Source organism: Diospyros lotus, chromosome 4 (genome assembly GCF_014633365.1).
Source record: "Diospyros lotus cultivar Yz01 chromosome 4, ASM1463336v1, whole genome shotgun sequence".
In the NCBI taxonomy this organism is placed as follows: domain Eukaryota; kingdom Viridiplantae; phylum Streptophyta; class Magnoliopsida; order Ericales; family Ebenaceae; genus Diospyros; species Diospyros lotus.
Genome location: NC_068341.1, coordinates 10,948,595 through 11,092,773, shown reverse-complemented (window position 1 = coordinate 11,092,773; position 144,179 = coordinate 10,948,595). Strand labels below are relative to the sequence as shown.

General features: G+C 37.4%; 6 protein-coding genes across 7 annotated transcripts in view; all 6 read left to right on the top strand.

Annotated features, from left to right (window-relative positions):
- LOC127799018 (ethylene-responsive transcription factor ERF010-like) overlaps positions 1–165 on the top strand; it is a 762-nt gene extending 597 nt beyond the window's left edge. Inside the window, exon 1 of the mRNA XM_052332701.1 lies at positions 1–165. This exon is cut by the window's left edge and continues 597 nt beyond it. The gene's annotated coding sequence lies outside the window, so the exon portion shown is untranslated.
- A 16,855-nt stretch (positions 166–17,020) lies between these two features.
- LOC127800162 (WUSCHEL-related homeobox 4-like) lies at positions 17,021–18,430 on the top strand. The gene is made up of 3 exons (XM_052334618.1): positions 17,021–17,328; positions 17,604–17,891; positions 18,004–18,430. Exons 1-3 carry the CDS (start codon positions 17,098–17,100, stop codon positions 18,175–18,177), a joined length of 693 nt encoding a protein of 230 aa, XP_052190578.1. The 5' UTR covers positions 17,021–17,097; the 3' UTR covers positions 18,178–18,430.
- A 9,272-nt stretch (positions 18,431–27,702) lies between these two features.
- Positions 27,703–29,637, top strand: LOC127798922 (NAC domain-containing protein 72-like). The gene is made up of 3 exons (XM_052332570.1): positions 27,703–28,427; positions 28,507–28,701; positions 28,806–29,637. Exons 1-3 carry the CDS (start codon positions 27,927–27,929, stop codon positions 28,890–28,892), a joined length of 783 nt encoding a protein of 260 aa, XP_052188530.1. The 5' UTR covers positions 27,703–27,926; the 3' UTR covers positions 28,893–29,637.
- A 12,340-nt stretch (positions 29,638–41,977) lies between these two features.
- On the top strand, positions 41,978–49,686 carry LOC127799606 (E3 ubiquitin-protein ligase MBR2-like). The gene is made up of 6 exons (XM_052333798.1): positions 41,978–42,363; positions 43,899–45,649; positions 48,021–48,071; positions 48,833–48,931; positions 49,015–49,158; positions 49,284–49,686. Exons 2-6 carry the CDS (start codon positions 43,913–43,915, stop codon positions 49,413–49,415), a joined length of 2,163 nt encoding a protein of 720 aa, XP_052189758.1. The 5' UTR covers positions 41,978–42,363; positions 43,899–43,912; the 3' UTR covers positions 49,416–49,686.
- A 4,173-nt stretch (positions 49,687–53,859) lies between these two features.
- Positions 53,860–56,986, top strand: LOC127798718 (transcription factor SPATULA-like). 2 transcript variants are annotated; one of them, XM_052332272.1, is made up of 6 exons: positions 53,860–54,538; positions 54,686–54,781; positions 54,865–54,930; positions 55,016–55,081; positions 56,237–56,554; positions 56,670–56,986. In XM_052332272.1, the coding sequence occupies exons 1-6, from the start codon at positions 54,137–54,139 to the stop codon at positions 56,754–56,756; spliced, it is 1,035 nt and encodes a 344-aa protein (XP_052188232.1). In that variant the 5' UTR covers positions 53,860–54,136; the 3' UTR covers positions 56,757–56,986. The 2 variants fall into 2 exon arrangements, with proteins under 2 accessions (XP_052188232.1, XP_052188233.1); XM_052332273.1 differs by having other exon boundaries at positions 53,861–54,538; positions 54,689–54,781.
- A 3,906-nt stretch (positions 56,987–60,892) lies between these two features.
- LOC127799954 (uncharacterized) lies at positions 60,893–142,369 on the top strand (the record flags this gene model as incomplete). The annotated part of the gene is given in 10 exon segments (XM_052334260.1): positions 60,893–61,384; positions 61,513–61,657; positions 76,796–77,127; positions 79,444–79,525; positions 79,602–79,923; positions 114,007–114,065; positions 114,618–114,707; positions 141,767–141,858; positions 142,093–142,191; positions 142,292–142,369. Coding segments are annotated over 10 exon segments (1,709 nt in total), but the record flags the coding sequence as incomplete, so codon positions are not given.
- Between the last annotated feature and the right edge of the window lie 1,810 nt (positions 142,370–144,179).

Sequence of the window (144,179 nt, the reverse complement as noted above, 5' to 3'; positions counted from 1 at the left end):
TTCAGTTTCTATATCGGTAGATAGATAGATAAACATGTAGCTATATATATATATGAACTATGCGTAGAAGCTTACCAGAGATCATGATTGCCAGAGGCATGATCCGAAACTCCATGTTTAGTCCTCTTTCCTTTATGCTATATTCGTTCAATTGTTTCCCCTTAATTATTCTCTCTTCTTTTTCTGGGTTCATCTTTAATTTCTTTCCGTCCTCGTTTTCGCTGGACGAACCTCCAAACCAGCGGTCGACGGAGAAGACGATTATTCAAGAAGGGACAAAATTGATATTCACATCATAATATATATATATATTTTTATTTCAAATAAATTAATCTGAGAAGAGTTTTTGTGGAAAAAAAACAGGATAAGATAAAGATATTTTATTTGATTAATATAACCGCCACCGCCATGGATCTGAACAAGGGAGGTTGTCAGCGTCAAGAGATGGTGGAGGCTACGGCAAGGCAGTTCACAAGTGGGTGGGGTGGCGGCTGGTGGTTGATTGAGTGGCGGCCGGGCGGTTGCTATATATTAATATTATTATCAGTTTAATTAATTAATTGATTTTGTGTTAATTAATTTGTGATATATTAATTAATATTAGTTTGATTAATATATACATGTGGTCTGGCCATGCACGATCTATAAGGGGGGCCAATTGCCAAATGTTTTAGTTGCAATATAATTCAATTTGGGAATTTCCTTGATGCTATCATTTGATTTAGACTTAAAGACTTGTGCCTAACACTAATCAATTTTAGCGTTGGTAATTTCTTTTTTTTTAATGGAAGTTGTACTATTATATATAATTTTTATTCCTTTTAAAGTGGTTAAAATTATGACAAATGTACACAAATCTCCCTAATATGAGCAAAATCATGTGATGATTCTTAATTATAGTTGTTTTATAAAAATTCTATTTCTTTCTTTTTAAAAACTACCAAACATAGCATGAATGTCACAGCAAGTCTCGAAACAACTCTTTCTCGGTTTTCAATGCAGCTTTCAAAGAATGAACTAATCCTAAATTACCTTTTCTTTTTTTATCTAATCCAAGATATTGATAACTCTTAAAACATTCTTAATTATAATTACTTGAAGCGACTATGACAAGTTGATTGCTTATAACAATTATTAATTATTTTCTAAAAAATGAAGCGGTAATTATCATAACTACTTCTTGATTATAAAACAATTATTTTGTTGTTAAATTTAACATTATTATATTTGATTTGTGGCCCCTTTTTTCTCTCTCTCTCTCTCTAATGTCTCTTAAGCTCCATCTCTCGAGTCATTGTCACTTAATTTCAGAGATAAAAAAAAAAGATGACTCTTCACAAGTATAGAGTTCAAAGAGTTTTGATTTTGATCTTTTCTTCATTCCTCTTCTTTTTTAGATCCTTCTCCTATATTCTTAGTAATTTTAACTGCTTGAGTAAGAGTTCTATAGCTTCACCAGATAAAGAGACTAAGATAAGAAGATGTCCTTGGACAGAAAGAGAGAGATAAAGAGACACTAAAGAGAGAGAGGAAATGCAGCTGAAAGAGACAACTAGAAGAGATGTAATAAAAAAAAAAAAGAGAAATTAAGGAAACGTAAAAAGAAAGATGGAGTTAAAGATTAAAGAAAGAAAATGAGGAAATAGAGAGAAAGAAAGTTAAGAAGAGACCAGAAAACTGTCACGTCAGCATACATGCATATTTGGCCATGCACGATTTAGGAGTACGTTTAAAACTAAAAAGAAAAGATTTAAAAAAAAAAGTTAAAGTTTGCAAAAATATGCTTTTGGCCCATATATATATATATATATGTACATATAACGCATACACACACATGCACACAAAGATATTCAGGCACATAATATACATACATGCAGCTACACACATACATACATATGCACACCCTGATACATATATGTACAAACACATCACATACATAGATACACGCATACAAGTTTCGGCTTCATGACAAGCCTACATGAATGATCCCCAATTCTATTGAATGTTTTATTAAATTCATCAATAATTACAAGTTTTGACGGACAAATTTGATAAAATCTTATCTCTCATATATGACCTTTATACTCAAAGTACACCTCTTTATTATCCAATCCTCTCTCTCTCTCTCTCTCTCTCTCTCTCTCTAAATAATGTCTATCTCTATATAAAATAAGATAAGATATGACATATTTTTAAGAGAGATTTTATTTCTACTTAATGTATTAATGTACGATTCTATTAATTTCTTTTTCGTTTAGGATTTAGGAAGCCCCAAAACAGTATATAGTATATACACACATATATAAATAAATATATTTAAGATTATATATAAAACTAATTTTTGAAAAAAAAAATTATAATGTAAACAAACTCCAAAAAAATAAGATTAAAAATTATTTTTTATGCAAAACATTTTACATCCAAATAAATGAAAACTTAGTTGAGGAGCAAAAATAAAATTATCTCTACCTAAAGTAGCGTTCGTTAAAATGAGCAAGTTAAAGGAGTATCAAGATAAGTTTTGAATCGTTTTCAGACCAAGATATAAAATGGTCAAGATAAAATTGGGAAGCATTTCAAGATTTTTATCAAACTGTTTGTTAAATTTTTTAAAATGCACTAGAGGATACAAATGCCATTTTTTTCTTATCTATAAAGACCGAGATATGCTTATCTTAAGGGAGGAGAGATAAGTATATCTTGAAAGATCAAGATAAGAGGTCATTAATTATTTTTTCAAAAATAATCAAATAAGCTTAAAAAACATATTGGAAATGATAGAAATTCATGATGCATCACATATATTGACTTTTTCATCTCATATCTTGATTAACAAACACCCCCTTGGTATATAATTTTCTTAAAAAAAGAAATTACACGTATTAAATAATATTAACTACATAAACACTTTTATTAGTAGCATTTTTTTTATAATTTTTATTGTTAAAAACGAGTTTATCAGATGTTCTATATATACTAAACTAATTTTTGTTAAAAATGATTCTTATAAAAACATTTCTTGCAGAACTAAGTCTCACAATGTCAAACGAGCAACCAAGTCCTTTAGTTACTAAAATAGCTTGTATCAAGTGCTAATTATTTTCATAAATACCTATTAATTTAGACCCAATAAGATTATTGTTGGTATATATGTTGGATACCCCCAAATATTAATTATTTGAAGAATAGAAATTTATTTTCGTCTATACTGCGCGCAATTAATTCCGAACGATAGCACTTAAAACAGTTACATTTTAGTAAGTGGTTTATGAACATTATGTGGCATCTAATCAACTGATTGAGATGACTTAAGGTGGAGTTGATTTGATCCATATATTGCACCTTCTTTACAAAGTTCTAAAATTAGTTCCAAAACCGGGTTCATTATTGATTCATCCAATATCCATTAACTTTGGGCCGGGCTTCTTATACTTGGGAGTGGATCCAAAGAGATGGAAACAAAAGTAAGTTCTGTTGGGCTCTCTTAACCCATGCACAATACAGCCAGTAAAGCAAAAATATTGTTCAATAAACTATCTACATATCCAAAAAATTTGAAAACTAAAAATAAACAAAATATTGATAAACTGTAAAGAAGAGGAATAATATTTTGATTTTCCAAAAATGCCTTGTTATTATACCCAAATGTCAGACGAAATTAAGAGTCTAAATACAATATCCATTCTCAAAACATTTGCTTGTATCATAATACAAATGGAGATATTCGATTTCCTTGTTGAGATCGACGACGTTCAATCATGCAAATATTATATTAATTATCAAATTCTAAGTAAATGGATGAAAACATAAAGAAAAAGTAACAAAAATAGAATAAAGAGCACATTGAATCTGTTCCTAACATGCATGATTGGATTCTGGCATTTTATTTTCATAGTGGAAACTGGAAAGTGAGAGTTGAAGAAAAAGGGACGGTTGGACCTTCAGGAGGACTCAAGCTTCAACCCTCTGCTAGTGCTGGGTTTATGTTTATGCATGGGAATTGACGTCTTTTATAACCAAATACCCTCGAATTTCTATCCCTCTCTTTCTCTAACTAACTAACTTGCCTATCTACTCCTTACTCTCCCCCACATCATCTATCTATCTATCTATCTCACTAGAAAGCTGAAAGCCATGGCCGAGCCTCGACCACGACTGTCTCTTTCTATCTCACCTTTAAATTTAAGCCCAACTCAATTAATGACGCTGAGCTCATTGGTCGATCGCCTTTTTTAGTAACGGTAGTGATGTGATGGTATATATGGCGACCATGGTAAATCGTAGCGATGGGGATCGGTTTATCGTAGAACCCCATTAATGACATGCCGACCACCATATATCAATTTCTCCATTTTTTTTTAATCCTTGTCTTTTTTTCTTCTATCACTGACCCTGACCCTGACCCGAGAATTAGGTTCAGTTAAGAAGAGAGAGGGAGAAAATTAAACAGGCACAAAATGATATTTTTGTATAATTTTTTTAATTGATAAAAATTATTTTTATTTTTAAAAACATAAGAACAATATATATATATATATTAAATTTACCCTTTAATTTACGAAATATTTAACAGAGAGAGAATAATGTAAATTGTAAAGCACAGAAAGAATATAAGGAAATGAAAGATTAAAGCGTGAGTATTGGGAGGATATTTCAATTCAGTGGGATGATCAATGTTAACGTAATTGGGCTTTGGACTGTCATCCATTAATTTACCTCCAAAGCAAAATCCCTTTTTCCTGCACATTTGCCCCCACTTTCCCTTACAGACACGACATTTTTCTCACCATGCGATCATGCTCTTTCCCTCACTTTCTCGAGAAAAAGGAAGAAAGGGAAGGGAGAATTAGGAGGTACTGTATAGCATAAAGACGTGGAAGTAGCTAAATGTGGAGAAAGATGCTCGTCCAAATCTAGTTGAGTTAGGAATAAACCTCGATCAACATATATATATATAATAATGATATGCCTTGTTGCCACATTCACTTTCTTTACTAGCAGTGGGCATGCATGCAGTAGCATCACCTCTCCCTTTCTATCAATTTCTAAGCTTCAAAAAGTTTTCCAAGCAAACCGAAAACTAGGGTTTGGAAACAAGTACGTAAAAGCCAGCAGTAAAAAGTGTTGGAGAAGATGTAAAAGTCATAGTGAATTAAAGTTGGAGAATTGATTAAGATGACATCTCTCTCTCTCTCTCTCTCTCTCTATACACATGTACACACATGCATGCATGCCCAAGTAATTGGCCTCTTTCTAGATATAGTATGTTTGATGTGTTGGCATGATCAATTTTCTTTTACATGGGATGGGAACAACAAATTAAATATAGTTAGGATAATGATATTTTTATAATTATATTTCATTTTGATAAATATTTTTTTTAATGCATGGTTTCGTATTTGGTTAACAACACTCTGGCCTGTGGACAATGAGATGTATATCCTTCCTGCCCGCATCCACATGTAAAGCCAAGTGAATTAATTTTGAGAAGGGGGGAAATCTTTAATTACTGATAACTTTTTTGCTAAATTTATGCACGTTATACTTTTTTTTTTTTTTTAATATAAAGAATGGTTAGGTCGTGTATCATCATTACAAATTACGTTTTCTTACTGTAATTATATACTTTGATAGTGTAATGATAATTACTTAACTCTTGTGTTTTTTATGTTGATCTCTATATATGTTGGATCCAGTAGTGTTGTTTGCATGTTAGCTTTATGTTTGTTGATATACGAGGTTGAGTTAAAATTTAATGACCATTCTTTATTTTTAAAAATAGCATATATATCTCTCTTAATTTTTTAAAACTTACGACATTTTACCCCTCTCTTTACTAAAAAGGATTAATTTTTCAAAAAATCTAAACTACTTTTATTCTTTCTTTTTTTTCTATAAATTACAAAAGAACAGGAAAAAAAAAATAAAGGAAATAGTAGCTCGTGTTGGCTGGCAACAATCATCAACCACCACCATGGAATTCGTCGGACTTCGACAATGAAACCCAGTCATTACATTGTATTACATTGTAGAGAGTTTAGTTTTCTTATTAATATAAAAAATCATTTGAAGTAAGATTTTATTATTTTCTTTGCAACATTGTCAATATATAGGCATTGACAGATATTCGTCAAACCACCACAAGCCATAAGAAAGAGAGAAAAAAAGAAGAAGAAGAAGAAGAAAGACGGGAAAGAAAATAGAAAATCAACGTAACTTAAACAAATCTCAGAATGACTAGTGAAATTTGTTCGTTACTTTTACACTAGATTATGTTTTTTTTATCTTTTTTATTCATTTAGTTTGAGAACGTTTTTGACAAAAAATTTAGTAGCATGACCCAACAACAACAAAAAAAATTATCTTGAAGGGACTAGTACTAATTAAGATCAAAGCTCAAGCAAGCGACTTTAAAAAATTATCAGATAGGACATATGAAACAAACATCCCCGACCAGGGCAGGCCCTAAGCGAAATTTTGTATGAACTTTTTATATTTAAAATAAAATTATATATAATAAATATGATAAATTTTTTTATTATATAAAAACATTCAAAATTACCCTAGCTACCCTATGCGCAGCCCATTGCCACTACCATATTTTGAAATTATGGAACCTTCAAAACATTCAGCTCAATGTCCTATGCGCAGAGACCTTCAAAACATTCAGCCCACTGTCCTGAAATCTTATGTCTCTTTTACTATATAAAAATATTTAAAATTTTGTATGGAACCTTCAATACATTCAGCTCACTGCCTTATGCGCAGCCCACTGCCATATATGCATTAAATGCCATTTTCTCCCATCTACTGCTTGTTGATTTTATCTATTATTTAAATTTAAATTTAGCTGTTAAATGCAAAAAGGCCTCTAACTATTCTGTTGGATCTGAAATGGGAGGAGAGGGCCCTAGGCGGCTGCCTAGACAGCCTATGCCCAGGGCTGGCACTGTCCCCGACCACTCCCAATATATACACAAAAACAACAAAAACAAAGGTGGCAAACATAACCGCCACCAACATAGGCAAATCGCTAAAACTACACATTGAACTATGTGTATCTTGAAATGGGTAATAAGGTGGTGGCTATTACATTTGCAAACTCATTCCCAACTAAACAACTAGGGGTCAGCACATCTTCGGTTAAATTGAAGTAATCGAATCGAACCAATAAGTTCGGTCGATTCAATTCGATTTTTTTTTTTCAAAATTTCGATTCGATTAAATTTTTTGAAAAGTTTGATTTTTGGTGTTTGGTTTGGTTTTTTACTTAAAATAATATAATCAAGCCGAACTTACAAAAATGACACCTTTTTGGGTTTACTATAAAAGGAAAGTGAAAATATCTCACACAAAGTCACAAACACAATATAAGGTGGAATGACCGAAATGATCCTTTCGTTTGCTCGGCCCTCTCTCTTGCCCTTTCCATTCCATCATCTTCGACTCTCCGACATGGCGACACCATCACCCCCTCTGTAATACCCCATATCTGTGTGAGATCGTCATGTAATTTGGATGAGTTTAATATACCGAAAAGTGAGTTTGATAATAAAATAAATCGTCGAATTACCTGCAAAGAATGTCTCGAGGCTGAGATTTCAAAGGAAAATAATATGTCGTTGCTAAGCCTCCCAAGATAGGGTTTTTAGCATTAAAAGAAATCGAATCGGAGTTAATTTTTGATACAGCTTTAGTTCGAGCTGAAAATTGAATTGTAGGTAGGGAGCACCTCGGAATTTAGATATTTAAAAGAAATGAAATATTAGATTATAGTTATTTTTTTAATAAAAGATGTTATGGTTAAAAAAAATAGAATTTGTAGCGTGAGGCATGGTCGTTTGCCACATATTGTGGAAGGCAAATTCGGCAATGGGACAGCTGTACTTCGACAGGGCATGACCGAGCATGGGGCAAGGTCGTGTAAGGGCGAAGCATCAGCCTCTAATTGGTCGAAAAACGGACGAATTTGGCTATAAATAGCCGAGTTTTGGTGATTTTTCTTGGAGGAGATTCGAAGGAAATTAAGGACAAATAAATTTTCTCAAGGAAAAGTAATTGTGGAAATTTGAGAAAATGGGAGAAAATCTGGAAAATTTCCAGAAAATTCCAGAGGCTTATAAATATTGTTTTATGAATTCTTATGGAGAAAACGTTGGAAAAATGCTTGAATAGATATTTATTTAGAATTATCGAGATAAAAATAGGATGAAATTAGAGGAAAATTATGAGAAAATTGCGAAGATAAATATTTATTTTCCTTTGAATGCATATGATGTCTAGGGTGTCGTTGAAGCTTGAGGTTGAACTATAGAGCACCTAGCACAAGAATTGAGGTCGGACACGTATTTCGAGAAATCTTGAATTTAACCCAAGGTGAGTGATTCTACCGGAAAAGCTTGAGTTGTTCAATCCAATTCTTGTGCACATTCTTGTTACTTTGATCACTTTGATTTATCATGAGCGACTGGTTTCGTGCGATGGTTCGTCCAAATGATTATTTACACATGCATTGAATTTCGTACGGTAAATTGCATACATTGAAATGTTGATTGTATGTCATGCATGTTATGATTTTCGGCATTGGCATGTTATGTGTTGGCCATGTGGGTCGTGGGTTGTTAACCTGTGACGTGACCCTTGAGTGATAGCACTCGGGACGCGTGTCGAGGATTTAATGTTATGTGACTCACTTGGGACGGGGCTGAGACGGACTTCACTCTATGGTACTCAAGTGGCAGGGTTAAGAGTGGACACCACCCCAGTTGTTGGCTCAAGTGGTGGGGCTAAGAATGGACACCACCCCAGGTTCCTTACAGCAATAGCATTAATACCGAGGTGTTGTTGATTCCGGGGATAGTGCTGATGTGATACTCTTGGGGCTAGGGTTACGTTGGATTTTGGAATGCTTTTGAGTTGGAGCGTAATGCCTAACAATGATAATGGGGTGATTCCCAGGTTCACATGTTGAGATTGTCCCTCTTAAGCAAGATTGTGTTTGCCAATGGGTCGATGGGGTCCTATCGCCTTTAGAGAAATTGCATTTTCCTCGATTAGGGCTAAGTGTTATGTGGGATTCTCTTAGGCTGGGGCATGTCAGGATTTGTCAGTTTTGTACATGATTTTGCATATATTCATGAAAATATTTTTGAACTCTCACTTACATGATTCAGCATCTAATTTGGACTATGTCCCTGAAATATTCAAATGTTCCAAGTGAAAACAGTGGTGCCAAGGGAAAAGATGTCGTCGAGATGTAGCTGCTATATTTAGTTTTCGTAGGTCTTTGTCTATGATTACGATGTTCAGAGGTTATGTAATATTTTGATATTTTCATGTGAAACATCGATTTGGTTATTTAACTGTAGCAGGAATTTATAGGTTATATATCATTAAAGTTTCGATCCTTGCTTCCGCTAATATGATTGTTAATACCTGTCTTAGTCTGTTAATTTTTAAATTTTGATATGCTGAGAAGATATAATCGAGATTGTCAGGAAATGATTATGATGAGAGTATGTATATCGAGGAACTTATGTTGTGTGTATGATGTTGAAAAAAAAAATATTCCCGAAATCTCGAGGTAATGCGCGTTCAGGGAAGACGGGGCGTTACACCCTCCAATGCCGACTTCAACGCCGCAGCACCCGAGGCAGAGACTCTCACTCACTTGGAACTGGAAGGTTGGACTAAGACGGATGTGAGATGCCAAAAGAGACCAAGACTGATATATATATATAGAGAGAGAGAGAAAGAGAGGCCCTTCGAGTCCATCGCCATCGGTGTCACTTCCACCTCCGACGTCTTTCTCTTTGTTGTTGGTAGTCAGGCCGCCCGCCACCTTTCCCTTCACCGATCGTTGTCCCATTCATCAGACCCAGACTGACGCCTTTCATTTCGCCGATCATTATCCCCTTCGTCTCTTTGTTTCTTCCTTTCCTTGTGTTTGGACGATCGACCCATACCAACAATGACCGACCATCATAGAGGTTAGTATTGATAGTTAGGTTAGGGTTTTGTAAGATTTTTCAATTGTTTTGACTTTCATTGAGGTTAGTTTTTGATGTATTTCTTCGTTTGCATTATGAGTTTTTCGTTTGTATTTCTTTCATTTGCACAAACGAATTTGTATTCTCTCAATCTCTCATATGTATTTCCTTCGAATCCTCCTCATTGTAAATGGTTTTGCATTTTTTTGTATCAATGGATGTTGTTCTTGTATTTCATTTTTGCAAATTAGTTTGTTTCTATACTGGTTTTGCACAATTGGTTATTGGTTCAGTTAACTCGATTTAGATTTCAGTTAGCTTAGTTAGTTAGAATTAATTAGTCAGATCGGTTCGATTATTACATGCGGTTCGGTTCGGTTCTATTAGTATTTTTTGATCGGTTTGATTCGATTATAACCAATTGCACACCCCTATAAACAACAGTAAGGGAGAGTTTGACTTACCCTTTTTTTTTTATAGCTTTTAAGCTATTTATTTTTTAACTTACAAGTTGAATAACGTTTAAACTGATAATATATTTTGATAAATATGTTTTTAAGCTATCAGTTAATAATTATGTGTTTCGTTTGAAAGAGATAATAAGCTATCAAAATTTAACCAAAAAAAAAAAACCAAAATAGACATAGTGTTAAATAATGTAAAATTTTACTATTAAAGGTTAATAAATTATATATAATTATTAAAAATATATTAACAACAATATATATTATTTTGTGTTATATATATAATATATTGTTATATGTATATATATGTTTATTGTTATTTTATATAATATATATATATACATACATACACCACAAGTAGCAGGGAGGAGAAGCACGGACAAAGGAGATGAGAGTAGGGACAGCGACAGGCAGCGACTGATAGGGTGACAGATGATTGACAACGAAGGAGAAGTCGAAGCAGATCAGGGGCTACTGACAGAGGAAAAGCTAAAACAGATCGGGGGCTACCGACAGAGGAGATAATGAGGGCAGCGGCTGATGTTGCCGGGAGCAATGGCCTATAGGAAACGACTAGTGGAGGCCATGGCGATGGCCTATGATGGCAGCTAGAAGAGTTGAGGCGACAGGCAGTGAGAGGCAAAGGTTGAAGAAAAAGGGCACGACTGAAAATTAGCAAAAAATATGAGGGTAAAATAGTAAATTCATCAATCAACGTAGCTTATAAATTAGCAGCGTTTTACAAAAGTTCTCTCCCACCAACTTTTGCACAATGCTGTGGTAGCAACATTTAAACTATCTAATTTAAATGTTGATAAGGTGCATCCAAACACCTCACCAACTTCTGATTATCCACTTATAAGCTGTATAAGTTGTTGATATAACTTATAAGTGGTCAAATCGATAAGCCAAACACCCGCTAAGAAAGCCAGCTCAGCTGAAAATTTCAAAGAATTTAACTATAAGACCAAAATCTACAACGCTTTACTCCAATCAAGAAGGTATCCGAAAACCAACCCAACAAAAACAAACACCTATACATATATATATACACACATATATATATAAGCAAAAAAAAAAATTATGTCGTCAATCTTTAACTCCAATCAACCCGGCCAATTGAAGACTGATAAAATCGAGCAAGATAGAGCGAAACTATGGCATATATACTGTAACAGCTGGTGCTAGGGGGCACCCATGTGCGCGGTTGCGCGCGGCCACGCGACTAGGGCGCCAGGCGCGCGCCCCTAGCCGTGCCGCGTGGGTGGCTATGCGCCACCCACCCCTTCTCCCTTACTGCCACGTGGCAACATGCAGGAGACACCTTTACAGCCAATTTTCCTCCCCTGGCCGATTCCTCCTCTTCTGGCGCCTATAAATAGAGCTGTTTCATCGCTGTGAATGCTCCGTAATTTTTAACGTGCCGAAACTCTGCCCGTGTGTATACGCGAGGAAATTGGAACGCGAAACCAATGCGCAGCACGAGATTAACGCGTGGTAAGGTTTAATATGGTTTGCGTGTAAATTTATTTTGGCATGACTTGTAATAGACTGTGGGAGAAGTGTCTAGGCATGGGGCTGTAGATTTGGGCCGTGTGAGTCTCGAGATGGGGTCCTAAATGAAATCGATGGGGCCACCAAAATCCGGTTTAGGGTGAGGTGGACAGGCCAGCATGCATGATGCACTTCACATTATTCTATAATTGGCATGCATTTTAATTTACTGCAACTCATATTACCCTTACTGAGTCCCCGGGACTCACCCTTGTATTTTTTCACTAACCCAACAGGTGGCTCGGGATCCGAGAAAGGAAAGGCGGTGCTGATAAATAAGTCGCCAGTTGGCAGCGACTGTTAACCGTGGGGGTGTGAGTTAACTCCAAATGTTAATATTGTAATATAACTACTGTGTGTTAGTTATGAGTGTTGGTTATGGTTTAACCTAAAGTAAGCTGAAACCAAGTTAAGGTTCTCACTATGAATAAACCCAGTAGGGTAGGGAATTTGTACCTGTCGGCTATAGCCGAAAACTGAGATATGTTTAATTATGTTTAGTGGTTGAAGTAATTTATTGAGCTTATTGATATTCGTTTGAAATTGGATTAATGCTCCAAGGGCCTAATTAGGTACGAGGCTCGAGTGAGTTTCCGCTGTCCTTGCAATTAACTCCCGAGCTCTCGTCCAGTCGAAGGCGGCGAAGCCTGGACCCCACCCAAGGTGCCCATATTATTTTTAAAAGATTTATATTTGTAGGGGCATAATCGTCCTTCGAGCAGGCCAGGATTGTAATGTAGATTATGGTGGCACCCGATAGTGGGGTCGGAGCGTCACATATACACCATTAAAGATTAAACTTCTAAAAGAATAAATAATATTTCGTAATTCAAGTTTTTCTTCTATTAAAAAAAAAAAAAACTACATGCATACATACACGCCTTAAAATGAAAGCGATTGAGAGTATGGCTAATGTTAAAAATTGATCATCATCACAATTAATTAAGATAATGATTAATCATGTACTCCCATCCCATGCATCATATCTTCGTCCTCAGAAGTCGGAGATTATCAATTTATACATGTCGACTCCAATCATTCGATCGGCTAGTAGTTTCGATCTAAACAATAAATATATACGTACCGAAAGCTTGGAAGCATCAAAAGACGGTTATCAATTATATAATATAAGATATACTCCGCCTGCATGCATGCATGCATGCATGCATGCTTGCAGAACCAATAGCTAATTAAGGGAAATAAATATTCATTTTTGTTTTCTTCAAATAATTGCTGAATTATTATTGTATGAGAGATGGATCCACAAAATCTACAGGCTTTTGGGTTTTTTTCTTTTTCTTTTTCTTTCCATAATAGTTTATTAATAAGTTTTAAAGTATATATATTTTCATGTAAAATGGTATAACTTATTAGTAAAAGTATTTTTCAGAATAACTTATAATTATAAAAGAAAAGGTCGTACGTATTATTCTGACAGAGTTTTTAAAAAAATTATCACCAAATTAATAATATATATATAGTAATACATTTTATAATTATGAACCATATATATATATATTGTCTATTTTATATAAATATTTTCCTTCATCACAGATTTATAAGATTTCATAACCTTTTAATGTATCCACACATTGTACAGTAAGTAATACATAATCTGGTTTTATATATATATATATATATATGGGGGTTTCTTCTCTCATAATTCTATATAATATAATATAATATAATATGGTGGGTGGGTGGGTGTGTATGTATTTGTAAATGTGATACGCACAACATGTTTGTTTATATATATATGTGTGTGGAATATCATAATTAATTGATTAATTAATATATAGCCTAATTAATTAATTAATTAATGATATTGGTTTTAATTTGACGATAAGAAGGGAATGAATGAATTAGAATGAAATGAAGAAGTGGACCATATGGACACGTGCAAATGATGGCAAACGTCTTGGGGTTAATGATGGTTCCCACCGCTTCTTCCACTGTGTGGGTTCCATTCCTTCTATCATTTACATTCCCATCTCATTATTACCCCCCAATTCCCCCTCCATTCCTCAGTTGCCATATGATTCTCCTTCCCCTTCATCATCATTCACAATTAATTCCTCTCCCACCACTAGTTTCCAAAATTATACATATATATATTTTTTACCTAAAAATAAACTAATTAGGATTTTTTTTTATAAAAAAAAAAATTACAGTATTACCAAACACACAACACAACACAACCCAGATGCATCTCTCTCTCTCTACAACGATTAATTATATATAAAATATTAAATATGTATATAATAAAGTAGCTAGTATATGTGTTTTTCTGAGATGAATTTTAGAAGGAAGGATGGTGCATATATATTGCTATTGTGATGGTTGGCAGCGGGAGTGGAGTGAAGTTGGTATCTTTGACCGTGCCGTGCGTGCATTGGATTGATTGCAGCCTAGCTAATTAATGCCCCTTTGCTTTGCTTTGCTTTGCCCTTCCAAAGCTTTTCATTTCTTCCCACTTCATTATTTGCTTGCTTGCCTGCAGTTTCATCACTTCACTGCCACTTTCAGCTTTTCCCTCCACTCGTGTGGAATTTTCCTCTTAACCTAATCCAAATTTCCCCAACCCCGACAGACAAAACCATTCCCCCTTTTTAATTAATGAAAAAAGAAACATCATTAAAAACATTAATTCCTGTTTTACCAAAAGATTGTAAATTTATAAAATGTTCTTTTTAGATATTTTTATTCACTCGACTGACTGACTGACTGACTGACTGAGTGAGACAACCCAATTTATTTACAGTTACAGACAGCAGTAGCTTAGGTTTCGTTTTGGTTAAAAGTTACTCCGGCCAAGAAAGAGTCTAATTTGCTTGAGTGATTCGATTAAGATGGGTAATAGCACAACTGGCCACAGCTTTATTTTCAGAATAATTAGGTGCCGAATGATGGAGCACCTACGTGACTAGGCCAAGATTTAGGAACAAGATAAAATAATTATTTGTCTCCCTTGTGACCTGTGATTGATGGGCTTGTCTCATGAGCTGTGTTAGATTAAATTTACTATTATTATTCCAAATCTTTATAATTAACAAATTATTGAAACGTATAGCATTAATTATTATTATTATTTTTAAAACTAACTAGCCTGCTAGCTATAGGTACGTCATCGCATGTACGTTTCAGAAACCAGCTAGCTACCTTGTCATATGAATGGGAATGGTATCATCCCATGTTTATCTCCTCGGACATAAGGAATCTTTCGTTGTCGGTTCGAAGGATGCCATTTTCCCAAGTAAGAAGAAAGATGCTGAAAATTAATGGGTATATACATATATATATATATTTATTTATTTCAATGGAAAGTTGATTGCTACTGCACATTTGTTCAACCCAAATTTCCTACAAGCATGACTTCCACGTACCATACCAAATCTAGCATTTTCAACATTTTATTGCACAAAATCAAACGTATGTTAGAAAGAAACACCCATGTGTCGGAAAGTGATGAAAAAAAATGTATTATAACATCACTAAACAACTAATTAAATTGGGTTACAACAAGCTTTTTTTTTTATCTTTTAATTCCAGTGTCATGACTACAAATTAAAAATTATATATCTCAGTATAACATTTTTTTTTATCTACATGGATCTGATAGTGTGGGCCTAGGGATCTAGTGCAACTGTACCACGATAAATTATCATCTGAAAATATTAATTAAAAATGTTGTATCAATATTAAACAATATATGTAAAAAGACTTTTTCTAATAAGATAAAAGTTTTAAGAGCGAACGATCGAGAGGAACAATAATAATCTGTTTACAAATGATGAAGCAATGTTTGCATAAAAAGTCATGTTTCTGAGAGTATAATGCTTGTATAAACAGAATCATCATTTGAGTAATTTTATAATCATATATATATATATATATAGTAAGAAAAAAAAGTTAAGTATATATATACAAATTAATATTGAGGTTAAGTACGTAGTAAGATTATTGGATATAAAAAGGGTGGAAAAAGTGGGGTTAATTGGGAAATGGGAGCAACAGTTCCCAAAGAAAAAGGGAAGAGAAGGGGAGGAGGGAATAGAACATATATATAGCCATCAGATAGATTTTGGTTTGGGCTATTTTCAACAAAAAAAGACGACGGCATCCTCTTCTGTCTTCTTCTTCTTCTTCTCTCCTCTCCTTTCCTGCTTTTATTTTGTATATACATATATATTTCCCCCAACTCTCAATTGGATCTCACTCACCCAAACCAACAAAACATTAACATATCCGTATCTTGAAAAGCTAATTAATTAATTAATTGCCCAAGCATGCATGCATGCATTTTCAAGTTTCGGGATTGGAGGAATCTCTTTTTCCTTCTCCCTCTACTCCTCACTACTCGCTTTATAAAGGAAAAGCTTCCCATTGAGAGCTAAAGAGGCCACCGAAAAGCATACACCCCTTATCATGAAAGCAAGAAAAACACACACACCTCTCCCCCCTTGATTAGACTACCCAACCCCCACCCATTTTTTATTTTATTTTATATATATATATATATAATATTACACCTTCCCACACGCTCGTCTCCCACGTGTAAGTCACACTATTTTAACTTTTTTTATGTTTGAAGAAGTATTAGCTATCCCAGTTGTGTTCTTTATATATTGATATATAATTCATTAATTAAGTAATTATTTGTTAATATATTTATTTATTTCACCAACACTTAAAATTACCTTAAACTAATACTTTTAATTTAATTACAACTAGTGATAATATTAGACATTGTTAGTAACATGATTGAATACCACTTTTCCCAATTCTCTCACTTTAATTAAACAGATTAATTGTGGGCGTAGCTTTGGCTTTTTGTGTCTTCTTTCCAATATGGAAACCTCTCAAGTCAACCTCACCTCATCATTTGGTCTTGGTTCTTCTAGGCACCACCTCATTTCCCACTTTAATTCTCCTTGCTTTTTCTTCTCCTCCTCCAACTGTCTCTAAATCCCCCCTCCCCCCCCCCCCCCCCCCCCCCCCCCTCTCTCTCTCTCTATATATATATATATATATATTTATATATAGTTGCCGTCTCCCCATCATCAAGATCAGATCAGAATTTAGAGTCATCCATGGGATCAAGCATGAAGGTGCACCAGTTCGCACGTGGGCTCTGGGAGCACGAACCCCCCTCCCTCACGCTTGGTTGCAAGCGTCTCCGCCCTCTTGCTCCTAAGTTCCCCGGCAGTGACGCTCCCGCCGCCACCCCCTCCTTCGATCTCAAGAGCTTCATCCGCCCTGAAAGCGGACCCAGAAGGTTTGGACCGTCTGATGATCAGAAGATCAGATCAGAAACACCTCAGGTGATTTTAACTCCTCCTTGCATGCATGCCCGCTTAAACCATACCCTGCCAATTTCATGCAGACTCATCATAACGTGTAATCTCTTCAAAACCAAATCTTTTACCGTTATGGCTTAACCTATGCCCAATTTTTTTGCTCCCCCTTTGATGGAAATTAATATAAACATAAAGAATAACTCCTAATAAACTAGAGATTACAGCAGCCTTTGCTGCCAGAATTCAAATTTGTACACGTAATTTTTTGTATATAATTACTTGACGTATGTGGGGTGCAGGTAGAGACACACCCAGGTGGGACGAGGTGGAACCCGACGCAAGATCAAATAGGGATACTAGAGATGCTTTACAAGGGAGGAATGCGCACCCCAAATGCCCATCAAATAGAGCAGATCACAGTCCAGCTCGGAAAATATGGAAAGATTGAAGGGAAGAACGTGTTTTACTGGTTCCAGAACCACAAAGCCCGGGAGAGGCAGAAGCAGAAGCGCAACAGTCTGGGTCTCAGCCACTCTCCGAGGACTCCCGCCGCCGCCATTTCCACCTCCGTAACACTGGACACACGGGTATTAATATATGCCATTTAATATCCCTGTTAGTTTCCGAATTCATGAGCCGATGAGTTCGATTTTGGTTTACATCTAAAGTCAAACTGGTAATCAATCTGTGTTTGCTCAGAGACAAGCGGAGAGAGAAGAATTAGACAGCCCATACAAGAGAAAGTGCCTGACATGGACTTTTGAATGGTTGGAAGATCAAGAGAAGAGATTATGTAAAGAAGAAGGGGAGGAAGACAACAAAACTCTGGAGCTTTTCCCATTGCACCCGGAAGGCAGATTATGTGAAAAATGAGATCCTTGTGTTTTTTTTTTTTTCCTAATTTGTTGACTTAATTCACTTTGGTTGGCTTAATATGCTGTGCTTGTTCTTTCTTTCTTGGTTTCGGGAAAGAAGAAGAAGAAGAAAGACAAGTTGTATCTTTGTCCTGCTCCTGATAGTCGAGCCATATATATTGTTATTCCTGACATGGAAACCAAAGTGCATGCTTTATGGCTCTTGGAAAATGCCACTGATTCATCTTTATTCGTTTGCGTGTGTTTTTCTGTGGAGGGGTGATGTTGATTCTTCATTCTTGGCTGGCCTTTTGACTAGAAGAAATAGTTGGAACCAAGCTTTTAGCTTAAAAAAGTGTGGTGAAGCTGTCGACACTGAAGTCCAAGCACTTGCTTCTCCTCCCTTCTCCTTTTCCCGCCTCTTTACAAGTCTCGATTTGGGGGAATTACTAAAGTAATTAATTATATGAAATCACAAATTTAAATTATACTTGCTTCTCCTTAATAATAATACCATCAGCACTAATCATTAAAAAAAATTGTTTATAAACTTTTAATTGTATAAAAAATATCATAAAGATGAGTTGTAGTGTACTGAAAATTGAAAATTGATCGCATACGTACACAAGTTACTCTCATTTCCTATAATAACCCTTTTTAAGTTTGAGTTAAAACTCTATATATCATTTTATCAAATATATATTAAACAAAAAATCTACGTAAATATCATTTCAAATTGTAAAACAACAATGCCCTCTCTTTGATGCAATACTATTGTGTACTAAAGCATTGTTAACTTTTGATAAAGTTATATATGTCAATGATGAAAGTTGAGGAAATGTCCAAATGTAAAGCGTTTTGGGGGGAATGAAAGGTGTGCTGATATTTGAAACTCATGGAACCAATTAATCAAAGCACATGCTGCAGTAGAACTATATCTGAAAATGAATACAGTTATTTGTCCCAATATATGCAATTTAACTATATATTGGACCCGATGGAGAGAGGGCTGTGTATGTCATATTTTGTTTGGTGAATGAGAAAGTGAAGAGATACGGAGCAAAGAAAGTTTTAGGGGATTAGAAATTTCATGGAGATTAATACGGTAAATTGACATTTTATTTATCTAAATTGTTGATTCTTATCTTCAACTCAGTGCCTCTTTTCTGGCGCAAGAAAATATGGGAAAGAAAGTGACATGGGATGGGATTACTAGGCCAGCCTTATCTGTACATGTCCATATATAATTAGTCCAATCCTGCAATCTTATCTGGAGCAAAATATGGCGCTAATGAAGCTTGACAACATGGACAATTCCTTCTGCATGCATGTGTTTGGTTGGTTTGGCTATTTAAATCTACTTAATTTACAACCATTTGAAACTTCACATTTTTCTTAACTTTTGAAAACCTGGAAAGAGAACAGTCTGATTGTATACAGCACAGGATAACTCAATTAACCATGCATAATAGTTGAAAAATTACATCTATCAAGATGAATGAATGGTATGAACAGCTATATATGCATAGCGTTCACAATCCTAGCCTAGGTTGAACTTAATGTTAGAACTATGTCCTAATATTGCTTACTCATTGTACTAGTCACGTCCCTTCCGTTTGTTGGATAATTAATTTTGTTATTTGTTCTCATCATTTAATCCAATTTGTTACAAAATTGAATTGAGAACAAATCACAATCAAACCAATCAACCACACATAAACACAAAATTTAATATAAAAATTTCAAATTAAGAAAAATTAAAAAAGAACAAAATATCACTAACCAAATATTAGTAATACAAAAGTGATATAACTACACACACATACTCTGTGTTTGATTTCATGCGACTCGGGCACCTATTTATAGACCTAAAATCATCTATAGATGAATACAGGAAATCATATCTTGATCAAAAGATCATGCATAAGAATATTCCTCCAGATAAGATAAATCTCACATAAAATTGAATTTGACAACATTATAATCACAATTAAATTTGAAGTTATAGTCACCATTGAATTAGAAAACTCAATCACAGATAAATAAGGATTTCGAGTCATAATTATCACAAATCTCCACCTTGACTCTAAATCCACAAACGAAATTATTCACAATTCTTTTTCCAATGAAATCACGGAGAATCAATATCCTTGACGAATAGGCAGAGACTTAATCAACATATCTACAGGATTATCACAAGTGTTGATTTTTCTCATAGTAACTTTACTACAAGCAATAATATCTCGAATAAAATGATATCGCACATCAATGTGCTTTGTTCTCTCGTGAAACATTTGATCTTTAGTGAGAAAAATAATACTTTGATTATCACAATAAACTGTACTGTCACGAAGATATTCACTGATTTCACCCATCAACCCTTTTAGTCAAATAACTTCTTTAATAGCTTCAATAATTGCCATATATTTTGCTTTTGTAGTAGACAAGGCAGTAGTGGACCATAAGATAGCCTTCCAGTTGATAGCACAACCACAAATGGTGAACACATATCTAGTAAGCGATCTTCTCTTGTCGAGATCACCTGCAAAATCAGAATTAACAAAATTAATAACTTCATCTCTAATGTTTTCGAACTATAAACAGGCATCAATGGTACCACGCAAATATCGAAAAATCCATTGGACTGTCTTTCAATGTTCTTTACCAAGGTTAACCACGAATTAACTAACCACGGCCATTGCATAAGCCAAATCAGGGCATGTACAAACCATAACATACATAATCTTCTTTGCCTGGAACTTCAAAACCCTTTGGTTGTTGCATATAAATATCCTCATTAAGTTCCCCAAGTAAGAACGTTATCTTAAGTACATCCAACTGTTCTAATTCAAGATCTTGAATAGCCATAATACCAAGTAGTGTCCGGATAGAACCGTGTTTCACAACTGGAGAAAATACGTTTATAAAGTCCACACCTAGAACTTGACTATATCCTTTTACTACGACTCTGACTTTGTATCTTACTTTTTCAACTCTTGGTGTATCTTCTTTCCTCTTGAATATCCATTTGCACTTAATTGTTTTCTTATCCTTGAGTAGTTTCGTCAATTTTCAAGTACCATTTTTGTGTAAAGATTCTATCTCTTCATGCATTACTGTAATCCATCTCCCAGATTCAACATAACTAACTGCTTCAGAATAAATGGAAGGCTCTTCACTGCAGTCAATATCTTTGGTCGCATTCAAAGCAAATGCAACGAGATCAACGTCAACATATATTTGAGGAGGTTTGATATTTCTTCTAGGTCTATCCTTAATAATAAAATAATTTGATGAACTGACACTTGCTTCTAGCTTTGACATGGGTCTTGACTTAATCTGAGATGATGAGAATGGCTCAAATGTCTGACTCTTATCAATTTCAAGCTCCATCTAAATATCAGAACTCTGGTGACCTATAGGGTTAGTTTCTTTTGCAGATAAACCACGAAGAATAATAATTTCATCAAAAATAATATCTCTGTTAATCATAACTTTAGACACTTTTGGATCCTATAACTTATAACCCTTAACACCAGGTTTATAACCAATGAATAGACATTATTTAGACCTTCGTTCTAATTTCTCATTATCAACATGAACAAATGCAGGGCATCCAAAAATTTTCAAATCAGAATAATTCGCAAAAATGACTGACCATAACTCTTATGGAGTTTTCTTATCAATAGCAAAAGATAGAGACCAATTAACCAGACAACATGCCATATAAGCAGCCTCGATAAAAAAAGACTTAGATAAACTGGAATTAGACAACATACATTACGCTTTTCCATCAATATTTTGTTCATCTACTCGACTATACCATTTTGTTTTGGCGTACCTGAAACTGTTAAATGACTTAGAATTTCTTCTTTTCTGTAGAAATCATTAAATTCACATGAACAAAATTTTAAAACTATTATTTGTGCGAGATGCTTGATCTATTTATCGGTTTGTTTCTCAAACATAGACTTACACTACTTGAAAGTAGTAAAAATTTCAGTCTTCTGCTTCAAGAAGAATACTCAAACTTTTCTAAAAAAATTATCAATGAAAGTCAACATATACTACACGAAAATTTAAATTTAGTGACGGATTTAGTGATAGACACCCGTCACTAAAAAAATTAAAGTTAGTTTTATATAAAATTTAAAATTTAGTGACAGGGCTGATAGCCCCGTTACTAAATTCCCTGTTTAGTGATGGGGTTGTTAGCCCCGTCGCAAATTTAGTGACGGGATTAACATCACCATTACTAAATTCATTGTTTAGTGACGAGCTGCCAGCCCCGTCATAGATTTAGTGACGGGGCTATCAACCCTGTCACTAAATAACGACTTTAAAATTCTGCCCTCCCTTCTTCCCGCACTGTTTTCTTCTTCCCCATCTCCTTCTGCAATTTCTCTCTTCTCCCCCATCTCCCTCTACGATTTCTCTCTTCTCCCCCATCTCCCTTCGTATTGTTTTCTTTGTTCGCTATTACCTCTCGCTGGTGCCGTCTCTGTGCCATTGCTATCGCTTTTTAAATTTTTTTAAGGTAATTTAATTTAAGGTTAATTTTAATATTCAGTTAATAGTTATTTTATGTTAGTTTAATTTTAATTATTCTGTGTTGTTTAGTGATTTTGTGTTATCCTGTATTGTTAGTTTAGTTTAATTGTTTAAAGTTAGTTATTTTTTGTTAGTTTAATTTTATTTATTTTGTGTTGTTAGTTTAGTTTAATTGTTTTTGTGTTATTTTGTATTGTTAGTTTAGTTTAGTTTAATTGTTTAAAGTTAGTTATTTTTGTGTAGTTTAGTTTTAGTTTAATTGTTTATATTATTTGTTATATTTAGAAATTAAAATGTAAAATTTATTGATTGTAATTTAGTAGTCATAGTATAAATGTATCCTATTTTGTTATGTAATTATATTAATAAATATTATTTTTATTTTTTATTTAAAACAGTAAATGTTTTCAATTTCAAATTTTTAATATTTTCTTTTTAATGTTAATTTTTAATTATTTCTATAATTAATTTTAAATTTTTATTTATTATATATAATTTAAATTTTTAAAAACGTTTCTTGTTATTTATTAAATTTTTATTTTTTTTATTTTAAAATTTTACTTTTTAAATTTTTAAAAGGATATGTGACGGGGAATTCTCATCACAGATCTATGACGGCTCTACAACCCCATCACTGATCTGTGATGGGATTGAAAAATTCGCCCGCTTTAGTGATGGATTTATTACCCGTCACTAAAAATTTAGTGACGAAATTTCTATTTTTAGTGATGGATTTTTTCGTCACTAAAAATAACCAGTTTTATTTACAGAAAATACAGTGCTCACAAAACTCCAATTTTTCAATAATTTGCTTTTCAAGAAGTCCTCTTTTGTTCAATTCAACCATACTTATTTTATTCATATGTCCAAAACGCATATGTCATAATTGAATGAGATTAGTATCAAATAAAGAAGAAATAGAAAAAGAAGCATCACTTGTAACGGTTGAACCCTGTAGAACATATAATCGACCATGTTGTTTCGTACTTTTCATCACAACAAGAGTACTTCCACCGATTCTAAAAACTCCACATTTACCAATGAAGTTGTACCCATTCGAATCAAGAGTACTAGATGAAATAAGATTTTTCTTGAGATTGGGAACATGTCTGACATCAATTAAAGTTCAAACAATACTATCGAATATCTTAATTTTAACAGTTCCAATGTCAACAATTTTACAAGAATAATTATTATCCATCAGCATATCACCAGAATTTAGAATTTTATATGTCGAAAACAAATCCCTATTAAGAGACATATGAAACGTGCATGTTGTGTCGCGGATCCAATCTTCACTAGGTTTAGTAACCTCATTAGTAACCACCATAAGTTTTCCATCAATATTGTTATTTTCAACAACATTGGTTTCTCTTAAAATTTCTGATTGTTTTCCTTTCTTGGTGAGTTTCTTATTTCTTAAATTTGTTTTGCAGCTTATAACATTTCGTCTTTATGTGTCCTTTCTTCTTACAGTAATTACAAATTTTTTCTTTGTTCCCGGACTTAAATCTATTTTTGCCTCTACCACTAGAATTTCTATCCTGTGTTCTCCCTTTAATCAATAGACCATTTCCCAAATTTTCAGAAGTCTCCAATAACTGGTTATCAATTTTTTCTTTCGAGAATAAAATATCATAAACTTTATCTAGGTTGAGAGTATCCCGACTATAGAGTATGGTGTCTCTAAAAATTGAATAAGAAGCCGGTAGAAAACATAAGAAAATTATAGTTAAATCCTCATCATCATACTTAACCTCCATGGATTTCCAAATTAGAAATAATTTCTTTAAAAATTGTTAAATCACTCTCAATAGACTTACCTTCTGTCATTCGATGAGAATATAGTCTTTGCTTCAAATGTAACTTACTGATGAAACTCTTCGTCATATACAACTGTTCCAGTTTCAACCATAGAGTAGCAATGATTTTTTCTTTCAAAACATCCTACAAAATTTGATTTGAAAAATACATATGTATTTAAGACAAGACCTTACGATAATTATGCTATTTTTCTTCAATACTTCATGATTGTGACATTTTTTCAAAACCCAAAAGGACATTGTCGAAATATATCTGTGCCAAAAGTGCACGCATTTTAATCTGCCATAGTAAAAATCTAATATTTCAATCCAACAAAGGAATATTGTACTTCAACAAAGTCATTAAATATTCACAAATAATTTCAATAATAAACCCAAGTGGAAAACAGATTAAAAATATCGAATCTAGGCCAAATTTGGGCAAAAAATCATATTTGTAATTGGATGGCAGATCTGAAGCGAGTCACGGATCTCAGTGGGTCGAATCAGTGGGTCGGACTAGATTTAGCAAGGATTTGGGTTTTGTTGAAAAATTAAACTCTCTGTCATGGGGAAAATCGATGGCCATAGAAGACCAACATGGGAGCAGAACACTGACCAGTGATGTCACGGAAAGGCAATTGGGAATGAGTGTCGTCAACCGACAAAGCGAGGAAGAAGATCGACAATGATAATGTTAGAGGGCGAAACGGCTAGCAAGGTGTCGTTAATGGCAGATGGCGATGGAAGGCAGCAATGCTAGTGGGTGCAAGTTGCAGATCCAACGACCCTTCGTCTTCCCGATATGGTTCTCGACGACGAGGGAACAAACAATAGGGATGTTGGCAGTGAGCAACATGGGTCGTCGATCGACGGTCCCAATGGCGAGGGTGAAACGATGGGCGAAAACAAATCGACGACAAGGCAAACAAACAAAGGCTGAGCAAGAAAAGAAATGGCCAGCGATGGCTGTGGGGGTCAACAGCGGTAGGCGCAGGCGATGGTGGTGGAAGCGGAACAACGATGGCAGCTACTCTGAAACCTTGCTTATGGAAGAAGAAGAGGACGATGATGATAATGCAAATCAACAATTAAGATCTGTCAAATGTTGATGGTTTGATTCAACGGCTCTAATTCCAATCTATTACAAAAATAATCAAACCAATCAATCACACACGAACACAAAATTTAACTTAAAAAATCTAAATCAAAAAAAATCATGAGCATAAAGAACAAAAATATCACTAATCAAATATTAGTAATACAAAAGCTATATAGCTACACACACATTCTGCGTTTAATTTCATATGACTTGGACATCTATTTATAAATCTAAAATCATCTATAAATGAATACATGAAATCTTATTCTTATCAAAAAATAATGCATGAGGATATTCTCCCATATGAGATAATTTTCACATCAAATTAAATTTAACATCATATTCACAGTTAAATTCAAAATTATAGTCATGATCGAATTAGTAAATCTAGTTACAGATAAACAAGAATTTTGAATCGTAATTATCACATGATGTTATAATTGCAATCTCATCCAGGATCTGTTTTCTATAATGCATTTGGCTAGGTTACCTGTTTTAATCTATTGATGCCCCTAAACATGGCCAACTGGGGTTAATTAGCCACCTGCAATGACTCGTAAAATAAAATAAAAAACTCTCCTCTACCATCAGTTTTTGAAAGTTTCGTATGTTTATGTTCCAGTTTTTTTTGGGTTTTCTGTAGTTAAGTAAAACATCAGTTTTTGAAAGACTAGTTGTCACCACAAAAATAAAGAAACAAAAAGATATAAATTATTAAGTTTATTTTAATTAATTATATAAATTGTAAACTAAAAAATAAATAATTTAGGAGCTGTCATCAGTGTTTGCGTTTGCGTTTGGTAAATTTAACTAGTGTAGTGCACGTCTGAATCTGTTGGATTATTGGAAAAGAAATAATTATCTGTGAGTGAGTTGCACGAGCTTACTGGCTGTCAGGCAGGCTTGCTTACTGCTACTCAAATCATATGCCCTGGAATTTGATTGTTAGAAATGGGCCTGATATTTACCTCAAGGAAATTGGCGGCTAGGCCTAATGGGCTGGAACTCAAAAAGGCCTAACAAGAAAACTTTACTCCAACCCCAAATTGTTGCATTGGGCCGAGTATAATAATCTCGGAAGCCCAACAAATTTTTTTACAAAATGAATATGACATTCATTTAATCATTATTCTTTTCTTTTAACAAGAGAAGTTGTTCCAATTTTTATTCACAAAATAATAGTAATGCCCCCTTTCTCAATTCACTATGTAAAAATTATTTAAGAGATTAAAGGCTAAATTTTAATGTTTTATTGCTAGTAACTTTTATTTTTTATACCTGATTACATATATAAGGTCATTATTCGTTTTTTTTTTTTTTTTTTGGTAAAGGTCATTATTAGCAGTCAATGTAAGTGTTAATAATTTAAGTAGATAAGAGTTTCTGTATTTATGTTATTATATCAATTATTATACAAAATACTATAGGACATGCTTATTTGTGGAAAATGTTTTATATTTTTTATTTCTGATTTCATGTTTCCATCTCTACAAAAAAATTAAAGAAAAAGGGAAAACACTTTTATTTTTATTAAATATGAAGTCAGTTTTAAACTTTAAAAAATAAGAAAATGTATTTAAAATCATATTACTTTCTACTTAAAAATGAAAATCGTTAGCTTTTCAAAAGAAAAAAAGAGAGAAACTTTAAATAATAGTGATGATGTTTTGACGATCAATTTAAAAAGGAAACGGCGAGCCATGATAGTTAAGATAGTTGAAAATGTGCAAAAGAGATGAAAGGAAAATAATGGTTGTAAATTTAGAAACGAAAGAGATGAAAGAAAAATATTGGTTATGAATATAAGAAAAAAGAGACGTAAAAGAAAAAAATATATTGTTGATTGGATTTAAAGTAGATGTCAAATTAAAAAATTTATTTTTTTTATGAAATAAGTAAAAAATAATGAAAATTTTATTTAAAAAAAAAGTAGAGAACTTTTTAAGATATTTTTAAAATTTTAGTACAAATTTTTAAAAATAAAAATTATTTATTTTAATTGAGAAAATTTATTTTAAACATAATTTCTAGTATTCAATTTCCGTAGACATATAATACACAGTGTGTGCATCCATCAGCCCACAAAAGGCAATCAATGGTCATGTAATTGCAATCTGCAATGTTACCGGACAGGGGAACCGACACTCGAGCCAGTCGCTGCAAAAGCTCGAGCCAAACTTCATGAACACGTTTCGCTCTTCCGGGTCTTCTTCACTTTACTAAAATACTCACTCCCATTCATTCTCTATCCCTCTCTCTCTTCTCTCCTCTCTCTCTCTCTCTCTCTCTCTGCTACGAGCAATCGCGTCATTGATGATGTCCCTCTCTTCCGGTTCCGCTTTCATGGGAGAATCCAGGATCTACGAGTCGACGTCGTTGTCACTTCCGCCGGGCTGCCGGTTCTACCCCTCCGGGGAACAGCTCGTTACCTTCTACCTCACCCACAAGAACAACGACGATCGCCGATTCCCTTTCGATGTGATCACCGACCTCGATCTCTACAGTTACGACCCCTTCGACTTGCCGGAAGCCGCCAGCTTCCGGTTCGGCCGGGGAGGAATGCGCCGGCACTGGTACTGCTACACGGCGCCTGTTTCTAGGGTTTCTGGTGGCAAGGAAAGGAAGCGGAGGGCCGGCGGTGGCTACTGGCGGAGTGCCGGCAAGATCAGGGAAGTGTTTGCCGGCGGCGCCGAAGCCGGGAAATTCGTGGTGGGGACGAGGAAGAGCTTCGTGTTTTATTTGGATGAATCACCGGGCGCTGCCGTGAGGACCAACTTGGCTATGTACGAGTATGCCCTAATTGGTCACCATAAGGTACTTCTTCGCGATAATGTTGGAATTTGATTTCTGAAAGCTTCGATTCTAATCTACTCCTAATTTTACCCTGTTGCAGGCTTCTTTTGTACTCTGCCGAGTATTTCTCCGATCTTGCTGCCGTAATCGTCTGGTTTCAGAAAGTGTTGCGTCAGTACGCGATGTTGGCATTCAGCGCGAAGCAACCGTCCTATCCGACATTAATGAGGAAATCATCCATGATGATCGGACCACCGGTATTCCGGCCCCGGTGAGCATGCAACCTAACGAACCGGTAATTAATTTGCCTTAAAACCCTTTCCCCTCTTAATTCAAACGCGACCCTGCTTCTTGCCATGCTTCATCTATTTAGTATAAATCGTGGTGGAATTCATGCAGGTCGCAGCACCTGGGCTCGAAGAGGATGACTTTATCGAGTTGGATGATCTTTCCAGCCCGCTTTCGGGCATTGAAACAGTTAATTAAAACTTGCAAAGACGGAGACTTCTTGTCTCAGGAGTCCGGAAGACAAATCCTTCTTCTAACTTCAGAAGTTTGAATACAATAGAAACAACCAACTTAGGAAATTCTCTTTCTTGTAGAATTTCCACCTCAGTTGGGAATGAAGACATTTTTGTACAAATGGACCAGTGTCATAGTTAGCTAGTTTCCCTTCTGATTCAGAAGTCATCGTAGAATTGACAAGTTGCTGTTATTATAGTGAGGACATTGTTAAAGAAGTGACAAATGTTTACAGAACTTTTAGTGATAAGGAAAAAGAGTTTTTACAACTTCGTAGACAATTGATACATCATCAACCCCCCGATTCCAAGACAATGACCAGAGATGCAAAGAGTTAAAAGTGGCCATGACATGGAGGAGAAGTTGCTGCTGAAGAGAAGCTAAGAATTTTCCTGATTGGGGCAGGGACAATAATGCAGAAGCTAGAGATCCGTTGTTGAACTTTGCCAAGGAGTAGGACAATAATTTGTCGCGCATCATCAAGATGCTCTCTCACCTTCAAGAGGAGGCATCAGGTTTTACAAATACCAAAGACTTAGGACAAACTACAAACTCTTGTTTATTTCCAAAATCTCCTGTAATTAATTTTCCAGACCACGCAATTATCCTCTGCTGTTCTGTTAATTGTTAATTGTACTGTCACAAAGTCTGCTTGTGTTAAGGACAGAGGTTATAATGGTTTAGCTCAAAGTTGTGCGAATTTCTTGAATCGTGATTCTTCATCCATTTCGAATTTTTAGTCATTTGTGATTGTGCTTGGACTTGCCTGTTTCTGTATCCCAATATGAAATTTTATGACGGTGGAATCATCGAGCAATTTGCTTCAATGGGTCCACAAAACAGAGAACAATTTGAGAGCAATTAGCTGGGATTAGTTGATGTCTCTGATGGGAGAAACTTGGCTGGATGACTGCAGTTTCACCTGTCTTCTGCGGCATCAGTTTGCCTAGTAGCCAAGCCCAGAGTACCATGGCATTGGTAGGTGGTGGTGTTGGAATGTTGCATTGCTTCTGTTCAAATCCCAATCAAGAAATCAACGAATGATATATTTCTGGTGGGCTTACAGAATTCTTCTAGTTCCCTGGAAAATACTAGGATATGCAACGACAATCTTAGCCCTGTAAAAGCAAAAGGATATCGCAGCCCCTAAATACAGTGGGATGAGCATAAAGCATAAACAAAGGGAGCTTGCAAAACTTTTTCTGTTGCTTCTGTATCATCTCATTTTGCATGGACTGCACTCTGTTCTTATTTATCCTTGTTTTGTTGCAAAAAATATGCTCTTTTTTATTGAAATTGAAAAAACCATGGAGATTCAAATTATAAAATAAGATTACCTACAGATTGAACTTTTTTAATTATCATAAAAGAGAAAGACTCTTATATTGCGGATAATGCCCATGATCTTACATTATTAGAGCGTGGACAGAGTCTGGTGGGAAAATAAAAGGAAGAAAAAAATCAGTGGGGAAGCACGTCCGTCAGTGTAGTATAGATTGCCGTAGAAGCAGATTGAGATATATGATGACGTGGAAAGAGTCCAAGAAGTAACAGAGGGTCAAAATTGTACAGATAGGAGAGGAAGCGGCTGGTCTAGTGGGGATAATTTGGGAAAGTTTGGGCGTCTCTCCCTCGCCTCGCCTAATTGTTTGTTGGCTGAATCAAGCAGATGCCATGCCACCTCATCTGTGCCCAAGTATCAAATATCATCCCTACCTACCTTGTACAGTTTTAAAAATTTATTACAAGTCTGTGGTCACCTCACCTCTCACCGACTCTAGATATGGGGGGGAGTATTAATTACACGTGTAAAAATTTGTAAGTATTTTTAACAAAAACTTCTCTTATGAAGTCTCCCTATATTTTTTCATCTAGTAACTTTTGGTATGGAAGAAAATTTTAAATTTTTAAAACTCATGATTCTTGAAAATAATTTAAAAAATATTTGATTCTCATAATTTATACAATTATATATTTGATTAGATTTAAATATTTTCGTGAATGTTGAGTATTCTTTTCTAAAAATTTTATATTTTCATATTTGATTTAAATGTAATATTTTTAGAAATTCATATTTTTTAAAAAAATTATCCTTATTTAATTTTTTATTTAAAAATAATAAATTCTTTCTAGTATATGAAATATTGGGACCACAACCTTTTAGGTAATTAAAAAACGTTATTTTTTTACACATTATGTATGTTTGTATATATATATAATATGTTTGTATGAATACGTGTATGTATATATATATATTTTTTTTATGTTTGTATATATTATGTATATATATAATATATATTTGTAATAAATAAATTATGACAAAAATAATCGTGAAATGGCTATAGGATTATAAGAAGGTAAGTGATGTTTTAGACTTTTTATTTGTTAAAAATTTTTCTAATTTTTTGGGAATCCAAAATTCTCAACCACACATGAAAATCTTTTTGTAGGAAAGTTGATTAAAAATAAATCTTAAAAATATTATTTTTTCATGATTCTTTTTTAAAAAAATTGTATCAAATATGAAAATATAAATTCTCAATCTAAAGCTGCGTTCTCTTTACTGTTTTCAAGTTATTTTTAATTTTTAATTTTCTAAAATAATGAAAACGCATTATCTTTACTGTTTTTAAAAATATATTTTTGAAAACAAAAAAAAATTGTAAAGAAAACTTAAAACAACAAAAAGTTATTTTGAGTGTTGTCATTCAAAATAAATTCAAAATTCAAAACATATTTATTTATTCATATTTTATTATTGTAATGGGAAAAGATATTATAAAATTCATTAACTTAAAATATATATATTTTTTTAATAATATATTAACATTAAATATTTATAATTTACTTAATAATCAAATTTATTAAATAAAATATCATTAAAAAAATATTTTCAAAATTTCAAAGAGAACGCGTTTTCTAATTTTATATTTTAAAAAATAATTTTTAAAAATGATAAAGAGAACGTGTTTTCAATTTTCTAAAAATATACTATCAAAACAGAAAATTGAAAATAAATTCAAAACTCAAAACTGAAAATTAAAAAGCAAAGAGAACGCACCCTAATATTTTTAGGAATCTAAAAATTTTTCTTATACCAAACGTCCCCTAATGTTTCATTATTTTATTGCTATTAAAAATTTGTAAATTTTCTTTAATTTTTCCCTCTCCCCAATTTCTCTCTCCTGTCCTTCCGTTTGTTTTCATGTGACACTCCAATTCCATCTTGTTTGCCAGCAAACCTTTCCCTGCCTCCCTCCCTTTAGAGAACATTTCTTTTTTTTTTTTTTTTTTATAACCCGGTTCAAGACTTGCGCCTGACTAATCTGAGAATAGTAATCCCAGCCCCTAAATGCTGTTACCAGATAAATCATGAGATATATTTGGGTGATCCGGATTTGAGGTCGACTCCACTGAAATCACCACCAAAATACTCCCCAAAAGGAAGCAAATATGCTTATCTAAAAATCGAACCCATACTAATGAAGTCCAATATGATTTTACATTCCTTCTTCTTGATCGTTTGAGTCATAATCTATTCTGATCTGTTTGAAGTCATTACTAGCACCAGACTTCTTTCTTATTGATTCATTATGCAACGAATCAACCTACCCCTCCCCCCCCCCCCCCCCCCCCGGCTCTCTCTCTACTCATTTTTTACTTCCATTTTTATTTTTACTCTCACTCGCATATATCTTATTGTAATAAATTTATATTTATAATTTAAATTATTTTACAATAATTTGATAAGAAAGAAATTTAATTTAACGTGAGTAAAAAGTTAAAAAGTAACAACTATAGTAATTTGAATTGCTTTAATGTATTAATAAAAAAATATCCCATTATTAGTTTATTGGTGGTGGGACGAGAGGTAAAAGAAATTATAATAAATTAAGTTTTAAGTTTATGAAAATATATCTTCTTTTAACTTTTCTTTTTTTGAATTTATGAATTATAATCTGTAATTAAATAAAATAATAATATATAGGGTATAGATATGGATAGGGATTTTATTATTTTAATTATTTAACCCATATGATTCGTATAAATATTTGTTAATTGTTAAAAATAAATGATTGAGTTTATAGGACAACAAATGTATTTTTAAATGTGTACTGTTATCTTAAAGTTTAGCCAATTAAAAATGATCTATAAAGTTTATTTTTGAGCTATTGGGTATTAAACTATCATGAAATTGATGTGTAGAGACATAAGTTATATTTCTGAATTGATGACGGGTCAATTTGAAAATATTAGAAATTTTTAACTGCTTTTAGCAGTTATATAAGGAGGTTATGGTCCCCAATTGATAGTGAAGTTTTTCTCTCTGCATTCCTATCAACGTTCAATTCATTTCACTATGATATATCATGTTCAGTATCAATTTCACTAAGAAATAAGATAGGACCAGTTAGAAATAGACATGTTTAGATCACATCACATGTAATTTTCATACTACACATCCATGATTGATCTATATCATTTGGTTGTATTGGTATACATGACCATTGATGGATTTTAGTCACGCTAAATGTGACGAAGATCACTTTAATCCTATATCAGTATAATTAATGAACGAGATTGTTTGGAAATACCCTTAATAGTGATAGCAAAAATTTTGGAGCTCATAAGGTTGTGCACATTTATAAGGTTACATATGTGGCCTAGTGGGAGATTATTAAAAATAAATGATTCAGTGCAAAAGGTCACAAATGTATTTTTAAATATGTAATACTATCTTAAAATTTAACCAATTAAAAGTGATTTATAAAGTTTATTTTTGGGCTATTGGGTATTAAATTATCATGAAATTAATGTGTAAAGATATAAGTTATATTTCTAAATTGATGAGGAGTCAATTTAAAAATATTGGAAGTTGTTAACTGCTTTTAGCAGTTATATAAGAGGGTTATGGTCCCCAATTGATAGTGAAGTTTTTCTCTCTGCATCCCCATCAACAGAGAAATTCTATAGAAACTACGAATTAATTGAAAGATCAAAAGATCCGTTTTAATCAATCATCACAATGGATACAAGTATGCTTTCGTTTATTATTTATTTTATTTTTAGTGATTTGACATGAATGTAGTTAGAATTTTGGATAATAATTCTACATTAATATCTAAATCTTTTATAATTTTAGCAAATACAATTAGAACAAGACTCCCATTACCATTCTCAACAGGGTACGCAAAAGAGGTGGTAGATGAAATCAATCTTCTTCTTTAGTAATGGTGAGGGATTCTTTGGTTAGTTAAGAGTTTTTTTTCAAAATGAGTTATGCGATGGTTCAAGTCAATGATAACGGAAGCATCTAAAATGAAAGATTTTAGGGTAAATAGCAAATAAATTCAAACTTTTTTGCTAATTTTTAATTTTATCTAATCGTTTCAATTTTAATAATTATGTCTCAATTAACTCATTAAAATATAATTATTAAAATTGAAACTATTATATAAAGTTATAAATTTCATAAAAAAATTTAAATTTATTTTGCTATTTGCCCAAGATTTTAAATCCTTAAGAAAGTAAGGGCTGGAAGGAAGGTTGCGTCTAATGGGGGGAGGGAAGGGTGCCATCAGGAGTTAATGGGTTGCTTCATCCCATCATCTGTCTTGCACTCTTTTTAAAAACATCTTTGAGTGATTCCGTTTGTGTGGTCTTTACGGGCGGAGTCATAATTCACAAGGATGTGGATTCAATCTGGAAGGGCCTCTGAAGTCTGAAGGGTGCGTTGTCGTGTGGCCTAGATACAATTGCATCAATTATATTCTTAAATAAAAAAGAAAATTTAACCTTTTTCAATATAAGAAATTCATACTTATCTCAACAATTAAAAATATGTCATTTACTTTTTAATATACAAAACATTAAAATTTGATATTTTAATTATTAAAAATTATTATTTTAAATTCTTATCGTGACGAAATTTTAACGTATACATGAGCGTGTTCGTTTTCGCGAGTGAACGTCATGTTAGAAAAACACATCAAATTAAATTTAATACATAAATATGATATTTGGTCCCTCAATAATTAAAAAATTTGATATTTGCTCTCCTAACAATTAAAAATTTTGATATTTGATTCCTGATATAAAAAAAACTAAATTTGATAAAAAAAATAAAAATATTCAAAAAGATCTAAAAATAATAAAAGACCTAAATATTATAAAAAATCTAAAAATATTCAAAAAAATTGATGGGTTTTATTTTGTCACTTCTTGTTTAAAACATCATTTGACAATTTGGGAACAAGATTTATGGATTCAATTAAATTTTTGTATTTTTTTCATTTGAATTATTGTTATCACACTTTTCTTAGGTCTCTTTATGAAATTTAGTCCTTTTTTTTAATATTTTTAGGTCTCTTTTATGAAATTTATGTTTTTTAAATATTTTTAGGTCCTTTATCAAATTTTTAGACTTTTTTATGAAATTTAGGTTTTTTTCATATCAAGAATTAAATATTAATTTTTAATTATTTAGGGACTAAATATTATATTTATGTATTAAATTTAATATAATATGTCTTGTTGACATGACATTCTACATAGCATAGATAACGTCTCCGTTTATTTTCAAACATAATAAGTATTTAAAGTAATAATTTTTAATAATTAAAATATCGAATCTTAATGTTTTATACATAAAAAAATTAAATATTATATTTTCTTAATTATTAAAGAATCACTATATATATTAAGCCAATTTAAATAGTAATGAGGCAAATAATTTAGTTAGTTGATTAACTTTTATCCGTTTCTATGACCAATCTCTGGGTAAATCTGAAAGGGCAAGAATGCCCCTTGTAGCATATATTTAATTGCATAAAACATGATTTATGCCTTTTCTTTTTAATTCTCGGCTTAATTGTACAAATATACACAGAGAGAGGGAGAACTTATTCACATAACATAAAAAATTGAAATTACATTGAAAGCTTATTATTTCAAACATTAAATTAAGTTAATTTGGTGTGTTTGCATGTATTAACCAATAAAAAAAAGTGATTTTCTAATATTGTCATAAAATTTTTGCCTTGGACGCTTCATGGGTTATTTTGTATATATCTTTCAAAAGTGTGTCGTCAAAGAAGTAAGTTTTTTTTTTTAATGTAAAATATTTCATAACATAAAGCAATTTACATAAAAAAAATAATAAAAAAACCAAAGAGATTGTCCATGCATGTGTGAATAAAAAAAATAAAAATTTCAAAATGATGGTTTATTCAATGGTATGCAACAGTTGTAGTTTCGTTTTTTATTTTATTTTTAAATTAAGGATGTAATACCAACTAAATTAATATACTTTAAAAAATGTCAAATAAAACGTTATATTTTCAAATTTAAAGCCAAATTGATCACTCTATTTAAAAAGTATCAAATAAGCAGGTATTTTCAAATTGAGAGTTATGTTAACCTCTTCGTGTGTAACGCCCGTTTTTCTGGGCGTATTTTATAACTTGGGACAATTTTAGAATAATAATTTTTTTTTTCAAATACTAAAGCTGAATCACATCATTGCTCGAATCCGTCCCAGAATTCTCATTCATTTATCTCGAAAGATAATTACTATACACATCAAATGCAAAAGCAAAGATCGAAACCTGATATCTTAACATTAATAATAAATAAATTCTTATATCTTCAACATTCCTCAAAACGTTCAGAACCTAAAATAGCAAAACTTAAATACAGGGGCTACGTTACATATATTTCATTTCTCATGCACTCTGCTAAGTGGCATTTCATGCCTCATTTATCTTCGTATCTGCTACAATCTCCACCTGGAATGTTTGAATATTCTAGGGGCAAAACCCAAGTTAGATGATGAATCATCTAAATAAGGGTACAGAAAACATATTTCGTGCATGAATGCAATGTCTTTCATCGTAGGTGTCAACTACACCTCTCATGCTACCTACCATTTTTGCGGCCCCCTCTTTCGAAGCCAAGGTGTATGGGTGCACCTTTGGTAAAGCAGCTGTGCCAGTTCGTACTCTCTACGGCCTCAAATGCGAGTGATCAATGATATCAACGTGTATTTATGTATTTCATAGTCATGTCATGTATACAGTCTACATGATGGATTCATATCAGGGCATGTCAATATGATGAAAACATTTTCATAAAACTAACTTTAATTGGGAAGTACCACTTACCTTCTCAAGCTTATCGACCTACCTTAATATCCGTGTCTTGCCTCGATTTGTGTGTCAACCCCAAAATTTGCACGAATCTTTTCAACTTTAATCTCAAAGTATCCTAATCGCCATAATTATTTAAATAAACATTAAAACCTATTTTTCATAATTTCTGGCATTTTCTTTAATTTTCTATCTATTTCTTCCTATTTTTCCTCAATAATTCTAGATTAAATATTTCTAAAATATTTTCTCAAATATTTCACTACACCAATCCATAAAATAATATTCTTGAATTTCTAAAATTTTCTAGAAAAATTTACTCACCCTAACTTAGCATCTCCGACTTCCTCGATATGTGTGCCCTGATCTCGAAACGCGTGCCCAAACTATTTTCTCGCCCAAAATCTCTGAAATATCATCAAAACATAATTTCCTATTTTCTATAATTTTTCTAGGATTTTTCTCTATTTTTTTTCTATTTTGTCTCCATTTCCTTTATTTTCTTCCTTTTTCTGTTTTTTTCTTTTTTTCTTTTCTTCTTCTACTATTCATCATCTCCCTCCCTTGCCCTGCGCGTGCAACACCTGCCCAGCTTCCTCTCTTTTTCAGTTCTTTTCTTTATTCCTTTCTTCTTCTTCTTCTTCTTCTTCTTCTTCTTCTTTTCTTATTCTTCTTCCTCCCTCATCTGTTTCGGCCTTGCACGCTCGAACCGCCATGCCTATCGTTGCCCGCGTGCTTCCGGCCTACCGTCACCCTCGCCATCGCCCGCTGCGGCTGCCCTCGCCGCACATTGCGGCTGCCATCACCTGCGGTCTTCCTCGCGGCCACCTGCGACCCTGCATCCAGCCCCTGCTTGCGGCCCAACTTGGTGAGCTCGCGGCCATGGCCGCGGGTTTGCCTCTTCCAGCCTCCTCTTGGCCTCATCACCGTCACCGGTCGCCTCCGCACCGCACCTTGTTGCCTCGCCCCCCCTGATTGCACCGCTTGCAGCCGCTGCTACCTGCTGGCCGCACAAGGCAGCTTCTTTCGTCTGCCATGGCCGACTTCGGTTGCTGGAAAATGACCATTGCTTTAGGCCATCTCTTTCTCTCTCTTGCAATCTTTCTCTCTTTCTCTCTAATGCTCTCAACCACCACTTTCTGCAACACACATTTCATTTCTTCTTGATGCTTCTCAATTGGCCAAGATTGCTGCCAATTTATAGGCAGCCATTGCGGCTCTCCACGGTCGTATATTTATATATATACATCACATTAATTGCACAATCTCTCAAATTCGGCTGCCATATCCCCTAAAATCTAGCTGCAACTATCTTCCGTGAATTCTGCTGCCATTATCTTCTAATTTGCAGCCCAAAATCGCGGCCATTAAAGCTTCTCAGAAGCTGGCCACGCGCACATGCATATATATATGTATATATAAATTATATATTACACTTCAATTTAAGAAAAATTACACATTAAATCTCAAATTTCATCCCAATTACACTTGTGCAATTCCCTAATTACAATTATACCCTTAAATTTCAAATTAATTTGCATTACGATACAAAAAATTCAAAATTAATAACTCAAAACTTAGTCAAAAAGGACGATTCACCCCAGTGCTCTCACTGGGCTATCGTTTCATCTCGAAATCACTGAAGGGTTGCTTATTACGCAAAATCGGAGTCCCCCTAGGATTCCGTTGATTTTTTTGGGAGTCTCCTACAACGATTCAGTTTTACAGCCTAAATGACAATTATATTTTAGCTATATCGAAAACTGTTCCCGATTCGATTTCTTTCGATATCATAAATCCTAACTCGGAACGTATATCGAGACCATATCATTTTCCTTAGACAATTTCATTCCGAAACATTCCGTACAGTTGATTCGGTACCTGAAATTACTATAAAAATCAATTTTTCGGTATCCTAAACTCATCGAAATTACGTGGCAACTTCACACGAACATGGGGTATTACAGGGTGTCTTTTGAATAATATTTTAATTATATTAACATAGTCAACTTTATCTCTTATTAAAATAATTTAATGTAATCAAAAAATATGGACCACACAATTAAAGTTGGTACCGTTTCAAAGTACAATGAATAATTTGACACAAACTCTTACAGTAACGTAACTTGTTAGACATTTTGCCCAAATTTTAAACAAAATAAGTTTGGATATATTGCAAAAACACCTCTTACATTTTACCTCTTAATTTTACAAAATATTCTCTAATTTTATAAAATAAAAAAACAATGAACCCATTGAGTTCAATGTTGACACTTATAATGAACCCAAACCTAGATTTGTTTATTGTCAGCATTATATACGTTTATCGTACACTAACAATAAACTCAAATATAAAGAGTTCGATTAAGTCTTAATCATTTGAAAAGGAAAGAATTGGCGAGGGAAAAGAAAAAGAAAAATTACCTCACTATAAAACAAGAGCAAAGCCAATCGATATGGTGGTGGTCATTGCATCGGCTAGAGTGAGAGCAAAGGTGGTTTAGCTACAAAAAAAAAAAAAAAAAGGCAAAACAAGAAAAAACACATGAAAAAAATAATAGGTGCAACACTAATGATAGCAATTTAATCATTAAAGAGTTTTTTTTTTTAAATATAAAAATATTTTGGTCACTTATAAATATTTAACTAGGGTTAACTAATAATAAAAGAAAAATTATAACTTGAATTTTATGGGTGCTTACTGTATCTTCTCAAACATTTAGTAGTAGTAAAATTGTTAATAATTTATATAAAATATTATAAGATATTTTAAGAATAAAAAAATTTGATATCATTTCTCACGCTAAATTTGGTGTATACATATTTAGTATAATAATTTTTACACATGATTTTTTTATTGTTTTGTGTTTGACAAGTAGCTTTAAAAATAGTATAAAAATGAAATATAACTCAAATGAATATAAATGTTAATTTTGCATTTGTAAATATAAAATAATGGGTGGGTTGTGCTAGCACGCGTAAAAAATTTTAAATAAAAGTTTGTTAGTAATAATTTATTTTTTAATTTGTTAAACAAATTTTTAAATAAAATGACTGATAATATAGTGATAAAGTTGTTTGAAAAATTAGTTATTAATTAGATGTTATGAGTGTAGATTTTATTAATGTACTTAATTTTTTGTTTTTTAAGTAAGATATATGAAGAATATTTTAGGAAAATAATTTCCTAACAGGGCTTAATAACACCAAATATGGTGTTTTTCTCATATAATAATATAGATATATCAGCACAATATATTTTACATTTATTTAAAAAAATATTTTTACTTACAAATCATATGAGTAAAAAATGGTTTAAATCCAAAAAATATATTTTACTTTTATATAAAATTAATGCTGTAAAATATCCGTGTCCCTACAACGTATGAATAAGAAACACATTCTACATGGTATTTATTAATTAAAATATAACTGAAAAAAGTAATATATAAAAAGTATTATGTATAAAAGTAATTTTTATTATATTTATTAAATTTATTTGACAATCATTGAAAAAGAAGTCAGGTGACTTATTTGATCTTACAGATAAACAAAAATAAAATGACCCATATACTTTCAATGCATTATAAAAAATTTAACAAATAGTTTGATAAAAATATTAAAATATTTTTTATCTTTATCTTAATTATTTTACATCTTATTCTGTAAAATATTCAAATGTTGTCTTATTAATTTTAACAAATGCTATCCAGTGAGTAGAAAAATCATTCCATCAAATGAGTAACATAAAATTGTATCAAGAACTTATCTGTAAGATCCAAAATAACTTATCTGAATGGGTAAAGAGATAAATTTATCTAAAAAATTTAAAATAAGAAATCACATGATTTGTTTCCAGATAAAATTAACAAATACAATGAAAGATATTTTGTCCGAAATATTTTTTATATTTCACTTTTTTTTATTTATATCTTGATTAACCGAAATAAACAATTTAGTAAAAAAATTCATATCCCTCCAAATTTGTCCAAGTCCTAAGATAAACACCTTAATCTTTAGTTGAAATAATATCCCGAAGTAAATAGAGTCAGATCTCGAATCCCAATTGAAATGCAAGAAGCTTGTCAACAAATAGTGTGGAGGCTGTAAAGCCAATTGGAACAATCCATTTGGGTAACACAACTACACTGCAGTGTCTCCACTTGGCTCTTGCTATCTTATGCCTTTGCCTTTATTCGACCCTTTCTTAGTTTATTAACCTAAGTACCAACATATATAAACACTGCCTGATAGTCTTAATGACTTATTTTGCAACCAATCGAGAGTCCAACGCTTAAGTTTCCGATGTTTTTAGAACCTAGATAACAAGCTAGTGAGTCCCTCTCTATCATACAAATTTATTGATAAATGTAAAAAAAAAAATAAAAAAAAACACTAAACACTGGAGGATCAAACCCATATTTTGGGTGTATATATGTTATTTTTATTAAAATTAGTAAAGTTTTGATTTTGGTATCAGAACCAAACTCAAAATATTTTGGGAAATTACTTCTACATTTTGATATAAATATTTTATCTAAATATCAAAACAGAAATAAAATATTCAAGACAAACAGACCAAAGTTTCCTCAAACCATTTCCAAGAGTAGCTTGAACTTTCGTTTCATCCTTGAGGAGTCATTTTGCACTTTTTTTTTTTTTTTCCCCTCGAAGAAGATGCAGTGAAATTAAGACACAGTACAGGGGGTTGAGCGTGATAAAGGTTGAAATTGAAAAGGCAGAGTGGGACAGGAGTGGCATGTGAGGGGAGGCGGGGGCTGGTGGTGGTGTGCTTGGGTGGATTCGGCGCGCAATTGAAGATAGATGGATGGGTTTTGATGAATGATGTTTAGATAGATAAAGTCTTCAGCTTTAGAGGGAGACACAGGACGAGCTATTTGGTGAGCGGCCCAACAGGAAGGAAAGACACCTTTGGCTTAGTTGTTTTCTTTATTCAATTCTCTCTCTCTCTCTCTCTCTGTGTTTGGAAACTGCCATCAGCCTCTTATTATGACTTTCTCGAGTCTGTTTTATCTTTCTCTATCAGTATGCATTTCTTTTGTCTTGTGGGTTATTTAGTAAATTACCCGTCGGTCTCCTCTGCCCTCATTCTCATCTCATCTCATTTCCCAAACAACCCCCCTCCAATCTCTCTTTCCCTTGGTTTTTATTCCTTTTTCCCGAGGGAGAGAGGTGTTTGTTTCTAGGTTTCACAAGGATTCTGCCAAAGGTTAGGTTTCTCTGTCCTTGGCCGTAGATCCATCGCCCAATCTGCTATCTGTTGTCTGGTAGGTTCTCGTATCTCTCTCTCTTTTTCTCCGTTTATCCACCGATCTTCGATTTTGCGGTAATGTTAACTGTTACCCGTTCTTGATTTCTAGTTTTTTCCTTAATTTCTTTTTCATCTTCTAGCCCTGTCTTTCTGGGATTTTGGTTTTGAGTTTTCCTTCAAGCTGTTCTTCTTTTTCTCTGTGGATGCATAGATGGGTTTTCCAACGAACCTCTGCTTAAAATTTTTGTCTTTAAATCCTTCATTTCATCTTTTTCTGCGTTTCTGTATGCTGTCTGACTAGTTGGGTTGTTCAACCAGTATCCATTTTTTTGCTCTAGGCTTGCCCCCTCTCACATCCATTAAAAAAAATTATTCGATAATTTATTTATTGTGATTTAGGAGCCGATCTTTTCCGGTAATTTATGCCTAAGGATGGCAAAATTCGCTGTTTGGTGCAGTTCATTTTTATTGGGTTTGGACTTTGGATGAATGCTTCATTCTTGCTTGCTTTGTATCAAATTTCCATGTTATCAACTCAGTGAGCTTTAATTGGTGTTTGGTTCTGGTTGTATCAATTATCAATCCAACTGCAGTTCAGATTGAGTTCAGAACACGGAAAATATGTCTATCCATTCATAATAAGCAAATGTAAAGCTTGTGGACAATGGAATCAAGAGCTTAAGCTCTCTGGTTAACAAAGCATTGTATTTTAGAACAAGAAAAAGAAACACAGAGAAGTAGTTGAGATGACAATGTCTATGTGTTCTGCTTGTCTTGCTTTCTGTGGAGGTAGTAAAGTCATGGGAATAAAAGAACAAGGTCGTGCTTTGGGAAGGTCTTTGTTGATTGCTTGCAACAGCTAATTTGGGCCTTGTAGGGGATAAGATAGATTTCTGGTTAAAATGGCATTTGAGTAAATTTGTTTTACCTTTTGGCTTTTGCAAATTGGGACATGGCCTATTGAGGTATATAAATTGTCTTTTATTGATTGGAAGTGTTCTATACTGTTATATATTTGCTATCTTTATTTTGTTTTTCAACCTAATAGCACCTGTGTAATTGTGGTTTTCTTCAGTCCTTTGATTTTCATTTTTCTGTTCTGTTAGTCTGATAAGTTCTCAGGTGAAAACAAATCATTTTTGGTAATTTTTGGAATTGTGGTGTGCCAGTTGGAGCTCTTACAGAAATTATGTTGTTGATCCATATGGTCTCTAATATTAAGCATGGGTAGCCCATTGTTGAAAATACTTGTCTTGTTCTAAGGAAATTTTTGGGATTTACATGATGTCTGAGGTCATTGTTTTGTTTTCCAGACAAAATTATACAGAGATAATGCATGTCGAATAGCATCCATGTATGGTTCTCTACAATGGGAGTTAATTTCTTCTAAATTTATTTTTACCTTCCAGCAAAGAATACAAAAAAAAAAAAGAAAAAGAAAAGAAAGCCTTCTGATTTGTGCTTGCTTACCTGCTAAAGAATTATTGTACATGACATAATCTTTGTATTTGAATGCTTACTAAATCTTTTTCCTTGTTTTCTAAAACACAGTTCTCATAGCACAAATGCAAGGGGAAAGGAGTGTTGTAAGTTCCTTGCCAGAGAGCTTAGGCTTTGATCATGGATCTACGTCAATGGATGCAGGTATGGATCAGCAGATATGCTGGAATAGTGTGCGAAATTCTCCAGAAAATGTGCCACCAAACTGTATAACATCTTCCAGTGATACAAGTGGTGCTTATATGAACCCTATGAGTCAAGGAGCACGGGATGTAAGTGGATGGTATGCAGGTGAACCAAGTTCTAGTGGGACACGAAACCATCTCAGCGATGATGAATTGAAATCAGAACACGGATGGCCTACAGCTATGGTTACTTGTGGTGGAGCAGGTCCATTGTTGGAAGAGCAACAGATTCAACCACCTAATATTCTTTCATTAAATAATGCCAACGTAAACTGTAGTAGTAATCAGATTGCAAATGTGCCTTTGTTTGTGCAAAGTTCCAGTAGTGCCATTCCTCAAGACCTTAACATGAGTCCAGGAACTGTAGGACATGGCAGTAATGGTTCTTATACCATGAACTGTCCTAATGCTTGGAAGTCTGATGGATCAGAAAATTTGCGAATCCCATCTGCCAGTAGTTCTTGTGATCCTTTTGGGGTGCCTTCTGGTACTGTTGGATATACAGGGGAAGAAACTGATGGAAGGCCCAGCTCTTCAGTGGATGGTCGCCGCATATCTTGTAAAAGAAAGGCTCTTGAATTCCATACTGGGCAATCTTCTACAAGTGAAAGTTCAAGTGACTTTCAGCAAGCTGGAAGTAGTGGTTGGCAAGCTGTTCCAGGTAGGTATAATGCAGGAAGCAGCTTAAGTGTATCTACATCGTCAGAAAATATTCTTGGTGTTGGTACTTCAGAACAGGTGAATGCAAGACTTGGACTAGTTGCTAGAGCAGCTGCTTCTGAAAGTCCCATTGCTCTAAATAGAGAAGGAAATGTAGAAAACTCTCAGAGAAATTACCGCATGAGGATAAGTCCTTCAGTTGAACAAGATTCTGCACCGTTGAACATAGGCAGCAATCTTGGGCATCCTAATGTGCCATCACAGCTGCAGTCATCGAGACTTTATCCCCTCAATAATTCTTTGGAAATGGTGTCCCCATCTACAGCAGACAATATAGTTTCTCAAAGGCAATCAGTTTTTGTGCATGTTCCTGCTTCTCGACGAACTTCCCACTCATCTAGGTGGAATGGTGGTTCTAGCTCAAGACTTGGCCATTCATCAGGTACTGAAGAGAGAGATATTCTGCCACAAGAACAATCCAACTCATTTAGCATCCCAAGGAACATTGTGGAACATCCTATGTTCATTCCTGCAAATGAGCTGGGGAATTCAGCTCAAAATTCAACTAATTGGAGTTTAACAGGTGGAAACATAAATATTCCAGGAAATGTAGCTTCTACTTCCCGAACTGGTCTCCACCAGTCATCTGGCTCTAATTTAGTTCCTAATCGCCACCCTCCACAATATCCACGTAGATTATCAGAAATTGCTCGCCGGTCATTGTCTTCAGCCGGTTCTGACTCTGGAGGTCGGAGCAGTAGTAGTTCTTTGGTACGCCCAGTTCCTTCCTCACAAGAAATGCCACTCTCTTCTGGAGCTGCTAACCGTGGGCATCATTTGTCCCGATTGAGGTCAGCCATATTGATTGAGAGGCAACTGGAAAATGCTTTTGGGGAGCCCTACTCATTGCAAACTTTGGCTGCTGCCAGTGAAGGAGGAAGCAGAATTGTGTCTGAGGTTTATTCTGAAATTCATTATCTTCAACCTAATAATATTTTGAAACTAAAATTGCATGCCATAATATTTACAGCATCCTGATAGCTTTGTCTAAAGTCATTTCAACAGAAAGTAGTACGAGAAGGAAAATTAAACTTTGAGGCTGATGTTAATTAATTTCATGTCTAATAATAGTATATCATTATTTATTTATTTTTGCTAAGCAGTAGTATATCATTATTGTGATTATATAACTGTTGCTTTCCATTTATTGTTCTATCTGCCAATTTTGTCCATCTTTAAAGTCATTTTACATTTATTACACTATCTTTAGAAATCTTTCACGGAATTACAACATCTCCTAAGTGGCCTTGTGTATAATCATTTTATGTCTGGGGTGAATGAAGGTGGGAATGGTATATTAGGGCTTCCAAATATGGTGAAAGGATGATATTCATTTATAATGGCTAGATTGTATCATGTTTCCTAGGTGGAACAAGGGGAAGGGGCCAACACTCCTTGCTTCTAAAGTTCTCTTGTTGTCCTATTACTACTCCGGGATGCTGATGGGTTTCTTAAAAAGGCTATCTGCCCTCCTCTCCCAATGCAAAAAAATTGAAAAATAAAAAACTGCACCAGCACACTCTCATTCTCCATCATTGAAAGGAAATGTTTTTGTGTATGAAAATGGCATATGGTTGGCATGGTTGTTAAAACCATATGCTGTGAAATCGTATCTTTGAGAGGGGAGAGGGTGGCAAGAAATGCTTGTATGTTATAGGACTTTTTGAAGCAAAATATGATTTATGCTTGCAAAGCTTTGTTTTTAGTCTTGTGCAAGAAATTTTCTCATCTTTTGTCATTGGAATGTTTTCTTTAGGTAACTAGCAGCACAAATGAATCCAGTGGATTTTTCAAATGATAATTTTTGTGGAAACATTGAAGAAAAACTGATGGTTGTGAACAAATTTTGAAATAATTATAGCATACATTATGAGTTCCAGTAAGGGAGGAAGGAAACAGCTTTATCCTGAAATATAACTATTTCTAGGTCCTAGGAAATAGCTTTCTTGATAAGATAATTCCCCCCCCCCCGGTCTATCCATGATCAAGAGTATTTCACATGATTTTCATGCTGTTTCTTTGTGCTCAAAACCAACTTCAATGTATTTATCTCTTCCATACAATCTCACACATAACAAGGAAATAGTTAAATCTAGATAACTGGCACATGCTGTATCCTTTTCTCTTGTATTTGCATGTTACATGTACCCACATATAATTTATAAGATGAAAAGTCTAGCACCTTCTTTCACCATATTTGCAGTACCTTAGGAAAGCAAGCTATCTGATGCTGCGGCCAGCTGGCTAGCACAGATTAAACTGTCCTAACATTAATCTGTCATGTTGATGGGTTTGGGCTAATTTCTTACATTTAGGGCAGGCTTGAATTGAAAGATCTCAAGGCAACCTGGATTAAGTCTGCCAGATATAAATTTTTATGCATGAATATATGTTTGTTTATTTAAGAGCTGCAAATTTGGATGAAGGAGCATACACTTGGATACAGAAGTCCAAATGACCTAAGAGAGTTTAACCATACCTTTTCCTCAGACACTGTCATTACGGGAAAACCATATTGAGCCCCGGCTTTTCACCCTTCCCAATTGATCCTATAAGTTATAATCTTTCTTGAAACAAATCCCCCTAGTTGGATTTTAAGGCTTGCTGCTATTGTTGTGTTTCTCTACAATTTCTCATGACCTCATCACTTCACTAATCTCAAGTTACATATACCTGTTTTAGTTCTTGAACTTTTTTATTTTCCAAATATTCTGATTATGCTAAGGTGAAAAAGAAGAAAAAGTACACCCCCCTCCCCCCTAAAAAAAAAAAAAAAAAGGGAAAAAATAGATCATGGTTCTGATTCATTTTATGCTCCAGGTTGAGCTCCAACCTAATGCAGCCAAATCCTGGTTGATAGGTCATTGTAAGTGGTCATGGTTCTGATTTTCTCCAGTTACTAATACATGGTTCTGATAGGTCCTTGTTTATGTTTTAAACATGTCAAGATGGGCATAGAGAATCAGCGAGTATAAAGGGAAAACTGTATTTTGAAAAGAATAGGAAGTGTTCTGCTCTATGTGGTAAAGCAAATTTACTAAGGAAAAAGAAATACTGATGTATGAGGTGCTAAGCTGCACTGATTTTGTTGAAAATGCTGCCATTTTAATCAATAATTCTGCATCACCGTTTTGTGGAAGAGAAAAGGAATTGGTTGTCAAGGTTGGTGTCATGATTATATATATGAGATCCTTTGCATGGATTATATTTTTTTCTCCTCTTCTCAAATATATTTTATTGATTTTTCTTTTTTCATTTTTGGGTGCAGATACGCAATGTCTTGGATCTCATGCGCAGGGGGGAGGGCTTGCAATTTGAGGTTAGTTTTTTTTATGGATTTGTTGTCAACAAAGGTTGAAAATGTTTTAACATTGGCATACATAGACATGGGCATTATTTTTTCTACTTTTTTTTTTTTTTTTTTATATGAGCAAAAGAGATGGAGGCTCTTCCTATGAAGACCACATGCCCATTGCAGTATTTTATTGTTCTATGATTTATTATTATTCACCTTAATTGGTTGGAAATGGTTCAAGATATACAAGGGCGAAGAACTTTGATTTTAGCCTGTCTCTCTGGCAGATGCATGGGTAACACTTACTGCCAAGAGAGATGTAACCAAGAACTGTTGGAATTCTTCTTTGTTTAACTTGGAAACATTGCGATTCGATTCATACAAATCACAATCACACATGGGCAATTATTCACCTTTTATAAATTTAGATGATAGGAGTCCTGCTGATTAGTTTGTTGACACGGGGGGAAGAATAAATTATGGCTACACTAGAATTCTAGGATGCTGTTGGGAAACAATTTGATTGAGATGATCACTTGGTCTTAATGCCATTAAAAGATGCATGAACTGGCAAGCTAGTGAAAAATCCCATATGTGGTACTATAGACCGGGGCTAATCCAGCATCGAACTCCTTGAGGGGTTGTTGACATGTTGCATGTAACCATTTTGTTGGATAGGGAAAAAATGGAACAGAATGAACAAACAAATAAACAAGAAGATAAGCAATGTTTCTATTTCTTATATCGTGATTAGCTGACATTTAAAATTAACTGCTCTCTTCTAGGATGTTATGATCCTTGATCAGTCTGTTTTTTTCGGAATGGCCGATGTTCATGATCGGCACAGGGATATGCGGCTTGATGTTGACAACATGTCGTATGAGGTAAAAGACATTAAGTATTTTTATATCTGTCCCTTCAGTTTCTACTAAATGTCGCCTTCTTAATTTAATTTTTGGGGCTCTAGGAGTTATTGGCCCTCGAAGAGCGCATTGGAAATGTAAGCACCGGCCTGAGTGAAGAAATCATATCGAATCAACTGAAGCAGCGGAAATACTTCTCTATTGCGATGGGTGCACAGCTGGAGGTGGAACCATGCTGTGTGTGTCAGGTATTGATCCATTGTTACCCTTCTTGTTTCTTTTGCACAAACACACAGAGAATTCCTTTTTCTATTGTTTTTCCTTCTCTTCTAAACCATTTACTATTATGGAATTTGCTTTTATGGCTTTGAAGGAGGAATACAATGATGGAGAAGGCATTGGAACTTTGGACTGTGGGCATGAATTCCACACCGGCTGCATTAAACAGTGGCTGATGCACAAGAATTTGTGCCCCATTTGTAAAACAACAGCCTTCAGTAAATGAACGAGAATTTACCAATTTCCAGATCAAACTACATCTCCCCTTGGATTTAGGAGAGCAGATAATCTGTGGAAATGCGGAGTCAATGGACTCGTAGCACCACTGCCTTCAACTGTGCAAGAAGATTCATATATACTTCTCGTTTACTTAATTTTATGTTGTCGAGAACTCGACTCACTAAAATATGTAGAAGAATTTATTTTTTCCTTTGTTTTTTGGGTTTACCTGAGATTATTAAGTTGATTGGTTGGCAATACTAAAATTTCTTTCTCCATTCTCTGTTGGGTATATATCTGGGTATTGCTGTTTGTCAGATAACAAAGCAGGGTTTGATGTCTAATTCACTGGAGACAGTGCATTACCACTTTATTGCCTGTTGGGTCTTTTGTCCTAAATAGAGCATGAAAGACTTGCTGGTTCGTTACTATGGTCCAAAATGTTAACAAAGGTTACAGGTTGCGAAATGATATCCTGCCTTTTGATGCCCACTTGTGGCAACGGCATGGAATACGATAGATGCTGGTATGTTTTTGTGACTTGCGTGTATATTAGTTTAACATATTCTGACGGAGCATGTGATGTTGTTCAAAAATGAGTTCTTAGGACGATTAAGAAAATTAAAAATATGCTTTAATCTGTTCTCGGAAAGAGATTCTGAAACTTTGTGACTCTATTATGATATTTTTTCCTTCTTAGACCTTTTTGGCATTGGCAACACCCCCTTCTCAAAGTCTTATTAATCCTTGTCTTCTTCTTTATCTGTGAAAGTATGAATTAAAACAAAACAAAAAAGGAGACAATTAGTTGTAGTCTTGAAACTGAGGATATACCTTTTTTATTCACTTGGCTTAATAAAAAATTGTCCCTTTAATGATAAGGCTTCAAACTTTTATTTCTCTTAAGTGAAGATTTTTATATATTTATTTAAAAACAAGATGCATTTATTTCTGATCATTACCCTTACTTAATATGCACATGACTTTTACGTATAAATTTAATTAATAAACACTAAAGCAAGTGATAAATAAGTTGTTCCTTTCGGTCCAAAAGAAAATGGTAGTACATGATCTTGCAATGGTAAAGAATGGACTTTTGAGAATGACTAATACTTGTAAATACTCTGATATTCAAATAAGGAAGAGAGTATATAATACCCCGCCTTCTCAAAGGGTGTGTCATTATGTTGGGCCCCATCGTATCCATATATAATCTCTTCCTTTATACATTTTTTATACATCAAATATCGTATCTCAAAGGGAAACCCCCCAGCATATCATTAAAAATACGAAAGCGATAATCGAAACTTGATATGGTACATAATTGAATTCACCTTATATTATACCATAAAGAATTCGTATCATATATTATATCATATTCTCAAATATAAAATACATGGAGATTCTATAAACATTTTAACAACATTAATCATCAATAAAGCATAAGCTAAAACATATCTGAATCAGCTCGTTGAATCCACCGACCACACCATCACGTGCCATCTCATCTCAACCTGCTCATTTCCTAAGCTGCAAGTCTAAACTGAAACGTTGAATATTCCAGGGGCATAACCTATTAGAAGATGAAACTTTTAGTGAGGGTCCAAAAACATATATATGAATGCATGATACAATAACATGAACAATATTTACCCTTAATGTAACTTCATAGGCCCACCAGCCCGGCACGAAATCCTAGGCAAATCTCGAACCTCCGTAGGATAAGCTTAACGTTATTTCATCATTGTCCTAGAGGAATTACAACTACATTCTGGGGTGACATCCCATTCCCATGCACAAATATCAATATGATAATAATATCGTGTCATGCAATTATCACGACTTTTCATCTAATATGACAAAATAAAAATTGCATTCATAACAACATATATAACAAACATATCATGAATATAAGTTATTGTGAGAAAACCACTCATTTTTTGCCCAAAGATCAAGATACATTGAAAAGCGCGCATCATCTCGATATGCGTGTCCGACCTTGATTCTCGTGTCAACTCTCAAAAATTGCACCAATCACATTATCTCGATCACCTCAATCATAAAAATGATATTTAATCACTAACTATCCTCAATATTCCATTTATTTCATTTTTCATTCATTTTTTCTTCTAAAAGTCCTAATAAATACCATTGAGACTTTTTTTCTCAAATATAATTCCACAACAATTTATCATAGACTATAAACTTCAAGAAAAAAATACTGGACTTACCTGGATATTACGTTTTCACCCAAAATGAGGTTCTTTGATACGAAAATCGAGACATTGGGAAGGCCAAATCCAAATCTTTTTGCACAGACTTCCATAAAATATTTTTATGGATTTTTTCAACATTTTTTTGAATTTTTCGGACTAGCCACACGCCCACACTCGCGAGGGCAAATGGCAGCGCGTGGAGACCCGCATGTGATCGGCAGGCGCCGGTCGTCTTCTCCGACATTGGCGACGCTGGCGATACTAGTTTTCTCCATCACTTGCAAGCCCTCTTCCATTCGATCCTTTTAGCATGTCTTGGAGCTTGAATGAAGCACCGGAGCACGTCCAATCGGGGCCTCGAATGATCGGCCAGACGGTCCGCGACCCACTTTCGGCGAGCTTCGAATAGCCTTCAAATGTTCTCCAAAACGCTTATTTTCAAATAATCTTAATTTCTTGAGTATTGCAAAGTAAGTTAGTAGAGTATCAGTTGGTTGGAGCAAAACATACTTTAGCTCTAGGGAGAGTTGGCTTATATAGGAGAAGGAAATATCCTCCTGCATGCATGCATGCAATATGCATTTGTAGGGTGATAAGATTGAATATTCGGTATCGATGTGGTTTCTTGACGGTGGTGTGGTACTAACGAGATCTTCATTAATGTGAATGAGATTTGTCATTAAATAAGGATGTGATCTTGATCGGGTGCAAAAGTACCCAATGTGCAGCTACAATGATATTGTTGTAAGGTCAAGATTGGGCTATGGATTGAGGGTTGAGATTGGACTGATACGGTCCAGAGTCCTCATTAATTTTTATATATAAATAAGTAAGAAATATTAAATAAAAAGTCGTTATGTAAAAGCTCACACGAACAATAATAGATAATAATAAGTTGTTATTTCTTTTAGCGATCATTGAGTTGGAAGACCACTATCAGTTATCAATGCCCAAAATTCATAAGACAGCGATGGGTTGAATTAGTTTTTAGGCAATTAATCAACGTAACCAATTTACTGTTATTTTGGTTTCAGCAGTAGGAAATATTATTTAATTTCATATATGCACAGTATTAAGAGTGGGGGAGGCGGCGTCAAGTGTCCATCTGGTAAGGTAGGCTGGTTCGATTCACCGAGATGGAATGCGTCAATGGCATGGCGGTTATCCGCACGCAATGCAAAAGGGTAAGATTGGAAATAACAACTTACGTTTGATTTTCATTTCATTTCATTTCATTTGCTTTATGATTTATGTTTTAGGGGCCAAGGAGGTGACGTTTGGAGGGATAAGACGGCCAATCAGGATTAGGATCAGGATCCAGGCAATCATAATCTGACTACGAGCGCACCCCCCCCCCCCCGCCCACTCTTTTTTTGACCACTGCTGCCACCCCAGCCCAGTAGTTGGAGATTAATGGTCACGCATCCAAACACACTGTTCAGTCTTATTCATTTATTAAAACTCAACCACGAGATGACAAAATTAAGCTGCGAATATATGTAGTTATATGATTGATTAAGACTTATTAAATACGTCTTATTTTAATTAGTTTTGTAGATAAGAGAATCACCACGATTAAGATGATTTAGAAGATATTTGTCACAACAGAAAAATATAAAGATTGAAATAAATATGGTAAAACAAACTTATTAAATATGATATAACGTATAATATTATAATATCATTATTATACGGGGTATAATTATAAATAAAAATAATTAAAAATTAAAAATTTATTTAGTCGATTCTACTTAAAATGGGATTAAGCACCCAATTTGGCATTTGTTGGGAAATTTTGATTGCAGCGAGATTCAATTTTATTCTTTTCTTCATGAAGAAGGTTTTTATGAAATAACTTAAAAAATCAATTTGGTGTTTAGTTAGATCATCTAATGAATGCTTAAGAGGAAATTGTTTTTGAGAATTTTATCTTAGCTAATGCGATTTGATAATGTTTGTAATTTTAAATATTTATTGAGACTGAGTTTATTTTATGATTTTGTTTCAAAACAGAAACTCCAACATTTGTACTTAAATTCTTTTAATATTGTCTATTTATCACAAGCAAAGTCAGAGAAGCAGTTTTATTTGAGAAAGAGAAAAGAATATTTTTTAATGCCCGCCAAACAAGGCTTTGAGCTCATGATTGTTGTTCTAGTCAGTTTTGTCAAAGACAGTAAATATCGCTGTTGGGGAAGAGTTGGAGGGCTTGACACAAATTAGCGAGGAGACAAGCCCTTTCCTGCAAATTTATCTCTTAAAAGTGTCATTAAGGCGGGACAGGACAGTGATTAAATTTGATTATCTGCTCCTTAAACCTTTGCTAAACCTCCAGATTTATGTAGATAGAGGAGAACATTCTGTACACTGTCTAGCGGGGAGAGAGAGAGAGAGAGAGAGAGAGAGAGAGTTGCCTCTGCGGAGACGAAACCCTGCAGTTTTGTCTACTTCGATCCTCTCTTTCTTGGTTCAGTGTTTGTTTCCAGATAACCTCTCTGTGATAAACGGAAACATGGCGGATCTGTACGGAACCAAAGCTCGCTCTTCCTTCCTCGAGTCCGAGGACATGTCTTCGCTTCTTCACAATCTCCTCCATCATTCATCTACTTCGCCACCGCCGCAGGCGGCTACATCCGGCTCTGGAGCTAATGTGTTTCAGCGCTCGCCGCTGTTCTCTTACTCGGATCGCCTGTTCAGGGAGGGAACCTCCGCCGCTGGACCGTCTGCGATGGTTGACTCTGCCGGCGGTTTCAATTTCTCTGATCCCGGCCGCGCTTTCGTTGCCGATGCAGAGGAGTGTACGAGGAACGCGTTTTCTTCTGTTTGTGGTGTGGATTCGGATGGGATCACATCTATGTTGAAGGGGAAGTTCCCAGCGGAGAACGAAGTTGAGGACTTCGGCTTTGATTGCAAGGTAATCTTGTTGATATAGTATAGTTCAGTTTGAATTTCGGATAAAATTTGTGAATTTTGATTTTTGGTTTCTCCGCTAGGTGGCATAATGGCTTGATATGTATGTCGTTGTTTTTGATGTTTGGTTGATTATACTTGTTGAAATTAGAAGGGAACCGAAGTCTTAGAATCTCCGTTAAATCCAGCTCCACCGCGTTCATCGAAGAGGAATAGAGCAGCCGAGGTTCATAACTTGTCCGAAAAGGTATGTTCTGATTTCAAACTCCTCTCTAGAGTTTGCTCCATTTTACTTTGGAAATGTAACGATATGTTTGATTTTGTTGGCAGAGGAGGAGGAGCAGGATCAATGAGAAGATGAAAGCATTGCAGAAACTAATTCCAAATTCTAGTAAGGTACGGATTCCAGAACTGTTTTCCCTAGAAGACTTGAAGTTGATTTATCGCTTCAGTCTTTTGTTGATTATTTTCTTTGTACCAGACTGATAAAGCTTCAATGCTGGATGAAGCCATTGAATATCTGAAGCAGCTTCAACTACAAGTACAGGTGCGCATTTTGTCTCAGTTAACAGTTTCTCTATGAACAGGCTGTGTTTAATTTGAACTATGTGTATATTTTCTCTGCTTCCGTGCTTCATTTCTGCCTATTTTGTAGGACTTTAGAAGCCAGTAAAAAAAGTAACCTTTACAAGCCAGATTCTCTATGTGATTCAGGATATGTGATTAATGTGCCATTTCCAAGAGATTTACTAACTGATAAATAAGTTGTTTTGTGGCAGTTGTAGTAGTGGGATTAAGGCTTGCAATTGTTGTTATCATGGAAATTTTATCTACTATGTTAATGTGAAAGATTAGATTGGTCCGTTCCACTATGGAATTTATTTTTCCATCTCCTATGTGGTAGCAAGATGCAACTATTTTTAGATATCTTGTTCGTTTACAGAGAAATAATTTTGCCAAAGCAGTTCTGCTTAATTATTTGTTTTCTTCTAGTTTGTTCTCCAAATTTTCTCAAATGGTCTAGTTGAGCATTAATCTGGGTTGATATCTGCAATAACTAATGGGCTTCTTGATTCTATCAAGTCACCAGTCATTATAAGGCAATAATGATTAATGAATATCACAACGTGGATGTTAGATAGGTCTTTAAAAGTTCTCATATTCTGTTTTGATCAATGAGAACATAATGAAGCTCAAAATGATATAATTCGTAGTCACAAAAGGGTGGCAGATGAAAATAGTTGATATGAATTATATACTTGGAGTTCAAATGCATATTGTTCCTTCTGATTCAAAACTGCTTCTGCATTTGCATTGAATTTCTAACACCTGTATTTATCCACTAGTCTTAGAAGTTTTCTTTTAATTGAAAATTACTTATTAGCCTCAGCAAATAGAAGAAAAGAGCTGAAGTCCTTGGTTTAATGGAAACATTTGTTTTATAATGTTCTCCCCTTGTGGAATAGTTTAATGTATAAAGTTTGTTATCATAGTGACCTGTTAGACTTATGTGAGCTATAAATTGTTTAAATTTTTGTATGCAGTTTTTACAATCAGTTCTTCATCCCCCTCAAAAAAAGAAAAAAAGAAAAAAAAAAGAGAAGGAAAAAGGGCGGTGGGGGGGGGGGGGGGGGGGGGAGTATAAGTCATTATTATGGAGTTAAATAACTTCTCGTCTTCTTTATTTTAATTGGTTTGGCAGATGTTATCAATGAGAAATGGATTAACTCATCCATTTTGCTTGCTGGGATCTGTACCTCCTACACAACTGCCCCAGCCAGGAGTAGGCTTCCATGATGGAAATGACTTTTTAAAACCAAGGGAAGGAGAAGATACATTTCCTGGGAACCAAGATATCTCTTTGCAGGCTGCATTTGATCTTCCAAATCAAAGCACCCCCTCAAATCAGCCCAATCTAATGTGCCCAGCCACAAACATTGCCAATTCCGGAACATCATTTGGTTTGAAGCCAACGGTGCAGAATTATTACGAATCTTTTAATCACTTGACGTCTTGGAAGGTAACTTTTAATTGAAAGATTGAACAGAAGATAGTGAATTGAACTGAACCAAGTTTCTTTTATTTGTTCCCTTTTAAGCATTTATTGACTAAGCCTCATCATCTCCATTGTGTAGGAGATCTGCAGGGAAGACCGATTATCACATCTGCATTTGGATGTGAGTTGCTCTGGCAAAAATTCATCATCTGGGGTGTCTTCTTAGTCAAGATGTTTGTAAGAAATGGAATGTACGAAAACTGCCAAACCATAGTAAGCAGACCATGCTGTTTAAAAATAACTGGAACTGCAAGCAGGCCTTAACATTGTGTAACTCTTGTTAGATCCTAATTCTTGTTAGGTTATTAATGCTGAAAACATGCTAAAACACCAGGGGATTCTGTAACATGCTGAAAACCTTTAACTTATATATAAGCCTTACTGAACTTATTTTGATGCTTCTTCCACATAAAGCTTTACTTACTAATCTTTTCTTTCTTGTGCAAGCTTTGATGTTCTTTTGAATATGGATATATGTTGCTTTCCCCCTCCCCCCCTTTGGGAAAAGAAGTGTAGCATTATGACCATAAAAGATGAGACTGTTAGAGCTTTGAGAGTTGAGACTAATTGGAAGCTCTCTGGTAAGATAGCTAGCTCTCTAACGAAGTCACCAAAAATTAGATAGTCCATCTGGATGTATATGAATTACTGGAAGTAAATAAAATGTGTAAGACATTGTGAAGAGGGAGCAAGTAAATGAGTGAATTGGGTAATAATGGTTGCGTCATTGTTGTGGCAAAGATTCAGAGTGACCCCTCCAATTTGTAGAGCACAGGGAAAAATTCAATCAGGATTAGCTCTACTAGGCCATGCAATTGGCAGTAAAGCTTTCAACACAGTTTCGGTGATGGTAAGAATACAAAACCTTCAACCCTAGCCACCAAGTGAAAAAAGGTCTCGAGGCTCCATTGCATTTTTCTTTTGTAATCTTGAAATGTACCTTGTACTCATTAAAAGCAAATGTACTACCAGATGATCTCTGTAATTGGCAATTGCAGTGATGTGTCGGCAGGAGATAATGTCTTCTTGGCTTCTTGCGCTGTAACTGATATTTACTAAAATTATTCCATGAGCGAAATGTAGTTGTTCTTTTTTTATTTTTTTTTTCTTCTTCTTTCTTCATTCTTTTTACTCTGTATTTCTTTCAGTTCTGTACGGAGTAGCCTTTTTCTTTTCTTTTTTTTTTTTCAGTTCAGGCCTCTCTATACATGGAGAGGAGAGGTTTTCGCTAGAGTTGGAACTGGCTTGTTAATGCTAATACGTTTCGGGCTTTCACATAGTTTGGAGGCGGCTGGGCGTATTGGTATTTTATAAGGCCAAAATATGTAGGTCAAGCTGGATGGTTGGCGATGATGATGCACTGATGCTGCTGCCTTTTGAATTTTGAGAGTTTTGTTGCCTGTAGACATGGGCGAGCCCCTAAAGTTCTTGAGTCTAATCTTATTGGTTTTTCTGTCGTCAGTCCTTCGTCCAACAGGAATCGCAATAGAGTACGTTTTGACTTTTGACAAGGGTCCCGTACTTTTTTACAAGGTAATGTACTTAATTTTTCAGTTATATTTCTATAGTATAATAGGTTTTCATTATTTATTATTAGTCACTTTATATAAAAATTAAACAATAATTTATTTCTAAAATCTATTTTTGTATAATGAATTATGTTTTTTTCTCATCCTATAGATATTCCTGTCGTAGGTTATAATTAAGCTAGAGAGGTAACTTGTGCTATATACATATAAATAAAAGAAAAAGAAGATTTCAAATAAATGCTACTTTCAAAGGGCAGTACTTGCTTTTATAGTATAGTTTTTTTTTTTTTTCGTTAAGACAAATTCTAGATGAAGATAAACAAGTGGTGTAATTATAATGTTGTTTTCAAGTTTGTTCTAATTTAATGTTTATTGTTTTAAGCCAAAAGTAACTTGTTTAGCTGTGTGCGTGTGTGTGTTTTTTTATTGTAAGTTGGGCTTTTACTCAAAACATTATATATAAAAATATATAAAGGGCATATTTGAAATAAAAAAAGGTCTCCTACACTACTAAATTTGGTGTGTTGTTTAATATAGTAATAAAATAGATATAAAATAATAGGTGTTTTTATTTTTATTTTTAGTAATTATAAAGAGAGGGCAGAAATCTTAATTAATTTAACCTAATTTAAGTATCAGAGTAAAAAAGTAAATGATGGGAAACTTCAAGACACAAAACAAATCACAGAAAAGTTTTCTGCAAATACATGGAGTTTGGAGTAATTTATTCGACAACACTTAAAAAGTCAAGTGTGAGAGGATGTGACTTACGGGTAAAAACATAATTCTAATGGAAGTTTGATGTTGAAAAATTAATAAATTTAAAAAATAAACATTTTAAGGTTTAATGGAATAATTTAATAAAACTGAAATTTTAAACGCATTGGGTAAATGACAAAAAGCCAAATTTTAGCAAATAATTTTATTTTAAACTTTCAATTTTATCAATTAAATAATCTAGGCTTTTAAAATTTATTTCAATTATGATACGTCGTGGAATGGCAGGACCATTAAATTGATGTCGAGCATGCAAGGTGATGTGATGATTTCAAAATCTTGCCGACTCAACTCAACCCTGCCTCTACCAAATTTAATACTGTAACATTACGCCTTGCATACTTTAGTATTCTTAGGCTAACAATTTTAACAGTTGGTTTAATTTTTTAACGAGAATTTGGTGACATAATAGTATAATACAGAACATGATTTTTAATGTTGAGAGTTTAGGTTCAATCCGCCCCCATAACATTTACCCAAACAAATTTAAGATTAACAAAAAAAAAAAAAAAAAAAACGTCTATGCTTTTGTTTTTCATCATTTACATTTTGGGTAAATTACAAATAACAGCTTTGAGGTTTAGTAAAACTGTAAAAATCACTCTTAATGTTTGCAAAGAGAGAAAGAATGAACCCTAAATAGGTCTCTAATGAACTCTAAGTACGTGACTTGTTGCAGATTTATTGAAGAAAGTAGGATTTCATTTGGCTTTGAATTCATATGCAAAGGGGTTCGATTCAAACTATTCAAATCTCTTTACTTTTAATCTAATTTCAATTTGAATTATTTTCATCTCACTTTCAAATGTATAAAATATTTAATTTAGGAAAAAAGAAAAAAAAAATTACCTTATGCCAAGTGGTTGGTAGCGTTGACCATAATGTGAGCGGTTGCAAAGAGATGGTTTGATTGAAATAAATGTTGTAATTGCACATAAACAATTTTTGTAAAAAAAGAATGCCAAATTTTAGTTGAGGCGGTTAATAGTGACCATCTTGGATGTGATAATTACACAAAAAATAATTCGTATTGAAAAAGTATGAGAAAAAGAAAAAAAATAGAATATAATAGAAGTAATTATTAGGTGTAATGGTTTGATTGTTAGATAAAAGGTAGAGAAAGAGAACGGAGAGAAAAACTCTTGTAAATATTAAGATATTTTGATTATTTATAAATTAATTTAGGTAACGTTAACAAAATTATAATATAATATTAAATCACATAAATTCTCATATTATTTAAAATTTAAAAATAATTATTATTTGAAAGTTAAAAAACACTAAATGTAATTTTTTATTACATTTTTTTTTTACCTTTTATTTTGTACTTTACGCGTAAAAAATGAAAATTTTTATTTTGCCCCACTTAATAGGGATATAAAAAAATATTCGAAAACCGGTGAACTCAACCAAATCAGATCGAATCGTGTCTTTTGGATTAGTTTTATGATTCAATAATTAGATTTTGGTTCTAAAAAATTAAAAATTAATATATTTGATTTGATTATTGATTATTTTTTCAAACAATGATTCGAATCGAAATAAAATTAATATTATACTTATATATTATAATTTTTTAGATATATATATATACATACATATAAATAATATCACTTCTTAGAAAATTAGTGAGATTCATAAATTTTTTATTTTTAGATTTTTATGCACATTATTATACTAAATAGTCGATGTAATCTTATTTGATAAAATAGTTTATAAATTATTTTATTTCAAAATTTGAAATATTAATAAAGTTATCGATTTATTTTAATTAATAAATTTATTTATAATTTCATATTTTACAAAAATGTTTAAAAACTAAATATTAATCGAATAAAATCAAAATCAATCCACGGATTATTATGATTTGATTTTATATATATAATAATTTAATTATGATTTTTATTTTTTTAAAATTATTAAAAATAATTTAACTATTAAATTCTTATAGAATCAGACCAGAAATTTCGTAATATTCTCTCTTTGACAGTTCGAAAAACCGCTAGGTTCCATTCTACTCATCTTGTACTGTGGTTTATGGTACGGGAGCTGCGGCTCCAGCACAAGGCCTCGTCGATATGGCTAGTGAGAGACTGGCACAACTCCACGCCGCCGCCGACCCCGACGCCGGCGTGCTCCGTTCCTACGAACTCCGCCTCCTTCGCTGCACCATACCTACTCCATCGACGACCTCAGGCTATTCCGACACCGCACCGGAGCCCCTGCACACCTTCATCGAAGAAATTGTCACTTCAATCGAGAAGGGAGACTATGTCCGGGCCCTATCCTCCGACGCCACTCGAAGTATCTTCGACCTTCCAGATTTTTCCTTGTCGCCGTCAATGGACGGAGCCGACCGGTTTTACTCCGAGCTGATGCTCGAGTGCGTCGGATCGTTCTTATTGGATGACAAGAGTTACAAGGCTTTTTTGTTGATGGCCGTCGCTGTGGCAGCTTTTCTCGCCTTCTTTCAGTGTAACATAAGCGGGCAAGTCCTAATTCCTGGAAAATGAAATCGACTCTGTACATTATATATGCTTTTACTCAAGCAATAGCTGGGCCTTTTATTTTATTTTATTTTATTTTATTTACTTTGTGTGTGTTTTTGTTGTTTAGGCCATTTGAGAGTTTGCCTCCACTGCCTTCCTTGATACTCGGTGACGTTGCTGGTGATATAGGGGGTGCAGAATGGGAAGCATGGGCGAGAAATCAGCTACTGTCAGCTGGTTCTGACTTGCTTGGGAAGTTCTCAAATCTTCAGGTAATTAATTGATAATCTTGTTGCTTTCACTGTTCTATGTTGTTTGCTGTTACTAAGTGTTGTTATGAAGATTCGTTGCTTGACATGATGTGGCGCTTGTCTGTGATGAAATTGCTAATGCATTTGCTGCATTTGGGTTCGTTTTATGGTTTGTATCATACTGGTACATAAATTCAAATCTTTTCTGGACTTTACAAGTTTTGAAGTCTGCAATTTGTTTTCTTTGTTGCCCTAATTAATCAGGCTAATTCCATTATTTTACAGCATTTAACATGCCCGTTATTTTTATTTAATTTTCTTTTCCGATTAAAGTACAATAAACAACAGGAACAAACGGAAACAACAGTAATCAAAAGAACAACAAAAAAAAGCATCGAGTAGAAAACTGCAGATCGGAGAAGGGGAAAAATCCCATGGCATTAATGGAGTTGAATAGAGACCGCATCAACAACTTGTTTAGCCGAAAAGAAAAGAAACCTGCATACTAACCTGCCCACCCACCAATCTCCCGATCATCAATGCAATGACTTCCTGAACCACCTAAGGCAAACTACAACCTTCTAAAGTACCAGCATAACCATTCCCAAATCTCCCCAGTAAGTTAATGAGCAGCAAAATGTCACGTGATTAGGCTATTAGGCATTATAAGTAAAATAGTACACTGCATAGCTGGAGGAATGTTCCAGCATGGCAAGTTGGTGCAAGTTGTATTGGATTGGTAACCCTTTTTGGCGCCCAATCTGGCTGTGGATCAGTATAAAAGGGACTGACCCAGCCATTACAAGGCATGAGAAATCAATTGAAATAATTCAATTCCTTCCTCAATTCTCTCTCTTTCTCTCGAACCTTTCCCCCTCAATTCTCTATTTCTTCCCCCTTTCGTCTCATTTTCCTGCCTTACTCCTCCTCAATTACATGAGAATTTTCTTGTCAGATCTAGGATTTGACATTTTGGTATCAGAACAAAGTCTTGGCCGGCAATCTTTAGAGCGATCAGACACCATGGCCAACGATACTCGAATGAAACAGATGGAGACACTGTTACAATAAATGTCAGCAATGGTGGTGGAAATACAAAATTGAGTGGGATCCATGGAGGAGAAGATTGAATTGTTGGTAGATCAAAAGTTGGATGTAGTGGCAGAAATATTGCTCGGGGATATGTGTGATCACATACAGGAGGAGATCCAGGTGTTGCGTGATCAATTGCAGCAATTCATGCTTATGTTTTCCAGCTAAAATTAGGTAAGAATCTCGCATGACTTTCTCCCTAGAGATAGGTTGGAACCAATCCTACTTGGGATTGGAACCAATAACCGGCATGTTGGATCATCAAAATTGGAGGTGGATCCAGCTACGGTGGGAGAAAATGCAGTGGATAGGAGGCGGGAGACTCAAACTCTCCCACATCAATCCAGTTTTCTAGTACCAAAGCTGGAATTACCAATATTCGAGGGACATAAGCGTTGATGGTGGATAAGGTGATGTGAGAAGCTATTTAGCATTCACCAAGTAGCTAAAGACCGAAGAATGGCCCTGGTGTCGGCTTATCTCAGTGATATTGGGGATGTGTGGTTCCAAGGGTGGTCCAAGGTGACAATTGTACTTGGGATGATTTTATCAAGGGATTATGTGGAAGGTTCGGTGAATGAGGCTTGATGGACATTGTGGAGGAATTTAATGTTGAGTCGGAATCCTTATATGACAAAATAGTATTTTGTATCCAATTTTGTGGGGGGATTGAATGATGAACTATGGTTCGCTGTGAAGATGTTGAAACCAAAGACTGTTCAGGAGGTGGCAGACGGGGCCTCTTTTTAGGAGTTAACAATCGAGGCATTAATGAAGAAACAAAAGGGACAGAGTAAAGGAGGGAACCAAGGGGTAATGCAATATGGTGGGAAGATACTAGGAAGAGAATTTATGAACAGAGGAACATGAATGAAATACCAATCAGTCTCATCATCCACCCCGACCCTACAACAGAGGGATAAACCATAGAACAAAGGAGACAAGTGAGATTGTGTTTTAGATGTGGGGATATGTACTCTCTCGGACATCAATGCAAGAAGCAATTGCTTTTATTGGAAGGGGAAGAAGAGGATGAAGATGAAGATCTAGCAGTAGTGGAGGATGTGGAGGAAGAAGACAATGGGGCAATATCCTTACGTGCGATCAAGGGGATGGCCAGTAGTAAATATCATTAAAGTTGAAGGAAGAGTGTAGGACAACACCCTAATGGTTTTGATTGATAGTGGGAGCACCCACACTTTCCTTGATGAAGGGACGACTAAGAAGATGAAGTGCCAACTAGCGAGTACACAACCACTTTTAGTCACCTTGGCCAATGGAAATAAGGTGGTGAGCAAATCTGCTTGTTTAGGTTTTTGCTGGGAAATGCAGGGGGAAGTCTTCAAAGCTGATTTGAGATTACTTAAATTGGGAGGCTGCCACATCATATTAGGGGTCGAGTGGATGAAAGGAGTGAGCCCGATCGGCTTTGATTTTAACAAGATGGAGGTGTCTCTAGAAAAGGAAGGTAGGAGGGTGGTGCTACAAGGGAATATGGAGGGGGAACTTGTAAGTTGATTAAAGGAAAGAAGTTGCAATAGCTGTTCAGGAGGAAAATTTCCCAGGTGGCATAATTATTCTCGATTGAAGCCAAGGAAAAAAACTAAGCACTATGAGGTAGAAGAAGAGGAAGGCACTATGCCTGGCCACAAACAACCTCCAGACACATGGCACGTACATGAATTGACCTAACTCGATTTATTATTGGTTGAATATCAGGACCTCTTTGTAGAGCCTAAGTCATTACCCCACGAGAGGTCTTTGGACCATTCCATACCCCTCCAATTGAATGTTGCACCAGTGAACATCCGATCCTACAGATACCTACCCAAGCTTAAATCCGAAATTGAAAAGCTTGTGACAGAGATGTTAACTTTCGTGATCAGACCTAGCCATGGCCCTTTTGCCTCACTCGTCTTCTTGATTAAAAAAAAAAGATGGGACATGGCATTTATGTGTTGACTACAGACAATTCAACGCCATTACCATTAAAGATAAGTTCCCAATTCCTATCATTGAAGACTTATTAGATGAGCTCAAACGTGCATTTGTATTTTCTAAATTGGACCTAAGGTCGGGCTATCATCAGATTTAAATGGACCCAATTGACATACCAAAAACAACCTTTAAGACACACCATGACCACTATAAATTCACAGTGATACCCTTTGGCTTAACCAACGCCTCAGCTACATTCCAAGCCTTTATGAGCCAAATATTTGAACCATATCTCAGAAAATTTGTACTAGTCTTCTTTGATGGTATCCTAGTCTATAACCTCTCATCTGGTCAACAACTAGAGCATCTTAGGACTACTTTTGAGGTCTTGAGATTCAATTGATCGTACATCAAACGGTCAAAATGTGCCTTTGCACAGAAACAAGTGGAATACCTTGGGCACGTCATTTCTAGGGCCGAAGTTGGCATGGATCCCAAGAAGATTTAGGCAACAATGGCATGGCATAAACCCACCAATATCAAGGCACTAAGAGGATTATTGGGGCTCACTGGTTATCATAGAAGATTTGTGAAGAATTATGGGCTAATTAGCAAGCCACTAACTAAACTATTGAAAAAGGATGGATTCAAGTGGGACCACAAGGCGGATGAGGCCTTTGAATAGCTTAAGAAGGCATTGAGTGAGGTGCCCATGTTGGGATTACCAGACTTCAACAAACCTTTCACGTTGGAGACAGATGCCAACAACCCAGGAGTAGGGGCACTTCTTTTATAAGATGGCAGGCCACTGGCCTTCCTTAGCCAACCTTAACAACCCTAAGGCATCAAGGCCTTAGCATCTATGAGAAAGAGTTGATGGCGGCCATTACCGTGGAGAAATGGCGTCATTACTTAGAGGGAGGGCAATTCATCATTAAAATACATCATGAAAGCCTCAAATTCCTACTACAGGAGAGGTTGCACACCCACTTACAAAAGAAAGGTATGGCTAAATTAATGGAATTAGATTATGTGATACATTTTTGGAGAGGAAAGGAGAATGTGGCGGTAGGCGCATTGTCTCGTTGCCAAGGGGAAGGGATGATGACGACAATCACAACAGTGGTATCGGATTGGCTCCAGGAAGTAACAAAGAGCTATCAGAAGGGGGCGTGGATAGAGGAGTTGTTAGAGCAGCTAAGCATTGATGCTAGCAGCTGACCAGATTATGCTTTGATCAATGGGCTGATAAGATACAAAGGGAGGATGGTGATTGGGGATTGTGAGATGTTGAGGAACAAGATACTACAATCACTGCATGGATCACCTTTGGGAGGCCACTCAGGTATATAGAATACTTATTGTAAGGTGAAACAGGTTTTCTATTGGCCATGATTTAAGAAGTATATGTGGGATAATGTGATGAAGTGTGATGTATGCAAATGATGCAAACACGAGATGGTGGCTCACCCAGGCCTCTTACAACCCTTAGACATTCCGGAGCATGCATGGACTAATGTGACCATGGATTTCATAGAATGATTACTGAGATCGGAAGGAAGGGATTGTATTTTGGTGGTGGTTGACCGATTCACTAAGTTTAGTCATTTCATTGGCCTATCTCACCCTTTTACAACATAGGAAGTTGCTAGAGTTTTTCTGGATAATGTGGTAAAGTTGCATGGAGTACCCCGTTCATAGTATCTGATAGAGACAAGGAATTTACCAGCCTGTTTTGGAGAGAACTTATGAGATCTAGGGCTCTAAATTTCATATGTCCAATGCATATCACCCGGAGACAGATGGTCAATCTGAAAGGGTTAATTAATGCTTAGAAGCCTACCTAAGGTGCCTAAGTTTCATGTAGCCAAAGGGGTGGCATAAGTGGATATAAATAGTTCAATGGTGGTACAATTCAAGTTACCACAACTTAATCAAAATGACCCCGTTTGAAGCTCTCTATGGATACAAACCAGCCCTATTACCCATTATCAGGGGGTAATCCACTGTGGCAGCTGTTGGGGCATATTTACAACAAATGCAAGACATTCTAAGGTTGTTGAAAACAGAATTGGGTAAGGCACGGAATAGGATGAAGCAGATGGTTGACATGAGGCGTAGTGAAAGGGAATTTTCAATAGGGGAGGAAATTTATCTAAAATTGAGCCACCCACACCTAAGGGCTCTAACTCACCAACCAATATCCGAATTGAGCCCCAAATATTATGGACCCTTTCTTGTCCTGGAGAGGATAGGACCAATGGTCTACTGATTACAATTACCTGAGGGATCACAAATCCACTCGGTATTTCTTGTCTCCCTACTCAAGAAAGCTACCAGAACACAAGTGGCCAGCCAAGCTCTTCCTCCTATCTTCGGGAAGGTAGTGGAATCAGCAACACCAACATCTATCCTAGATAGACGAGTTGTTTGCAAGTAGGGAGCCCTTCTCACCCAAGTGCTGGTTAAATGGTCTCCCCTCCACTCAAACAACACCACTGGGGAGTACTTGCTTGATCTCCTAAGACAATTTCCCAACACTGCCAGCCTATTACACATTTATTGAGGACAAGAAATGACTTAAGGGGGGAGAAATTGTCACGTGATTAGGCTATTAGGCATTATAAATAAAATAGTACACTACATAGCTGGAGGAATGTTCCGGCATGGCAAGTGGTGCGAGTTGTATTAGATTGGTAACCATTTTTGGCGCCCAATCTGGCTGTGGATCAGTATAAAAGGGACTACCCAGCCATTACAAGGCATGATAAATCAATTGAAACAATTCAATTCCCTCCTCAACTCTCTCTCTTTCTCTCGAACCTTTCCCCCCCAATTCTCTAATTCTTCACCCTTCCCCCTCATTTTCCCACCTTACTCCTCCTCAATTACTCGAGAATTCTCCTGTCAGATCTAGGATCTGACACAAAAGAACTGGATTTCCTTTGAACATGGACCATGGGCCACCCTGTAGTCTTCAATAAGAGCTTCTGTATATATGTCATTATGCTGTGGCATGACCAGAGCATTTCTCTATGAGGCAGCTAACTGCATTTACCTTAGCCATGGCGTTGCTCTCATAAATGACCTCAGACTAACTACCAGCTTTTACCAGGATCATAGCCATCTTGGTTGTCAATAACTCTGTGGGAAACCTTAATCTGTCAGTCCTGATTAGATTTATCAAAATGATCCTCTGCTATATAAGGCCACCGGCATTGTTTCCAAAGGAGGCATCAAAATTAACATTGATGATCATTTACAGAAAAAAAAATAACATAGATGAAACCAACTGGAGGAGGTTCCAAGAATACACAGCAACACAAGTCCCTGCATTCTAAGGGCTGGCTTAGTGCTGGTCCTTATCAATATACTTACATCCTATAAATCCTCAATTTCCCCAACTTCTTATACTGTTGATCTACTGGATCTTATTTGACCCTAGTTTTGCGTTTCTAGATTCCATCTTGAAGAACTGCAGCAAAGGTCACAACACAAGATGGTCTTGGAGTATTGCTAAGGTGAAATAAACAATAATTCAAGAATACATCAACTCAATCCGATTCTCCTCTGGGCTCTGGCTGGAAACCCAATGTGTGTGTATATTTCATGTAGTAAACCAATTTGGTGTTGCCACTGGACGTGGAATAATAAACTTAGAAGTAGAGCTATTTATCCTGATTATTACACAAGGGAGACAGAGCATCCTATCTGAGATCTTCTGATCTTGTGTTGTCCTTGTAAGAGTATCATCTGAGGCTACCCTCCATACCACAATCTTCAGTCTCATCTGCATTTTCAAACTTCAAAGTTTCATGCACTCTGTCCTAAAGATGTCATCGTTTTAATGCTATGTAGCTTGTTGAGCTCTAATTAAAATCTTTGACAGAAAAGTAGCTTTGGAACTCAGGTGTCTAAGTTCAAGAATTTGGTGTGAGAGCTATACAAATAGGAATCTTGAGGATATGATTAACAGTGTGGATCAAATGTATTTTCCTGGATCTCAATTTCCAGAAAGATTAGACCAATATTTTAACTCCGCTACCTTCATGGACAAATAGCAAATGCTAGCATCACATCTAGTTCTAATTCAAGTTGTGGCATATTGGGTACCCATGGACTAATCCAAATATTAAGGAAGTTGTGTTACCATTCCTTCTGCAAGCACCCCTGCCAACAGCATTCTCACATGTCAAAATGATTTGCCAAACATAAGAATAAGGCTTCCCATAGACCCATGAATCTGAAGCAAAAAACTTGTGGGTCCCATTGGAAACACCAGCATTGAGGTGGACTTGGGCTGGGAGGCCTTACCACTCCTTGGGGAACTGGCAGCTCATGTGACAAATGCATCATATCTTACATTGGTTGAAGATGGAATGTCATGTGAGTATAGAATATCTTAGGTCAATCACACTTAATAATAGTTGCTTTTGGGATGTGAGCCTATGACACTAGGTCACTGATGTGGTCACCAATCAAGACTCGGCCCAAGGCTGACCCAACCAAATCAGAACAGTAGCATCAGAACAGTATTTTAATATTTTATATGTTTTAGGATTCTACTTGATTTAGAATTCTATTTCATGTTTGATTAGAATTTATTTCTATTAGGATTCTAGTTGGATTTTGTTTACAAATATTAGATGGATTTGGATTAGTCAAACACTATAAATATGCCTAGAATCTAGAGTTTGTAATCAAGTTTTCTCAATACAAATTTCAACAACCTATTTGGGTTTTCTTAGCAAAACAGTTTTGTTTTTGCATCTTCTTGAAAGCCAAGTTTCAGCCATTGAAATTTATTTTTTCAAGAGTTTACTTTGGTGTGGTTTCTTCACACACGCGCTACACGCTGCGTCAGGTGGTATCAGAGCGGTTCATCAACCAATTAGATGGCCAATCTTGAAGGTAATGGTAGCAACCACTCTCGTGACGGTGATCGGGGGTTGCCTGCGGTTTGGAGAGCAATCGAAGAATAACGAAAAATAACTCGTACAATGGAGCATCAATTGGAGCGAATCCGCAACCAATTGGCCATTTTACAACGAGTTAAGGATAATTAGAACCGGACTAATGGCGTGAATCAAGCCAGCTATGTTAAACCGGAAGACCAACCATTAATCCTGTCCTTATTAATCCTAGAAGACCAACGATGGATGATAGCAACGATGAGGATGATCTTGGTCGTATGATAGCCAATCCTAGTGGTAAAGGGGTTAGGAGGAATGCATAGCAACACAACTATTGGGGAAACGATGAATGGTTTTTCGTTGAGTTTGGAGCTTGATCTCGAACATTATGTCATCCCAACAACCTCAACGTTTGCAAACTCAGGTCTGGTTTATGCTGCTAACATGACAGAAACTCCAAGGTTGTTGACTCATATTAGGGTATTTTCTAGTCTCGAGGGCTTAGGCATTGCTTCGCAATCCAAGAATGGTGGTGTTTCTTCTGATCGGCTTGCGACTGTAAAGGAGATGGAGGCCATGGTAGCAGATCCTTCTACAGTTTATTCAGATTCTGGCATGGTTGAATCAAAGGCAATAGGAACATATTCACCTTTGCGATTACAAAAGCAAGATGGTCACATTGGTCTTTTTGTGGATAGGGGTGTTGGATCTCCCAGCCTAGTTAACTTGGGCAGTGCAACTGCTTTTGGTATTAATCTGAAATTAGATTCCGAAACTAAAAATGTTGTAGTAGCTGCTGTTATAGTTGATCAAGTGCTTAGACCAAAGAAGGATTCAAGCATTAATATTTTAAGTGATGGAGAGACTGTTGGTAGTCATGGAATAAACCTTTATTCGAAATAGTTGCAAAAGAATGCTTCTCCTGGCAAGAAAAATCTGTAAATGAATTTAGAAGCCGTTGAGGAGTCAAAATCAAGAAAGCTAATGAGAGGAGAAAGATTTGTGATAAGATCTACCAAATTAGAAAAACGCTCAAGATGGAATGTTCAACGTCCTCAATCTAACAGTAATAATGCAATAAAGACAGAGGGCAACAAACATGGCAATGGTTGGACCCATGCCAACGAAGATAGGGCTAAGAGGGGAAGGGATGTCTTTGCTCATGTTCCCTTAACAGAAAAGTTCAAGCGGTTTAGGACGATGTCAAGCAAAAGTTGCACAAATAAGAAGTACAAGGCGACAATTGACAAGCATAGGAAACACAAGGTATTTTAGGGTGGAGATGAAGTCATGATATTCTTGAAAAATGAATGGATTCCAGCAAGAAAGCAGTACAAACTCAAGTTAAAGAAGTATGGTTCTTACAAGATTACAAAGAAAATCAATAATAATGCTTATGTTGTGGATTTGCCTAATCATATGGGTATTTCCAAACATTCAATGTGGTTAATCTCTCTTTGTACTTGCTGGACGTGGATTTGTCCTACCCAGATCAAAATTCGAGGTAGAATTTTTTCTTAAGTGGAGGTGAATGATGCGGTCACCAATTAAGACTCGGCCCAAAGCCGACCCAACTAAATCGGAACAGTAGCACCAAAACAATATTTTAATACTTCATATGTTTTAGGATTCTACTTGATTTATGATTCTACTTCATGTTTCTACTTGATTTAGGATTCTATTTCATGTTTGATTAGGATTTATTTCTATTAGGATTCTAGTTGGATTTTGTTTACAAATATTAGATGGATTTGGATTAACCAAACACTATAAATATACCTAGGATCTAGAGTTTGTAATAAAGTTTTCTCAATACAAATTTCAATAACCTATTTGGGTTTTCTTAGCAAAACAGTCTTGTTTTTGCATCTTCTTGAAAGCCAAGCTTCGGCCATTGAAGTTTGTTTTTTCAAGGGTTTATTTTGGTGTGTTTTCTTCATACACGCGTTACATGCTGCGTCAGTCACCAACCATCATCTCAAATAAACCAAATGTCTCAAGGAAATTGAGCTAACTGCTAAGTTTTTTTTTGTTGTCCTAGAGTTGTTTCCAAGGCATATAATGAAATTTTTACTGCCTTCCACTTTGACATCAATGTTATATTGAAGTCCCCAAGATTTAAGCATAATAGGTGGCACCACTTCGCAATTAGAAGTTTTTGTACTAATGATCCTCCCAACTAGCCAATTTGATAGCACAATATTTGATGTCTAAGGATGTGATTCAAGAGCTAAACCTATAATCCCTTACTTTCCTGTACATCTCAAATTTAGTGACCAAAAGATATGAGATCCTCATCATCTAAATTATCTACTACACCTAATCCTAACCAAGTTAGGGTCGGTGGCCGTGGCATAACATTCATAATGTCAATTGACTTTTAAAAATTGCATTGAAAATACAAATTCAAGCAAAAGAAAAACGTGACAATTTTATGTTGGATACCCTTCTTGTCACAACTCTGTGGTGAGGGAATGGGGAGATAAAGTTCCAACACCATTTTCATAAGGAAAAGTTTTATGAGATGGCAGTGAATGAAGATAATTGATATGGTTATGCTCTATTATATAGTTGATATTGTGAAACCAACCTTTACAACTTGGAAACATGTATAAATAAATGTGAAAAGATAATTGGACATAGCATTTCCATTTATTTTAAATGCATAAATGGAGTGTCAAAACTTGGATTCTAGTTGAAACTAGATGCAAGTGTGGAGGATTCAAAATCCAAAATTTTGGATCTCAAATGTTTGATGGATGAAGTTTCGGAAAGGGTAAAAAAGAAACAAATCTCTCATGGAGGTAATTTTAACACTCAAAGCTAGAGAGCAAAGAGCTACTTGTGAGTTGACGGGAAGTTGATGTATCTATTAGGCCAACTTGCATTAGTTAAAGGATCAAGGACCCCTAACTAATTATTTTGATAATTAAGAAAACTTATGAAGCTTAATATAAATTTTCAAAATTAAATTTCAAGTGTTTTCCAGCCATAAATATTTCCTAGATGCTAGCCAAGATTTAACAGTCACCTTTCAGGATAAGAGTTGAATTTTTTCAGGTTTTGGTTTAGCCAGTTGAATATTGGATGGGATAATCAACCTCTTTTGCCACTGGTCTCCAGTCCACAACCGACCTTTTAGTTGACTGTCTGAGAGTCAACTGACCCTTTGCAACTTTTCTAGTAGTCGGTCGAACAGTCAACTGTCTGATGTCTGGTCAACCTCTTTTGGTCACTGGCCCCAATAGCTAACCTCGAGTTGGCTGTGTGAAGAACAAGTTGACCAGGATTGAGTTCAGACTTTGGTTGTTGACTATCAATGTATGGGAGTCAGTATTCTAGGAGATCTGATGTATCACAAGAACAATCCACCCAACAGTCGACTGCCATTTGATAGGTCCCGATTCATGGGACTTACCAAAGAAGGTCTAAGAAGCAGGGGTGGGGTGGTAAATTGGCTGGCTGGCATAACAGCCAGCCATGTGCGTAAGGGATAGAGTGGGAAAATTGGGGAGTTGTGTAACAACCCAGCAAGTGTGCGTAACAAAATGCGGTTGAGGGGGAGAGAGGGATATATGTAGAGGGTGAAGATATTGAGAAGAAAAGGAAGATTTTGCTATTGAGTTCTAGGGAGAGTTAAGGGCCTCTCGAATTGCCCAGTTTCTTGTCATTTTAGTTAATTTCCAGCTTGTAGTTCCTTTTGATCATCAGTAACATATCAATTGGTATCAGAGCATCATCGATTCTAATGGTGAACCTGACGGACCGAGTAGGAAAATTGGAAGGGAGGATGGAAGGCATGCAACGGGAACTTGATGCTATGAGGAGTGTGGTTCAATCGGTGGGGGAGAAGGCAGCGAGCTTGCTGGAACGGTTTGCTTGGATGAGAACAAGGTGGGAAGAGCAGGAACGGGAGAGGAAGAACGAGGAGAGACGGGAAGACCAGAAGAAAGGGAGGAAGGAGAAACAATGTGGCGAGCACGTACCAATTGGGTCGTCCCTCTCTGAGAAAGCAACGCCGGAGCTGGGAAATCGACTCAAGGAAGCTGGCAGTGAGTACGACGTCTATGGGAGGTCGGGCGGAAGGGGCCGACGCCTGGAGATGACCGTGTTTGAAGGAGAAGACTCGGATAGTTGGGCTGTTCAGGCTGAGCGATACCTCCCTGTAACCCAGCTGACAAAGGCAGAGAAACGGGAGTCCGCGACTCTAGGTTTGGAAGGAGGGGCCATTTTGTGGTCCCAGTGGGAGCGAAGCAGATGAAGAGAGATTTGTGTGGGTAAGAAAGCAAACCTGAAAGATGAAGCCATAGGGTGCCACCATCGCATCTCTGCTCAAGCAATGGCGAAGAAGGGGAAGGCGAAGAAGAGAAAGCTGGTGACTAGACAACCACAAGGTGACAGCAAAAGCGCCAAGAAGAAACGCAGGAAGAAGAAGAAGCTTCAGAAATACCAAGCTACAGTCCCAACCAAAGACACCGCGATGCCAATTCAATCCGATTCGGACGCCGACGATGATTCCTCCTCCGATGAGACCAAGCCCGAGAAGATCCAGAAACATCTCGAGCCCTACACCAAGTACCAGCGGATTAACTTCCTTGTCGGCGCCGCCGTGGCCGATGCTTTCCTCTTCACTCTCCTCCACGATGCCACGGATCGCGACATGTCTCGTTGCAAGCTTGTCGTCTACGGCCTCGCGTGGGACACGACGCGAGAAACCTTAGTCTCTGCCTTCGAGTCATACGGCGAGATTGAGGACTTCAACGTCATCTTCGACCCGGTCATGGGCAAGACCAAGGGCTACAGCTTCGTCCAGTGCAAGATGAGACGGGAAGCGGCCAAGGCGTTGAAGCAGCCGAGGAAGAAGATTGGGAATCTGATGTCAAGGACGGCGGATCTGGTCACGTCCACGGAGGGCATCTTACCGATAATTGGGGTGCCATCAATGGTCCAGGTTGTCTGGCGAGCTGGTTTGATTCTTAGCCCAGTTTCTCAGATAATTCACATGGGGTGGGTTGATAATGGAGGGCCCCCCATATATTCTCACCATCATGAGCAGGAGGGTGCCTCGTCCAAGCAGGTTATGATGGTGGAAGAGCAGCCTGTTTCTAGAAGTCAAGGGCTCAATTTGCATTCTGTTGAGGAGCCCAATGGGATTGACCCAAACATCTTACTTAATGATGGGAATTTGGGCGAACTTCATGATGAGGTTGAGAAGTGGCCAGCCATGAAACAATTGACAAAGTCAAGGGGCTGGAAAGTTGTATCAATAATCAAGGATGCAGTCATTGGAACGGGAATTGCTGAAAATAAAAAACCTACTACAAATGAGTGCTATGAAGAAAGAGCACAAAGTGAGCCTCCTGTCAATCAAGAATCTAATGACCCTAATGTTGCCTGGGATGTGCCACTGCAAGCATGCATGCACAAAATTCCTCTTGCTGAAACAAAACGAGGCCATCTCTTCTCCAAAGTTAAAAAGAGATGGGATTTGATGGTTGGGGTTACTAAGGTTGACCAAATTCTCAACCTAGAAGGGAAATTGATTACTCGCGACAAGGTGGAGATCATCAACGGGGTGGAGGAAAGGATTGGGGGGTTGGCGTATAAGCGGTCTCTACCCCCATTATATGTGTTAGAGGAGCTCATGCAATGGAAGGGACTACCTCCATTGGAAGCTACTTGGGAGCCTTACCTTTTGATCCAACAAGAATTTCCATTTTTTCCACCTTGAGGACAAGGTGAAAGTTGGGGGGGAGTAATGATAGGTCCCGATTCATGGGACTTACCAAAGAAGGTCTAAGAGGCAAGGGTGGGGTGGTAAATTGGCTGGCTGGCATAACAGCCAGCCATGTGCGTAAGGGATAGAGTGGAAAAATTGGTGAGTTGTGTAACAACCCAGCAAGTGTGCGTAACAGAATGCGGTTGAGGGGGAGAGAGGGATATATGTAGAGGGTGAAGATATTGAGAAGAAAAGGAAGATTTTGCTATTGAGTTCTAGGGAGAGTTAAGGGCCTCTCGAATTGCCTAGTTTCTTGTCATTTTAGTTAATTTTCAGCTTGTAGTTCCTTTTGATCATCAGTAACATATCACCATCCAACTATTGGGCCATAACGGCTAGTTCTTTTGAAGATAAAGCTTGCATGTTTGACTTTATCAATCTCTTACACACTAAGTAACTGTTGGGGAAGCTTCAAAAGGGTTGTTGGGCAATAAATAAACCCCTATAAAGACAAAGGAAGGTTCTTGTACTGATCTATTAAGTAAATATTTCATCTCTTTTGTGTTGTTGCTTTGTGCTTTTAAAGTTCTATTTAGCTTTTGGCCCAAGTATGGACAAGTTTTTAACTACTTATTTCAAAACTCCTGCTGTATTATTTGGCTACCTGGAGCTTGGCCAAATCTATGAATGTAAAAAAAATCAAGTTACTGAGGAGAACTTGAAGTGTAAGACCTCAATGGATTTAGTAGTAGAACCCAAAACGAGTTTGCCTTGTAGAGTGGCATAGGTTTGGTTGGCTCCACACCACTATAAATTGCTTTGTTTTCATGTTGTGATTTGATTGTTTAAATTGGTATCTTTCTTCAAATAAACAACAAACAAAGAGTATTAAATGAAATTGAAATTTGTTAAAATTTTATTGACTCATTTCACCCCCGTCAAGTCAAACCTCTAGCAGAAGACCAATATTATCTATTTAGGTGTGTTCATTACAATTATTGTGTAGGTTTGATCACCATATTCCATTTAATTCATTATTTTTAATATTTATTGCTTCTTTTTTTCCCCTACATGCTTTGGTGGAAGACATCTTGTTCAATTCTGGGCTTGTCTGGGAATTCTAATTTTCCTTTTTGTTGGTTCTTTTTCAATTCTATAGCTAATTCATTAGACACCCTGCTAGCATTTATGCTTCTTGTAGACATCTGTTAGTTTTGAAGCTTGAGTAGACATAGAGAGGCAAATTAATAAAGAAATATTCATCTCAGTTAAGCACTAGCATAGTTCAAAGAGAGAGAAAAAACAAACCAAGTTAAATCTTGAAGTTGTAAGTGGTGCTGGTACATTTGTCTTCAATATTGATGGTGGAAGGTTCAATTATCTACTCATCAACATGATGTGTGTTACTGTTCTCAATTGTAAATGTAAAACTTGTCTTTTCTTAATTACTTTTTTTTTGATGTGGTCTGTTTATTTATTTACTAACTTCCATTGCAGTATATTGTTTTTGCAAAGATCTTGCTTGTGAGAATGAAAGATTTATTGTCAGAAGGGAAAATCTCTAGCTTGGATGGAATTAGAAGCATTTCATGGTGGCTCGCTAGGCTGTTGCTTATTCAACAGAGAGTGTTGTCTGAGCGGTCATCATCTTTGTTTGATTTATTGCAAGTCTATACAAATGAAACTTTACATGATTTTGGTACTTCAGAAAAGGTATCAGGTTATTGGGGTGACAAGTTAGTGGAGGAAGAAGTTTTAACTATTGTGTCAATGCTTTACCTTGAAGCAGGAATGATGGAACATACCTACGGGCGAGTTGATTCTTCCAGGTGAGTTATCACAAGGAAGTTTCTGACACATAATTGAAATATTGCTCATAGTCCCTTGGATATTCTTGTCTTCAAAATGTTATGTATTATAGATTCCTGATCCACATAACAAATGAGTTCAATGTATCAAGAACATTGCAAGTCTTATAGAGCTTAAGGATTATATGGGGAAGGGTCATGTTTGGATATGATCGTAAATGCATTGAGAAAAGTGGTAAAAATTGTAAGGGAGTGTGCTCTGTTAATTGGCTCTTTTTTCTTGAACTCGCACTCCACTTCTTTATTGTGATCAATCAATTTGATGCGAAGTGGTGTGTTTCATCTTTGTATTTTGAGTGCCCACAAGATGCCTTTTGGTTCTTGCCACTTTTAACTCATTAAACAAATTTTCCTTGACTTTAAAATTTCCATATTTAATCTACATACAATTTAAGCCCTTTTTGAGTCTGAGTTTGAAGCCAAATTCAGTAAATTAGGTGTTTGGTGCATGGCCAATTTTTTTTTTTTTTCAACTCAATTGAGTTGGGGTGAGTTTAAGGCCTCAAACTCAACCTCTCGAGTTTGATGAGGTTGAGGTTGGTTGGGTGAGTTGAAGCCTTTTTATTTCATAATATTGTTAATATTATAATTTTGATAATAATATTTATTAATATTATCCTTGTCATATTATAATAATAATTAGGGGGTGTGCAAATTTTGGTTTGGACCAAACTGAAAACACCAGTTCAGTCCAAGATTGAACCCTTTTGATTCGGTCTGGAAAATAGCAATTTCCGGTTTCCGGTTTGGTTTGGGAACCGAGTGTGTGTATATATATATATATATTAAGTGTGTGTATATATATATATAGATATTTTACTTAATATATATATATATATATATATTTGAAGTTGAATTTTTTTGTTGAACCAAAAATTGGATGTTAAATTATTTGTTGATTTTTCTTGGATACATTTATATATTAATGTGTGTATATATATTTTGTTAAATTCATATTAAATGAGGACAAAATTAAGTTGTTGGACCAATTTGGATCGAACTGTGTTGGTCCAGTTTGCTAAGTAACTGGTTTGGTCTTCGGTTTTCAAATTAAAAGCTTTTCAGTCTTGGTCTGGTCTGGTCTAGACTGGTTGCACACCCCAAATAATAATATAATATAGTAATATTATTATAATATTGTAATAATACACAATATCATTATATTATGATATTATATTATTTATAATATGATAATGTCAACGTTATGATACGAACATAATAGTATATTATGATATTAATATGACTAAAATTTATATTGTATTCATATTTAATATATTATTATGACTTTATAATAATGCACTATCATATAATATTATATTATTTAAACTATGTGATAATGTAATACTATATTATATTTCAAAGATAATATAAATATTATATTGTCATGGAATATAGTATTATATTGTATGATATAATAATATATTTTATTAATAACTGAAACTCAACTCAACTCCATAAATTTACCAAAACAACAGTAACTGAAACTCAATTCAACTTGATAAATTTACCAAACAGTTTTATGTAAGTCTCTCCATCTCAATTCATTTTTTGTAACTAGGCCCCAAACGGGGCCTTAGGGTATTTTACATATTTTTGTTGTTTTTTCTTTATTCTTTTTGACCTCCTATTAGCATGAAACATTTCTAAATTGTAGCTTCGCAAAAATTCCAGAACAGATCTGTCCCTTTTGGTAATTTCCTCTATCAAACAGTTTTATCATATGGATAAGGATTCAAGGAAAGAAGAATTGCAAGAAGCCTAACTCATAAATAAAATAGGATTAGGTTTATGATATGGATAAGGAATGAAGCATAGCAAGAATCCTAAATAAATAGAACTAGGTTTATTTTGTATTTAGTTATTATTTTAAGCTGTTTGGTAAATTAATAGTAATCAAATTCTAGTCATTTCATTTCTGGGAGGATTTTTTTTCAATATAAATATGAGAATAGGCAATAGAAATATTCATTATTTTGGTAATTATTGAATATACAAAATTGGTTCTTATGATATCTCTCAGTATGTCTTTACTCTCTCCTCCTCCAGTGTTCTTTCTTCTATTTCTTCCCTCTTCTCTTCTCCTCCTTTTGTTCTTTTTCTTTTTGCCCGTTGTTTCTACATCAGATACTCTGCTTATAGTCAAAGCCCCATACATCTATTGCTATACATTGGCTGTTGGCTGTACATTGGAGTGTTAAATACAAAATTTATTTTTCCTTGTCTATTGAAACTTCCAAATTACCCCTGTTATTGGCTGATATGCCTTCTTGTTGTCAGGCTGCATTTTGAGTCAGCTGAAGTGGTATCAGGTCTTCAACTTTCTGTAACTGGTGCTCTTGGCTTCCGCACTGTGCATCAGGTACATGCTTTATGAATTATTTAAGATTTTTATGAATATTTACTTCAGTGGCTTTAAGGATCATTTCTGTCTATAGGTCAAACCAAAGGCACAACTTTTACTTGTTACAAACACAGATTCATCAAATGATTATGTTGACTCAATAAGCCCAGAGGTCCACATAAATCCTTCTAACATTGATGGATATAATTTGCTTCGACATCATCGTGAAACCTGTGAAGCTTCTGATATATTGATGACGCCAAAATTCATAGAGGATGATAAAAGCTCTGAAACTGGTGCTCAAGTCACGGGAAATGGTGGTACTGCAGCCAGTCATTTGAAGGGAATTCAACAGGCAGTTATTCTGGCACAATGCCTTTTGATAGAGAAAAGCACTCCATATGATGAAATGCAAAGTATACTGTTGATCTGTTTATCATAGTTAATTCATTCTTTTGTTTAATTCTTTGCTGGTCTTTGTCATTGTGTTACTTCATTCACAAGCAAGAAAACCATAGTATAACATTAGTCAAAATGTCTGGTGATGAACCTTTTTCCCTATCTGAGAACGCTTGTGGTCCCCCCTCCTCCCGCCAACATAGGACACACATTGCATTGAAATTCTAGTGGTCTACATGCATGTATTACTTGTTTACCATAATGTGCTATTGAAAATATTGTTTGAGGGATGATACACCGATCTAATTGTTAAGCTAAGTGCTTCTTTATCTTACACGAACTTCTATCTCAATTTTGCTCCTTAAAGTCAAATATTACATAGCAAATTGAATCCAACAACATAGATAACTGCAAGAAAGTAACTGTAATTTCTTGATGTGTTAACATTGGATTGGTAACTCAGGTCAGATTGCTTTCATGTAGAGAGATGAAGATAGTAGATTTGAGGGCGGGGCAGACCCCCTGTACAACATAGAAACTGGGGTAAATGTGCTAACAGAACAAATACTATGTGCATACTTGTATAACTTGGAGCTTTAATCATTAACTTTTAGATTTAGAGCAATATATACTCAACTTGAAACTACACTCAAACTACCTAGACCCAGCTGACTACTCACAGGAGGACAACACCAAAACATTCTGAATCACAATTCACAAACACCTATCTGTCATTTTTTTCCATTTGTAAATAAAATATCACTAAAAGGAATGTTAAACCAGGGAGCACTGGAATGCACACTTGGATTGCCGTATATAACATACACTCACGTATAACGATACAGAAGAACAGAATGTATAAGAACAGAAACAGAATTGAAACAATAGGATACAGAAACGCAAACCACACAAGAACACCACAGATTATCTTGGTTCATATCATCTATGGAGATGGCCCTACATCCAGCCTTAAATCCTTCCTGAGAGCAATCTTTATTCAATCTTGAATGAGCAGCATACACCAAGCCTTCACAAGTACACAATCTTGTTAGTGTAGGTGCTCTAGACCCAATCAGATTGGGCATGTTGTACACTGATAATTGTAATCATGTTATTATTTGAATAAGGAGTTATTCAAATTCACAAGGAGTCATTCTATTAGTTTCTTGTTATTATTGTAATAACCGAATGAAACTAGATAGAAGTCCATATGATGTATACTGTGAATAATCTATAAAGATGTGAGATGATGCATCACAGTTTATAGACATCATTAAACATCCCAAGTCGTAGTAATGTCAAAAATGGACATTGACAATTACGGTAAGACTTGTATGTGCTATGTTTTTGCTATGTGATAGCAATGGGGGTCTCACACCTATAGGCATGGGGATGCCTAGACAAGTACATAGGTGACCAATGTTAGAGAACGTGTCACTGGACATGACTCGCCATGAGAATCCATTTTGGTTATATGTTGATGGAATTCTCATACGAGATGGGTGTAACTAATCCTTGGACCTGAGGTTGTCACGGTCATCTCATAAGAGGACCGATATGCTTTGACATCGTTTCGATGGGCCTAGACAAAGGCTGCACGTGGGCGATCGTTGGGTATATCATGAGGCTTATGGAGATGGGTGCATAGCCAAGATGGGACTCGTCTATCCCTTGATAGAGGATGATGTATCTAAGGCGCCTTCGGTGGATATTCACTTTAAATCCATGGCCATGGTGAAAGAGATCAATAAGGAGTTATTGATTCACTTTCTATTAAGTGAAGATATCCGAAACACCGAAGAAAACTCATGTGATCGTTATCAAGCAACACATCGCCATACTTGAGATCACATAAGATACATTGACGAGAGGATCGTATTACACGGTAATTATGCTCGTGAAACGTTATTTGCGGATTATGAATCCTTCTGAATAATTGGGTAGGCATGACGCCTTGCTAGAGGCCAATCTTGTCTTATGTGTTCGTACCGACACATTGCCAACATATTCGGAAGCCTAATGAGTCATACGCAATAGGCACGGTCCCTGGCTTAAACCAGGAGAGTAGACGTATGGTTAAGTGGGACACTTCGGCAAGAAGTTGTGCCGTCGTAGGTTCTCACGGAAAAAGAACAGATAGACGTAATGACGTCGATATGACGAGGAGTCGTCGTAATGGAAAGAGTTTCCTAAAAATGGCATTTGATTAAATTAGGAAGGAGTTTCTAATTTAATGATTTTCTATTTGTTGGAGTGGCAAATAGGAAATAAAATATTTTTGGGCTTAAGTTAATATTTGGACTAAATTAGATTTAGGCCAAATATTAAATTAAATATTATATTTGGACTAAATTGGATTTGGGCCAAATATTAAAATAAATATTATATTTGGACTAAATTAGATTTGGGCCAAATATTAAATATTATATTTGGACCAAATTAGATTTGGGCCAAATATTAAATAAAATATATTTGGGCTTGAATTAGATTTGGGCCATAATATTTTATTTAACCTATAAAAGGATTGGGCCATTTAATTATATTTCTAGTTGGACTAGAATAAGCCCACTTATGATTCTAATTAAATTAGAATTAATGGGCTAGCCCAATCCATTAGGGTTTTAGAAACCCTAGGATATTTCATTATAAATATCCTTTTATAGGTTGCCCATTATAGAGGTGATTTTTGGTGTCGTTTTTCAAGAGTTGAAAAACGCATTGCCGTTCACTCTTCCCCGTTTCTTTTGGCATCGATTTGAAACGTGGGTGTTCTTTTACCGTCCATACACAAGCCGCGCAAAGGAGAAGGAGCTAGCACTCCTATTTCGCTCTCCTTGCCAACGGACGCGTGCCGCGTATCACGAGTTAGAGGCCGGACGCTTGGACGGCTCGAATCCGCGAACGACTCGATAATCTAAAGGTTAGATTTATTTATTTGTTTGTGAATGATTTGATTTCGACGTTGATCCAATCGCCGGGATCGGGGTAAGGTTCAAAATTTTTGAACTACGCTGCTTGTCCCGTAGCGATCTTGCTTTACTTTCAAATCTAACTGAGATTACAAAGAACTATCGCACAAGCCTTTCTCCCAACATATGCACTCGTTCCTTGTCTTAAGTGACTACCCAGCCCCCTATTTATAAACTATAGGGCGGACTATACAATGGAACTAACTGGGTCACACAATACCGATTATACCCCCCAACTAATTTAGTTACCGTTAGATTAATTCTAACTTACTAAGTAACTTGCCGCTTGAGACTTTCACTTGCCTTCACTGTTTCTAAATGACTTACTCGATGCAAACTAAACAACAGATCTCCACCATTTGCATGAGTACAATCTAAGCTCCAAAACTGATCTTGCTCTCCTCAGGACCTGCTTGATATACCTGATCATTTACACAAACAAACATTAAGAATCTTTAAACAATACTGTAATTTAGATAAGGGAACTGCCTTGGTAAACATATCTGCTGCATTTTCTTTTCCTGGAACTTTAATTAGGTTAACTTCTTTCTCAAGAATTTCCCTAATGAAATGATATCTTACATCAATGTGTTTGGTTCTTTCATGATGGGCTTGATTCTTAGCCAAGTGAATAGCACTTTGGCTATCACACATAAGATTAGCCTTTACATTTCTTCCTAGGAGTTCACTAACAATTCCTTTCAGCCAAAGAGCTTCTTTAATAGCTTCGGTAGCAGCTATATACTCAGCCTCAGTGGTTGAAAGGGCCATTACAGGTTGCAAATTTGTCTTCCAGCTTATGGTTGAATTCCATAGCTGGAAAACATAACCTGTAGATGTTCTCCTCCTATCCAAATCTGCAGCATAGTCAGCATCTGTGAACCCTACAATGCAAGGCTCTTCTTCTAATTTTGCTCTACCATAAGCCAAAGACATTGATTGTTGCTTTAACATATCTAAATGTCCATTTTACAGCATTCCAGTGAGCTAACCCGGATTTGCCATAAACCTACTGGACACACATATAGCATGGGCTAAATCCAGCCTAGTACAGACCATGTTGTACATTAGGCTTCCAACTGCATTTGAGGAAGGGATTTTACTCATTTCCTTAATGCCCACTTCATCAGTGGGTGACTGCTCATGGGACAATTAAAAATCCTGAGCAAAGGGAACTGAAACATCCTTTGCATCAAGCATATTGAACTTCCTAATCAGCTTATCTTGGTAGGATTTTTGAGACAATACAAGCTGTCTTTGTTGCTTATTTCTATGCTTGATATCTTCTTAGCTTCTCCTAATTCCTTCATTTCAAAAACTGATTTTAATCTCATATTTAAATCCTGGATTTCTACAACTGATTGGCTTGCAATCAACATATCATCCACATATAGGAGAAGATATATAGATACCTCATTAGGCATATGCTTGAAATACACACAGCAGTCAAATGCACTCCTTTTAAAGCCTTGTACTATCATAAATGAATCAAATTTCCTATACCACTGCCTAGGGGATTGTTTCAATCCATAGAGGGATTTCTTTAGCAAGCATACTTGCTCTCTTCTTCCTCTAACTTTAAACCCCTTTGGCTGTTCCATTAGAATACTTTCTTCTAATTCCCCATGAAGAAAAGCAGTGGTGACATCCATTTGATCTAAGCTAAGATTTAGATGTGCTGTTATGGAAAGTAATATTCTAATTGAAGTATGCCTCACCACAGGTGAGAATACTTCATTAAAATGTATTCCGGGCACTTGAGTGAAGCCTCTTGCCACTAACCTAGCTTTATACATAGGTTTATCATTATTTCCAGCACCTTCTTTGATTTTATACAGTCACTTACAGTTACAGCCTACAACCCTTTCCCCTAAGGGTCTATCCACCAAAGTCCAAGTTTTATTTTTCCTAAGTGACTCCATTTCAGATTGCATGGCTGCCAGCCATTTATTGGTGTCTTTTGAGTGCATTGCCTCTTCATAAGAAAGAGGCTCCTCACTAGCTTCTTCCATTGCACTTGACAGTGCATAGGAGACTAAATCTGAATATTCATACCTTACCGGTGGCCTGCTAACTCTTCTTTGTCTATCCCTAGCAACATTGTATCTTTCATGGCCTTGCTCACTGTCTATACTAGATGACGCTTCACTCTCCCTTTGATAATCTAGATCCTGGTTAATAGGACTGTCTAAGACATTTTCAAAGGATTCTTCTTGATATTCACCTTCCACAGCCTTTAGATTCCCTTCCTCATCCTCATCCTTAGAATCATCTAATTTAATGTCTTTAATAGTGGAATTTTCATCAAAGGTAACATCCCTAGATATTACAGTCTTAGGCTTACCTGATTCTAAACTCCACAGCTTATAACCCTTCACACCAGAAGGATATCCTATAAACAAGCACCTTTTTTCCCTTGGCTCTAGTTTTCCTTGCTTAACATGGGCATAAGCTAAGCATCCAAACACCCTTAAGTGATCTAAGCTAGGCTTATGTCCTGTCCACATTTCGTAGGGAGTTTTAAATCCTATAGCAGCTGAGGGTGATCTATTGATCACATAAGTTGTTGCTATAGCCTCTCCCTAAAATGATTTTGGTAATTTAGCATGAAAAATCATGCATCTTACCCTTTCTAGCAAGGTCCTATTCATCCTTTCAGCAAGCCCGTTTTGCTTAGGATTACCTGGAGCTGTTAGGTGTCTTAGGATTCCATTTTCTTTACAAAGTTGAGTGAATTCCTTATTACAAAATTTCAAACCATTATCTGTTCTAATGATTTTAATTTTGCTGTCTTTTTGGTTTTCTATCATGGTTTCCCAGCTTTTGAAAGCTTCAAATGTATGGTCTTTAGATTTTAATACATAGACCCAAGCCATTCTATAAAAGTCATCAATAATAGACAAGAAATACCTGACTCCACCATGAGACAAAGTTTGGGCTGGGCCCCATAATTCAGAATGTATGTAATCTAATGGGGCCTTTGAGGAACGTATGACATTTTTGGAGAATTTCACTTTAGTAGATTTCCCAAATATTCATGATTCACACTTATCCAAATCTGTAAATTTTCCATCTCTTAATATCCCTTGCTTAGATAACTCCCTAAGACCTAGCTCACTAATATGAGCCATCCTAAAATGCCATAACCTAGTTTGATCATAGGCTTTCCCTTCAGTGACTGCAACTTCTCCACATAATGTGGAGGCTTGCAGCACATATATATACCATTTTTAAGGATTGCTTTCATGCTTATTAGTGATCCTCTAGATACTCTTAGGACTCCACCATCTCCTCTATAGGAGTAGCCATTTCTATCTAACTTACCTAGGGAAATTAAGTTTCTGTTTAAATCTGGAACATATCTTACAGAAGTTAAAGTTTTGATAGAACCATTATGTAATTTGATCCTTATATCTCCAATACCTTTAATCCTACATTCTTGGTTGTTACCTAACAAAACCTTACCACCAGCCATGTCTTTAAAGTTCAAGAACCATTGCCTATGTGGTGACATGTGAAAAGAACAACTTGAATCTAGTGTCCATTCATCTCTATCAACAATTTCAAACACAATTGTTGGTATTGGGCTGTCAAGCAAACATGATTAAAGAAGCACTCAATTGTTGGCTTAATCTAGCAAATTCCTCCTTGATCTCGGTAATGGCTTGATCCAAATTGGCCGCATTCTTCGATCGGCTCCGACTGATCTCCTCTTGAGTCTGTCAGATCCCCAACTCCAATGTTTCTAGGAAATCATCTACCTACTCCTAGTTCTGTTGCATTCCCAATTCAATGGCATCCAATCTAGATTCCATTTGTTTCGCCTGGGTGCCTTAAGCCATAACCGCTGCTTTGGCCAAGTCGTTGGCTCTAATACCAATTGTCAGATCTGAGATCTGACAGGGGAGTCTCTTCCATAATCGAGGAAGAGATGAATGTGCGGGAAAGAAGAACGAGAGAGAGAGAAAGAGTGTAGAATAGGAGGGAAACGATCAGTGGAATAATCCTCGCATGATCTCCATTCTCGCGAGATAGCTTCTTATTTATAGGAGATTTGGTTGCACTCTAGAGAGTTCTTCTAACTAACTCTCTGCTATTAGTTCCCAAGTGGCCATGTGCAGCTTGGAATCTAATTACCAATATACCAACTCCTAATTACAATACTATCCAACCACTAATCACAGTATTGCCCTCGGGCTGTGACATGCACCTTGCCCAAGATCTAATCAGTTTCAAAACCCAGAGGAATCTTCATATACACTCCCTCTTCTAGTCTTCCATTTAAAAAGACATTCTTAACGTCCATTTGATGAAGGTTTCAATCTAAATTGGCAACAAGATATAATAGCATCCTAATTGAATTTAGTTTAGCTACAGGGGCAAAGGTTTCTGTTGGAAATAAAACAAAGATATCAGGACTATTACCTTTATTTTATTGTATATTAGATGTATATATTTCTGATATGATGTATATCTTGAAGATATGTTGTAGATATTTCATTCTTAGGATTAAGGGAGCTGATTTGTAATCTTTGATTTGATTTGTAATCTTTTCTATTATCTCCTTTTGTGGAGAGATTTGTTTCCTCTCTTTTAGTATAAATTAGTTGTAATCCTATAGCATTTGATATAGAAGAAATATTAGTTTCTTTATTTTCTCTTCAGTTTCCTCATAGTCTATGTCATAGGTTTGGGTAAATCTTTGGGCAACTAATATAGCTTTATATCTCTCAATTTGTCCATCAGATCCAACCTTTATAGTAAAAATCCACTTACTTCTCACAAGTCTTTTACTTGTTGGTAGTAGTAGTATAATATCCCAAGTTTCATTGTCAACCAGTGCCTTCATTTCTTCTTGGACAGCAACTTTCCATTTAGGTTCTTGAAATGCACTTTGGATATCCTTAGGAATCTCCACATTGTCAATCAGTGCAGTGAAAACCTTGTACTTGGAAGACAACTGAGAATAAGTCAAGCGGTTGGAGATTGGGTGCTTAGTATAAGACCGACCTTCTTTTCTTATAGCAATTGGGACATCAAGATCATTAATTGTGACTGCCTTTTCTCTCATAGATTCCAGAGGAATACTTGAACCTAGTTTGGATGAAAGGTTTTGTGGAGGAGCAATCAACCTTCTTGAGTACGCCTTGAGAGGTGGTTGTACAACATTAGGTTCTCCCCCTTGATTGGTTACTTGAAGATGCTTAGTTTGGACAATGGAAGAAGGATCGAGGGAAGAGTTAGGGACTGCAGAGAGTGGTTTAGGGCTTTGTAAAGGAGTTGGACAAGCTGTAATGGAGATAGGAAGAGAAATGGATGGATCCCAATGATTGTCTTCATGAGATGTCTCCCCTTGAAGAAAATCACTGGGGAAGTAGGGAAGATTTTCAAAGGAGGAGACATCACAGGAGACAGAATTTTTTGGTTGAAGGAGAATGGCACTCAACAACAATGCATTTGTGTGCTTTCGGATCAAGTTTTCCATGATTAGGTTGCTGATTGTGAACAAAGATGGTACATCCAAACACTTTGTGTTAAACCAAGGAACACTGGAATTGCAACTAGATCGATTTAGGAAACTCACACTCTTGCATGCACGGATGGATTTGATAGAATCGAATTCAAGAACAACTGATAATGGAAATTAAAAGAACATAATCAGAATTGAAACAATAAGAAACAAAAATGCAAACCACACAAGAACACCACGAATTATCTTGATTCAAAAAAAAAGAATTATCCTGATTCAGATCATTCCTTGGAATAATCCTACATCCAGCCTTCAAAGCCCCACTGAGAGCAGTCTTTCTTTATTGGAATTGATCAGTACAACAGCCTTTACAGAGTACAATCTTGGACTTTCTGAGATTACAAAGGACTAACAGATATCCAGCCTTTCCTCTCAACAACAGAATGCACTCGCTAATCCTCCCAAATGACTAACTCTGCCCTCTTATTTATAGACTAAAAGGGCGGACATATCAATATATTTTAACCGGGTTTGATATTATCGGTTTTACCCCTCCCAAATAACTGAAGTACCATTTGGAAATAAAATCACCTATCTAATCCCCAATCGCTTGACATATAGGCTGCTTCACTGAATACTAGACTTACTTGAGGCAAGCATTCTAACACTTTCGGTGTGAGAGAGTTAAGGAGCCTGACAATGGGGAACACTTCCTATAAGCAACTCAATGGTGTGCGGAATTGGAGTGATTGAGAGGGTAATCGATTTATGAGATATGTAGCGGTTAGGATGGCTTCACCCCAATAAGAGTTTGGAACATTACAAGCAAATATTATTGACCTTGTGACCTCTAGAAGATGATGGTTTTTTTGCTCTACAATCCCGTTTTGTTGGGGGCATAGGGATATGAGCTTTGGTGAAAGATGCCATGATCAAGGAGATACTGTTTTAGTTCTTGAGCAAAATATTCCCTAACATTATCAGTTCTAAGAATGTGAAAATAGGATTGAAAAATATTCATGACTAGTTTATGAAATCGTTTAAAGATGGATCAAGCCTCAAAATTTTCTGTCATTAGATAAACCCAACAAACTCGATGTTATGGTCTATTGCAGGGTATGAGACTTGTCCCACATTGGAAGTTCAAGCTCCTGGTGTGGGGTTTATAACCTCTTGGGCACCTTCCCCTTAACAGTTAGTTTTTGAGGATGAGTTCTACTTGAGGGTTGTAATAGTGGTATCAAAACCGACCCCATGACTCCTAGTGCAAGTGAGCGGCGACATACGTGATGCTGGCATTGCAGCGTTCGCCCTAGTGGCTAGTGCACAGCCTGTCGTCATGGGTGCCAGGCTGTGGAGCGTGGTAGTATGTTATGGTCCACTACAGGGTATGAGACTTGTCCCACATTGGAAGTTTAGGCTTCTGGTGTGGGGTTTATGACCTCTTGGGCACCCTCTCCTTAACAACTAACTTTCAATTTATACTGTTTTCACCCTTTTACTATCTATAATTACAATAGACTCCCCGTACAAGTTAATACATGACACTCAAGTGTGATCATCTAACAGGTGATGAACTAGCAGGTACCTACGAGGTTGGAGGAATGAGCTGGTCCCTAGATGTCATTGTGAACTAGATGAAATGGCTTGGAAGATTTGTGTGGGTGAGAAGGATGATGGGCTCAACTTTGTTTAGCTTAAATACAATGCTCACATTGAAAAAAACCAAGATTTTTATTGAGGAATAAGTTTGGATACAATGCTTTAAGATACTTAAAACTAGGGTGGCCAAGACGTTGATGCCAAAGCATAACCTCACAATTAGAAGCGGTAGACAAAGAGAGATGGTGAAGGGGTTGAGTAGTTGAAGGGGAACCCATGTTTGTAAAATAATATAGGCTGTTTTGCTCCTTAGCATTGCCAATCATCTTCTCTGAAGTCAAGTCTTGGAAAACACAATGAGAAGAGGAAAAAATTACAGCACAATTAAGGTCTCTAGTCAACTTACTAATAGAAAGGAGGTTGTTTTGGAGGTTTGGGACATGAAGGGCAGAAAGTAATTTTAGATCAGGAAGATTGATGGTTCCTCAACTAGCCACCTTAGATACCTTTCCATCAGCCATTGAAATTCTAATGTCATCAGCACATTTTTGGTATGTAGAAAAAACAGTGGAGGAACTGGTCATATGGTCGGATGCTCCGGTGTTGACAATCCAACAGTTGCCCCAGATGGTATGGGATAAACAAGAAGTGTGAAGAGTACCTCTTATGTGCAACGGATGCCATTGCAATAGGTGGAGGAGGATCTGATTCTTTCGAAAGTTTAGAGTGGTTCAAGAGAGTTCACAACATTTCCATTTGGTCCATCATGAAAGGAGCCACTGAACTTGGTTTTTCAGATTCAGGCGTATTTTTAGAGCATAGGCAGCCTTATTTGGTTCCCGTTGGCTCCTTGGCTTCCAGTTGGCCAGTTTGCCGTGAATCTTCTAGTAGGCATCTCTAGTGTGATAGGGCTTGTTGTAGTGGCTGCACCATAGTTTATTCCTAGATTTCTGGTTCTTGGAAGGATCACTCCTGTTGGCTGCAAAAGCAGAGTTTGGGATCCAAGTTCAGTGGACAAATTTAAGGAGGTGTGGAGCATCTATGTTGCATGGAAACAACTCAGAGGAGCCATTTCCTCGTTTTCGAAACATTTCCGAAATGTTTTTCATTCCTGTTTCAGACCCTATTTATGCCCTTTTTTTTAGAAGAATGTCCGTTTCCGCGTTTCCTATTTCCTATCAGAAACGTTTCCCATTTCCATTTTCGTGCAACCTAGTGGAGCATTACCCGGTGACGGCTTTCCTCCTGTTGGACTTCTGCAAAAACTTCATGAATCGAGGGGAGAGGTTTGATACCAAGTAGGCGACCCCAAATCTCATTGAGGTCTTTGTTGAAACCATGTAGGAAGTCAAAGACCCTATCCTTTTCCAGCATATTATTGTACTTGACGCTATCTTCAGGACAATTCCAACTGGTGTCATAGACCAGGTCCATCTCTTGTCAAAGCTCGATCAATTTGTTATAGTACTTCATGACAGTCATAGCTTCTTCTGTAGATGTACAAAGAGAGGAACAAAGTTCAAAACATTGAGCAGTGTTTTCCAAGTCCGAATAGATTTCCTGAACCGCATTCCATATCTCTCCTTTGCGGCTTTGTAAAAAAGTTAAGTCTGTCCAATCTTGGGCTCCATAGAGTTAACAAGCCATGCCATTACAATGGAGTTTTCTATCTCCCAAAGTGCATAGTTGTCAGCAGTTTCAGAAGGCATTGGCAGGGAACTTAAAATAACCCACCTTGCCCTTCCCTTTCATTATAAGCAGAACAGATTGGAACCCTTCTCTAAGGTTAGTTCCATTAAGCTTATGCTGTGTAATCTGAAGGGAATGGGTGTCAGTGGAAGATAAGGTGGGTAGGGTAGTGGGTGAAGGGTTGGAAACAGCAGGGGCTGATGATGATTCTGCTGTAGAAGTTGTCTGGGCATTGGTTGCCATAATGAACCGTCTTGGTTCGAAAAAGAATGGGAAAAAAATTCAGGCCAGCGCCGGTGCTGGCTCTGATGCCATGAAACAATGGTCTCTGTAGAAGAATTCTCCCATAATCTTGTTCCATCAATAGGTATTATAATATATAGAAATAAGGGTCATTAAGATCCCTTTATTCTTGGAATAAAAAAATAGGAAACTACCAAACATAGAATAGAAAATACCAAATATAAAACAGAAAGTTGACCTAAATCTAATCCCATAAAATCAGGATTTATTCTAGAAATTATTCTAGGATCCTAACAGTTTGAAATGATACTTTGATTCTTGCTTCATACTTTTACGAAATTCCTTGGTTGCATTCCTTCTAGAGATGGTAGGCAGTTACTGCTAGAGAACTTTCACGAAAGCATTTGTGAAATAATTCCTTTTACATTGTTTCACCATCCAACTTTACTCTAAATCCGGTCTTGAGGTTGAGGGTACCTTGATACGCATTTTTTTTTGAAGAATTCCTCTCCATATACCACTATAACAAGCACAACAGGAAGTAGATGGCACTGAGATTCATTCTTATTACATAAAGGATTATTTGAACTATTCTGATGCCCCATCCTGCCCTCTTATATCTGGTTTTAAATCTACCTCTGCATAGTATGCAAATGTTTAAAGGCATACACGAGAACAATTCTGCTATTTCAAACTATGTCAGTCTTGGAACCTGGCATCAAAGCCATTTCAATATGGTGATTATAATCACATTTATGGATGGGAACCATGGGACTTCATCTCGATTTTTTATGATGGGCTAGAATGGGGGCGTGTTACTGGTAGTATCTTGTAATTTCCTAGTTTTTGCATAAAAGCCATTTAAATAGTGTAATAACCATTTATGGATGGTAACCATGGTACTATCACGACCCTAAGGGCGGACAAGGGTAGGATTGTAATTAGCATAAGGGTGGTAAGGCTGTAATTAGCCTAATGCATGTAATAAGCAGCTGTTGTACCTAGCAGTTATAGTTGTAGCCGCTTGTACACTTTCGGTTACAACTGAAAGGCTGCCTATAAAAGGTACCTGGCGTCTGAGGATGGGAATTATGAGATGAGATAAGACATAATTCTTTCCTTCTAAATTTCTTTCCCTCCTTTTCTCTCTCTCGATTCTCCCTTTTTACTTTCAAACTCTCTCTCTCTCTCTCTCTCTCTCTCTTTCTCTCTCTCTCTCTCTCTTTCTATTCAAATTCCTACAGCTTCAATTCTTTCCCGAATTGTATAAGTCTCAGATTTGAGACTTATCAGGTACTCTGTCCTGAGATGTCATAAGCTGCTACAATGGAGATGAGTTGCTTGTAATACCTTTGAGTTCCATTGTTTTGTCAGGGCAATTATAAACTTACATTTTGAACTGTAAGAAAAGAAGAGAATTGAAACTGATTTTCTTACTCTAAAATAATGTACATGGCTGGTTCCTCTTATAGAGGAGAGATCCATACGTATGGAAACTAATTGTTAAAGCATTTGCCTTAGATTAGTCTTGAGGCTCGAGAGAGAGAAAAGAAACAGAAAAGGAGGAGTATTAGAAAAGGTTTTTAGAAGTTAGTTACATATTGTAATGGTAACCACCACATGTATAAGGCGGCTACCGGTTCTATCTTTATAAGTTCTGACCTCTATGGTTTATAAATAGAGGGTCGGGGGTCTTATCCTGATACACTAAATTTCATTCTATCTTCAGAGAAAGAGTATGTGTTGTGTATATGAGAGTAAAGTGTGTATAGCTTTGTAATCTCCAAGATTAGATAGCTTGTGTATAGGGCTGTGTGTGAGAGTATAGTACATGTAATATGTTGTGTTTTTCAAGATAGTGAAGAGAAAGACCTTTATCAGTTTGGATGTAGGTTCTCCCAACAGGAGATCCAAACTAGGATAAATCTCCTTGTCTCGTGAGTGTGTGTAGAATTTTGTGTTGTTTCTTGTTTCCAAAATTCTGTCATTTTTTCATGTGAGTGAGCGAGCAGTTCTTGAGGGATATCCTAAAGTGTGTAAGTGCGAGAATTGTTTCAACAATTTGGTATCAGAGCCTACCGTCTTTCACACTCAAGATTTCAAGAAAGACTCAAGGGGGGAGACTCAACTCGATTGGCGATCATGGCCTCTACTTCATCCGCTTCTAGACATGACATAGAAAAGTTTGACAGGTAAAATTTTGCCTTCTGGAAGATAAAGATGAATGCACTCCTCGACAATCTTGGCCTTGAGGAGGCACTGGAGGGAGAAGCAAAAATGCCAAAGACTTACACGACAGAACAAAAGAAAGAGATACTCAATAAGGCATATAACATTCTTATTCTCAGTCTCGGTGACAAAGTGTTGAGGGAGGTATCCAAGATGAAGATGGCTGCGGAGATATGGCTTAAGTTGGAGAGCCTATACATAACGAAGTCCTTGTCTAGTCGTCTCTATCTTAAGGCAAGATTTTTTACTTTTAAAATGCATGATAGTTAAAAACTTCAAGATCACATAGATGAGTGTAACAAACTCTACTTAGATCTTGAAAACATAGACATTAAGTATGACGATGAAGACAAGGCATTGGTCTTGCTTCACTCCCTACCCAAATCATATGAGACCTTTGTTGACATTTTAAAACACGGTAGAGATACCTTATCATTAGATGATGTAATAAGGGCCCTAAATTCTAAGGATTTGTAGAACAAAGTAGAAGGAAAATCCTCTCTAGAAGATGCCGTAACTTCCAAATTTAGGAGTATTAAACGAGATCCTAGGGGAAGGGGTAAATCACGGTCTAGATCAAGAATTGGAAAGAACCCTATAAAATGCTATTATTGTCATGAAGAGGGCCATATTAAGAGGAATTGTCCCAAGGAAAAAGAAATATCTTCATGATAAGGGTAATGCTGAGGGTGGAGTTAGTGTGTGTAAGTTTGGGTATGACAATATCGATGCACTGGTTGTTTCAGAAACAACTAAGGAGTGATGATTGGGTTATGGATTCTAGTTGCTCATACCATATGACTCCTAAGAGACACTGGCTACAAAATTATCAAGAAATAAATGAGGGAATGGTATTTTCTATCTATTATTGATGACTACTCTAGAATGTTGTGGGTTTATGTCTTAAAGTCAAAAGATCATACCTTTGAGGCCTTTAGGACATGGAAGAAGATGGTAGAAAACCAAAACGGGAGGACTATCAAAACCATTAGAATAGATAATGGGTTAGAATTTTGCAATAAAGAGTTCACTCAAATGTGCAAAGAGAGTGGGATAATTAGGCACTTGACTGCCCCAGAAAACCCGAAGCGAAATGAATTGGCCGAAAGAATGAATAGAACATTATTAGAAAGAGTGAGATGCATGTTATTCCATGCAAATTTGCCCAAATTGTTTTTGGGGGAGGCAGTATCAACTGCAACTTATGTGATCAGCAGATCACCATTAGCTGCAATTGAGTTTCAAACCCCCCATGAAAGGTGGACATGTCATAAGCCAAGTTTAGAACACCTTAGGGTATTTGGTTGCTTAGCCTATGCTCATGTGAAGTAAGGCAAGCTGGAACCTCGGGCTAAGAAATGCTTATTTGTAGGATATCCCACCGGAGCCAAAGGTTACAAATTGTGGAACCTTAAGCTGAAGGACCAAGAACTATTATTTCAAGAGATGTCACATTTGATGAAGACTCTATAGAGGACCAACAAGACTTAGAGAGAAAATCTAAGCGTATAGAGTTAAAGGTCCAAGGCACAGTGCCTGAAAATGTCCTAGAAGAACCTCATGATCAGGATTTTGCTCAATATGAGGAGAGTGAGGAAGAGAGTGATGTAGACTCTAGTTTAGGTGACTAGTCGGATACCTCTAGGTATAATGTGGCTAGAGATAAACAAAGAAGGAGTTGCAGGCTACCTATAAGATACGGCTTCTCAGACCTAATGTCCTATGCCTTTACAAGTGCAACAAAAATGGTAGGAGAGGAGCCTCTTACATATGAAGAGGTAGTGACCTCTAAGGAGTCAAAAAGATGGAAAAAAGCCATGGTGTTTGAAATAGAGTCCCTAAAAAAGAACCAAACCTAGATTCTGATTGAAAAACCTCAAAGGCAGCGAGTAGTAGGCTGTAAGTGGCTTTATAAGATAAAAGAAAGGGCTGGAAGTAACCCTAAGCCTAGGTATATGGCTAGGTTGGTGGCAAGGGGCTTTACTCAAGTCTCGGGTATAGATTTCAGTGAGGTTTTCTCATATGTGGTGAGACACACCTCAATTCGAGTGTTGCTTGCCATAATTGCCCACTTAAATCTAAAGTTAGAACAAATGGATGTAACCACAACTTTTCTTCATGGAGATCTAAATGAGAGGATACTAATGGAACAACCTAAAGGTTTTGAATCTAGAGGAAAGGTGGAGAAGGTATGCTTGCTTAAGAAATCACTTTATAGGCTTAAGCAATCTCCAAGACAATGGTATAGGAAATTTGATATGGTTATGGTAAACCAGAGCTATATTAGAAGTTCCTATAATTGCTGTGTTTATTTTAAACATATCTTGTCTAGTATCTCAATCTATCTACTCTTTTAAGTGGATGACATGCTCATAGCAAATCAATCAAATCAAGAAATTCAACAACTAAAGCTGAAATTAAAGTCAGAATTTGAGATGGAGCTAGGGGAAGCAAAGAAAATTCTAGGGATTGAAATCACTCGAAATAAACAACAAAGAAAATTATACCTATCTCAGAAATCCTATCTAGAAAAGATAATAAAAAGGTTTGGAATGGCAGATGCTAAGGCAGTGAATGTGCCATTTGCCTCACATTTTAAGTTATCATCGGATCAATCACCTAAGGATGAAGGGAGAATGAAGGAAATGGATAATATTCCCTTTTCTAGTGCTGTGGGGAGTTTAATGTATAACATGGTTTGCACAAGGCCTGATTTGGCTCATGCAATGAGTTTGGTGAGTAGATTCATGTCAAATCCGGGTAAAGCACACTAGAATGCTGTTAAGTGGGTGTTTAGGTGTTTAAGAGGCTCTTATAACACTTTTTTGTCTTATGGTGGAGAAAATATGGGAGAACCAGCAAGCATCCTAGGGTATTCGGATGTTGATTATGCTGCTTATTTAGATAAAAGAAGATCCACAACCGGGTATGTATTTAAGTTGTGGAATTCTACTATTAGTTGGAATTCAAGTCTCCAACATATAGTGGCTTTATCTACAACTGAGACAGAATATATAGCAGTATTTGAAGCTATACAAGAGGTTATGTGGTTAAAAGACCTAACCGGTGAGCTCCTAGGGACTGTAATGGATGCCACTTTGATGTGTGATAGTCAAAGTACCATTCATTTGTCTAAAAATCAAGCACACCATGAAAGGATAAAACACATAGTTGTGCGACACCACTTTATTAGGGAAATAATAGAGAAACAAGATGTAAAGCTAACTAAAGTTACAGGTGATGAGAATACGGCTAACATGTTCACAAAGGTTGTACCTATTCCAAAGCTGAAGCATTGTATGAAGCTACTACTGGCAGTTCAAGATGCTGAATAAAGAAGAGCTTGGTGAGAATAGAAGGGTGCAGGTATCTGTCCTGAGGAAGCCTAATCAAATGCAAATGGGTGGAGAATTTGGTCAAGCATTTGCCTTAGATTAGTCTTGAGGTTCGAGAGAGAGAAAAGAAACAGAAAAGGACGAGTATTAGAAAAGGTTTCTAGAAGTTAGTTACATATTGTAACGATAACCGCCATATGTATAAGGTGGCTACCGATTTTGTCCTTGTAAGTTTCGCCCTCTATGGTTTATAAATAGAGGGTCGGGGGTCTCATCTTGATACACTAAATTTCATTCTATCTTGAGAGAAAGAGTATGTGCTGTGTATGTGAGAGTAAAGTGTGTATAGCTTTGTAATCTCTAAGATTAGATAGCTTGTGTATAGGGTTGTGTGTGAGAGTGCAGTACATGTAATATGTTCTTGTGTTTTTCAAGATAGTGAAGAGAAAGATCCTTATCAGTTTGATGTAGGTTCTCCCAACAAAAGATCTGAACCAAGATAAATCTCCTTGTCTCATGAGTGTGTAGAATTTTGTGTTGTTTCTTGTTTCTAAACTTCTGTCTTTTTTTGTGTGAGTGAGCGAGCAGTTCTTGAGGGATATCCTAAAGTGTGTAAGTGCAAGAATTGTTTCTTGTTAGGAAACTTCCTATTGTAGGACCAGAGAGACTATTAGGAAAGTTCCTAATCTAGAATAAGAAGGTTTCTTATTCTAGATTAGGAAGGCTGCTGTATCTTTGACCTTATTCCAGATTAGGAAAGGTTGTTGCATCTTTGACCTTCAGCACACAAGCACACTGTCACATGAGCACACAAGAACACACAATCTCAGGAGCACACGAACACAACCCACACAACCACCCATCATACGCATGCTTCAACACTCCCCCTCAAGTTAGTGAATGTCTATCATTCCCAGCTTGTCTACTAGATCCTCAAATTGTTTGATAGGCAACCCTTTGGTAAGAACATCCGCCACTTGTTGGTTAGATGAGATAGGAAATTTTGAGAAGACATGACTCCAATTTTTCCTTAAGAAAATGCCCGTCAATCTTAATATGTTTGGTCATGTCATGTTGCACAGGATTATGGGCAATACTAATCGCTGATTGATTGTCACGCAACAATTCAATGGGTCGTTGCATCGGGACCTTCAAGTCCTTTAGAATTATCTGTAGCCATAAGAGTTCACACACACCAACGGCCATAGCCCTGAATTCTGCCTCACCACTTGATCTTGCCACAACTCCTTGCTTTTTGCTCCTCCAAGACACTAAGTTACCCTCTAAGAACACATAATATCCGGTTGTGGACCTTCTATCAATTAGAGAGCCTCCATAATCAACATCTATATAGCCTTGAACCTTTAAATTAGCTCCTAGTGCAAAGAGAATGCCTTTGCCCAGAGTAGCTTATAGGTAATTTAATATTCTTCTCACTGCATGTATGTGTTCCTCAGTGGGGCTATGCATGAATTTACTCACTAGGTTGACAACAAATGCTATGTCAGGTTTAGTATGAGAGAGATATATCAATTTACTCACTAATCGTTGGAACTACCCTTTGTCTACAGCCTCTCTGGTAGGGTTTTCCTGCAGTTTTATGTTAGGATCCATAGGAATCGATGCTCCCTTTCCTCCGAGTAAACCTGTTTCAGCAACATACTTACGCTAAGACAAGAAAATTCCTGTTTGTGAGTATGCAACTTCAATCCACAAGAAATATTTCAGCACTCCAAGGTCCTTAATTTCAAATTCCTTGGCTAGGTTTTGCTTGAGAAGTTCCTGTTCAGCTTCATTATTTCCTATCACAACAATATCATTAACATAAACCAATAATGTTGTTACCTTTTCTCCCATATATTTGATGAAGAGGGTATGATCCCCTTGGTATCCCATAGCATTCATAGTTGTAGAGAATCGGCCAAACCAGGCTCGTGGGGACTGCTTGAGTCCATACAAAGCCTTCCTAAGCTTGCATACTTGCCTTGCTCCTTCATGGGTAAAGCCAGGAGGTAATTCCATGAAGACCTCCTCCTTCAAATCTCCATGCAAAAATGCGTTTTTAACATCAAGTTGTTGTAGCTTCCACCCAAGATTAGCTGCTAAGGATATAAGTACTCGGAATGTTGTTATCTTTGTTACCGGTGCAAAGGTTTCAAGGTATTCAATACCATAGGATTGAGTATAGGCCAAGAGTCTTGCCTTATCTTTCAAGGGTACCATCAGCCTTATACTTTAAATTGAATATCCACCTGCCAGCCCATAGGCCTAACTCCCTTGGGTTGAGGTACTAATTCCCAGGTTTGATTTTTGTGTAGAGCCCTCACCTCTTCCAACATAGTCTCTTTCCATTTCTAATCTTTTAGAGCCGCCTCCACTAACTTTGGAATAACAATAGCATCCAGGGATGTTAGGAAACTTTTATGGTTAGGATAAAGGCGATGGTAGGATAGGAAATTGCTAGGGGATCTTTAGTACAATTTTTGACCCCTTTTCGGATGGCAATTGGAAGGTCTAGATCAGTAGGTTCAGGGTCTGTTAAGGCTGAACTGGAATCTCCAGGAATGTGCACTTCCACACTTGGATCCAGGGCTGAGGTTGGCGTAGGCTGTGGACCATCTCTAGGCTGCCTTCTTTTATACACATAGGGAGATCCCTTGTACCTAACCGAAGATGACAACTGCTGGTTTGCTTGTTCAGGACAGATTGTATTAGGATGAGAGGAATGGGAAGGAGGAGTATGCTGAGGGGAAGAAAGAAGGAGCAGATTAAGAAGTTGATCAGCAGCATCAAGTTGACTAGGACTTGATGTTGCTGATTCTGGAAAAAGGAAGGAATTTTCAGAATTAGCTTCAGCTTGTATACTCTCCCCCTTAGATGGAGAACCAAAAAATGATTGGGACTCGATAAAGTTGACATCCTTGGAGACCTAGAATTTTCTTGAGGTAGGATTGTAACATTTATAGCTCTTTTGAGTTGGAGAGTACAAAAAAAAAAAAAAACACATTTTTGAGCTCTAGGATCAAGTCGATTGACCTTAGGTATGTGAGCAAAGCATACACATCCAAACACTCTAAGAGGAAGAATGCAAACTCAAGTCTGGGAAAAAAGAGGCCAAACATTGAAAGGGACTTTGATTATGAAGAATCTTAGATGGAACCTGTTGGAGAGTCCTAGAATTAGAGGAGAACTCAAGTAGAAAAGAGTCCAAAGTAAAGAAGAAGTCTGCAAGAGATGGGCTTCTATTGTGGGTTGGCGCATCAAGATAAAGGAGAAATAAAAGAGGAAAACAAGATAAGACTCCTAACCAAGAAGGAGAAATTATAGGAATAGATTTGTAAATTATTCTGTAAATATTTTTCAATTATGTTATTTATCATCTGGTAGAAGTTAGGAAGTGATAGCATAGAAAGCTGTATATAATTCATCTTTCATGAGAGATCAAGTATGAGTTGATTTCCAATAAATCAGTCTCTCGTTTTCTGGTTCCATACCTTAGGAACCAAGTTTGTTCATAGTATCAGAGCTCAACTCTTCCCAATCTAAAGATCCGAATCAGATGGAGCCTTGTGATCGTGAGAATGCAGCCCCAACTGCAGCGGAGTCTTCCCTAAGTTTGGATCTTCAACAACTGGCGACTTCAACTGCTGTAACGCTTAACAGCACCCTATCATTGGATAGCCATACTTTGCATATCACCCAACATAGATTGAACAGAAGAAACTTTAGAGAATGGTTTCAATCTGTAACCTTAGTGATTAAAGACAAAAGGAAATACGGCTATCTCATAGGTACAATCCAAACTCCACCAGAAAATTCAGTAGAATATCAAAGATGGGAGATAGAGATTTCGATAGTGATGGCTTGGATTATCAATTCAATGGAGCCCAAGATAGGCCGACCCTATCTATTTTACAAAACAACCAAAGAAGTGTGGGAGGCTGTTCAGGAAATTTATTCCGATCTCGAAAATACAGCTCAATGCTTTGAGATTAGAGCTGCAGTTCGGAATACCAAGCAGGGCAATCTTGGAGTGACTGAGTACTACAACAACCTAGTGGAACTATGGCAATAGATGGATCTATTTTATGATCCTAGCTGGAAGTGTGCAGATGATAGCCAAAAGTATAGCAAGATGCTAGAGAAGGAGAGGATTTTTGATTTTCTCCAAGGGCTCAATCCAGATTTAGATGAGGTAAGAGGAAGATTATTGGGTACCAAGCCTTTACCTTCTCTCTGGGAGGTGTTTGCCGAGGTTAGGCGGGAAGAAAGCAGAAAGAGGGTTATGCTGCCAACAACCGAACCTAATTCTGGATCAGCCCTCACTGCTACAAGAAAGGAAGACATTCCAAGGGACAAGCAATGGTGTGAACATTGCAATTGGCCTTATCACACCAAGAGTACATGCTGGAAGTTGCATGGGAAACTCCCAAACTAGAAATCGAGACCTAAGAAGGAGAAGGACAGATCCGCTTATGCAGCAACAAATGTCCCCACTGGTGAAAAAGGAACATGTATGGGATTAACTACTGATCAAATTGAGTTCTTACAGAAACTGTTACAAGGCTCACATATTGCAAAGGAATCAGATGAGGCAGCATCAAATTATTCAGCATCTATGGCACAAAAAGGTCAATTTCTTTCTCTGGTTGCCAGGAGAATGAATAAGAGTCATTGGGTGGTAGATACCGGGGCATCCAACCACATGACCGGGTCTACTACCACTCTTGATAATTTTCAGATAGGAGATAAGGATCTAACTGTTTTGATGGTTGATGGGACACAATCATTGGTGAAAGGAAAGGGAAGTGTTTGTGTTGCTGATTTATTACTTGAATCAGTGTTGCATGTGCCAAACCTAAGTTGTAATCTGTTATCAGTAAGCAAAGTAACGAGAGACTTGGATTGTATTGTAACATTCTTTCCTTCATATTGCATTTTTCAAGACCGATCTTCGGGGAAGGTGATTGACAGTGCTGAGGAGAAGGATGGACTTTATTGGCTTTCTGATAACAAGGACTCTCTTAGTCAAGTTTCTCATAGGTTTTCTCTTATGGTTAGTACAGATTCTGAAATTTTGTTATGGCATAGACGCTTTGGTCATTCTAGTTTTTCTTATTTGAAACACTTGTACCCTAACTTATTTATCAATAAAGAAAAAGTGGTACTTAAGTGTGATCATTGCATCCTTGCTAAACAAACTCATAGTACTTATCAGTCAATCTCCTATACTCCTTCTAAACCTTTCTATTTGATCCATAGTGATATACTGGCTAGAGTACCAAACCTAAATGGGGCAAGATGGTTTATAACCTTTATTGATGACCACACAAAAGTGTGTTGGGTATACTTGATGAAAGAAAAATCTGAGGCATGTGCAATCTTTCAAACTTTCCATAAACTTATTTTAAATGTCTTCCAGTCCTCTATTTGTATCCTTAGGACTGACAATGGCCGGGAATATTTCTCTCACTCCTTTACCCAATATCTCACTACCAATGGGATCTTCCATCAAAGCACTTGTCCTTATACCCCTCAACAAAATGGAATAGCTGAAAGAAAAAATCGACACTTGCTTGAGGTGGCTAGATCTCTTATGTTCACAAGTTTTATGCCTAATAGATATTGGGGGGAGGCAGTCCTAACAGCTGCCTATCTAATTAATAGACTGCCTTCCAAAGTCTTGAAGTACCAAGCCCCACTGCATAATCTCATTTCCTTCTTTCCCCATGCTCGTATTCTTAAATACTCTTCCTCCCAAAGTACTTGGATGTGTAGTGTATGTCCATCAAGCCAGTCCAAATCAGCATAAACTTGAACCAAGAGCATTAAAGTGTATATTCATTGGGTATTCTCCTACCCAAAAGGGTTATAAATATTTCTGCCTTACATCACAAAAATTCTTCATCTCTTGTGATGTAACATTTGTGGAGAATGAGTCCTATTACTCAAATATCTCTCTACAGTTGAAAGATAATCGTTGGGATCTAGCTGTACCTATGCCTATTTCATTACCTATACCTCATCTTAATCCCAATAATGGTCTTGATCAAACTGCTGCAGCTGATCTTCCTCAGCCAGCATGTTCTAAACCTCATTACCGGAGCCTATCATCTCCCCAAGAACCCCAAATCCCAGCTAAATCTATGGAAACTAATTTAGGGGATGACTTGAATCTAGAAAGGCCAAGTTTACTCAAGAAGAGGTAAACATCCAACTCCTCAAAACAGCCAACTGCTAGAACCGAGGGAAAGTCTAGTGAATAAGGAAGAAGTTACAGCAGTTGACAGTGACTTGCATCTCCCTATTGCTGTTAGAAAAGGGGTAAGATCATGTGTGAAGCATCCTATTTCAAATTACTTGACATATTCCAAGTTATCTCCCGAATTCAAGGCTTTCACCACTAATTTAGATACAGTGGCTATACCTCGGAATATTCAAGAGGCATTAAATGATCCCAAGTGGAAAGAGGCAATGATGGAAGAGATGACGGCACTAAAAGGCAACCACACATGGGAAGTTGTTAACTTTCCAGAAAACAAGAAGATTATAGGTTGCAAATGGGCATTCACCATCAAATACAAATTAGATGGGAGTGTGGATAGATACAAGGCTAGGCTGGTTGCCCAAGGTTTCTCCCAAACCTATGGGATAGATTATGAGAAGACATTCACACCAGTTGCAAAACTAAATTCTATAAGAGTGCTGATATCTATTGCTGTAAATATGGACTGGGAATTGTTTCAATTTGACATAAAAAATGCATTCTTGAATGGGGAGTTAGAAGAAGAAGTATACATGCAGATTCCACCCGATTTTGATACTGAAGAAAGTGGCAAGGTGTGCAAATTATAGAAATCTCTCTATGGATTGAAATAGTCTCCAAGAGCATGGTTCAAAAAATTCAGCTCTACTCTTGGAATGGAAGTAGCAAGGAGCAAACTAGGTATAGTTATCTCTCAACGAAAATACACTCTTGATCTCCTAAAAGAAATTGGAATGTTGGGTTGCAGACCTAGGCATACTCCACTAGAAAGAAATTGAAAATACGTGAAGAAGGATGATGACTTGGTGGTTAACAAAGACAGATATCAAAGGCTAGTAGGGAGGTTAATTTATCTCTTTCTAACTCGCCCAGATATAGCATATGCAGTGAGTATTGTTAGCCAGTATATGCATGCTCCAACTCAACAACATATGACAGCTGTATACCACATATTGAGATACTTAAAAGGAACTCCTAGTAAGGGACTGTTGTTTCAAAAGAGTGATGAAAGAGGGGCTAAAGGGTTATCTGATGCAGATTGGGCTGGATCAGTAATAGATAGTTCGTCAACATCTGGATTTTGCACTAAATTATGGGGAAATCTAGTTAGATGGAGAAGCAAAAAACAATCAGTAGTAGCAAGAAGCAGTGCAGAAGTAGAGTTTAGGGCAATAGCTCAAGGCATATGTGAGCTTATTTGGCTGGTAAGGCTTATGGAGGACCTACAAATACTTCTGACTCAACCAACAAGACTATATAGTGACAACAAGTTAACCATATGCATTGTTAACAACCCAGTACAGCATGATAGAATGAAACACGTCAGGATTAACTGTAAGTTCATCCAAAGGGAAATTAATGAAGGAGGCATAAAGCTGCTTTATATCGCTATAACAGAACTAGTAGCAAATATGTTGACTAAAGCCATGTCAAGACCTGGTTTTGAGACTCTTATTAACAAGGTAGGAATGAGAGATATCTATTCCTTAGCTTGAGGGGGGGTTGGAGAGTCCTAGAATTAGAGGAGAACTCAAAGTAGAAAAGAGTCCAAAGTAAAGAAGAAGTTTGCAAGAGATGGGCTTCTGTTGTGGGCTGGCACATCAAGATAAAGGAGAAATAAAAGAGGAAAACAAGATAAGACTCCTAACCAAGAAGGAGAAATTATAGGAATAGATTTGTAAATTATTCTGTAAATATTTTTCAATTATGTTATTTATCATCTGGTAGTAGTTAGGAAGTGATAGCATAGAAAGCTATATATAATTCATCTTTCATGAGAAATCAAGTATGAGTTGATTTCCAACAAATCAGTCTCTTGTTTTCTGGTTCCATACCTTAGGAATCAAGTTTGTTCAGAACCCTATTAATTACATAAGTAGCTGTTAAAACAGCTTCCCCCCCCCCCCCCCCCCCCACCCCCCCAAAAAAAAAAAAAAAAAGATGTTTGGGAACATGGTGATGATGGGGGAGAGTCCGAGTCATATTAAGAAGATGTCTCATCTTACTTTTAGCTACTCCATTCTGTTATAGAGTGTCTATGCAAGAAGATTCATGGACTATCCCTTGTTGGAAAAATTGATGCAAGTGATTATCGAAATAACCCCTTGCTTTATCAGTCCTAAATCTCTGAATAGGAGTGCCAAATTGAGTTAGAATCATTTTGGAAAAATAGGGCAAAACAGTTCTAATATTAGCTTTATCTTTCAGCATAAAAACTCAACACATCCGGGCGCAATCATCTATAAAGGAAATGAACCACGTTGTCCCTAAATAGTTTAGAACTTTAGAAGGACCCCAAACATCCGAATTGATTAAAGTAAATGGCTTGGATGAGAGTTTATTGCTAATTAGATAAGACACTCGATGATGCTTAGCCATTACACTCACATCACATTGAAAAGTTCTAGGGTCCAGAGTCCTAAACAATGTAGGGGACATTCCTTTTAATAGACTGAAAGGGGGATAACCTAAAGTGGTGAAGCCAAATGGCAGAAAGATCTAAAACTGATTTGGATGGATAAGCTGCTTGTAGTTGTTTCTCTTTAGGAAAGGCACTCTTCCCTTGTAAGATATACAACCCATGTTGTTCCTTAGCCACACCAATCGTCTTCCTTGTGTCCATGGCCTGAAATTTACACATATATGGAGAAAAAATAGTTTGGAAATTTAGGTCTTTAGTGAGCTGATTTATGGAAATAAGATTGGTGGTCTAATCTGGTACATAGAGTACCCGATTGATGGACAACTAAGGACTAAAATTAACTTTGCCTTTTCCTTTGATGGGAACAGAGGTCCCATTGGCGATAGTAATCTGTTTGGTAGTTTTAAGAGGCTCATAGGGATCAAAAACATGAAAATTGGGGTATGATCAGTGACTCTTGAATCCAGGACCCACATGTTATTCCTATTAGTTTTGGAGGTTGAAAAGGAACTATAGTTTAGATTTTTACCTTCTTATGCAATGGAGCAACATGCTCCATCCTGGATTGTCCATAGGAATGCCTTCAGCTTATTTATTTCCACTGCATTGAACTGGTTGAAATCAGCTCCAGTTGTATCTCCCTTGTCAACCTCTTACTCTTGCTCCTTGTTTGAAAGATAACTTTGGGGCTTCATGTTCTTGAACCCTCCAATTTTATTCAAGATAGCCTCCTTCCCATGAAGCTTAAAACATGTCTCTCTAGTGTGCTGAGGCTTCTTGCAGTAGGTACACCACTGCCCTTCACAACCCGAGATCTTGGTTTGGGTTGCTGCCTTCCACACTTTGCCTCCTACTCCCTCTTTGTTGCTGGATATTATGGCAGAACTTTCAATGCTATGCTCACTGAGCATAGCTCCTCTTCGATTTTCCTCACTTCTCACAGTGGCAAACACCTCATTTAAAGTGGGAAGCTTATCTCTACCAAGAACCTGAATTCAAACTTGATCAAATTCAGGGTTTATGCCTGCTAGAATCAACTATACGCTCTCTTTAAAAAATTTGATTTAAGGTGGTAGCATCTTCACTGCACACCATTTTTATGGCTTGATATTGATCAAGCTCCAATCATAATCCCTTTATTTTATTATAATATTCAGTAATTGTTGACTAACCTTGTCTAGTAGATCTGATCTTGGTTTTGACTTCAAAGATCATTGGGGCATCCTGCTGGAATTATGCTCAATTAAGGTTGATCTCTAGGATCAGTGTTTTATGTAAATATTATGTAAATATTGAAAGGCAATAATGTAAATTAGGATGGTAGGATGCTGTCTATTTTTTCTTTCCTTCTTTGCTAATAATCCTCTCCTTAAAAGAGGATATTGTACACATTCATTTTGCATTCAATCAAGACATTGTCTTTGATAATTTCTAAGTTGGCATCAGAGCATGATTAAATCACAGCCATACACTGTGAAAAACCCTAGGCAGCCTTTTAATCACAACCTTCCATTTCTTGTGAAACCCTACGCTGCCTCTTCATCCATCAGATCTGATACCCATCAGCATACGGCCATCCCTAGCTGACGTCATCGGCCCTCCCAACCGTCGCTGCTATTAGCCACCCTAGTTGTCGCCGACCTCAGGTCCGATTCCCATCAACGCGACTGTTTCCGAAGCCATCGGTCTTCCATAGCCACCGGTCGCGCATAGCCATCGGTCTTCCATAGCCAGTGGTCTCGTATAGCCATTGGTCTTCCATAGCCATCGGTCATGGCCTCTTCAGAGCTTGTCAACGCGGCTTGTTCTCATGCCGTTGACCGCCATCTATCGCCACACCCAGTGCGGCCATTTCAGTTGCCATCCGACCACCAGCCACCACAACCCAAAGTCGCCGCTGCATCCTAGAGTTGCTGCTGTCCTTACATCAACAGCCACCTCCCAGGTTTTGTTCACTGTGTCTCTCCTCCTATTCTTCTGCTTCCAACTAGTTCAGTTATGTCAGAAGTTACATCTAAATCCATCCCAAATCTTGCTACTGCCATCCAGACCAGAATTCTAGCGACCCATTCTGTTCAAATCACCACCATTCGTTTAAATGGTGATAATTTTCTTCATTGGTCTCAATCTGTTCGGATGTATATTCGCAGGCAAGGGAAAATTGGCTACATCACAGGGGAGAAGAAAGAACCTGCAGCAGATGATCCATTGCACCCCATTTGGGATGCTGAAAACTCCATGGTAATGACATGTCTAGTCAATTCTATGGATGAAGATATCAGTTCCAATTATATGTGCTATCCTACTGCAAAGGAGTTATGGGATAATGTAAATCAAATGTACTCAGACCTGAGGAACCAATCTCAGGTTTTTGAATTAACTCTGAAACTGGGAGAGGTCCGACAAGGAGATGATTTTGTCACTAAGTACTTTCACTCTTTGAAGCGATTATGGCAAGATCTTGATCTCTTTAACACGTATGAGTGGAAATCTACAGATGATTGCAACCATCACAAAAAACTGGTTGAAGATAGTCGTATTTACAAGTTTCTTGCTGGTCTCAATATCGAATTCGATGAAATGCGTGGAAGGATCATTGGTCGGTCTCCCCTTCCCCCTATTGGTGACGTCTTTGCTGAAATTAGAAGAGAAGAAAGTCGAATGAGTGTCATGCTAGGAAAAAAGACCGCTGGTCAGTCCCTTGAAAATTCTGCCCTATTTATTGCCTACAAGGTTGAAAATTATCAGCATAGGAGTGATGAGTGATCTCGAGTCTGGTGTGACCATTGCAACAAGCCACGCCATGCTCGTGAGACTTGCTGGAAACTTCATGGCAAACCGACTAATTGGAAGAGCAGTAAGCAAGGAGAAAAGAGCCATCGTGGGGTCCCTACTGCCAATGGGGTTGATACTAGTCCCTTCAACAAAGAACAAATTGATCAACTCTTGCAGCTGTTAAAATCCAATTCCTCATCTGGTATTCCTAGTGTTTCCTTGGCACACACAGGTAGAAAACCTAATGCCCTTTCTTGTCTTCATTTCTCTCCATGGGTTATAGATTCCGGAGCCTCTGATCATATGACTAGTATTTCTCTTTCTTATAATACCTATTCTCCTTGCTCTGGCAATGAAAAAATCAGAATCGTTGATGGTGGTTTTTCCCCCATTGCAGGCAAAGGGCTTATTAAACTGACTGAGAATATTAATCTCACTTCTGTCCTTCATGTTCCTAACTTAGCCTACAATCTTTTGTCTGTTTACAAAGATTCTAATTGTCGTGTTACTTTCTTTGACTCTCATTGTGAATTTCAGGACCAGACCTTGGGGACGATGATTGGGCGTGCTAGGATGATTGAAGGTCTTTACTACTTTGATGATATCTCTGTTGGTAATAAACAAGCTCAAGGCTTGAGTAGTACTAGTTCAATTCCTGTTCCAGACACAATTATGCTATGGCATCTTAGACTTGGCCATCCTAGTTTTGCCTATTTGAAACATTTATTTCCTGATTTGTTTAAAGAAATAGATTCTTCACTTTTTCAACGTGATAGTTGCATCTTGGCAAAAAATCATCATTCTACATATTTACCAAGACCTTACCGTGCTTCCAAATCTTTTTATATAATTCATAGTGATGTTTGGGGTCCATCCAAAATTTCTACTCTTTCTGGAAAACGATGGTATGTTACCTTTATTGATGATCATACACGTTTGTGCTGGATTTATTTGATGCAAAAAAAATCTGAAGTGGAATACTTATTCAAAAATTTTTACACTATGATTGAAAATCAATTTTAAACCAAAATTGGTATTTTACACTCTGACAATGGCATCGAGTATTTTAACGAGCACTTGGGGGATTTTTTGAAAACAAAAGGTATTCACCACACATCTACTTGTCGGAATACTCCTCAACAGAATGGCATTGCTGAACGTAAAAACAAACATTTACTCGAAGTCGCCCGTGCCATAATGTTTTCAATGCATATTCCGAAATATTTATGGGGTGAAGCTGTTTTGGCGGCGTCCTATTTGATAAATAGGATGCCCACTAAAGTATTAAAGTACAAAACATCTCTTGAGTGCTTGAAAGAAGTGTTTCCCCACACTCGGTTACATTCAGATCTTCCTATCAAAGTTTTTGGATGTATTGTGTATGTTCATATACCTAATCACTTTCGTTGCAAACTTGACCCTAGGGCTGTCAAATGTGTTTTTTTGGGTTGTGCCTCACATAAAAAAGGCTATAAGTGTTATGATCCTTATGGATGAAAACGAAACATCTCCTCGATGTTCATATACCTAAGTGTTTTTTTGGTGACTGTTTGGGTTGTGCCTCACATAAAAACGAAACATCTCCTCGATGTTCCTATAGCCATTAGGAAAGGTGTCAGAAATTGCACTAAGCATCCTATTGCTAAATATCTCTCTTACCATAGATTATCAAAAAATCATAAAGTTTTCACATCTAGGATTTCACATTTGTTTGTTCCGAGTAATATACAAGAAGCTTTGGATTATCCGAATTTGAAATTAACAGTCATAGAGGAGATGAATGTTCTAAGGCGAAGTAGCACTTAGGAGATAGTTTATTTGCCCAAAGGCAAGAAAATAGTAGGGTGTAAATGGGTGTTTACAATAAAGTGTAAGGCTGATGGGAGTGTTGATAGGTACAAAGCCAGATTTGTGGCTAAGGGCTTCACCCAGACTTATGGAATTGACTACCAGGAGACCTTTGCCCTTGTTGTTAAAATAAACTCTATCAGAGTCCTATTGTCTCTTGCAGTAAATTCAGATTGGCCTCTACACCAGCTTGATGTAAAAAATGCGTTTCTTAATGGTGATCTTGAAGAGGAGGTCTTCATGAGTTTGCCTCTGGGATTCGAAAAGAAACTTTGGAGTGATAAAGTATGTAGGCTGAAGAAATCCTTGTACGGTCTCAAACAGTCACCAAGAGCATGGTTTGAACACTTTGGAAAGGCAGTTACCAGTTATGCTTCCTTCAGAGTCAGGCAGATCACACTATATTTTATAAACACTCAAAAGTTGGTAAAGTTACAATTTTGATTGTTTATGTTAATGACATTATTTTAACTGGTGATGATGAGACAGAGTTAGCAGCCCTTAAGTAGAAACTTGCGAAGGAGTTCCAAATTAAGGACCTGGGAAGTCTAAAATACTTTCTTGGAATGGAGTTTGCAAGATCCAAAGAAGGTATTTTTGTCAATCAGAGAAAATATGTTCTTGATCTTCTTGGAGAAACAGGTTTGCTCGGTTGCAGGATGTCGGAGACTCCCATTGAGCCTAATGTGAAACTACAGGCTGCTAAAGCTGATGAAGTGAAGGACAGAGAACAATATCAAAGACTTGTGGGCAGGTTAATCTACTTGTCTCATATGCGGCCTGATATTGCTTTTGCAGTTAGTATGGCAAGTCAGTTTATGCACTCACTAGGGCCAGAGCATTTCGATGTGGTTTACAGAATCCTAAGGTATCTAAAAGGGACACCTGGTAAAGGGTTAATGTTCAAGAAACATGGTCACCTGCAAGTTGAGATTTACACTGATTCAGATTGGGCAGGAAGTGTTGATGATAGGAGATCTACCTCGGGCTACTGTTCTTTTGTTGGGAGTAACCTAGTCACCTGGCGAAGCAAAAAACAAAATGTAGTGGCTAGAAGTAGTGCAGAAGCAGAGTTTAGAGCTGTTGCCCATGGAATTTGTGAGGGAATGTGGATCAAATGAATACTTGAAGAACTGAAGTTTTCTCATTCAATACATGGAATTTGTGAGGGAATGTGGATCAAACGAATACTTGAAGAACTGAAGTTTTCTCATTCAATACCTATAAAAGTCTACTGTGACAACAAGGCTGTCATCTCTATAGCTCATAATCCAGTGTTGCATGACCGTATAAAACATATAGAGGTGGACAAACATTTTATCAAGGAGAAGATCGATGTTGGAGTAATATGCATGCCATACCTTCCAACAACCGAACAAATTGCTGATGTTCTAACTAAGGGTCTTCACAAGAAGCAGTTTGATAAACTTATTGGCAAGATGGCTATGGATGATATCTACAAACCAGCTTGAGGGGGAGTGCTGGAATTATGCTCAATTAAGACTGATCTCTAGGATCAGTGTTTTATGTAAATATAGAAAGGCAATAATGTAAATTAGGATGGTAGGATGCTGTCTATTTTTTCTTTCCTTCTTTGCTAATATTCCTCTCCTTAAAAGAGGATATTGTACACATTTATTTTGCATTCAATCAAGACATTGTCTTTGATAATTTCTAAGTCATCCTTCATCTTAGAGTAGGTTTGTCTCACCGTCTCCCATATCTCCTTTACTGTTCCAAGAAACATGAAATTCTTGCTAACTTCAGGCTGCATCGCATTCCATAGCCAAGACATGAGAGGGAATCCTCAACATCCCAAGCTGTGAAGGTAGGATCTGAGTTCTTGGGTGGGATTCCAGTTAAGTGGCTGATTTTACCCCAGCCTTTGAGGAAGGTCTTGATGAGTTGTGCCCATTGTAGGTAGTTCCTACCATTTAGGCGGTAGGACTAATGCACATTTGGTAAATCCCCTATTCCAATAGGTTGATCAACGTGAGTAGATTCCCCAGTTGTCACGGTTGGAATAGTTTCTGAGGATTCTGGCATGTTTGCTGGTCAGATTGATTGAATTGTGGGGAAGCAATGAAAGCTTTCTCGAATGCAGAGGGAAGACGGTGCAATGAAGGCACTCGTTAGGGCTGAAGGCGGATCAGGCCAGAATCAAGGGCTCTAATACCATGTAAGAAAAGAAGAGAATTGAAACTGATTTTCTTACTCTAAAATAATGTACACGGCTGGTTCCTCTTATAGAGGAGAAGATCCATACATATGGAAACTAATATATCCATCTTCTGCAAGAAATACCATATACATATTTACACTTGTTAAAAAAGTTTCCTAAGTTAGACTTGAGGCAACTATTAGGAAACTTCCTATTGTAGGACCAGAGAGACTTTTAGGAAAGTTCCTAATCTAGAATAAGAAACCTTCTTATTCTAGATTAGGAAGGCTGCTGCATCTTTGACCTTATTCCAGATTAGGAAAGGCTGCTGCATCTTTGACCTTCAGTGCACAAGCACACTGCGTGCACACTGTCACATGAGCACACAGGACACACAATCTCAGGAGCACACGAACACAGCCCACACAGCCACCCATCATACGTGTACTTCTACATGAATTGTATCAGCAACCTTCATTTGAACAGATCTTCCCATATTGTACATGATTCTTTCTCCATTCCCTTGACTAAAGGGCCAAAAGGTTGCAAATTCTTTATCCACCAAATAGCAGCTTTCCCATCCCCATTAATGCATTTGATTAAAGGCTGGTGCCATCTGCATGTTGAAGTCCAAGAAGATTCAGATGGGATGCATATTGACTGGAAACTTTTCTCCTTTGTATTGTAGTAACAGATCCATTTTATGCAAAAGGAGTCCCACTTTTTAGCAAAGAGTCCCTATATAAACCTCAATTTAGTAGCTTTTTATCTTGTTGATATGATATAGTACTCTGAAATACTCAACAGATAGGCTAGGTACTTCTTACAATCCATGGGCTGCATCTTTAAGTGTCAATAGAAACATAAAGAAAAATGATGCTCGCAGCATATTTGGCTTTGGTCCAAACATATCTTCCAAAAATTTGTTTGGAAACCTGTAAAGATTGCTAAGAATGGAATGCGAATAGAAAGATGAAAATGTCTTCTTCAGTTAATTTTTTTCTGTGCCCTGGATGTGCTATAACGCCTGAAATATGACTACTTTGTTTGAGATTATTAGGTTCTTTGTCTAAGCCATTTTTTGTGTTGTAGGGTGGGAAATGGCACCATACATAGAAGCAGTTGATTCTCAGCCTTCATCTTACTTCATTGTAAGTTGACTAAGTTGCTACTTGTGTGGTGTTACTATGTTATTTTCCATATTTCTTTGATGAAACCGGTTTTTCAATCATGAAGCGCATCTTACATGGAGTATATATTAAGAGAAGCTGTCTCTGACTATCAATCTAAAATGTTATCATATTTTTGCTTGCGGTATAGGCAGTACACCGACTACAATTAATTCCAATTTACTAAAATATGCTCAATACATGTAATATATAGTCAATCTTGTTACAGTAGAGATTTGCAGCTGATCTTATACTGGTCAAGATTGTTGGAGTTATGTATTTGTGAGAGTTCCTGGAGGTCCTATTTTATTGGCTGCACTTTGTACCTTCATTGAATTATGCAATAGATATTTGATAGGTATGATTATATCTTTTGCACTGGCCCTAGAATTTATAGTGGGCTGTGTTTATAAAAGTTGATAGAGATAGAATTATATTTTCTTTCCTTTCTTTCTCTCTCACTCATGCTTTATTAGTATTTTTCTTTTCTTTTGTTGCTCAATAATAAAGACAATGATATTATTCTTTTTCCAGATTCATTGTTTTTGTGACATCTTACGCATTCGATGGGAGTCAACTCGTAGTCGCACGAAGGAGCGTGCTTTGCTGATGATGGATAAACTGGTATGAAACACATCTTTCTTAGTGGTTAGCAGCCTTAGAGGGGGAAAAAAAAAAAAAAACCCTCCTCCCCCCTGCCCGGTCCACTGCAAGGGAAAAAACAAAACCATAATGGTAAAAGTAGAGAGGAACACTTGTCTTCCACCAGAAAAAGAAAAAACAAAATAAAAGCTTGATTTTCATGTTATGCCTATTTCAAGAGGGGAATACAAGTATGAGCCATACAATGAGACGAAACCTAGCCATAGACTCAATAACGTTAACCTAATTTGTGCTTAAGAAGGCTCTACTCATTATTAGTTTGAGTTATTTGGCCTTTTCTTTTATGACGTGTTTTGCAGTCCATGATATTACACTTCTTAATGATTATATTGACACTTGATCCACTGCTTCTCAAATCTTGTATTGGAAATTGGTATTTCTTTGTATAATATTTGGTTCACTGCTTCTCAAATCTAGTTTTGTAAATTACCATTTCCTTAATTTAGGTTTCTTTTTGGTCCTTATAGTATTCCTTGTTTGGTCTAAGTGGTGCATGCCCTTTTTCTTTTTGAATGAGCTTTCCTTATAATTGGCATTGTCGTGTAGCCCAATTCACACGATGTTAATAGATACTTGTTGGAATAAAGGAAAATAGAAGGCTTACTCAGTTGATTGGCTTATTGACTCACCAAGGAATGCAAAAGATTATGTTTCCTAATGTAGATATAGAATGTACATTCAATTAGTTTCCTAATTGTTTATGATTCTGTAATAGTTAGTTTCCTTAGAGGATAGATTGATAGTTTCCTTAGAAGTTAGATTGAATATTTTCTTATGAAGATAGATTGATAGTTTCCCTAGAAGTTAGATTGAATGCTTCCTTATGAAGGTGATAGATTGAGTGTTTAGCAGATTGAATTTAGAACGATTAGGAAAGGCTACGATGGGGGCAGAACATCAAGGTGGCAATAAAGACCAGGGAATGGCAATGAAGGCCGAAGAAACAAAGAAGGCTAGAAACGAGAGAAGCAATGAAGGCCGAAAATAAAATGCCCTAGAAAGATGGCTTTGAAGGGTGTCAATTTGCTAAACACTATCATACCTCTTTTCCTATTAATTTAATGAAATGCAGTTAGCCTTTTACTTTGATACATTCTGATATTTGTGGGCTTGCAAAGATTTCTGATATTCATAGGGCTAGGTGGTTTGTTACTTTTATTGATGACTACACTAGAACTATTTGGTTGTTTTTGATGAAAGATAAATCTGAGGTTAGTTCACTACTTCCTCAATTTCACAAAATGATTTTTACTCAGTTTGGAGCAAGAATAAGAAGGTTTCCCTCAGATAATGCTCAAGATTATTTCAATCAAACTCTCTCTTCCTTTTTTTATCAAGGAGGGTATTGTGCATGAATCTTCTTATGTTGAAACTTCATAGCAAAATGGGGTGACAGAACGGAAAAACCGTCATCTCTTAGAAGTCACTTGGGCACTTCTTTTTCAGTCCAATGCTCCAAAGTGAAGCAGTTCTAATAGCTACTTATCTCATAAATTGTCTTCCTTTTAAAGTCCTAGCTAATCATAGTCTCATACATACTCTGTCCAACCATTTTCTTGACCTTATGTCTACTGGAAATCTGTCCCCAAAAGTATTTGGTTGTGTTGCTTTCGTGCATATTCACAAGAATCACAAATCTAAATTGGACCCTAAAGCACAAAAGTGCATCTTTGTTGGTTATTCTTTTACCAAAAAGGGTTACAAATGTTATGATCCTTCTAGTCGCTGCACCTATGTCTCTCTTGATGTTACCTTTCATGAGTCCCAACCTTTCTGCAGAACTCCTCACACCCATCTTCAGGGGGAGCAGTCCAGAAACAAAGATGTGTGTCATAGAAGACCCATACAATTCCGTTACCAACGACGGAATAAGCAGGGGCATAATAGTGATATGAGTAAGAGAGGAAGCGACGAAAGTGGGTAAAGGGTATTATGGGTAGAGCAAGTTGGTTGCAACATCCCGTTCGAGTGATAGGAAAGACCGGAACAACTTACCCTGATGGGTCTACCCGAACTTCCCGGGGAGTCACACATCCTTGGATTACCCCAGGTTAAGCACGCTTAACTTGGGAGTTCTTCGCCAACATTCAGCCCAAAAGGTATCCAGCTGGTGTTGTTTCATTTCTTACACTATCCTCGATATGTACTAACTTCTCTGGGCTCTCGGGGTATTACATTCTCCCCCCCTTAAGCACATGACGTCCTCGTCATGCGACCTTATAACCGGTCCCAGATCTCCCCCCTTGCATGGCCGATGTGGGATTCGCCTAAGGTGCCTATACGCACCCCCCATAGGGGCCTACACACACCCTCCTCGGGATTCAGCCTCCTCGCTGAGGTTTGCCCCACCATCGCGCTCAGAGGCTCGGGGGTCGGCTCTGATACCACCTGTAACATCCCGTTCGAGTGATAGGAAGGACCGGAACAACTTACCTTGATGGGCCTACCCGAACTTCCCAGGGGGGTCACCCATCCTTGGATTACCCCAGGTTAAGCACGCTTAACTTGGGAGTTCTTTGCTAACATTCAGCCCAAAAGGTATCCAGCTGGTGTTGTTTCCTTTCTTACACTATCCTCGATATATACTAATTTGTCTGGGCTCTCGGGGTATTACATTGGTGGCATGTGCGGATAACATAATCGGTTAGAAGGGGATGGCTGGAATAACAGTTAAGTAGGAAAGATAGTAGAGGGGAAGGCATCTTTTGGAGTAGTAAGGAATTCGGGAGAGTGTGGACCTCTCGAAAGTCCACTTTCGTTTCATTTGTTTCTCTTTTTTTCAGTTGTAATTCTCTCCAAATTCAGTAAACCCATGATAGATTATCATTTGGTATCAGAGCAACAAAATTGATCTCCATGGTGAACCTTAGTGACCGAGTAGGGGACCTAGAAGGGCGGATAGATGGGTTGTACAGTGGATTGGATTCGGTGAAGTCGGAAGTGCAGAAGGTGAGCAGAATTGAGAAAAACATGGCCACGCTGATGGATCAATTCGCTCTCCTTATGGCCCATTGGGATGAACAGGAGCGAGGGAGAAAAGGGAAGCGGGAGGGGACGGAGCTGTCGCAGGGTTCCTCTTCATTCATGGAGAGAATGTCGGAAGTGAGAATGGGCAGAGGCGAGGGGGTAGATGGAGTCGAAGGAGCAGGAAGGTCCGATTATAAGGGAAGGCGCCTAGAAATGCCGATCTTTGAGGGGGAAGATCCAGATGGTTGGATTTTCAGGGCTAAAAGGTACTTCATAGTTAATCGGTTGTCCAAACTGGAGAAGTTGGAATCCGCAACCCTCTGTTTTGATGGGCTAGCGCTCGCATGGTTCCAATGGGAACAAAGGCGGAGGAGGGTACGGAGTTGGGAAGAACTGAAGGTGATGCTAAGAAGCCGATTTCGGTCCACGCATGAGGGGACCCTGGAGGAGAGATTCCTTACCCTTAAGCCTTTGCTTTGAAACATTGGCTTCACCTCTCGAAGGCATGCCGGAGGCCTTGTTGGAGGGCCAATTCATCAATGGGTTGAAGCCGGAAATAAGAGCGGAACTGAGAATGCTTAGGCCGAATGGATTGGATCAGCTCATGGAAATGGCCCAACGAATTGAGGAAAGAAACATGGTAGTTAGAGGAAGCTCCATCGGAAGTGGTCAAAACAGGGGGACAACTCACTTCAACCCATTTCCGAATCAACACCGATCGGTGAGCACGGTTGCCCCATCAGCATCGCCAAAGCCAGCAACAACCAATGCGGTTGTGCTGCACCGGAATCCGCCTACTGGTAAGGGGAGTAATCCGCCTTTCAAGAGACTGAGTGAGATAGATTTGAAGGCCAAACGGGAGAAAAGCCTGTGCTTTAGATGTGATGAGAAGTATTCTATTGGGCATCACTGCAAAAACAGGGAGTTACAAGTCATGGTGATTTATGACGAAGAGAAGGATGAGCTGGGGGTAGAAGAGGAGGCGGAAGGCGGGGGTGAATGGGAGGTGTAGGAGGCTAAGGGAGAGGTGATGGCTATGAATTTAGTGGTGGGGCTTACCCCACCCCAAACCATGAAGGTGCAAGGGTAGATTGCTGGCCACGAGGTTGTAGTACTTGTAGACAGCGGGGCTACGCATAATTTCATTTCAGCTGAGCTAGTACAGACATTGGAACTGCCAAGGTCGGAGACGGCAGGCTACAGAGTGATCATGGGAATGGGGATGGTTGTGCAAGGCGCTGGAATCTGTAAGGGGGTGCTTCTTTCTCTTCAAAACTTAGAGATAATCGAGGACTTTCTTCCCTTGGAGCTGGGCAGCTCGAATGTCATCCTAGGAATGAAATGGTTGGCAACCTTGGGCAAGGTACAAGTTGATTGGAAATCCTTAACTATGAGATTCAAGGCAGGAGGAATGATGGTTACATTACAAGGGGATCCGAGTTTAAGCAAAACCCTTGTCACATTAAAAGCCATGATGAAAGCACTAAAGGACAGCGAGGAGGGTGTGCTCATCGAATTAGGGTGTTTTTCGGCAGATTGTGGGGAGTTTAAGGCTGCCACACAAGGGGGTATCCAGCAGGTGTTGGCTAAGTTCAGTGAAGTATTTAATGATCTAGATGGGCTGCCACCAAGAGGACACGAGAACATGCTATCAACTAACAGCCGGGAGCTGCCCCAGTAAGCATAAGGCCCTATCGCTACCCCTATGTTCAGAAAAATGAAATTGAAAGGTTAGTACGAGAGATGCTCGCTGCAAGGATTATTAGACCTAGTACTAGTCCCTTTTCCAGCCCTGTTTTGTTGGTAAAAAAGGACGGGGGATGGAGATTTTGTGTAGATTACCGAGCCTTGAATAAGGTAACGGTGCCGGATAAATTTCCTATTCTAGTAATTGATGAGCTGTTAGACAAACTGCATGGGGCCACGGTGTTTTCAAAGCTGGACTTGAAAGCTGGATACCATCAGATTAGAGTTAAGGAAGAAGATGTGCCGAAGACGGCATTCCGTACTCACGAGGGACACTACGAGTTTCTAGTCATGCCCTTCGGGCTGACCGATGCATCGGCAACATTTCAATCCCTCATGAATGAGGTCTTCAAAGGTCAGCTGAGAAGGTTCGTGTTTGTTTTTTTTTTATGATATTTTGGTATTTAGCAGTGACTTGGAGGCACATGAGCAACATTTGAAGGAGGTGTTGCAGGTGTTGGCTGAAAATGAAATCTACGCAAACAGAAAAAAATGTCAGTTTGGGCAGCAAGAAGTGGAGTACTTGGGCCATGTCATCTCACACAAAAGGGTGGTTGCTGATCAGTCCAAAGTTAAGGCCATGCTTGAGTGGCCAAGGCCGAGGTCGGTAAAGGAACTACGGGGTTTTTGGGGGCTGACAGGGTACCATAGACGGTTTGTGAAGGATTATGGAAAGTTAGCTTGGCCTCTCAGGGAAAACTACGAAAGAACGGGTTTGGTTGGGATGAAACAACTAAAAAGGCTTTCCAGAAATTAAAGGAAGCTATGACCTCCTTACCAGTGCTGCCATTACCCGATTTCACTAAGCAGTTTGTGGTGGAAACGGATGCGTCCGGGTCAGGTTTAGGGGAGCTCTTAATACAGGAGCATCACCCCATCGCCTTTTACAGCCATGCCCTTAATCCAAATAGCTACAACAAGTCGGTGTATGAGCGGGAATTGATGGCAATAGTGTTCGCTGTCCAAAAATGGAGGCATTATTTATTGGGCCGAAAGTTTATCATACGCACCGATCAGAGGAGCTTGAAGTTTCTAATGGAGCAAAGATTGGTGAGCCCCGAACACCAAAAATGGATGCTGAAACTGATGGGCTATCAGTTTGACATCCAATATCGGCCCAGGTGGGAGAACAGGGCAGCAGATGCCCTCTCTAGGATCAAGCACTCAGCTGGTCTTTTTGCAATAACAGTTCCTAAAGTTATTTAACTTGAACAGTTGGCTAAGGAAGTGGAGGCAGATGGGAAAGTGCAGAAATTGATCCAAGAAATACAGCGTGATCCTTTGGCTAAACCCGACTATCAATGGGCCAACAATCAGCTTTTATTCAAGGGCAGATTATACTTGCCTAAGGGATCGACTTTGATTCCTATATTGCTCCAAGAGAGGCACGATAGGAGTGTGGGGGGGCATTCTGGATTCTTGAAGACATACAAGAGGATAGCAGTGAATGTGTACTAGGCTGGAATGAAGAAGGATATCTATAGCTATGTGAACCAATGTGCCATCTGCCAGCAGCACAAATACCAAGCTGTATCACCGGGAGGCCTTTTGCAGCCACTCCCTATTCCGGGTCAGGTTTGGGAAGACATAGTTATAGATTTTATTGAAGGGTTGCCTAGATCCGGAAATATGGACACGATATTGGTTGTGGTGGATAGATTGAGCAAATATGGACATTTCATAGGACTGAGACACCCTTTTATAGCTGGAAGTGTGGCTGCGATTTTTATGAAGGAAGTGATACGCCTACACGGGGTGCCTCGCTCTATTGTGTCTGACAGGGACAAGGTTTTCATGAGCCATTTTTGGGAAGAATTATTTCGCCTCCAGGGCACAAAGTTATGCAAAAGTACGGCATACCACCCCCAATCGGATGGGCAGTCGGAAGTACTAAATCGAACACTAGAAACCTACCTCCGATGCTTTGCGTCAAGAAAACCAAAGGCTTGGTTCAGCTGGCTTCCATGGGCAGAGTTATGTGTCACAAGCCTAATGGCTTATGTGTAATAAACTAGAGATGCATAGCTATAAGTAGTAATAACAGAATGGCTATAACAGATTGCATGTGCGGGCAGTTTCGCCTAAGCCACTTGCAGGAATCAGTTGTGATAACTACTAGTTGGGCGAGCCTATAAATTGGCATTGTATGTGAGGATGGGACCTATGAATGAATACATTCGGATCTTTCCCTCTCTAATTCCTCTCTCTATTTCTCTCCCTCTTCTTAATTCAAATTCTCCCTCTCTTTTTCTTTCTCAAATTCCCGATTCTTCCATAATTGCCCAAGCCTCATACTCGAGGCTTGACAATTGGTATCAGAGCTAGCAGCCTCGGCAATGTTTTTAGAAGAAAGTGCGAAGCAGACGATGGCGGAAGGAACGAGACTCAAACAATTGGAAACAAGAATGGAAGCATTGGAGTTTGGAATGACGCAGACACACAAGGCTATTGCCCAAAGCAGGGAAGATGTGGCTGCAATGCGAGAAGGAATGCGAGAGGAATTGGCGACTTCTCGCGAGGATATGCATCGCGAGCTGGAAAGGCATAGAGAAATGATGGATCAGTTTGGTCAAAGGATCAATAGCATGTTTAATATGCTATCGTCCTTACCACAATTCCGTTTGGCAACGGAATTTCCCCCGCGATCTGGAGCTAGTCCAAATTCGAACGGATCTGGAATACTCCCGAGACCTACAGGAGAAGCGGAGTCGGAAGGGGTGCAAGGAGTTGACACGGATCCTCAGGTGAGGGAATTTCAATTACAACTTGGTACTCACACGCCAATGCCAAGGCTGGAGATACCATTATTTGATGGGACAAGGCCAAGATGGTGGGTGCGCCGATGTGAACGTTTCTTCCAGTATTATAATGTGGCTGAGACTCAGCGAATTACATTGGTCACAGCCTATCTTAATGATACGGCTGATTCCTGGTTTCAAGTATGGTATAGGCACCAAGGAATTGGGGTGAGATGGATCTATTTTGTCGAAGAACTGTGTAGGCGTTTTGGAGAAAAGAATTTGGCGGATGTGATAGAAGAATTCAACAAACTTCGACAAGAAGGGACGGTAACGGAGTATTTAGAGAAATTTGAGTTAGGAGCTCTAATGTGGAACGCCCAACCATCACTTACTGAGCAATATTTTGTATCCATCTTTATCAGTGGGCTCAAGGATGAGTTGAGATCCATGGTAAAGATGATGATGCCACTCACGGTTAGACAAGCCGCAGAAAAGGCCAGATTACAAGAATTGACGTTAGAAGCTATCTACAAAAGGAATAGGGCCTCCTCTCGAACAGGACCGTTAATCAGTCTACCTCCTAGTGGTCATGCGCGGCAGGAGGTACGGGTCCACCCAGAGGAAGTTAGCAAGCCGTGGCAATCAGAAATCCCACTATGGAACAGAGGAGACAGTTGCGGCTCTATTTCAGATGTGGAGATCCTTATAGTCCTGGCCACCAATGTAGAAGGCAGTTACTAAACATGGAGGGTGGAGAGGAGCAAATATTAGAGAAGGGGCAAGAAGACCTTGAAGAAACAGAGGCGGAAGTTCCTCAAGGTGATCCCGTCAGTGAAGGAGGGGAAATTTCATTTCATGCACTAAAGGGGGAGCATGCAGGGAAAATCATTAAGGTTGAAGGGAGAGTGGGCAAGAGAAGAATGATGGTGTTGATTGATAGTGGCAGCACCCACAGCTTCCTCAATGAAGCAACTGCCATGGAACTAGGGTGTGCCTTGGTAAATACTTCTCCCTTATCGGTAACGGTAGCTAACGGCAACAAAATGTACAACAATCATAAGAGTGTAGGGTTTAAATGGCTGATGTAAGGGGAAGAGTTCTCTACGGATCTAAGAATTCTGGAACTAGGAGGCTGTGACATCGTCCTTGGGCTGGATTGGATGAGGACAGTAAGTCCTCTGACTTTCGACTTCAATAAATTGGAAGTCACACTGGATTTGAAAGGTCGGAAGCTGACGTTAAAAGGGTGCCTCGAGGCAGGGGAATGCAAGATGATCACAGGGAAAAAATTACAGAAGTTGCTAATGAAAGGAGAAGGGCAGATATCCCAGCTATTTTCCCTTCAAACGATAGGAAAAGATGAGCAGGAGAGCCCTCCCACTTCCGACCTCTTTGCAAAGGTAACCTTCCCTACTGAATTAGGTCCATTACTTATAAAATTTCAGGAACTATTTGTAGAACCATGCACCCTACCACCAAACCATCTGTTTAATCATACTATACCTTTGAAACCCAATTCTGAGCCAATAAACGTTCGAGCCTACCATTATCCCCCTTATCAGAAGGCTGAGATTGAAAAACATGTCAAAAATATGCTCCAAACGGCCATTATCCAACCGAGTCAAAGCCCTTTCACCTCACCCGTTCTTCTCGTAAAAAAGAAGGATGGTACTTGGCGCTTTTGCATAGACTATAGGCAGTTAAACAACCTTACCGTGAAAAATAAATTTCCCATTCCCTTGATTGAAGACCTATTAGACGAGCTAAATGGTGCTACCATCTTCACGAAACTAGACTTGAGGGCAGGGTATCATCAAATTAGAATGAACCCTGCCGACATCCATAAAACAGCCTTCCGCACACACCAAGGGCTCTATGAATTTCGGGTGATGCCATTTGGGCTCACCAATGCCCCAGCCACTTTTCAGGCCCTTATGAACCACCTCTTTGCCCCATACTTACGGAAATTTATATTAGTCTTCTTCGATGACATTTTAGTTTACAGCCCTAACCTCAAACAACACCTAGCCCACCTGCAAACCACATTTGAAATCCTGAAATTTAGTCAATTGTTTGTTAAACTCTCTAAGTGTTCCTTTGCAAAGAATGAGGTGGATTATTTAGGGCATATCATTTCTGGCCGAGGAGTCAGCATCGACCCCAGTAAAATTACAGCAATGTTAGAGTGGCCCAAGCCTTTGACAATAAGGGAGCTGAGGGGATTTCTTGGCTTAACAGGATATTATAGAAGATTCATACAAAATTATGGAGTGATCAGTAAGCCACTGATTGAATTACTCAATAAGGACAACTTCGGATGGAATTCCCAGGCTGAGCAAGCTTTCAACACCCTAAAAAAGGCGATGACACAAGCCCCAGTTCTGGCGCTGTCAGATTTCTCTAAGGATTTTGTGGTGGAAACTGATGCATGCCACATCGGGGTAGGCGCAGTGCTGACACAAGAAGGGAAACCCCTCGCTTACATCAGTCAAGCACTGGCTGCTCGACACCGAGGGCTAAGTGTGTATGAGAAAGAACTGTTAGCCATGATTATAGCTATCGACAAGTGGAGACATTATTTGGAAGGAGCCCCCTTCATAATACGTACTGACCATGATAGCCTAAAACACCTCCTCCAACAGAAGCTGCATACGCATTTGCAAAGGAAGGGAATATCCAAATTGTTGGGCCTGAATTATGTGATACAGTATAAGCGCGGAAAGGAAAACATTGTGGCAGATGCTCTGTCACGAAGATCAAAAGCAAGGGCATGTGAGGCAATTACCGCCATGGTGCTTGATTGGGTCAAAGACATTACTGGAAGCTATGAGAAGTCTGAGTGGACCAAATCCCTCCAAACCCAATTAGCCATGTGGCACACCAATGAGCAGGGATATTCTATGGCCGATGGGTTGATCAGGTTTAAAGGTAGATTGGTCGTCGACAATGACAGGGAGCTACGAACTAAGATCTTACAGGCATTACATAGCTCTCCACTAGGGGGACACTCAGGGGTTCGAGCTACTTATTACCGGGTTCGACAGATGTTCTTTTAGCCTGGCCTCAAGAAAGAAGTTGTGGAATATGTGGTAGCTTGCATGACGTGCCAACGATGCAAGCATGAACAAGTGGCTTATCCAGGATTGTTACAGCCACTGGCCATACCAGACAGAGCATGGGAGGAGATATCCGTGGATTTCATTGAGGGCTTGCCCAAATTAGAGGGTCGAAACGCAATTCTAGTTGTGGTCGATCGGCTGACCAAATTTGCTCACTTCATTGGCCTCACTCACCCATTCACAGCCCAGGAGATTGCTCGAGTGTTCATTGATACACTGGCCAAACTGCATGGCCTACCTAAATCCATCGTCTCAGATCGAGACAAAATATTTACTAGCCACTTCTGGCAGGAGTTGTTCAAGAACTTAGGGGTGAGTCTACACATGTCATCAGCATACCATCCGGAGTCTAATGGGCAGACCGAAAGGGTCAACCAGTGCTTGGAATCCTACTTGTGATGTATGTGTTTTGCTCGGCCTAAGAGTTGGGGTAAGTGGCTTTCTTTAGCTCAGTGGTGGTATAACACAACTTACCACAGCACTATCAAAAAAACTCCCTTTGAGGCTCTATTCGGATATCAGACACCTATAATGCCTACCATGACGGGTACCAATAGGGTGCGAACTAACGCAGCTGAGTATTTGCAAGACCGGCAGGAGATGATCTCACTCCTCAAGCAAGAGTTATCCACCGCTAACAACAGGATGAAACAAGTCGCAGACCGCAAACGAAGTGACCGAAACTTCGAAGTAGGCGATCGGGTCTTCTTAAAGGTTCGACGGTTCCTACAGTCCTCTTTTTCTAAGGTTACCCCCACCAAGCTCAGTCCTAAGTACTTTGGACCATTTCTCATCTTGGAGCAGGTCGGTCAAGTCGCCTACAGATTGCAGTTACCCCCCCACGTGGAATGTCACCCAGTATTTCATGTCTCCCCATTGAAGAAGTTCATCGAGCCTAACGCTACTGTAAGCTCCGAACCACCTCCTGCAGCCGAAGAGGCCGACGGCGATGGGGAACCATTAGCCATCATCGACCGGCGAGTAGTCCATTAGGGCCCCATACCTCTCATCCAAGTTTTGGTTAAGTGGTCCAACCGTCACTCGGAGTATACCACTTGGGAATACCTTCCCCAGCTACTAAATCAATTTCCACGCACTGCTCAGCTACTCTCACCTTCCTTAGGGACAAGGAAGCTTTTAAGGGGCCGGGACTGTCACAAGCCTAATGGCTTATGTGTAATAAACTAGAGATGCATAGCTATAAGTAGTAATAACAGAATGGCTATAACAGATTGCATGTGCGGGCGGTTTCGCCTAAGCCACTTGCAGGAATCAGTTGTGATAACAACTAGTTGGGCGAGCCTATAAATTGGCATTGTATGTGAGGATGGGACCTATGAATGAATACATTCGGATCTTTCCCTCTCTAATTCCTCTCTCTATTTCTCTCCCTCTTCTTAATTCAAATTCTCCCTCTCTTTCTCTTTCTCAAATTCCCGATTATTCCAGAATTGCCCAAGCCTCATACTCGAGGCTTGACATTATGGTACAACACTTTGTACCACACGGCTTCCAAACTTACTCCCTTTTAGGTAGTTTATGGATGGGAGCCACCAGGGTTATTGAGGTTCGAAAGGGGTTCTACCCCAGTATCAACAGTGGAGCAGAAACTGGTTGCAAGGGATCAGATGTTGGAAGAGCTGAAGGCTCAATTACTGCAAGCTCAAGCTCAGATGAAGTTAGGGGCAGATGGGAAAAGACGGGATGTTCAGTTCGAAGTGGGAGACATGGTTTACTTGAAGATCAGGCCCTATCGCTGCAAGTCGCTAGCAGCCCGCCCTCATGAGAAGCTAGCACCTCGATTTTATGGCCCATTCGCTATGGAGAAGAAGGTTGGGCAAGTCGCTTACAAGTTGTCCTTGCCTGCGACTTGCAGCATACATCCCATATTTCATGTATCCCAATTACGCAAGGCCAACAGTATATCCACCGCCCAAACCGATATCCCTAGCCAGCTCAGTGAAGAACTAGAGATGTTAGTAGAACTGGAGGCAGTCCTTGGTGTAAGACCGGGAACGGGTAGGAACCTCAGAGGCTTGGATGTACTCATTCAGTGGAAAGGGCTACCACCTTTGGAAGCCACCTGGGAACCCTATGACATGCTCCAGCAACAATTCCCTGATTTCCACCTTGAGGACAAGGTGAGTTCTATGGGGGGAGGTATTGATAGAAGACCCATACAATTCTGTTACCAACGACAGAATAAGCAGGGGCAGAATAGTGATATGAGTAAGGGAGGAAGCGACAAAAGTGGGTAAAGGGTATTATGGGTAGAGCAAGCTGGTGGCATGTGCGAATAACAGAATCGGTTAGAGGGGGATGGCTGGAATAACAGTTAAGTAGGAAAGATAGTAGAGGGGAAGGCATCTTTTGGAGTAGTAAGGAATTCGGGAGAGTGTGGACCTCTCGAAAGTCCACTTTCGTTTCATTTGTTTCTCTTTTTTTCAGTTGTAATTCTCTCCAAATTCAGTAAACCCAGATAGATTATCTTCAATAATCTATCAGTATGCTTAGGTTCCATCCATTTTCTTGAACTAAATGACCTCAATGCAAACCTTTTTGATAAACCATCATAATCTCGACCCTTTCCCAATGTTATCACACCAAAAACAATGGACCAGATATCACTACCCCAAAGAGTGTTACAGCAAGTGACACTGACATCATTAAAGCTGCCAATGACACTACAAAGGTCTTTGAACCTGCCAATGACAATGCAAATGTTCTTAACCATACCAATGCCATTGAACCTGCCAATGACACTACCAATGTTCCTGAACATGCTACTTACACTGCCAATGTCCATAAACAGGTGCAAATCTATAACCCTTTAAAGACACTGAAGCAGTATTCAAGGAAAGTACAACCTTCACAGCTGCTTAAGCAAGTCCAAGAATAAACTCCAAGTCTAGCTAATGCAAACGCTTTGAACTTGTTCAATTTTGAAATTGACATCTCCACTGTTTGTGATTCTGACTCAAATTGTGATCTTTATCTTCCTATTGCTTCGAGAAAAGGGACACGAAAGTGTTCCCAACAGATGTTTGCACCGATGGCAAAGAATAACACGGTGAGACTCCTATTATCTTTAGCTATTCATTTTGGTTGGGAAATTCAACATTATGATGTAAAAAATGCATTCCTCCATGGAGACTTGGAAGAGGAGGTGTACATGGAGCCATCATCGGGCTTCAATGACAAATATGGTCCTGATAAGGTATGTAGACTGAAGAAAACTTTGTATGGGCTAAAACAATCTCCGCGAGCTTGGTTTGGGAGATTCACTAAGGCTATGATACAATTTGGGTACAAGTAAAGTCATGGTGACCACACTGTATTTGTGAAACACTCAGGTAAGGACAAGATTACAACCCTATTGGTATATGTTGATGATATTATAGTTAATGGGAGTGATGGAAGAAGAAAAACTGAGGCTAAAAACATAATTGGCTTGAGAGTTTGAAATGAAAGAGTTAGGAAAATTGAAATACATCCTTGGAATTGAAATAGCATATTCAAGAAAAGGGATATTTATATGCCAACAAAAATACATTCTCGACCTGCTTAAGGAAACAGGTACCCTTGGATGCAAACGAGTGGGCACACTTATTGATTCGAATCATAGAATGAGCCAAGATAGCAAGGAGGGAATAATCATTGATAAAGGGCGCTACTAGAGGTTAGTGGGAAAATTGATTTATCTTTCACACACTAGACCCGACATTACTTATGTGTGGGAGTAGTTAATCAGTTCGTGCATGATCCTAAGGAGGAGCATTTACAAGCCATTGCTTATGCTATGGGAGTATTTAATCAATTCATACATGATCTTAAGGAGGAGCATTGACAAGCAGTTTATAGAATTCTCATGAACTTAAAAGCTACTCTAGAAAATGGACTTTTGTTCAGAAAATGAAGTAATCTAATGGTAGAGGGATACACTGATACTGATTATGCAGGATCTCTCATAGACAAGAGGTCAACTACAAGTTATTGCACTTTCATAGGAGGTAATTTGGTTACTTGGAGAAACAAAAAGCAAAGTGTGGTAGCCAGGTCAAGTGTAGAAGCAGAATTTTGTGCTATGGCTCTAGGTGTTTGTGAGCTTTTATGGATCAAAATAATTCTAAAAGATTTGAGGATTGAGAGTGGATCAATGAATCTATACTGTGATAACAAATCAGCCATTAGTATTCCACACAACCCAGTTTAACATGATCGAATGAAGCATGTAGAAGTGGGTAAACATTTCATCCAAGAGAAAATTGACAGTGGACTCATTACTATCCCTCTTGTGATATTAGAAAATCAATTAGCTGATGTTCTAACCAAATGATTATCCATTTCTAGATTTCAAGAGATTACTGGCAAGTTAGGAATGGAGGATATCCACTCACCAGGTTGAGGGGGAATGTTGGAATAAAGGGAAATAGAAGGCTTACTCAGCTAATTGGCTTATTGACTCACCAAGGAATGTAGAAGATTATGTTTCCTAATGTAGATATAGAATGTATAGCTAGTTTCCTGATTGTTTATGATTCTATAATTGTTAGTTTCCTTAGAGGATAGATTGATAGTTTCCTTAGAAGTTAGATTGAATGTTTCCTTATGAAGATAGATTGATGGTTTCCTTATGTAGGTGATAAGACTCGCCTTAAATATAACTATAAATATGTGCTGATTGAATAAGAATTAAGTGAATTTCTTCAATACTATTTATAAGCTAAAAATTAGATATGGAGAAGAAAGTCTATTTTTCACTATGTAAATAGGAGACAATGATTCCTCTCTTCTTATAGATGAAGAATACAACATATTAGGAAAGAATAATTTACAAAATATACACAATATTCCTATAATAAACTCTATCAATCAAAGAAAGGGATTTGGGGTATCAATCAAGAGATTGGAGATGATTCCCACTAATCAAAGGAATTAGCTCCTTTCCGTTTCTATACTTCTCCTCAAGCTGCTTTGAAGATATCTTCCATGGCATGCTTGCTCACTAGATTTTCAAACTATCTCTTATATAATCCCTTTGTAAGAACATCAACAATTTGATTAATTGTTGGAATGTAAGGCATATAAATTACCCTAATGTCAAGTTTCTCCTTGATAAAGTGCTTATCCACCTTTACATGTTTCGTTCTGTCGTGGGTAATGGAAATCACAACTTTGTTGTCATAGTAGACTTTTGCCGGTAAGAAGTGGAGACCTTCAAGTCCTTTAGTAACCTCATAAATCTCGTGGGCTGCTGAACATAATTCAGCTTCAACACTATTTCTGGCTACCACATTCTATTTCTTGCTCCTCCAAGTGACAAGATTACCTCTCACGAAGGTACAGTAGCCTTGTTAGTGTAGGTGCTCTAGACCCAATCAGATTGGGCATGTTATACACTGACAATTGCAATCATATTTATTATTGAATAAAGAGTTATTCAATCTCACAAATAAGTCATTCTATTAGTTTCTTGTTATTATTGTAATGACCGGATGAAATTAGATAGAAGTCCATATGATGTATACTGTGATTAATCTATAAAGATGTGAGATGATGCATCACAATTTCTAGACATCATTAAACGTCCCAAGTCGTAGCAATGTCAAGAATGGACATTGACAATTGCGGTAAGACTTGTATGTGCTATGTTTTTGCTATGTGATAGTAATTGGGATCTCAAACCCATAGGCATGGGGATGCCTAAACAAGTAGATAGGTGACCAATGTTATGTCACTGGACATGACTCGCCATGAGAATCCATTTTGATTATATGTTGATGGAATTCTCATACGAGATGGGTGTAACTAATCCTTGGACCTGAGGTTGTCACGGTCATCTCATAAAAAGACCGGTATGCTTCGACATCGTTTCGATGGGCCTAGATAAAGGCTGCACGTAGGCGATCGTTGGGCATATCGTGAAGCTTATGGAGATAAGTGTATAACCAAGATGGGACTCGTCTATCTTTGATAGAAGATGATGTATCTAAGGCGCCTTCGGTGGATATTCACTTTAAATCCATAGCCATGGTGAAAGAGATCAATAAGGAGTTATTAATTCACTTTCTATTAAGTGAAGATATCCGGATGACCGAAGAAAAACTCATGTAATCGTAATCAAGCAACACATCGGCATACTTGAGATCATATAAGATACATTGACGAGAGGATCGAATTACACGGTAACCATTTTCGTGAAAGGTTATTTACGGATTATCAATCCTTTTGAATAATTAGGTAGACATGACGCCTTGCTAGAGGCCAATCTTGTCTTATGTATTCATACCGATACATTGCCAACATATTTGAAAACCTAATGAGTTATGCGTAATAGGCACGGTCCCTGGCTTAAACCAGGAGAGCGGACGTATGGTTAAGTGGGACACTTCGGCAAGAAATTATGCCGTCGTAGGTTCTCAGGAAAAAAGAACAAATAGACGTAATGACGTCAATATGATGATGGGTCGTCATAATGGAAAGAGTTTCCTAAAATGACAATTGATTAAATTATAAATGAGTTTCTAATTTAATAATTTTCTATTTGTTAGAGTGGCAAATAGGAAATAAAATATATTTGGGCTTAAGTTAATATTTGGACTAAATTGGATTTGGGCCAAATATTAAATTAAATATTATATTTGGGCTAAATTAGATTTGGACCAAATATTAAATAGTAAATATTTGGGCTTGAATTATATTTGGGCTAAATATTTTATAAATGGATTTGGGCCACTTAATTATATTTCTAGTTGGACTAGGATAAGCCCACTTAAATTCTAGTTTAACTAGGATTAATGGGCTAGCCTAATCTATTAGGGTTTAAGAAACCCTATGATGTTTTCTCTATAAATATCCCTTTATAGGTTGCCTAAAATTAATGGTTGGTTGTGTGATTTTTCAAGAGTTGAAAAACGAATGCCATTCACTCTTCTCCGTTTCTTCTTGGCATCGATTTGAAACGTGAGTGTTCTTTTCGTCCATACACAAGCCGCGAAAAGGAGAAGGAGCTAGCACTCATATTCCGCTCTCCTTACCAACGGACGCATACTGCGCATCACGAGTTAGAGGCCAGACGCTTGAACGGCTCGAATTCGCAAACGACTCAAAAATCTAAAGGTTAAATTTATTTTATTATGTATGTGATTGTTTAATTTCGACGTTGATCCAATCGTCGAGATCAGGGTAAGTTTCAAAATTTCTTAACTACGCTGCTTGCCCCGTAGCGGTCTTGATTTACTTTCAACCCAACGTAGATCTTCTATCTGTAACACTGCTTGCCTAGTTTGCGTCAGCATAAACCTTTATGTGAAGATGTCCTCGGTTTTTAAAGAGCAAACCTTTTCTAGGTGTTCCCTTTAGGTACCTTAGGATTCTATAGGCAGCTTCAAAGTGTTGTGAACCTGGTGAGTGCATGGATTGACTCACTACTTCACTGCAGAAACTATATTAGGTTGGTGTGGGATAGATAGATGAGTCTGCCCACAAGTCTTTGGTATTTCTCCCTATTTACCGCATCTTTAGCTTCTGCAGGTTGCAACTTTAGATTAGGTTTGATGGGAGTTTCGGCTATCTTGCACCCAAGCATTCCTATTTCACTAAGTAAATCCAAAATGTACATTGATTGATAAAGATTCCCTCATTTGATCTTGCAAATTGCATCCCAAGGAAGTACTTTAGGGCACTCAAATCCTTGATCTCAAACTCATGTGCTAGCTTTCTCTTAAGCTCTCCAATCTCTACATTGTCATCATGAATCATTATTATATCTTTCACATATACAATTAGAATAGCCCTTTTATCGTCTCTAGAGTGCTTGAAGAACATTGTGCGGTCAGCTTGGCTTTGAATGTAACCATAGCTCTTTACCACCTTTCCAAACCTTTTAAACCATGATCTTGCTGACTGTTTCAAACCATACAAGGATTTTTCTCTAATCCAAGTGGGAGGTGTATAAACACTTCTTCTCTCTAAATTGCCATTCAGAAAGGTATTCTTTACATCAAGCTGGTGTAGAGGCCAATTGAAATTGATTGCTAGGGAGAGGAGTACTTGAATAGAGTTTATCTTTGCTACCGGAGTGAAGGTCTCTTGATAGTCAATGTCGTAAGTTTGGGTGAATCCGTTAGCAACAAGTCTCGCCTTGTACCTTTCTATACTTCCATCTGCCTTACATTTTACAGTGAAGACCCACTTACAACTTACAGTTGTCTTGCCTCTTGGTAGCTCCATAATCTCCCAAGTCCCATTCTTTTCAAGATCATTCTTATCTTCCTTTGCCACTAACTTCCAATCCAAATCACCTAGGGCATCCTAAATAGTTCTTGGATCATGTAGGTTAGAAATATTTGAGAGGAAAGTTTTATGGTGATTGGACAGTTTTTGGTATGACAAGTATTTTTTGGCAATAGGGTGTTTGGTACAAGATCTTACCCCTTTCCTAGTGGCAATAGGGATATCAAGATCAAACAAATCAAATGAGGAAGAATTTAAAGGAGTAAGTTTGAAGTTTCCCTAAGAGGAAGGAAGACCATCATTCAGAGATGCCGACTGTTTAGTTGTTGGAGGAATATTAGGATTGATAGTATTTTTCTGAGTTTTCCTTTTGGTATAAAGTTGAAACTCCAGTTTCAGATTGCTTTGATCCATTTGTGGTAATTCTCCCCTAGTTCTAACTCTATCATGCTTAGCACCTATGAACTAAACACATCTTGTTCTTTATTTTTTTGAACACCCATTTCCTTGCATTGTTTATCAGAGTGGAGCGAAGCGTTAATCATGGTTGAAAAAGATTCATAGATTTTCAAAAACGTATCTTCTTCTACATGAATTTTCAAAAAATTATCTTCTTTTGCAATATTCTCCCCCTAAAGATGATTTTTGGGAAAATAGGGTCGATTATCTAGGAAAGACACATCTATGCTTATATGAGTTTTCTTTGTCATAGAGTTAAAGCACTTAATACCCTTTTTTATTTGGAGCATAACCTAGAAAAACACACTTTTTAGCTATGAGGTCCCATTTGGAGTGAATATTTGTGGAATATAAACAAAACAAGTGCATCCAAAAACTTTTAAAGGTAACTCAAAGTGCAACCTACACATGGGGAAATTTTTTTTAAAAAAATGTAATCGAGTGTCAAAGTTTAGGACATGAGTTGGCATTCTATTGATGAGATAGGAAGTAGTTAAAACTGCATCTCCCTAGAGGTATTTTGGGCCATAATGGAAAACATGATAGCCTTAGTTACTTCAAGTGAATATCTATTTTTGCGTTCAACAATGCCATTTTGTTGGGAGGTTTCACAAAATGTGGATTGATGTAGGATTCCTTTTTCTTTCAAAATTGCCCCAAAACATTCATTAAAACACTCTGTTCCATTATCAGATTGAAGAATACAAATTTTTTTGATAAATTGGGTTTCAATCATGTAAAAGAAATCTTTGAAAATTATAATCACCTTGAATTTCTTGGCAAGTAAGTAAACCCAACAGAGTCTAGTAGGATCATCAATAAAAGTACAAACCATCTTTTGCCAAATAAAGTGGTAACCTTTGAGGGTCCCCAAACATCACTATGAATCAAATAGAATGGTTTATAGGACAATAGGGTTTTGAAATAAATTTAGCGCGATGATCTTTAGACAAATGACAACTTTCACATTGAAACGTAGAAGGATCCATTCCTTTAAACAACTTAGGAAATAAATGTTGTAAATAAGGAAAACTAAGATGGCCTAGCCTAAGATGCCATTGCATTATTTGATTAGAAACATAAATCGAACTAATACCACTCAATCCGTAAGCTTTTTTATTACTGAAGACATCTCCATCCAAATAGTAGAGTCCGTTTATCTCTCTAGCACTGCCAATTGTCTTCCCTGAGTTCTGGTCTTGAAAGGTACAGTAAGAATAATAAAAGGTAACATGACAGTTAGAGTCTTTTGAGAGTTTACTAACAGATAAAAGATTGCAAGCAAGTTTAGGAACATGAAGTACTAATTTAAGATCAATACTATCAGAGAGCTTAATGAGACATTTACTTGCAATAAGTAAAAGACTACCGTCAGCTATTCTTATTTTTTCCACTACCAGAACAAGGAATGTACGAATCAATAGATGTGACAAACCAGTCATATGATCAGATACCATTGAATCAATGATCCAAGAAGCAGATTTGAAATAACTAGATAGGGCGAAGGGATTTCTACCTAAATGTTAGTGGATACGGTAACTCTAGTTATGGCAAGGATACGACCGCCTAGTTATGGGAAGTATTGAAGAAGTGATCATGCCTCTTTGGAAGTTTCTATAACCAAATTAGGATACTTCCTAATCTAGTCTTAAGAAAGTTTCCTAATGTTTGTGTATATTGTTTTCCTTTGTAAATATGTAGCTTTCCTTTCTTTGTATCTTCTTTGTTTTCTTTCTTGTATTCATTCTCCCTCCATAAAAGAGGGTTGTGTACATTCTTTGAGAATTATGCAAAGAAGTATTTTCTACATGGTATCTGAGCCACTCCTTGCACCCTAACCGTAATTGTGCCTTCATTGCATGGGCCCATTCAACCCTAACCATGCCTTCATTGCACATCTACGCCGCCCTTAGTTTGGATGGCACTGCTTCCCTTCAGACCAATCACTGCTTCCCTTCAAATCAGTCTCTTAGAGTCCCGCCTCTACCCTTCTCGCCTCTATTTTTCTTTAGCTATATCCCTTAGGCCTTCATTTCTATCTAGTCGATAACTCACCATGTCAGAAGTTTCAGAAGTCACACCCAATATGACAACTAGAGAGTCATTATCGGTGGACCAGATTGCTAGTCCAAGTACCGGTGCTAGAGTTGGAGAGCTAATCGGGTTGCATCTTTCCTATTGCTTGGATGGTAGGAACTACCTACAATGGGCACAGCTAGTGAGGACTGTACTCAAAGGTCGAGGGAAGTTTGGACACCTCACCTCTCCTACACCAAAGGTTATTGATTCGTCCTTTCCAGCCTAGGACGTAGAGGACTCCCTCATCAAGTCATGGCTATGAAATGCCATGCAACCCGAGATTAGTAAAAACTATATGTTTCTAGCTTATGCTAAAGAAATTTGGGACACCACAAAGCAAACCTACTCTAAGGTTCAAGATTGCCTCAGTAATCTTTGACTTTGAAACAAAGATTAACAATACTCGTCAAGCCTCTTTAACTGAGACTGTACATTTTAATAAGATGAATGAGCTTTGGTTAGAACTTGATCAATACCAAGAAATTAAAATGGTGTGCAACACTGATGTTGTCACTCTTAACCGAATTTTTGAGAGGGATCGAGTTGTGGAGTTTCTAGCAGGTCTTAATAATGAATTTGATCAAGTAAGGATTCAAATCCTTGGTAGGGAAAAGCTGTCTTCCCTGAATGAAGTGTTTTCTATTGTAAGAAGTGAAGAAAATAGGAGAAGGGTTATGTTCAATGAGATAAAAAGGAAGAAAGTCTATTTCTCACTATGTAAATGGGAGATAATGATTCCTCTCTTCTTATAGAGGAAGGATACAACATATTAGGAAAGAATAATTTATAGAATGTACACAATATTCCTACAATAAACTCTATTAATCAACAAAAGGGATTTGGGGTATCAATCCAGAGATTGGACATGATTCCCACTAATAAAGGGAATTAGCTCCTTTCCATTTCTACACTATTTATATAATTTTTGCTAAATTTTGGGGTAACAATTTGTCATGACCCAAGATTCCATAGAAGGTCATTATAGTAATAGACTTAGCAAGTTGTTAGGAGATATTTTGTAATGTTGTTATTTTGTTAGATGAAGCCTATATAAAGGCCCCATTGTAAGAGGAGATGATATGATTAAAATGATAAATGAAAACTGATTCTCTCTCTACAATTCTCCCAAATTTCCCTCTCATTTCTCTCTACTTCTCTCCCTCAATTCTCGCTACATTCTCTCCCCATTTCTGTCCATTTCTTCCTCTCAAATATTCTGCTCTTCATTCTATTCATCAGCTCCTTCGATTGTCATTCTAATCCTAGGCTAAACCCTAGGATCATGACAAATGGTATCAGAGCATCGTTCCTCGGCAAATTTCGTTATTGATTAAGGCTAGACGGATATCGACGACCCAGACCAGTACGACCTAGACCGGTAAGCTTCCTATAGGTGTGGCTATGGCAGTTTTGATCAAGAACTCCGTTCGGAATTCTGTGGGTGTGGCCGCTGGATCGAAAGGCACGGTGGTGCTACAATTTTTGGGTCGAGAAGCAATTCTGACCGTTCAGGTGAGGCGAGCTGCCCACCTTGTTCGGAAGGGGATTCCGACCATTATAGAAAAATTAACCCAGAGAGAATCGAGCCCATAACCAGTGACTGAAGCAACGAGCAAGTGATTTTCGTTGGTGATTTGGAGGCGACTTGGCTGGGCGGTGTTCCAGCAACTCTGGAGATCTGGAAGGTGATTAGGTGTTGGAAGGTGTTAATCTCTAAGCCAGCAAGCCCCCTCAGTTCAGAATTGGAAGGCGCAGCAGGTGAGTGTCAACTCGGATCTGAAGGAGAGCCGCGACGAAGTCGAACCATTTCAGTAGTGCGATCGGAGCCTACCACGATCATAATTGGATCCCGAGGACTTGTCGATCAAGGCGAACTCAAGGAGGGCGGTGGTCCTTCAGCCTGTGGTCGGTGATTGGGTGAGAAGGAGTCAGCGGGAGGCAATTGTGAATCCGTAGCAATCGTGAGCAGAGCCTTACCATCCTCGGCCAGTCATTACGATTGGTGTGGGAGTCCGTCAAAGACGATTGGGTGAGACAAAGGAGCTGATTCTGGCAAGAAAGGAAGGCGCGAAGTGGAAGCGAGTGGGGGTAGTCATTGAATCTCAGCAAACGCACACAGAGCTTGGGCAATCTTGAATCCGCTGTAATCTTGTGTGGAGAGCGATCACTACAAGAGGCTGATGGCTCGCAACTAAGACTCCAATCTTGTCCAGAATTGAAGGCGAGCAAGCCAGGAGGATTCACAATTGGAGCTTTTGGTCGGTGATTGGGTGGCGACCAATGCAAGGAGGAATTGGACTTGGATTGATCGAGCAACAATTTCAACGGAATCAGCGAGTTCTAGCATTCTAGTGAGTCTGGGTGGGCTCTCGGCAAAGGATTAATTCTTGGCCTTCGTGATTGCAGTAGATTTGAGTTGGAATATTGAAGACAAGTCCGCCATGACTCTCGGTCGCAAATTCCAGTTCCATTAGCAGATCCTTGAGCCTCGGTTGTGGGTCAATTCAATTTAAGAGAAGAGGAGACAAATCAAGTCAGAGGAGTCTCGGTTCAGATTGTGGAGGAAAAGCAGAAGCTGAACGCTTTGTGGTAGGCGTTTATAGAAACGGAAGTCAGTGTTGAAGCGTTGGTGACTTTGGAAGCTGCGAGTAAGGCTTAAGGCGACTTATTCATGGCTCCGGCGAAGGGATTGATCAACGAATCAGTGAAGAGGTATTCCGCAAGCGGAAATTTCAATAAAAAAAAATCTAAGCTGTGAGCAGAGGAAACAAGAGGTAGATTTCGGCTGTAAATTTTTGGCTAACTTGGGTCAAAGTGGAAAGGCAAACCAGAAGCATGTATAGAATTCCCATTCCTTGGCCGTTGAAGTATGTTGTTGGTGAAAATTCGGCCATGGGTGCATATATGAGACCATTGGAGCCTCAATTGCCGCAGATGAATACTTCATTTTCAGCTGGGATGGAGCTTCAATGGCAGCCAAAGAAGGCTGCATTTTCAGTTGGCAGCAACAAGGAACATAAGAAGGGGATCGGGCAATTGAAAAATGGAACCAACAGTGGGTTTGATGAAGAGTGCAAGGAATTCGGCCGAATGTTCCGCGAGAAGTTGCAAGAGTTTGCAATGATATTATCTAAGAAGTATGATTACAACTTTCCGATAGAATACTTTGATGATTATCACGGAAGTTTTATCAAGGAGGAATTCCTTGGAGTGGAGTGGGAGAATGATACTGTTTTCGGTGGAATCGACAAGGATGGTGGCTGTCAAGATAGTGCTGGCAGCAACAACAGAAAGTTCGAGGGCTTGGCTCAAGGTGTTTGGATAAAAGAAGAATTAAAGGAGTACTCTGATTCCTTTGGAAATAAGGTTGTTAATGAGGATGATCCAGATGATAATAGTGGAAGTCCAAAACAAGAGATGCTTGAGGCATTCAATCAGTTGTCGGAAATGACAGGAGACACCAAGGAATTGCTAGAATCGGAGAGTGATTCAGCTGCAGTGATTGAGGGGTTAGAAGAAGAAATAATACCTCAGGAAGTACCTACTGAAATGCTGGAAGAGGAAAGTGGAGAAGATAAGTATGGTATGTACAGCAATGATCAGGAAACAGCTCTGGGAAAGGAGTCTTCTGTTGTTGCAATTGTTCAAATTCTGATTGGTGAGCTGCAATATCAGGGCTGGTTTTGGTTGGCAAGGAAGATTGAGTCCCTTACTATCACTGAAAATGGCATGATTAAGCATGTATCTCCGGTGGAAACATCTTCTAACGTTGTGAAGATGTGTGGATTGGGTAAGGAATTTCAGGGACAGCTGATAATTGGTGGGAAGCTGAGAGAGATAACTGAAGAAGTCAAAAGTTTGGCAATAAGGGATGGAACTACAGCTGCTCTAGTGGTTCTTGCTCTAGCGGTGAAATTCATGTTTCTGTCTATTGTATTGACAGAGGAATCGATTGCTGGAATTGAGGTTGTGGCAGCACCTAGTTCTGAAGCTCACAAGCAAGCCTCATCTAAGTATCTAAGGCAAATCAGCAATTTCCCATTGCTGCAGTTCCAGGATATTGCTGTTGATATTTCTGCAACAGAATATGGCTGTGGAATGAATGGGAATAGAGTAGAGGTTGCTATGGAGGTAGATATGTCAACCTTCCTCGTGTTGGATGGGGGAATTGAGTGTAATTGGACAGCCATTGCAGAACTTGGATGCATCGGACTTGAACTTGATAAAGTTTCTTTTGCTAGAGTCTTGCGCCCACTTAGTCTTGGAAAGAAGGCAAGAGGCATGACAGGAATTGAGAAAGTTGGGATTGGTTAATAGCAGTGACCAATTGTTGAAGTTCTTGGGGACAAGAACTCTCTCAAGGGGAGGGGAATTCTCATGACCCAAAATTCCATAGAAGGTCATTATAGTAATAGACTTAGCAAGTTGTTAAGAGATATTTTGTAATGCTGTTACAGCACATGGATACTGTTATTTTGTTAGATGAAGCCTATATAAAGGCCCCATTGTAAGAGGAGAGGACATGATTAAAATGATAAATGAAAACTGATTCTCTCTCTACAATTCTCCCAAATTTCCCTCTCATTTCTCTCTACTTCTCTCCCTCAATTCTCACTACATTCTCTCCCCATTTCTGTCCATTTCTTTCTCTCAAATATTCTGCTCTTCATTCTATTCATCACCTCCTTCCGATTGTCATTCCAATCCTAGGCTAAACCCTAGGATCATGACACAATTTTTCGTATGTTGCTTATATTGTGTTTTGAACAGTTGATAACACAATGTTAGTAAACTTAAATGAGGGTTTTAAGATGGATGAGTTGCATTACAAGAAAACAACTATTTCTGAAACAAATAAATTATTGGAAGTTAAAACATCATTAAAAGAGAAAAGAGTGTCTCCAGTGTACAAGGCTCCCTGCTTTGCAAGGGTCAGGATTTAAATGGTCTGGTCATCAAAATTAAGTGAAAATTAGTTTAGATGGTTTGGTCATGTGCATCTGATTAACTGGTAATCTAGGGTCAAGGACTGCTTAGTCGATAATTGAGGTTGAGTCTTCTACTAGAGCTATTTATGTTTCCCTAACCATGAACTATCGTTTGATGTATAATTGTGTAACTAATGTGAACAATATTTAGTCTTCAATAATCACTTCCATTTTTTGTTACTTTCTTGTCTTTCATTTTTGATACACCTTAATGTCTTTAAAGTGTATACCCTGGATTCCCCTTATTCTGTTCCCAGCAAGTTCAGGTGTACATTTCTGCATCTCCATGTGTCCATATCTCCATAAACTGTAAATTTACTTTCTATGTGCCTAGCGAGGCTGTCCTTACTAATCCATCTAATTAAGGAGTTGCCTGCCATTGCCTGGCTTAGCAATAAATCTTTTTCTGCACACGCCCTCACATGTTTTTCAGCTGTCAGCTATAAGTATATAGATACTATATTCTGCGTGTAATATGAATGTCCCACATGGATCAAACATAGATAAAGTACTGAGGTTAGTACTGTTGTCTTAATACTGAAGAATACTTGCTGGTCAAGTGGAATTTTCTTGTTGAGCTTGTAAATAGTAGTTTCCAGTACAAATTGAGCTCTCTCATGAAGTTCTCCGTGCTTCTAGTACAATATGTTTTTATGGAATCTCATGTAAGTTTTGCATTATTCCAGGTGCAGGGTATCTATGAATCTTCTCCTAGTGTAGCACAAAGGATTTATTATAGTTTTGGAGCTTATATTCCTACCATTCCAGCTCTCCGCAAGTAAAATTCTGTCTCTCCTGCCTTACACAATTCTAACCTCTGAAAAGCCACATGTGTGGTAAAATGACATTAAAAAGAAACTTGGAGGACCTATTTTCTTTCATGCTTTACAGCTTTGAAAAATTTTAGTTTTCTTTTTGAGTAATCCAGTTGTGGAGCTTATTGTTTGCTATATCTTCTTTCTTTGGATTGACTTTCCCATTTTTATTTTTTTTTCGTGCTTTTCGTTTCTAGGGAATATGGTGAGCTTTTAGTGAGTTGTGGCTTGATAGGGGAGGCTGTTAAAGTTTTTGAGGATCTGGAGTTGTGGGATAGTCTGATATACTGCTACCGGTATGATGGTGCCAATGATGTTAAAAATTGTCCTCTGTGTTCTGTTTTACCATTATATTGTGGCTTGTGGTGGTTCATGTTTTAATCTGCTGAACAACAGCTTACTAGACAAAAAAGCTGCAGCTGTGGAACTCATTAAGATGCGGCTTTCTGAAATGCCTAATGATCCAAGGCTATGGTATGTTGGCTAGGTTTTTGCTTTTGATGTGTGAATGTTATTTGAAATAGTTAATGTTCCGAAAATAATCTATTATGGATTTTCTGTTAACAAGAGATGGTAACTATAAAGTTAGCTGAATTTATGGTAGCATTAGTCAACTTTTTTGCATGGCATCAGGTCTTTCCATGGGATAATATTAGCTGATTTTTTGCATAGTTCTTGCATCGTGTGTTGACATTTCAAATGAGCTTTCAATGCATGGCCCTCTGAGGTGCCAGGTCAGCTTGAGGGAGCCCTTTTGGCTGGTCCACTAGGCTACCATTTTTTAATTTTTTATTACAAAATAAAAAATAAAAATTATAAACTTATTAAAGTACAAAATTTATAATAATGCATTGAAATAATTTTATATAATAAATAATACCTGAAATTATTTTTATTGTCTCAAAATGTCTACAAATGAAGATAGTTACAACTTATAACTTACTAAGTACATGTACATACAACCTTACAATTGATAAATTGTAATGTACAAAATTTCAAAGGGGGATGGAAGAGCAAGCAATGTAGTGCTCCATCCTGTTCCCAGGCATGCTATTTGCCTGACGTTTGACATGTGTTAGCATGGTTGTGACCTGCCACATTCCATGAACCAACTTGTGGCATGAGGCCCGGGGTATTCCTTGGCCTAGGTTAGGTGTGTTGAGTCATTAATACTGGGTGAATGAGACTTACCCCATATCCCATGTGTGTGGAAGCTCCCAAAGTGAGTGTCTCCTCTCATTTCATCCCCATAGAACTTCCAGTCAATGTCCATGGTCAACTCTTCTCTCACAGTTGATCTCTCACCATTTTTTGTGGTCACAACTGTCCCACAGTCGAATTTCTCAATAAACAGTCAATCTTTCTGGTGATGGTTGACCTCAACATTGACTGTTTGTCTGCTCCCTCCTCTAGTTGAGCTTTCATAGCCTCTACTTTTTGTAGTCAATGATTCAGTCCACTATCCTGCCTACCAGTCGCCCTTCAATTGATTCTTCTTCTCCTATTTCCCAATACCAGCACTATATTTCCATGAAGTCAAAGTCCATTCAAGTCTGTTGTTAAACATACTCATGGGTATTAAGACAGCACCAAGAATGAAACAAACATAACTTCATCATCATACCTTTAACATGCTTTAGTACATCAACATTAGCACTTAACATGTTACATCATGCTTCAAAAGTACATACATGATATCATGCAGCCTTTCTTCCCTGACCTAGCTCCAGGCTGGTCTTCACCCCCTTTGCTTACGAGGTCTAGCATGATAAAATGCAAAGCATGAGAACATAATCTTATTAAAGACATGGCATGGTTTTACTTAGCAAAAAAAAGTTCATGGCATGACAGTATACACACACTTTCATTTCCCATTGGCTGCACCCCCTAGGTTCAGGTCCCCCACTCACCCTTGGTATGGCCACATCACACTGGCCCGGGGGGTGGGCCTTAGGCACCACAAATAGGAATCAAAACAAAGAAATATGCTAGTCTTTATCTAAATGCATTTTAGTTTTATTGGGACTTTCAATAGATTGTGAGATAAAATTTAAGTGGTAACCATATTAGGTAAGATAGTTTTAGTTATTTCAGGAATTTTAGGATTCTTCTCTCTATGCTTCACAGGCTGCCAACACAGCCCTGCAAGAATCATGGTGGTTTTGGCCCATTTGCTCCTTATTCTCCAACTATACCACATTGTTACACTTATTACTCCTTGCCTTAGCTGCTGCCAAGTGTCCAACCTGGTATATATATTATATAATAATCTCTTACTAGCTTG

Excerpts from the sequence above, each read along its gene's own strand:
- LOC127800162 (XM_052334618.1), top strand. The coding sequence starts at position 17,098 with ATGGGATCAAGCATGAAGGTGCACCAGTTCGCACGTGGGCTCTGGGAG. Across the intron at positions 17,329-17,603 it reads TCAGATCAGAAACACCTCAG|GTAGAGACACACCCAGGTGG; the intron begins GTGATTTTAACT and ends TGTGGGGTGCAG. Across the intron at positions 17,892-18,003 it reads CCGTAACACTGGACACACGG|AGACAAGCGGAGAGAGAAGA; the intron begins GTATTAATATAT and ends GTGTTTGCTCAG.
- LOC127798922 (XM_052332570.1), top strand. The coding sequence starts at position 27,927 with ATGATGTCCCTCTCTTCCGGTTCCGCTTTCATGGGAGAATCCAGGATC. Across the intron at positions 28,428-28,506 it reads CCCTAATTGGTCACCATAAG|GCTTCTTTTGTACTCTGCCG; the intron begins GTACTTCTTCGC and ends ACCCTGTTGCAG. Across the intron at positions 28,702-28,805 it reads GCATGCAACCTAACGAACCG|GTCGCAGCACCTGGGCTCGA; the intron begins GTAATTAATTTG and ends GAATTCATGCAG.
- LOC127799606 (XM_052333798.1), top strand. The coding sequence starts at position 43,913 with ATGCAAGGGGAAAGGAGTGTTGTAAGTTCCTTGCCAGAGAGCTTAGGC. Across the intron at positions 48,932-49,014 it reads TTGACAACATGTCGTATGAG|GAGTTATTGGCCCTCGAAGA; the intron begins GTAAAAGACATT and ends TTGGGGCTCTAG. Across the intron at positions 49,159-49,283 it reads AACCATGCTGTGTGTGTCAG|GAGGAATACAATGATGGAGA; the intron begins GTATTGATCCAT and ends ATGGCTTTGAAG.
- LOC127798718 (XM_052332272.1), top strand. The coding sequence starts at position 54,137 with ATGGCGGATCTGTACGGAACCAAAGCTCGCTCTTCCTTCCTCGAGTCC. Across the intron at positions 55,082-56,236 it reads AGCTTCAACTACAAGTACAG|ATGTTATCAATGAGAAATGG; the intron begins GTGCGCATTTTG and ends TTGGTTTGGCAG. Across the intron at positions 56,555-56,669 it reads ATCACTTGACGTCTTGGAAG|GAGATCTGCAGGGAAGACCG; the intron begins GTAACTTTTAAT and ends TCCATTGTGTAG.